The sequence below is a fragment of the Schistocerca gregaria genome, chromosome 4 (assembly GCF_023897955.1).
Source record: "Schistocerca gregaria isolate iqSchGreg1 chromosome 4, iqSchGreg1.2, whole genome shotgun sequence".
Lineage (NCBI taxonomy): Eukaryota > Metazoa > Arthropoda > Insecta > Orthoptera > Acrididae > Schistocerca > Schistocerca gregaria.
The window spans coordinates 480,923,460-481,067,638 of record NC_064923.1 but is presented as its reverse complement, the minus strand read 5'-3'; the positions used below and the strand labels follow the sequence as shown (position 1 = coordinate 481,067,638).

The window sequence follows — 144,179 nt, the reverse complement described above, 5'->3', positions numbered from 1 at the left end:
ATTTTTTTCAGCCATTTCCTTAGTGTCATCTCGTTCTTGCACAAGAGAATGTTTAGTTACAAATACACACAACCACTAGTGGCCTCTGTGGAGTGAAAATAGAAACAGATAGGAGCTCCATTATTTAGAAAATGATAACAGGTGGTATTAGCAGTCACTCACTTGTATTATCTCTTTTTTTAAATGGAGATTATCAGGTTCATGGCCCCTGCACAGACTTGTGCTCGGATCACTTACGTACTTAGGCAAACGGTAACTGAATACATGGGAACTAATAATGGAAAAGGTGCATGTGGTAGGACATGTTCTGAGGCATCAAGGGATCACTAATTTAGTATTGGAGGGCAGCGTGGAGGGTAAAAATCGTAGAGGGATACCAAGAGATGAATACACTAAGCAGATTTAGAAGGATGTAGGCTGCAGTAGGTACTGGGAGATGAAGAGGCTTGCGCAGGATAGAGTAGCATGGAGAGCTGCATCAAACTAGTCTCAGGACTGAGGACCACAACAACAACAACAATTATGGAAAACGTGATAAACTACAAATGGCTTCAGGATGAAAAATAATTACAGAAAATCTCGAATAACTTTCGGTTATTATTCAGTAAAAACTATAAACACTCAATAATTAGGTTAGGTATGTTCTGCAAGTATCAGGCGAAATAAATACCACAAATCAGTAAAACCAGAACAAAAGTAATTCCACATGAGAAAAAAACTCTTTAGTAATATTAAATAAGTGGACAATTAATGTAAACTATGAATACATTGGCGGATGATTTATTGAAAGACCGATAATGATCCTCGTACATGTCACTTTCACAGCTTCGATTGGAATAATGTATTTAAGCTTGGTCGCAAAGAAAGCACATTTGGAGAGCAGAAAAGCATGTAAACAGGATGTTACACAAAAGTACGCTAAAAAGCAACTCCCTCACTACGGATTCCTGTATGTTGCAGCTTAGAATCTGCCATCACAGTAAAACAGAAGAGAAAAGCGTCTTACCTTTAAGGCAGAAAACGATGAAGAGACGAAATACTTTTAGTGGTGATTATGATGGTTTGAAGTTTGCTTTGTGAAGATATAAGAGTATAAGCATTTTTGACCAAACCCTTACTTAAAGGAAGTAAAGCCAATTTATATGGCAGTTTTCAGAGTGAGAGACGCCCGCTCGTGCTCTGTGACTTTTCTTCTTTCAATTCGTAAGTTTACCGACATCTGTTTCCGTTGCTTTGAGATTTTAGTTATTGCCTGCATTTTACGTTGTACTGCATTCATTTGTTTCCTATGGTAATAAAGTAACGAGTCGGTTTATTTTTCTTTTTCTTTTTTAACGAAAGAAATACCGAGATCGATCTTCAAAACTTTCAAGAAAAGGCCTGGATGACCTTCAAGAAATAAAATATTGAATATGGTGAAAGTAATATTAGGTTTTTGTGTGGTATACGTACTAATGGAAAGGGGTTAACAGCAGGGTACCATTATGAACTTACCTAGTCTTACTACAAAGCACTAGAAATATAACTGTTTACTGCAATCTGCTTGCAAATCAATGGCAGAGGAATCGATGACAGATGGGATGAAATAGGCAGTTAATTTTAATAATGGACGCATAAAAAGAATGTGAATACAATAAAACTTTAAACTCAGTTTTCCGTAACTAATTTTTTTTTCCTAACCTGGTGTACCTTTTTTTCTGGAACCATTTATCCCAGAGCAAATAAATTCTGACAGTCAGTCGTCTTAGAACGTGTGGATGAAGTGAAAGTTTTTGGCTTTCTAACTATATTACGAAGGACCCTATGACCTGTCTTAGAAATATGCAGGAAAAATTGGTCTTTTGAAAACATTTTTCACTTTTTCAAAACTATAATTTTAATAGATTATTCTCAAAACAAAGTGCCACCTTGTCAGTTAATAGTGTAAAAGTATCAGGAAAGAAATTTCAGTGTTATGCTGTTCAAACTTTCCCAGGAAAGGTGAGCTGAAAACGGTCAACTTGACATGGCAGAGATGAAGGCTCGTAATCCCCTCAACAAACTGAACCTTGATAGCTGCAGGATGCATCCATTCGACGAGACGTATGCAACTAGGTTCAGCGCCCCCAGGAAGAATGATAATGCTTTGTCTGGCATCTGCAGGGCGAAGCTAACTCGAGTAGAATGCACAGATATGCTCTCCCTAAGCAGCCAAAGGTGTGACCTCTAGCAGAAGACAACAGAGCATAGAGAGACTTTGTTTCTCGCTAGCAACTTAACCACTCGCACAGTGATAAATAAGAAAGACTTTTTCTAGGAAACAGCTTTCAGTCTGTACGTCGAAGAATAATTAAAGGAACGGAAAGAAACTTCAGGTAGATCAAAATAGGAAAAGTCGTAAAGATAAACAGTGCAAAGACGAAAGTGACGAAGAATGGTAGACGAGAATGGTAGACGAGAATAACCGTTTGGGTAAAGTTAAAGCAAAGACTGACGAATTAGTGAAGGAATCAAAGAATACTCCTGTTCATGAAACAAGATTGCATGAGATAGAACAATTAACAAAGATATCCCAACAACACTGGAACTGGTGAATGAAGCTTTCTTCAACAAACGAGCTCTATTGACGTTACATATTTATCTGGAAACGGGAGGAAAGTTTCTGTAAGTGTACGTCTGGAGGAAAGCAATGTGTAAAACTGAATTGTTGTGAGTTGAATTCCATTTCCGCCAACGAAAATATTTCAAAATTTTACTACAATACAATTTGTAAGTGTTCCAGATTGGTGTTTGGAACGACGCAGCAGAGCATATGGACCGTTGCAATCTTAAAAATATATAAACTGCTTATCGCAATTTCATAATCTCTCTATGCTGTATGATTCCTTAAAAAGTCTCAGTTTTTTCTCTGAATGACTCCAGGCTCTGGTCGTAAAATAAGCAAAAGTTAACAATAAATTTACGCCTCGCGGGAAAAGTTGAAAAATATAAGTTGTAACTCAATAAATAATGAGATGAATATGTGATCTGGAGAATTAATAAAAATACAAAACATCGTTAACTCGAAGTCAGTTCTTACACTAGAAATCGTTACTAGCTAAAGTCCACGATGGTTACATTCTGATGACAGAAAGAGGAGAGACAAATGCGAACAACCAGGCTTCTCCTAGCTTCTCTTTGAAAAAACTGAAGGTCCACCGTCCTGTACTTGTACTCCTCCATAAACCATGGACCTTGCCGTCGGTGGGGTGCCTTGCGTGCTTCAGCGAGACCTATACCAACCAGTACCGTAGGTGCAAACCCAGCGGAGGGGCATCTGCTGAAAGGCCTAAAGAGGGGCAGCAGCTTTTTCAGTTGTTGCAGGGGCAACAGCCTGAATGATTGACTCATCTGGCCTTGTAACATAAACCATAACAGCATTATTGTGCTGGTACTGCGTAAGCTTGAAAGCAAGGGAAAATAACAGCTGTAATTTTTCCCGATAGCACGCAACCTTTCTGTAAAGTTAAATGATGATAGTGGCCTCCTCGATAAAATATTCCGGAGCTAAAACAGATCCCCATTCAGATCTGTAGGCGGGGACTGCTCAGGAGGACGTTGTCAACGGAAGAAACAAAACTGGCGTTCTACGAAACGTTACGTAGAATGTTAGATCCTTTAATTGATCAGGTAGGTTAGAAAATTTAAAACGAAAAATGGATTTGTCGAAGTAGATACAATGAGAATTATTGAAGTTTGATGGCAGGAGGAACAGGACGCCTAGGCACGTAAATACAGGGTTATAAATACACTCCTGGAAATGGAAAAAAGAACACATTGACAGCGGTGTGTTAGACCCACCATACTTGCTCCGGACACTGCGAGAGGGCTGTACAAGCAATGTTCACACGCACGGCACAGCGGACACACCAGGAACCGCGGTGTTGGCCGTCGAATGGCACTAGCTGCGCAGCATTTGTGCACCGCCGCCATCAGTGTCAGACAGTTTGCCGTGGCATACGGAGCTCCATCGCAGTCTTTGATACTGGTAGCATGCCGCGACAGCGTGGACGTGAACCGTATGTGCAGTTGACGGACTTTGAGCGAGGGCATATAGTGGGCATGCGGGAGGCCGGGTGGACGTACCGCAGAATTGCTCAACACGTGGGGCGTGAGGTCTCCACAGTACATCGATGTTGTCGCCAGTGGTCGGCGGAAGGTGCACGTGCCCGTCGACCTGGGACCGGACCACAGCGATGCACGGATGCACGCCAAGACTGTAGGATCCTATGCACTGCTGTAGGGGACCGCACCGCCACTTCCCAGCAAATTAGGGACACTGTTGCTCCTGGGGTATCGGCGAGGACCATTCGCAACCGTCTCCATGAATCTGGGCTACGGTCCCGCACACCGTTAGGCCGTTTTCCGCTCACGCCCCAACATCGTGCAGCCCGCCTCCAGTGGTGTCGCGACAGGCGTGAATGGAGGGACGAATGGAGACGTGTCGTCTTCAGCGATGAGAGTCGCTTCTGCCTTGGTGCCAATGATGGTCGTATGCGTGTTTGGCGCCGTGCAGGTGAGCGCTACAATCAGGACTGCATACGACCGAGACACACAGGGCCAACGCCCGGCATCATGGTGTGGGGAGCGATCTCCTACACTGGCCGTACACCTCTGGTGATCGTCGAGGGGACACTAAATAGTGCACGGTACATCCAAACCGTCATCGAACCCATCGTTCTACCATTCCTAGACCGGCAAGGGAACTTGCTGTTGCAACAGGACAATGCACATCCGCATGTATCCCGTGCCACCCAACGTACTCTAGAAGGTGTAAGTCAACTACCCTGGCCAGCAAGATCTCCGGATCTGTCCCCCATTGAGCATGTTTGGGACTGGATGAAGCGTCGTCTCACGCGGTCTGCACGTCCAGCACGAACGCTGGTCCAACTGAGGCGTCAGGTGGAAATGGCATGGCAAGCCGTTCCACAGGACTACATCCAGCATCTCTACGATCGTCTCCATGGGAGAATAGCAACCTGCATTGCTGCGAAAGGTGGATATACACTGTACTAGTGCCGACATTGTGCATGCTCTGTTGCCTGTGTCTATGTGCCTGTGGTTCTGTCAGTGTGATCATGTGATGTATCTGACCCCAGGAATGTGTCAATAAAATTTCCCCTTCCTGGGACAATGAATTCACGGTGTTCTTATTTCAATTTCCAGGAGTGTACATAGTCAAATAGGAGTAATGCGGGAATGGTTTAATAATGAATAAGAAAACAGGAAAGCGGGTAAGTTACTATGAACAGCATAGCAAACGCGTTGCCGTATCCAAGATAGACACGAAGGTCAAGCTTAACAGAGAAGTACAAGTTTGTATGCCAACTAGCTCCACAGATGATGAACAGATTGAAGAAAAGTATGATGAGATAAAAGAAATTATTCAGATAGATCAAGGAGACGAAAATTTAATTGTGGTGGGGGACTGGATTTCGATAGTAGGAAAAGGAAGTGAAGGAAATATAGTTAGTGAATATGGAGTAGGGGAAAGAAACGAAAAAGGCAGCAGCCTGGTGGAACTTCGCATGGAGCATAAGTTAATCATCGCTAACACTTGCTTTAAGAATCATAAAATAAGGTTGTATACGTCGAAGAGACCTGGAGATACTAAAAGGTTTCAGATCGATTATGAGTTGTGTATTGAATCTGAAGAAATTGGAAAAATGTAGGAAATTAAGGACATGAGACCTGGATAAGTTACTGAGAGTTTCAAAAGGAGTATTAGGCCAAGCCTGGCTAGAACAGGGGAAATGGATAACCAGAAGACGAGATGACATGCTGAGGGCAGAAGAGGATCAAATAGGTAAAAAGACAAGGCCTAGCAGAAATCCTTGGATAACACAAAACGTACTGAATTTAAATAATGAGAGGAGAAAAAATGCAGCAAATGAAGCAGGCGAAAGGGAATATAAACGTTTAAAAATGAGATTGGCAGAAACTTCAAAATGGCTAAACAGGAATGGCTAGAGTACAAAGGTAGGGGTTTGGAAGCACATTTCACAAGGGGAATGATAGATATTGCCTACAGAAGAATTAAAGAGGCGTTTCTGGGAAAGACAAGCAGCTGTATGAAAATCAAGAGCACAGATGAAAAACCAGTCCTAAGCAAAGAAAGGAAAGCAGGAAAGTGGAAGATGTACGCAGATGAAGGCAATATTATAGAAAGAAAAGTGGTCATAGATGTAGATGAGTTGAAAGATGTGATTCTGCGAGAAGAACTTTACAGAGCTTTGAATGGTCTAAGTCGAAACAAGGATATACCGTCAGAACAACTGACTGCCTTGTGAGAGCCTGCCATGACAAAACTCTTCCATCTGGAGAGCAAGATGTACGAGACAAGCGGAATACCTTCGGACTTTAGAAGAACGTAGTAATTCCGATTCCCAAGAAAGCAGTTGCTGACAGGAGTGAAAATCACGGACCTATCAGTTTAATAAGTCAAGGTTGCAAAATACTAATACAAATGCTTTACAGACGAATGGAAAAACTAGTGGAAGGGGATCTCAGGGAAGATCAGTTAGGATTCCGAAGAAACGTATTAACATGCGAGTCAACAATTACCCTACGACTTATCTTCGAAGACAGATCAAGAAAAGACGAACCTAGTTTAGAGCATTTGAAGACTTAGAAAAAGCTTTTGACAATGTTGACTGGAATACTCTCTTTCAAATTCTGAAGGTAGCAGGGGTAAAACACACGAATCGAAACGCTATTTACAACTTGTATAGAAACCAGTCTGCAGTTACAAGAGTTGATGGGTATGAAAGGGAAACAGTGGTTGAGAAGGGAGTGAGATAGGGTTATAGCTTATCCCTGTTCTTATTCAGTCTGTGCGATGAACAAGCAGTAAAATAAACCAAACTGAAATTTGGAGTAGGAATTAAATTTCAGGGAGAAGAAATAAAAACTTTAACGGTGCCCGATGACATTGTAATTCTGTAGGGACCAGCAAAAGACTTGGAACACAAGTTGAATGGAATGGACAGTGTCCTGAACATCAAGAAAAGAAAGACAAGAATAATGCTATCTAGTCGAATTAAATCAAGTGTTATGAAGGGAATTGGATAAGGAAACATAACGCTTAAAGTAGTAGGTGAGTTTCGCTTTTTCGGCAGCAAAATAAGTGACGATGGACGAAGTAGAATGGATCTGGACTGGCAATGGTACGAAAAGCATTTCTAAAGGAGAGAAATTTGTTAATATTGGATATAGATTTGAGTGTTACGAAGTCTTTTCTGAAGGTATTTGTATAGAGTGTTTCCATGTGTGGATGTGAAAGATGGACACTACACAGTTTAGAAGAAAGAGAATAGAAGCTCTCGAAATGTGGTGCTACAGAATATTGTTGAAGATTATCTGGGTCGATCACGTAGCTAATGAGGAGGTCCTGAATAGAATTTTGTGACACTAAATGAGCAGAAGAAGGGATCGATTGATAATGCAAATTCTGAGACATCGAGGGATTACCGATTCAGTACTAGAGGGAAGTGTGAGGGGTAAAAATCGTAGAGAGAGACGAAGAGATGAATACAGTAAGCAGACTGAGAATTATATAGGTTGCAAAAGTCATACGGAGAAAAATAGGCTCGCACAGGATAGAGTAGCGTGGAGGGATGGTTCAAACCTGTCTTCGGACTGAAGACCGCAACAGGAACAACAACAACAACGCAAATATGAACATCGCCTCTTTGGTCAGAAATGTTTACACGAAATTTTACATTTTTTTTTTCAAAAGAAAGGGGTACTGCGTGTTCCTTTATTTGTACAGATAACGCAAATGTGACCATAGACCCTTTGGTCATACATCTTTACACAAAATTCTGCACAATTTTTTTTTTTTTTTTAGAAAGGGCTATTAGAAAGTGGACCGTCGGAAATCCAGGAAAGGAGAAACTGTAAGCATTCGAAATAAGGTGCTATCGAAGGTTATTAAACGGCGAGTGAAAGGGTAAAGTACAAGGCAAAAAGTACTAAATAGAACAGCTGAGAAAAGAAGCTCATGGCAGAGCCTTATAAATTGGAAGGACAAGTAGTAGATGCAGATCAAGATTATAAGACAGAAAGAAGGTTATAGAAGGTTGTAGCAGTAATATTCGCTTCAGAAATGAATAAATTACCAATAAATACGAAAATGTGGAGGGCAGTATAAAATCAGTCTAAAGGCTGATTACTTAAAACAGAAGATAAAAGTGTCTACACTCTTCTAGGAAGAACGGTGTTGCTAGGTCCCGTCTAAAGTTGAAGCTGCCAGCATGTAGTAAGCGCTCCCGTAGTTTACGGTTGAGCATGGTGACGTCAGCGACGTGCGCTTTACGAGTGCGTCGTGTTTTTGTGACGGCGGCAGCGTAATGAATGCGACGCGCCGCCTTTGGTCGGGCCGGCCTCTCGTCCGTGTGACAGCCACTCCGGTGCCGCTACCGGTACCCCAAGAGGCGCTGTCCTTGTTCTTGCGCGACGCGTATTATCGGAGAGCGGTGTTCCGATCGCGCCGCATCGGGGAACCGGTTGTCATCTGACGTACGACGAGAGCGGCGGCGTCTTTCGACGTCGTCACAACATCGATATGACACCAAGACTCACCTGACAGGTTGTCCGAGTCGCGTGGAAATAGACTGAGGTGTTTGTAATGGCGTGCAGTGCTTCTCCGTTGAGGCTGTTGACATAGTTTATTTAATACTTTGGGAATTGTACCATGTCAAAAATGTAGCCCAGAAGAAATTTCTGTATCACTTTGCGAGCGGCAGCTGATGTCAACTTGTGACGTACGACTCCTTTATTTAAAGACCTAAATGAAGATATTGACATTCGATTACCTTCAACACTCCTCCCTCCCCAATCCCCTAAAAAAATAAACCCCTAACTGAAATTTGCTAGATCGTCTTCTCTCTATGAAACGCTCAATTTTCTAATTGGGTACCGGCCCCTCTGATTGTCTCGGGGACACAGCACCCCGATGATAGAATCGGCGAGAAGCAGGAATATGAACGACAGAATCTTGACAATATAAGTAAAATTAGACGGACACTTAGTCCGTTCGCCGGCTGAAGTGGCCGCGCGGTTATAGGCGCTACAGTCTCGAACCACGCAACCGCTACGGTAGCAGGTTCGGATCCTGCCTCGGGCGTGGATGTGTGTGATGTCCTTAGGTTATCTAGGTTTAGGTAGTTCTAAGTTCTAGGGGACTGATGACCTCAGAAGTTAAGTCCCATAGTGCTCAGAGCCACTTTTTTGAACTTCGTCCGTTCATTTACATTCACCACATATAAATATTATGGTATGCCTGGAAATACTGCTATGATACAAAATATCTGCAGAGTTACTAAGAAGGACACTTATTTATTTATTATATAATAGTGCTCATACCCCCATGAATAACGACACGACCCTTGCCATTGATGGGGAGGTTTACGTGCCCCAGCGATACAGATAGCCGTACCGTAGGTGCAACCACAGCTGAGAGGTATCTGTTCAGGGGCCAGACAAACCAGTGGTTCCTGAAGAGGAGCAGCAGCCTTTTCAGTGGTTACAGGAGCAACAGTCTGGATGACTGGCCTTGTAACATTAACCAAAAGGGCCTTGCTGTGATGACGCTGTGAACGGCTGAAACCAAGGGGAAACTACAGCCGTAATTTTTCCCGAGGGCATGCAGCTTTACTGTATGGTTAAATGGTGATGGCGTCCTCTTGGGTAAAATATCGCGGATCTCCGAAGGGGGACTACTCAGGTGGACGTCGCTATCAGGAGAAGAAAAACTGGTGTTCTGCGGATCGGCGCGTGGAATGTCAGATCCCTTAATCGGGCATGTAGGCTAGAAAATTTAAAAAGGAAAATGAATAGGTTGAACCTAGATATAGTGGGAATTAGTGAAGATCAGTGGCAGGACTTCTGGTCAGGTGAATATAGGGTTATAAATACAAATTCAAATAGAGGTAATACAGGAGTAGGCTTAATAATGAATAAAAAAATACAAGCGCGGTTCAGCTACTACAAACAGCATAGCATTATTGTAACCAAGATAGACACGAAGCCCGTGCCTACCACAATAGTACAAGTTTATATGCCAACTAGCTATTCAGATGACGAAGAGATTGAGGAAATGTATGATGGGATAAAAGAAATTATTCAGATGGGGTGGGGAGACGAAAATTTAATGTTCATGGATGACTGGAACTCGATAGTAGGACACGGAAGAGAAGGAAAAGTGGTAGGTGATAATGGAATGGGAATAAGGAATGAAAGGGGTACAACTCGAGTGGGTTCGTTATGATGAGACTGATAGCAACTTCACAACCTGCTGTCACCTTTGGTGGAAGAACCACTCTATCATAAGTGTGTGGGCCCTAAGGTGGCATCTACTTTTCATCACCCAGTGGACTGTAATGACACCATGATCAAAGGTGCGTTTGGATTTGTGCCTCGGTCAGATCATCGAGTAGCCTAGTGTAAATAAATAAAAATTCAGCTTTCAATGGGCCTCGTTATGAACAGGATAGCCATGGAGGAGTGAAGCAGCAAGCAGTTGTTCTGCTTGAGAATCAGAAGTAGTCTCCAAAAGCAAAGTGCTACTGCGTGAACGAGAGGAGGATTTAAGAAGTCCAGCGGTTGCATCAGCACCTTTCTCAGTAATAAACGGATTTACCATAGCGCAGATCTTCAGTACGTGAAACCACGAGGAAGCGTGGTGCAGCTGAGAGAATTTTTGAATCGTTAGTCTCATTCTGTTTACATTTCGTAGCCATTGCCTGTAAAGATGATAGGCTCATTGTGAGGCTGCCAGCGTCTCCGATTGCGCGCTCCTTCCAACTGGAGTCGTGACCCCGTTCAGGAGGAGGGGGGGGGGGAGGGCGCCCCCCTCAGGTGATTGTTCACACCATAGGTCACCCCTCCCGAACACCGAGACAAAACAGTATCTAGTTTAAAAACAACACAGTAAACAAGCCAGGCTGCAGATATGCTGAAAGAATTTTGGACTGAAAATCTTAAAAAGCGTCCAGATGAATTTTAAAATCATGAAGATAACAATGGCATGGAGTTAAAATTAGAAAGTAGGGATGCTCAATTATATCGTCAGCTATCAACATGCGGTATGTAGGGGCAAATCCTATCTAACTGGCAATAACACAAGAATAAAATCAAAGTAGATAATACCTAAATGTCGGCCGGCCGGTGTGGCAGTGCGCTTCTAGGCTCAGTCTGGAACCGCGTTACCGCTACGGTCGCAGGCTCCAATCCTCTGGCATGCATGTGTGTGATGACCTTAGGTTAGTTAGGTTTAAGTAGTTCTAAGTTCTAGGGGACTGATGATCACAGATGTTAAGTCCCAAAGTGCTCAGAGCCATTTGAACCATTTTTGAACCTAAATGTTGATAATTTTAAAACTATGCAAGTAACAGGAGACTGGTGTTAAAAATTACAAGACAGGGAAGCTGCCTTGCCATGTGTAAAAGACAAGTAATACGTTAGACTCAAATGATAAGAGCCGCGTGTAGTGACCATGCGGTTAGAGGTGCCACGTCACGAATCGGAAAGTCCCTCCCGCCAGAGGTTTGAGTCCTCCCTCGGGCATGTCTGTGTGTGTGTGTGTGTGTGTGTGTGTGTGTGTGTGTGTGCGTGCGTGTTGTCCTTAACCTTAATTAGTTTAAATAGTGTGTAAGTCTAGGGACCGATGACCTCAGCAGTTTGGTCCCTTAGGAACTCACACACCTTTGAATATTTGGTAAGAAAATTAAAGCAGGGCATAGCGGGAAAAATACGAATAGGAAACCGCAATCTCGTAGGATGACAGTAATAACGGATATTGACCAGTTGCATCAGTAACAGTTCATCAAAATTTCATTGTTCCCAATAGCATACTAGATACTATAGTACGCAACGGATCCAAAAATCGAAAACTCTCTCGTAGCTGTAAACATACAAATCTAACATTCCATGGTAATTTCATAAACAAAGTTACCTGATCAACAGTTTTAAAAATGAGACAGAAATACAATACCTCGCCTTACAAAAGAGTGGCCCTGCGTGGCGTATGAAATTACTTGGGCTTAGGCGTAATTTTCTTGGTTTTTTACTCTTGAATTATTGCCAGTTATGTAGGATTTGCCTGTCACATATGGCATGCTGCCGGTTAACGATGTAATAGAGCATCCTTGCCTCGCCATTTTAATGCCATTGTTATCTTTATTATTTAGAAATTCACTTGGATGTAGGGATAAACTTTTTAAGACTTCTGATCCAAACCTGACTTCCTCATGGTGATGTTTTTAGACTACAGATTGTCATCATCTTGGTATTTACGGATGCATGTCATTGCAAGATTACAGCTACTGAGTCTTCCCAAGTTATATTCACCATTATTTTACACTTTGAACGGTATGCTATCTAATGAGCATTAACTCATTATGTTCTGCCTGTTAAACAGATCTGCCACTTCACTCTTACCCTTAGAATTGGCTCTCCGCTATAATTTTATGTCACTTTTATACAGTGTTTTTATATCCTACTTGACTTTACAGAATTTCCTTACGCTACTGTTCTTCCCTTCATTTACGGATCTGAAGATAGTTGTGGATAGCAGTCAGAACTTAGTTATCACACTTTAATTGCAATAGTAAAATTGTAGTATAGGCATTAAAAGTTTATACTTTAAAATTTTTTGATTTAATAAACAACATTAGGACCGCCGTCATCTACCTAACAATTTCAGGTTTCATTAGTCATGGGAATGAATGTCCAGCAAATTAACTAATACATAACACCTTATTTCAACTGCATATCACATTTTTCATACTTTTATGTTTGCAAGGTTGAAGAAATTGATTCGATTCGCCATATCTGTGAAGATACTTGCACAAAGACAGACTTCCTTAGCAAACATATGCAAAGAAATCACAAAGAATTAATCCAGTCTAATTTCGATCGTTAACCGTCAGAATTACCCCAAAGGATGTTGCTAATTATTATTGATACCGTATTAAACGAGTTGCAAATTCGAAAGAATAGTAATTGAACAACTGCGTAAGAGAAACACTTAATGGAAATTGAAATTTGCTTTACAGACTCTTATCGAGTTGCGTTGTGGTTTGTGCTTAGCAATGTGTCGTCAATCAAGGATATGCGGCTACCATGTTATGTCCACGCTATCTGAGACAGCTAAGACAGTGGTGTAGATTTCTTCAGCAGCCTAGCGAGATAGAAATTTGGCAAATTTCAAAATTTAGAAGAAAATGTTTGCAATCTGTCTTAGTGCATAAAATGTAGAAATTGTGTTTCTTTGAGTATAGTCTTCCAGCATAGAAGAATTTCAGCGCCACTTTCAGCAGTTTTGTTTGGAGAGTACCCTTATAACCAATTTATAATTAAAGTTGCAGCAGTAAGGCTAATGTGATCATTGCTCTTGTGAGCTATTGACCGGCTTTCCTATATTCTCGCCATTAGGACTGCTGTCTTTAAGATATACGGACAATTTGGCCTTCCTGATTTTGAAATGCAATATGCTTAATGTCATCAGCACTACTTTGTATAACTGATGAAAAACAATTTGGCTATCATCCAACCGTGTACCCATTTGTATATGGCGGAAAGGTACTTGGTACAGATTTCAGCGTCTTTTTGCCCTTTCTTACTGCAAAGATGAGAAATCAGTGACAGTTTATCATACGCATTTCCAATTCCTAGACTCATATTTCTTGTTTGCTACAACAGTCAGTTGACAGTGGTAATTATGTATAAAACAAAGTTATTTGTTAACTCTACCCGCATTTCCCACTTTATATATAAGGAGATACAGCTATGGCAGGCCACTCTAAACGTATCCAGAATGAAGAAATATATAGAGATGCGATTTTCGCCATGTTATAGCGGATGAGACGGAAAATTTCCTGACGCTTGCAGACAAATTTTAGTATTTATAGTCGTCAAATTACGGTACTTGGGGAAAGATACTTCTAAGAAAACTTCAAACACATAACTTGTATGGAAATTGATCAGATAGTTTCATGATAGTAGTGACACAAATTATTGTCCCTCCGTCAGGAGAGGAGGTAACATAAACGTCTGTCCTATTATACCAAATGTAAGCAAACACATAATTCATGTGTGGTTCTTGAGTTTGCCTGAGAGCTTTAAATTCGCTAGTCTGTGTTCTACTTCTGTAACAATCAGATAACTTACTCATAAGGCTGTTGACACATAAGTAGTGGACCAAAGAGAGAGCTGGCCCCTGACTTTAGTGTGGGTTGCCTACATCAGGGACAGATATACACTCAGGAGCAAACCTATTGTTCTTCTTTGATTGACGGGTACTTAACCTATTGTGTTGCTAAAAGGATTCTTCCTTTTGATTGACAGGCACTCCCACTCCCTCCCCTCAGCAAACGTCATCTCTGGCTGCTACAAGTATACTTTCAGATCTGAGTTATAGGATAGCCCCTCTCACTCTTATCAATTAGATTTACTACTTAATTAAATTGATCAATTAATTAACAACTTCCATTCTGGTGAACATCCTCCCTTCCCCTCCCATCCCCCCTTCTAGTAATTTGCAAGAAAAAGACTCAGTTTGTCGGTCATTTGGAGGAAATTTGGTTGCAGTGTGTGTAATATTGTTTAAAAACTTAAGACAGTATATAGAATAGTATTTAATTATTGATGGCAGTGTATGGAATATATTTATTTAGTTAAAGAATTTGTCTGAAAATCGATTGCTGTGTATGAAATATTGTTTAAACAATTTAGACAACATGTGGAATATTCCCAGAATGAGATTTTCACTCTGCAGTGGAGTGTGCACTGATATGAAATTTCATGGCAGATTAAAACTGTGTGCCCGACCGCCACTCGAATTCGGAACCTTTGCCTTTCGCAGGCAAGTGCTCTACTGGTAGAAGTAAAGCTGTGAGTACCGGGCGTGAGTCGTGCTCCGGTAGCTCAGATGGTAGAGCACTTGCCCGCGAAAGGCAAAGGTCCCGAGTTCGAGTCGCGCTCGGGCACACAGTTTTAATCTGCCAGGAAGTTTCATGTGGAATATTGTTTGCTTAAACAATTTAGGAGATTCAAGGCAGTGTATGGAATATATTGAAATTGGTGGCTCTTTGATTGAGAGAAGGATCTCATAACATGAAATACGAGGGCATATTGTCTATTTATACAAAATTCAGTTTGTGGGGGTTGCATTTCTCTTTTTCATTATTCTATCCTATTTGGAAACATGTAGGTCTTGTAAGAAGTAATTACATGGGGGCAAAATCTTGTATAACCTAATTTTTGTCACTGTACACTGTGTCTCAACCTAATGTTCAACCCTTTGCTGGCACTTAACCTGTTGTTCTGTTGAATGGTTTTCCATGTAACACCTATTTCCTTAAACTACTGTACCGCATTTGATACCAAATTAAAGAAATCAGTTATGTCCTCCCACCATTTTCTGATTCACTTTTCGAATTTCACAGGCTTTTGAACGCCATTTCTGGGGTATTCTTCTTCGTCACCCACCCCTTAAACAACTTACTGCGTTTTTCATGAAAATTACTGTTCTGCTCCATGTCACCCACACATGCACACCCTCGCCTTAACTATTGTACCGCTGACACCACACTAACATAAAAAACTTTTGCAAATTAATTAATTTGGTATTCTTCACATGTAGGAATAGCTTTCTTTAATTTGCAGTATCGTATTTGTTGGTGAAATCGATGGAAGGTAGCTTAAACAAAAGATCACTAATAAAAAATATATCCCGCCAGTCTACTGATGCCTGACACCAACTCCGCACATGCCCTCAGGAGTTGTAATGACCTGTCAGTCCCTGCACAGCGACAACACGGCCGGCAGCTGCCAAAACACACATAGGTGTCAGTTCGGGTCCCATGAGGATGAAGCAGCGACATCTCTTACATACATAACATGAGAAATACCTGTCGAAATACGTATTCACCTAGGCACCATTTCTGGTGCAAAGATGTATACTGACAGTGCAGGTCCACCTCCAAGAAAGATGTTGCAATGCTTCCCAGAATGGGCAGGATGCATTTTTCCTGGCAATCCTAATGGAACAGCCATCCATCACTGAACTTACCCATCAGAGTACTGCTGCTGCTGGTTTGGGAGCACTTCCACCATTGTTTTCTGCAGATGAGACATTCAGCAACAAAACTATCTTGAACACATCGCCATATTGCACTGATGCTTAATCGTCACAAAAGTTGTCTACAGATCATCAAATACATAGAAGACTCACAAGTATATTCGGAACTAGGAGCATTTTTACCACTGTAATAAAAATTAAATATTACGATTGCTGCTGCGGTCTGACACCGATCGATGTACTGGTAATGTCTCCTCTTAACAGCTGTGGTTCTGGAACAAATCTCAGTATCTATAGTGCTGGTAATTTTCCATATAAAAATCTCTCTCATACTTTCATGGTTATCGATGCACTGAATCTATACATCCCTCATGATACGACACACACTCATTTTCTCTGGCCATGCCACAAGCCAGAGTAACATTACACTGCAATTTATACACATTTTACACAAACAGTGAATTTATCTTTTATATCTATACAGCGCCCAAAAAATTATGGTAAATCTACTCTCATACTGGCTGTGTGTCTCAATTCTCCTCAGTCGTAGGAAATTATATGACGAAGTCTTCGAATCAGAGCTTCAGGAATGTGCTGCATCCTACCAAGATTCTCTCAAACAAGTGTTATGAAGGACAGGCATTCAGAACTGTGTGATAATGAATACTGCACCAGCAGACGTTATGCTTGTACAGACCACCAAAATGCACCAACAATTAAACCCTGCAAAGTGTCCTACAGATCCTCAAATATGGTAAGACTCTTACTCAATTACACTGCTCTTCCATTGAGGTCTGGAGTTTATATATTAGAGTGTGAAACCAATCTCCAACTCGGCAATATATCACCATGTACCGTGTCGATTCTGCAGTAAACATAGAATTCGTATCTTGCACCATACAAAATCATCCCTTTTACATCATTAGTATAGCCATCAGCCACCAAACACCCATACATATACTGCAAACACAGGCAGCATAACCACAGGTGCCGTATGTATACTCTTCGCTGCACTAGTTATTTCCAACCAAATTGGGTGGTCATCCACTCCCGATGCATGACCAGAGCACCCTCAGTGGACCGAAGTTTCCCTCATAACTATTCTGCGAAGTGGGCACGTTTCCTCTCGGCACATACTCGTTATTGTTTCTTGTCTGGACCTACTTGCTTGCTTGTTTTCTATACACATCTTCCGATTCTGGGATTGCAAGAACATATGTAATTTCGCATCGTTTGCCAGAATATCATACCACTTTCGAGGTGCTTGTTCTTGAAAACAAGCACATAGCAATATCGCTTGCATAGCAATATCCCTCGTGCAACATAATTCCGAAGATATAGACTGGAAATTATTTCTCTACAAACCGAAACTTCAGCAGGGTGGAGTGTGCTGTAAACCACTGAGTAACTAAAAACTTACACCATCTAATAAGACCTTTACATGAAAACTCGAAAAAAATAGAGGAAACTGATATTTCCACTCTTGATTATCGATGGCAGTGATATAACAGACTTCATACCATCCCTATAATTTACAAAGTCAAATAAGGTGTTTATCATGTCTAGAGAACCAGTAAATGTGCCTTCCACCTGTCTTTCACCTGCAAGATGCATACATCTAAATCGATTTTCTCTCAACCAAATAAACGCGCAAAATGGGAAGAAGCAGTCTACCGGACAATTTACTTTGGACAGAATAACAGTCCAGCGCAAATACACAGAGATATTAAATCTTCTCAAATTTCCACACAACCAAGAAAGCTGCACAACATATTCTAAGTATTGGTTCGCTATTCGACCGACTAGAGAACGACACAGTTAAGTTAGCTACGTTCCACCATTGTAACAGGACTCTCTATCCAGACAACTCCTACCATTAGCCAGAAAAGTGATTCATTCCTACCACAGGCCACTGGCGCTGCGCGACATGCATTCCCAGTCAGAGAATCATTCTAGGAAACCAGTCACACATATATTTTATCACTGTACTTATAATTAAATATTACAGTCATGGTCTCAATTATATGACGCAAAATGGTATCCACAGTCACCAACTTAAGCCTTCTATACTTTTATCTGTGGCGAAAATTAGACCAAAAGATCTGTTAGGATATACAAAGATATACAGGAAGCAGAGCAACACTCTCCCATTGTGGAGGTGATTGGATACAGTTGAGTGCAGTGCCATATTACACATCCCAATCAATGCATTTGGGCTAGGTGGTAGCAGCTGTGCTACGAGATGTGTCATGATTGCATATATAGATCTGACCTCAACTCAATAGAATTGCGAAAAGTAACGATGGAATAGGTATATATTGACCGAATACAGAGCCTAAAGTGGTGAAATTGAGCAAGTACTTTGCTATCATCTGGTTCAAACTAAACAATTTTTATATCAGACCAAATATGCTGCAACAGGAGGAATCCTGGAAAATGTGGACATCGAAACGAAGGGAATAAGGGAGGCAGTCATTTTTTTCCCATTGAGGCTGCATTATACTGTATGTCTATCGAGGTACCAGTGATTCCAGATACATCAGTCAGGTAACATAGTCTGCGTTCTGCTCATATACAGCTACGTGTTCTCTATGTGTTTTAAAGCGCTGTTTACTTGCCATCGTTAAGGGTAAACTTGTCGGTAATTAGAGGACTTCCATCTCATGTGTAAAGAAACTTGACACACTCCTCTAAAAGAGCTTTGATTTATGCGATCGCCCCTGTCGCATCTTGGGTGTAAAATTGAGACTTCATGGTCATAACTAACATATCGGTAAGAGCTTGTGATCCCTGCAATCCCTGTGTACACATTTGCACGACTGATGCACTGTTTACAGAGATAATCATGGAATGACTTGTAATTTTCACATGTCGGACGCTACTGCTATGTGTTTATCTGTTTCCTTGTAGGATGTATCCCCCGCTACTATTTATCATTTTATGTAGGCCTTATGCAGGAGCAGTATAATTTCTGAACCGTGATCGGATGTGAACAGTGGACACTATACATATCCGCAAAGCTATATTGTGCTCGTACCATACAAAGCAAATGTTTCCCGATTCGATAAGATAGTTCAGCGTAGAGAAACTGTGAAGAAGGATGTATGACTAATAGGACAGAAAGGTTTTCAATCTAACATTATAGGCCCGTTTTTAAGTAAAGAACGTTGTAGTCTTAGGTGTGTGTGTGTGTGTGTGTGTGTGTGTGTGTGTGTGTGTGTGTGTGTGTGTGTGTGTGTGTGAGTGTGTGTGTTTATGGTCTCCATCTTACCAATACCTTCCAGGTACTCCAGAACAAAAATTTGGAGTTGGCAGTTTCGTTGATTTAGGTCAAAATGTGTCCAACTCAGTCCGTCTCAAAATCCATCACGTTTAAAAATAAGTCTTTTCTTGTTCTTCTTAAGTGTATGCTATTACATTATGGCACTTTGAAATCTGTTACTATACATCGACAAGGAATGCTAAGCTCTTCGACATGGTCACAAATTGAGAAATCTCATGCACTTCGACAGGTTTGGTCTTGGAAAGCTCTAGTCATTCACGAGACGTGGAGTGTAGAACTGTTCTTCTGATCGCTTGGAGATTAATTCTCTAACGGTGTTGCAGGGTGGGTTGGTCAATGACTGTGTGAGATTGATCTCTTACAGTAAGATGGGGAGAATGCTCCGTGACTCCCATACACTGAGAGATAGATCGTAAATTAAACACCATGCTCAAGGAGGTAGAAATATGTGGAGCGCTGTCTTGTATACTTTGATGATTTATGTGTTCAAGAATTAAGAGTTAATGGACATACTGCTCAGTCATCTATCGATGTGATACTCGCAATGTGGAGATGGTATGGTTTAGCTATGAGACTGAAATTGGGGAAACATGCTGCCACATCACTGGCCAGTGCTGAACTCGGTGTAAAATTCTTCACACTATCAAGTCTGTTGCTTAATATTACAGTACATCGACAGTGCCTTTTCCATCATATCTGTGCACTGGTCACCACATAATGATTGAGTGACATAGCTTGTTTGAATTGGGGAAGAAGTTTTGTGGATGGGTGACAACTTCTAGGGGTTGCTAGCAGCTAAACAGTGATCACGTACATGAGTGCAAAATTACAACTATCTCGAAATGGAATGCCAAGCCATCATCTATTCCGTCACGGTGGCACATGAATTTAAATGAAGAGGTCATGAATCATTTTCAGACAGTAGTTTGGAAACTCTCCACAACAATGCCAAACTCTTCTAGTTTCCTTATGTTGTAAATGTGTTTTATTTATAAGTCATTCAGTGTTATGCTATCTGCCATAAGAATATGATTTACATCGTGTGATGTCTAGTTTTCCGTGAGAGGTCGTGGAGCAGAGCATCTTAATGTCAGTTTAGAATCTTAACACAGACCTCAAAGTTGTGGCAGAAAACGAAATCTTTGGCAATGTACAAAAGAGTATTAGAAAACAGTGTTTGAAACAGGAGCAGAGCGACCACCTCATACCATAATTTGCTTAGAGTATAGGTGATAAGAGTTTAAAGTGGTCTATTTGGTCTTTGTATATTTAATGTGATCGTCTTCGCATAGGCAGCTGCAGTTTGATGTGTGGGACTTGGTGAACCATTAGGAATGCCAGGTGGGTGCACGCTGCACTATTCTGGGTAGGTATTGTAAAACGACTTTCTTCGTGCTGGAGGCCCACAATAGCTATACGTCATTGTGCCCGCATTGACATCTAGGTGACTTGTAAATGGGATGAGCTTTCGTAGTTCGTAATTTTTCTATGTTGGGATGGGTATACAATAACGAGGATAGCATGTTGGGGATCTGTAGTACTTGTATCTAGTTTGGGTATACACCACATTGCACGCATTTCCACCGAATGCTGAAAACACTGTCCTATTGCAGCAACTCAGCTCGAACAGTTTCTACAAGGGTTGCAGAATGTGTTGGATATGACTTTCTCCAATTTAAATTGGAACTAGCACTTGTGGAAAGCTGTAGAAATGGGTACGACTGGAGGATGTGTAGGTTGTGATTAAAAGAAGATTGTAATTTTACTGTAGGAGACAGATTCGAGGAAGGTGACTTGTTTAGAGATATGAGAGTGCGAGAAATGTTATTGACTTGTGGATGTGACCCAATGCAAGTATGTGTTTGAATGGATGTAATTTCTCATATATAGCATAAGGCTAGAGATCTGAGAAGTTACTATCCATTTTCCTTCTTAGGACCTCAATCAACACATCATCTACTAGTACTGTCTGTCATCGCCTATAACTCAGTGGACATATCGTGAAATGTCTGATATGGTCTCAAGACAGAATGCATCGCAAAAACTAATGAATTATGCGGTTGCGTGCGGTGTGATGGACTGCCAAATAGCGCTTGCATACCACGTTCCTTAGCCGAATGACTTTCAAAGTTCATTGAGTTTATCGCAAGGTTGCATTGTTGGCTCTTAATACACACATTTCTACATTCACTGTCATGATATTTGTCTGGAAAACAACATCTCATTCAGAGGTAATGTCGTACCTCGATTCGTAAAGCGGTTGTAGGTTTTAACAGGGGTACTTGGGTGCAACTGTAGAACGATGAGCGCTTGTGAGAGTAACATACAGTAGTTGTTGGGATCAGGACTTTTTCTTTAAGATGTGCTCGACTACAACTATGACACGGTGGTATGAGTTGCAGGAAGAACGTAAGAGACATGCACACGCATTGTTGATTTTTGGTCAGTATTATTTGGTGTCGTATGCATCAATTTATTAAGGAGGAAAAATTGTACTTAGTATTAGTGCTGGGTGTGTGATATGTTTGCATTTGAGCATCAGGTTTATAAAGTATATGTGTTCGTGTAAAGGAAATGTCTATGTGCTGTTGTAGGGTGGATATGGATTTGACTTGGGTACTGTGATAGCGAAGGGGAAGAGTATGTCTAGTGGTAAGGAAGGTACAGGTATTTTCAGAGCTACAGCGCTCGACAGAGTGTATTTCCGATACTTCGCTCATTGCCGAATACCATTCAGTTGAGACATAGGTGGTAAGATTTAATTGTAAGTATAATGATAGAAGAAATATGTGAGGGGTTTTCTAGAACGTGTTTGTGTATGCAAAGTGCACGGTGGTACTGGTTCGCGTTCCCATGTTAATGGTAGCGGTCTTCCAAATGCAGAGGCCTGTTCGAGTATAGGAATGTATGATAGTTAACTTTACCATTTTCTAGACGTCCGAATAGCGAACTAACTATGTGCTGGGCGGCTTCCGTGACCAAGTGTAACTTCGAGAAGATGGTGCGTTTGCAGTGGAGAATTATTCCCTCCTATGTAAATTGCTCCACTGAGTTCTTCTGCACATTTGGGGCCCTTATTTAGTTGAGGGAAGATCGGTTGTGCTTTGTTGGACACACGTTTGCCTGTTCTCTAGACATGGGAAAGACGGTAGTCGGTTTGTAAACAATATTGATCATCAGGAATCTATTACATCTCCAATTTCGGTATTCGAGAGTGCAAATATAAGTTTACTTTATTTGTTTCTAGTTAGTCAATGGTTTACAGCACACTGCACCTCGCTATAATTTGGTGTTTGTGGGGAAATAATTTACAGTCGATATCTTGTGCATTATGTCGTGTTAGCAGTCGGCAGGATACTGCTGTTTGCTTGGTATCGAGAAGTACGGCGAAATTGTATAATATTATGACGAAAATACGGTAGTTCTTTTAATGAAGGAGTATGGAGATGCCAGCAGGAACGCGGAAACAGTGATGCGTATGTACCAGGGTGAAATAAGCCTGTTTTTTACATCAGTTCTGAGAGAGTGGCTTCGGTTCGCTGACGTAAAGGGGCTGATTTGGTATGGTGGGGAATATGAATTGCATGTTTACTAGATCGAGACAGTACTCGGTGATATATTCCCTGGCTGGAGGTCGGTTGGACATTCCAATATTCTTGCTAGTATCAGATGTATTTGATGACTTGTAGACATATTTCCTATGTTTAGTTGTCGGTGCAAAATGGTGATCAGTGTAAAACAGTTTATTACCACTGAGCGCAGCGTCTGTAGAAAGAAAGAACAGGTTGGGGATGGGGGGCTGTATAGATTGAGGGGACTGTGTGTGCAGTTTAGCAATCTTTGTTAAATAACAGCAGAAAGCCCCAGAAAGAAAAGGTGGATCGTGCTTCGATACTGACGGTCTTAGTAATTCGACTGGTAAACTCGATAAGAGCCAATGAGAATGTTTGATTTATTGTGGTGGGATATAGAAGTGGTGAGAACATTTGTGTATGTTGAGAGCAGGAAGTCTATGACATTACATCTGTTAGAAAGATTGTATTCGGCGATATTTTGATGAACAGGATCTGTTAGGGTAAGAATTTCCGTGCACACAAGCTGAGACATCAAGAAAGCAAGCATTAACTATTTCTGGGACACTATACAATTCCTGAGAGGTCGACTTGGCTCTTAATCTTTAACAACGCGATATGACATAAGAGTAAGATTGGGAAGGTTGTTACATGGGTTTGTAATTATGCACATGCACTTGGCGGTGTTGCGTCGGTCACGCTCATTCGGGTATGTGCGGTTGAGTGCTTGTGTCAACATGCTCTGTGCTATTCTGCCTTCAGTGGTAAAGACAAGTGGCGCATGGAGATGCCTCGAATATGAGACTGGCGTGAACGTGCTTTGGAATGCTAAGACAGTATAACAGTGACTGTATAGAGGCATGCAACTTTCACCAGTGTTCGGTGGCGGTAGCTGGTGGGTGTGACGGAGCGTGTGGGACCCAAGCTGTGGCTGCCTCACTTTACAGGTGTTTTGGTGCGCGCGGCCCTAAATAGATGTCTGTGTATGCTTTGACAGCTGACAGCCGCGACGACCGTACGTGTGATCGCGTCATCATTGGTCTCTAGCGAATAGGAATTTCTCAGGTGTTACGTATGAATGGAGGTGCCGCCAACTCATGCTTGCAGAAGCCGAGCAGGTGCCTGTGCAGGGTTTGACATCTGGCTGATGCGTCGCTTATCGCTACCTCCCGTGTACTCTACTGGACAAGGGGCGTTGGACTGTGCTTGCGCGCGTCTGTTGCGTTATTTTGCGAGCGGTCCTGTAGGCCCTGCTATGTGCTATTTGGACAGTTTACGAAAACTGAGCGTGTTTGCAGATATGTGCACTGCATTATTTAGGAGCAGTTTGCTATTGTGTACTGAAATTAGGAGTTGGTTGTGCATCTGTGGGCTGTGAAACATGACACCAGGCACACCTGGGTGGGTGATTTGTGATAGTGTGATAGGTATACTCTATCGTTAAATAAGTTGTTTGAAAAATAAATACAGTGCACTCAATCGTTACTCTCCCCAGCTCCCCAGAGCAGGCTGAGTCGTTTTCCTTCACCATCTTGGTTTACGTCAGGAAACGGACGACAGCGTGCTCTGATGGTGGTACTGAGTACTAGACCTTGTGGAGAACATACTGTTTGCCGCCACCATGGATAAAAGTACTTGCATCATTAGCTGGTGTCATGGTGGCGTCCTCCGGCGGCGACGAAATGTACTAAGGCAATTGGGGGTCTGGAGCTCATGATGAATCCACTAGGTGGCGCCATCTTAGATTACGGTACTTGCGTCATCACCTGACGTCACTACAGCTTCCTCTAGTGACATCGATAAGAACTAAGTCAGTTGGGCTATGGACTCAGTGGTGAATACACTTGGTGGGGTGCTTCATCTAATTGTTTAAATAAAGGCTGCTGTATGATTTCGACAGTTGACAGTTACCAAGCAGAGTCTTTTAGATGGATTATTATTTTGCCAATTTAGGAGTTGTTTGGCTATCTGGAAGTAAATAATTTGGATTATTTATGAGTGGATCGCGTGGCTGTACGTTGTGCAATGTGTTATTTTTGACGGTTTACACTTAGAATGAGTGTGTGTAGAGCCTTACGAGTTATGTTGTAGTAGTTTGCAGGTCTGTATGATGTGGGGCATGTCAGAGCGTGTGTTCTGTGATACATAGACTCCATCCCTAAATAAATTGCTCCCAAATAAATAAAGTACACTCCTTCCTCTCTCCATCAGCCTTGAGGGGGTTAATGTCCTTTTACCACCTGCCCCTAAGAGGAGGTGGCGGTTGGTGACTTAGATTAGTGGTGGTGATGAGCTCCGTTTGCTGCAATTTTCTTATGTTTGTAGTGAAAACGCAAGTGAGCTTTGTTTACTGGCAGAATTCAAACTTGGCGCCGATTCCTAGGAGGAAGTAGCGGTCAGGTGGCTGAGTTTAGAACAAGCGTCCTTTCTTTCCTCCCAATTTTCTGAGATGGGCAGCGAAAGCGTAAGTGACGTTTCTTTACTGCCAGAATTCAAACTCAGCGCCGGTTCCTAGGAAGAGGTGGCGGTCTGGACCTTGAAAAGGAGTACGACGACACACACACACACACACACAGACACACACACACACACACACACACAGTGAAGTCAATCAAGATGGCGGATTTTGGCGGGAAGTTTGAATTTTGGCGGGAAGAAGCTCAGTTGGGCTACCTCCACTAACCTAACCCCCCCTCCCCCCAGGAAATGGCAACGGTCCAAAGTTCGAGTTATCTACTTACAACTCGTCGTCAAGGCCGCCATCTTGGATGACGGTACTTTGGAATAGAACCAGCCTAGCCCCAATGCCATTTACACTCACCACCCTGTTCGTTAAACAACATGAGAAAGCTAGCGGAATGAAATGGACCATTGTCGTCTTAGACGATGGCGAAGTTGTTAGCGAATAAGGTTTGATCCGAAGACACATTTTCTCGAGATATTCATACAATCCTATTTCTCTGAGGTGTGAAGAAATTGGAATGACCGTGTAATTGGATGATATTATTCTTTGGTCTTACCTTCACTCATTCCTGGCGGAGAAAGAACCATATTGGCCACAGGGTACAAATTTTAACTTTGTCCTCGACTGTGCCTGAACATCGTCAGTCCATTATAAATGGTTGGTAAAAACACACAATATCCAGCAGAACTCTGAAGGACACCATACAAGATGATAGCAGCTGCAGTGATGCTAGACTATTACCTGTTTAATGCTCGGTACAAGGTTTGTCAATATCGGCAACGTATTTTCAAGCAACCGCATGAACTGTAGTTGTTAGCCCCAAACAAATAAAATCTGAAAAAGTATCTGGCTTCCAGATTCGAAAATATCACAGGTTGAGTAATCCTAGTACGAAGCCGTCTAAAACGACGACAGCGAGGAAATAGTGAGGCGCAAGCTGGAGAACGTAGTGCACAGTTGTGCCAATATTCTTAACGCAATCATCAAAAAAAGAATAATTTCATTTACTAATTAACAACTGTTTTGACATAACTCCAGTAGGATTCGCAAAATTACCCAGAACAAGAATAGAAAGAGATACAAGCAAAAAACGCAAATGTAGTCATCTAATTAAAGGAAGACTGTTTGGAGGTTTAGATTGAGAGGAGAAAGCAAAACAGATCTAATTGTGGCAACATTCTACTGGGAGCAAAGTATGGTAATACTCAAAATGAAATTATCAGAAAAGCAAAAAGGAAACACCTCCGCGGTAGAATTGGAGAACCCTAATAAGACATGTGGGAGAAGAGAAAAGACTGAATAAATGTAGCAGAAGCTTTGAATTTCCCATTTGCCAACAAGTAAGTAAGACCCAGGAGAACATAACACTAAGATAATTACGATGAATTAACGGAATATCGTTGGAGAATTGAAAGTGTAATCCAATGGTAAGTCACTATCGATGCATACTGGTAAAGTGGAGGAAAAGGCAGGTATTAATGGAAGCCCGCCCGATGATTTTTAAGAGGGTGAACAGGGAGTCCGAGACTCCAACAACCAAGTGCCAACAGCCTAGGAGGAAGGAATTCAAAAAACAAGGAAAAGGCGATCGTTCATCATATTTACAAGAGAGATCACAAAAACGTAATGGACTATCGTGGAACTGATCTGCTCAGTAATTGTTTCAAGGTGTTATTCAACTACAACATATCCAATTCCTGTGACTGCCAATGTGGATTATGGAAGAGCCCATAAACATCTATATACTCCGTCGGCTCACGAGACGAAGATGTTTATGTGCTTTTTGTGAGCTACGTTCCTCTGTTTGCCGTCTAGGCCTCATGGAATATCTAAGGAAAGTTTTCAAGGATCTAACATGGCTGTGAACGTAGTTAAAGCCCATCTAAGAAACATAAATGACAAAGTAACAAGTGGGAACAAAAGTAAGTAGATAATCTATATAATAACGGGATTAGGACAGCTATGATTGTGTGTTCAACCACTCGCTAGGAAACGTTACTTCGGGGTAACTCATTAGCCGAGTCGTAGACACTAGCGCCACTCACCTGGTACATATTGGGCAGCTATATTGTCTGGAACCCGGGTAGAAATTGGTCGAACGAGCCATTTACATCACAATGGATTAGTTGATGGCACAATAATCAAACATTTTGACAAATCAAAGAACGTTTCCACCCACACAAACTCTTGGATAGCCGCATTTTTCTATCCTGCAATTTTCGCGTGGGGGGCTTTGGGAACCTCAAATACGAACTGCGTCACACCGCAACTGTAAAGCCAAGCAGCAAGGGTAATGTAAACGATGATTAATCGTTACCTGTTATTATTGATGCATCTTCTCTCTCTGCCCTCTCTCTCTCTCTCTCTCTCTCTCTCTCTCTCTCTCTCTCTCTCTCTCTCAGCTAAGCAATATCTGTCACATGTCAACACTATACCTATGTTTTTTATCTCTATTTCGGTTCTCTTTCAACCATCTCATGTGCCACAATTACCTGTTATTTCCTACTTTTCTTCTGACCGATAAACGTCTTCTTCTAATTTGATTCATTCTGTACTAACGTCAAACATCTCTTTTCTGCGTCGTTTCTCAATCCTACAAGGGCGTATTGAGGACCTTGCTAGATTAAATTTCGTTTCTGACATGCCATCTTCGTCGTCGTCATGATAATCGTGTCAGCTATCGCACAGGTACTACAACGGTGACTGGTTGGATGTCAGGCAACAGCGGAACATTCGACTGAATCAGATGCTTAGGAAGTATTTCAGGCATTACTGCAAAACTTATGATGAGCGTTTTTGGTATGTCATTTGTGGGCACTTTTACGTATATACCGTTCTAAGAGTGATAGAGCTGTGACTAAAATAGTATTGCATTATCCTTCAACACTTACGAACTTCATTAGCAGATACGTTTACCTCTTGTGTCGATACTTTATTTTATGTTTAAATAATAATATTTGGTATTACAGTTTGTTCCACTAATTTACTTTGCTTTTACTGCAGTAGTACAGTGGTAGATGGAAAGAATTAACTATTTTGCAGATTTAAATTATTTATTTTCATATCGCACACATCCAAAATAACATAGAGCGATAAAAAATTAGGTTCATTAGCTTTGGCTACATTATGAATCAAGTAGAGTAGACAATTATACACGAAAGTACATGAACAATTACATGCATCTCAGGTAATAGTCACGAGCTAGACATTAAGACTGCAGTATTTGAACAGCTCAGAAGCATTATCTGCATCCAATGATAATGTCCCTTTCATTCCTGTGGACTGTTGATGGAGTAAACAACGCTATGCACATTTGGTTTTTTCTGAGTATTTCTACCAAGAAATTTAACAAAACATTATCACCTACAGATTATCAACCAATATTCATTATTACATTTTTCAACACAGTTCCGTAGTGAACATTTGTCTCAGTATCATGTAATTCATAAAATGTGCAGCGTACTTGCTAAATTCAACAACATCGCTAAAATATTTCACTATAAACCTTTAATTATGACTACAATATAGTCCAACTAAGATATGGAAACTTAAGTGGACATCTCAGAAAGAAGACATCTTCAAACCAGGAAGTGAAGTAGCATAATATGTCAAATACCTAAAACAAGTGGTATGACAACTTCAAAAACACATGCTGAGTAATTCTGAATGTTCTTCATTGGAGGGCACATTGGTGAATTGTACAGTAAATTGTTTTATCACTTTTTATAACGATGGTAGACTAAGATTGCAGTGCGACGAAAGAAAATATCATTTTTTCGTATAATGAAGTGCATTACTTGAGAAAAGTTCCACTGTGATTCCAGACTCAATGAATACAACGTTCAACGTATCGTGACCAGTGGGGTAACTTTAGGTAACTGCCACTGCAGTCATTCTGAAAGGAACTCACAACTGAGCCAGATTCCCAGTAGCGTATTTTCTCCACTTCTATATATGCAATACGTCTTAACAGGTCTGTATATATGTATTTGAACAGAACGAGAAGCAAACACTTTCAGTCCAATATGCATTATATATACATTTATTCGCTTGCCTCAGTCTTTGAATAACGAATGGTTTTGAAAACCTACAGCCAATGACCACACACGTGCATGAGTTGCGGGGGACCATTTAGCATTTGTAGACATCACCCAGTAAGTAATATTATCCCGTGGAAGTTGCTATTCGCAAATTCGCCGATCAGTGTGTAGTTACAGATGTAATCATTACTGTAAGAAGGTTGTTGCTCAAGAACTAGAGTTTTCTACCCTCTAACGCAGATTCAACACAAAACAAACAGCAATACAGGGCATGTTCTCAACTGTTTTCGTATCCAGACATTGCATGTCAATGTGCAGCCGGGAAGAGCTTTTTCCCTGGTGTGAAACGTGAAAAAATTAATTTCGAAGTAGTTTCTGCATTAACTAGTTAAGTTTTATAATAAACTTAATCGAGAACCCAACTTCCTACGAGCTTGTACTGGTGTTGGTGTACCAATAATTAAGCACAGTAAGTACTTACACTATTACCTCAAAGGATGTTGTGCGGTATGTCAAAGATTTTACACAGGGAACATCTCCTGTGGAGTAAATTTGGAAAACATGACTTTACACTGTAAAACACGAGAGTAATCATCCCAAGAAACGCTTTTGCTAATTCCCGAGAAATGGAACGAAGCATAATTATTAAGTTTATGGCTACCTACCACCACTTTGACGAAACAGATTTCACCTATACGTAAAATATACGTTACACAGTGCCACAGAAGTATATATTTTCATGGTGGTTATTTAGTTTACGACCTTTAATATGTAGATTTTTTTCCCATGAAGTAAGCTACGGCGAAAATGAAAGGGGAATTATTTCAGTATGATACAATATGATCGAAAGAGGTTTACACAAGGACAGTAATTTTAGTTTGCAGTTGGATCCTCAACAAGAAAATCTTAAACAACAACAATGACCGACACAAAGAGCTACCAAAAAGAGCTACTCTCACCCGAAACGCCTGCCACAGCAATTTTTAAGTGGTTGTGGGTTGGGTGAAATACAAGTGAGAACTTATCACTAAAGTAGGTTGTTGTTCAGGTTCACTACGGTTGATGGTCTAGGGACTTTTGGACAAGAGGATCGTATGGATATACCAAAACTGCATCCGCAGGTATGAAAAACATTAACTGGTGAAGAAGTGGGGGTGGTGGTGGTGCAATGAACAGCTGAAGGTATAGAGGATGTAAACAGAGACTGAAGACCGAAAGTAGTTACTCGTACAGTACCTAAAAATTAATGATGGATAAAACAGCTCCTAATGATACAATTTGTGGTATTCATTAGATCGTGATCAGTCATATTGCATTTAAATACATTTCACAGTACGAATTACGCAGCGAAATTAACTGTACACTCATTGTACTAGCAGTTTTATATAACGAGTATCTTTGATCATATTGGCAAAGGTCTTGCTAGGATAAATATTTATTGACAAAGTCAGCTGTAAACATGAGATATGTCTCATCAATTATAGCGAACACTGTGTTGTAAAGTGAAAAATCATACCAGTGTACAAGGCATTCAGTACTTTAATGTACAATCGTTATTCTTGTCCACACTGATTTTATGTACCAGTGAAGTAACTGCCACTCGGACGAGCCTTGTCACTTGCTCAGACTCCTCAGTATACACTTTGGTTATATTTATATTCACAAGTGTCCCGTAGCTTCCACGGGGGACGATTTGAAGCGCGATCGGCGGACCGCCAATTCACGGGTGCCGCTGTCCGTAGAGCGAGTAGGGCGAGAAGTAAGGCGGCAGCCCAGGGTGAGGATGCAAGGGGAACCCCGGCGGCAGCAGGGCGCCCGGGGTCGGCTTGCCGTAGGGGTGATACCGCGCCGTCGCCAGCGGGCTGAGGGGCGGCGTGGGGTAGGCGCGGTGCGCGAACAGCGGAGACACCGCCGCCTCCGTGTGCGAGCGCAGGTGCTGCAGCAGCTCCTCCGACGTGGCGAACCTCTTGCCGCAGTAACCGGACGCGGCAGCCGCAGCGGCAGCGGCCGAGCCGTCGGCGGCGGAAGAGGCGGAGGGTGCGGCGCTGCCGATCCAATTGCAGACGTACGGCAGGTGCGACGCGAGAGCCGCGAGCTGCGCGTGCGCAGTGGCGTAGGCGGCGGCGGCCGCGGCGGCGGGCAGGAAGGCCGCCTTGCCGGCGTGGTCGCACTGCGCACAGCCCCCCGGGCACCCCTTGCCGGCGCCCGCCGTCGACGACGCCGCTGCCGCCGCCAGGAGCTGCGAACTGAGCTGGCAGCCGGTGCAGTACGGGTCCCTACACACGGGGACGAGCGTGTCGACGCCGGACGGCGTCTTCATGCGCGCGTAGCTCACGTACGGCGAGCCCTTGAGGTGCGCCGCGGCGCCGCCTCCGGCCGCGGCTGCTGCCGCCGCCATCAGGTCGACGGGGAAGTGGGGGAAGGCGCCGAGGTACGAGGCGGTCGGCTTGAAAGTGCCTAGCGGCATGTCCTTCAAAGACGCGGTGGGGTCGAGCAGGCTGGACGCCACCGGACTGAATCCCACTTTGGTCGTCGCAGCCAGCGGGCTCTCCGACGACGACTTTGCGTCAGACGCCGCGCTGCTGGCGGCGGCGACAGCTGCCGCCGCGGCAGCAGCAGCGGCGCTGGCCGGCGTCTTCCGGCCGACCACCGGCGAAGACCTGGGCGAGGAAGCGCTCTGGTTGCTGCCGCAGCGGCCGCCGCTCTTTGTCGACGCGGGCGTCCTCACCCGGCCAGAACCGTTCCCACCGCCGCTCGTGGCAGCCGCGCGGTCCTCCTGCGGCGATCCAGTCTTGTCTCGTTGTTGGTGGTGCTGCTGCGACACTGAAGACTCGTAAGGCTTGAAGCTCGATTTGACGCTCAAGTCGCTGCCCGCCGAAGACGCCGGCGAAGACTTGTCGCGCGCCCCGCCACTCCCACCGGTAGAGGAATCGTTCTTCAGCGTGGAGGCGGAGGACGAGGACGACTTCGAGGACGGCTGTTTCTCCAGCGGCGGGATCAGAGGCTTGCTGCTAGGCGAGTCTGCGCCGATCTGGCTGCACGTCTGCGCCAACAGGGCCAGCGGACTCTTCTTCGCATCGAGCTGTTGAGGAAAGAGAGGAACAGTATTAATGAAGTTCCACTGAAGGCTGAAAAGAGACCATAAGCAAGCAATCGCGTGTAACGAAGTTAACAATGATAAATTTGTGTGACCATCCTCCGTAGCAAGCATATAAATACTTGTTTTGCAAACCAAACTAACTTTTCCTGCTGCTAGTTTTTTATTAATCCCATACGCGTTTCGCATTCTCCTTTTCTAAGGCATCATCAGTGGGATCTATAATGATACAATTTTGTTAGTTATAGATTATCAAACAGTTCACGTCTCCATTTTTTGTAAAAATCGAATTACTTACGATTTGCTGATCTGCGTTTCCTCACATCTGGTCTCGCGTTCGCACTACCACTTTTATCACTGTTCTATATTCACGTCTTTGTGTTTTCGCCATCCACACGATGTTCATCATGTTTATCACTCTCTTTTCTATCCCCCCCCTCTGTCTGTCTGTCTGTCTGTCTCTCTCTCTCTCTCTCTCTCTCTCTCTCTCTCTCTCTCTCTCACACACACACACACACAGTAACGAGCATATACTTCGTTAGGGTGGCAACACATAGGTAAACATACCAAAGACGATGAAACACGTAATGTAGTCGCAATATTTACGCTGTGAAAAGAAGTATACGACGAAATAGTTGTATCAAGTGACAGAAGAACGATAGTCCGCAAAAAAAAAAAGAGTGAGAAACATGGTGAACAGAGTGTGGATGGCGAAAACACAAAGATGTGAATATAGAACAGTGATAAAAGTTGTAGAGCGACCACCAGACCAGATGGGAGGAAAAGCAGATAGCAAATTGTAGGTAATTACACTTTTACAAAAAACGAGAAGTGAACTGTTTGATAATCTGTAACTAACAAAACTGCATCATTATAGATCCCACTGATGATGCCTTAGAAAAGAAGGCGAAAAGCGTATGGGATTAATAAAGTAACTAGCAGCAGGAAAAGGCAGTTTGATTTCCAAACAAGTATTAACAATGATACATTGACAGTTAAGATCTGTGACACCAAACCAAATCAGATGTATACATTTCACTTGGTGACTGGTTTCAGTCTCTTACAAGACTGTCATCAGACCATTTACTTTACTCGGCAAACGAGACTTAAAAAGCATAAAATATGTGGCTCTTATACGTCCTGGGGTGAAGCAGGCCTCTTTGAAGACGGGTATGGAACACGCCTTAGCGGAGCTCAGTTGCTTATGGTTTTATGGTGAAAGCTTTGCTCACCGCCGTCTGTGTAACGTTACCACAAGCTATAGTAGAGAGCCCTTACTATAAGCTGTGAGAATTGTGTGTGAACGTTTATTTTTTTAAGTTTGGGATACAAGAAGTACACATAGTTGAATATCTTCAACATTTAGCGGCCGTGTCAGCAACTGTTTAAATTTTAATTATCAACAGCCTCAGTTGCACCGTGTACCTAGAATTTACCTAGGTTTCAGTAGGGATAACACAAACTTCTCCAGAATAACTGTGGACAAACGGTAACTACTGTTATTCTGAAGAAGGTTGGGTTTCACAACTAAAACCTAGTTAAATTTTAGGTAAACGGTGCAACTCAGGTTGTTAATAATTAAAATTAGTACACATCGTTTACGTGCATTACTAGATAAGACTGTCTCATTTCAGTTGTACACGTGCTTGTATCAACGTGCGTGTGTGAGAGAGAGAGAGAGAGCGAGCGAGCGAGCGAGAGAGAGAGAGAGAGATGGTAGATAGGACGCTAATTGGCCATCAAGAATACAAATGCGAGTCGGTATGATCCGATGTCAGCAAAAGACGTTGCGGCACCCAGTCGGGAGCAGTATGGTAGATGATGAGAATTTTCTGCAGTTGCCTTTTACATATACATATGCAAAACACACAGCTTACTGGCTAACAGTGTGACACTGCTGTTATCAACTTTATTGCTCGTTTTACGTTAATATTTAATTCTTCAGTGCAACCTCGACGTACAAATTGCTTATCTGCACGAAATGTGTGCTGCATTCTGTAACCCGTATTCAAGATCTCATGTCTTAGACAATCGATTTGGAAGAAATGGCATTGATTTTTTAAACGATAATTTTACAGTTATTTTAATTAAACAGTAAATCAGCCAGCTATAACATTTATGCGCACTTAAACGACAGTCGTAGATAACGACGTCTATAACTGGAGGCAGTGCTTATCGATTTCCAAACTGCTCCCGACTGGATGCCCCAACATCCTTGGCTGACGTAGGAGCATATAGTCTCGCATTCCTTCATTCGTCTCCTTAGTGCCAGCTGGTGTCCTATTAAGTGTCCTGCCACACTCACGCTGATACAAGCCCCTGTAGAGAGCAGTACGTACTGAAAAGAGCCGGTGTCATTGGTCGAGATGTTCTCTCTTTGAGAAGGGTTTATTTAAAACGCACGTGTTTTACACATTTTCGTAATCAACCCCAATGGTTCATATGCCTTTAACTTACAACAATGTACGAATACAAACAGTTCTCACATATTATGGTAACGCGCTCTACTATTGGCTACTGGTGGGGATAAACAGGAGCCGCAGACCGGAGGTTTCACCAGCGGTTTAGCTCCGCTCAGAAATGTTTCACACTCCGTGCGACCTGCTCCTGCTGTATCAAGGATCTGCAAATCATTTATTTTAGGTCACTTCAGTGATTGCATTCATTCATCAACCACTGACAGTATGTAATACACTTACTTTCAGAGTAAAAAAAAATGCGCTGCAGGCTGTTTTATTGAAATCATTTTAATATAATTTTAACGATACTTTTTTTTAAGTCACTGGTCCAGGAAACTTATTTTGTTCAAATTAATCGAGATTTTACCATATTCCTTGTTACACGCTCTGTGCGGAGTTGTCCAGAACTTACAAGAGTATTCAATAATTGAAAAGATAAAGTGGTGTAGCAATGAAACAGTTGGTAGTATGAGTTTTTCACTTTCATGACCTTAGGTTTGCATCACTAGTATGATATGATAGTGCCTGACGAATAAAAATTATTTTGTTTATAACCTCAATAATGCATTTAATGATGCTGTGTCTGCTTTAAGTTTCGACATTCCTTGACAAAACGTTCAGTGATGCGTTTTTTTTTTTTTTTTTTTTTTTTGTTTCTAAAAGAGAGAAACCGGTTTAAATCTTTTCTGAAATGATTTTACTTTTTGGTGAAAGCTGTATGAACCGCTGAAAAATTTCGTAAGTGGTTAGAGCAGTTCAAAAACTGTCGAATCTCAGGGACTGACGAGCAACGTTCTGTACGGCCTGACGAAGTGTCAAATCCTTCGCTTTAAATCCACATTGACGACATTATTCGTGATGACCGACGTGCTATAGTTCAACATATAGCAAAAAATGCTGCAGTTGGTGTTGGCACAGTTCATGACGTTATCAGTAACAAGTTCAACGAAACAGGTGAAAAGTGGGACCGAAAGTGTTAACGCAGCAACCAAGGAAACAAGTCTTAAAAGCATTTACAGACCATGTCTATGAAAGGGAAAGTGACCCTTTTTCTAAACAAGACTGTGAAGTGTGACGAAAATTTGGTTAACAATTTCGAACAAGTGTTCAAAAGATAAACCATGGAATGGAAGCACACTAGCTCGCCTGTCCGAAAGAAATTCAGAACGCAAGTATCAGCGGGAGAAGTCATATTGACCGTGTTTCGAAATGCTGAAAGTGTCGTCTTTCGAGATTATTTGGATCATCATCGTACAATAAACAGTGCCTACTACTCAGACATGCTGATGAACAAAGTAAAGCTAGCAATGAGAGGAAAACCTCGCGGATCTCTAAGAAAAAAGGTGTTATTGCTGCACTACAAAGTTCGCCCTCAAATCGCCCGGCTGACCCAAGAAACCATTGTAAAAATGTGTTGGCGCATACAACCACATCCTTCCTACAATCCACACATGTCCTCCTCGGACTTTCATTTATTTTGCCCACTCAGTGTGGCAACACGTGGAAAATAGCTCAGCAACAATGAGAAGGCTCTACAATTTCTGCGAAAGTGTCTCAATTTCTTTGCATCAGGCATAAAAAAAAGTACTTCAGCGTTGGAGTAAGTATATTAATATTAGTGGAGATTATGTCGAAATGTTTTAAGAGTTAGTTTGCAAAAACGCAGTTTTTGTGTATAAATTTGCCTTTAAGTATGGAATATGTCCCTCGTACATTAAAATGTATATTCCAGTATTCTGTCACTTAATTTGTCAGACGCATTTCGAATATTCTCCACGCTTGTTAAAATAACGGCAGAGAACCGGTTTTACAAGTGCTGATGCCGAGTGATAATATTCAAAGAGGTAGTAGCTAGTCTTAAGGCTGTCATTACCTGCATGTATCAACGGTGGCATTCCTATGGAGAAGCGGCTCTTATGGTCTCGAAGAGGACTCAACTAGCTAACTATATAGAAAACATACTATCACCACCATAACCTTTCCTCATTCCGCTGACTGCAAAGAAGAGGAAGGAGAATGGAGGAACCTTCATCCTCGAGACCTTGTTTCCGTATCTCACTGTTGCGCTTTGCTGCATCATTAGTCAATGTAGTGAAACTATTGAAGGTACTTCCTTGTTCCAGGCATTGAAAGTTCTCTCCAGAGTAGTGAAAAAATGTGAAGTTTGTAAATGTCCAGTTAGGGTGCGCTACATACGGCAAGTATCACCCCCTACCGAGGGTTTTACGAGCTACTAAACTGCAGCACAGCATGTGTATCGTTACTTGGCGTTGTTAACACATTCCCTGTGTGCAAACGGAAGTTAGTTGATAAAGTGAATTACTGACACCACATGAGGTGCATTTTGACGGTGCTCAGAACACTTACGTAAGAAACAAATGCCAAAAAGACTTTCAGACCACAACTGAAGGGGCAATAAAATCATAAGTACTCCCGGTGTCTCGAGATATTGAAGACATTGGTGATAGGTTCTCAGGTTTCCCCAGTGTGTAAACCTAAACTGATGTCATTGTTTAGTGGTAATGACCGGTACTTACCACTGGCCAATGACAGGAAATTACTCAGCCGATGGAAGCTTGGTGAAATTTTAACAAAGCATCTCGTCGCTAAATTACGTAATCGTACACAGACAGGTAACTGACGAACATATTCTTTCAAGTTTAATGATAGAAGGCGACAGCAGTCACAATAGATGATACTAGACAGTTGGGAGGTCTCCGCTCTACTCCATGGCTCCAGTACGTACAATATTAATGAAACTCGTGCTACTCTACAAAAATCCGTTGAGTGTTCGTAGCAGCTCGTCTTTGAACATCAGATGATGAGGCGACAAACACCCCGTTTACTTGAGGATTGAATTTTAGTTCGCTCTCCACGAGTCGTGTGAGTGGTTGTCATGGGGAAGGAGGAATAGTTTTTATATTTACACTTACGGGTCTCCCTCCCACTACGATGGCTCGTCACCCAGGTACCAATACTATACGAACTCCTATCAAATTTTCACACGCTTTACTGTGTTTCGTGTACTTCGTGTTAAGTAGCATTCTGTGACAGAGTGCACCCTCCCTCACATAATGCATGGTGATTTGAAAAGCATAAATGTTAATATTCCATCAACATTTACGTCAACTCTACTTACGTATTTCAATGCTTTTTATCCTGTAGACAAAAATAACGGGTGCTTCGTCTTTCAAATAAATTGATAATGTTTGTAACCAAACACGTTTCAGCTAGCTGTATTACACATCACCAGCAACAGGAAATATGGAAAGGTAAATCACAATTCCGTAGAGGTAAAAAGTGTAAATATCAACGTAACTTAAAAGAATCATCACTAAACAAAACAAATTCCAAAATATTTATAGTCAAAAAGAGTTATCTGTCTTGTCTGTGTAGATCCCTAATGAGACCTAAATCAAGTAACTGGAACATATTGAGTTAAAAATAATAAGAATGCAGTTGTAAAAAACGATTACGATTCATTCATATCTGCAAGATATCAATATGATTTAGTTATTATGCATTTAATATTCAGTATATATTTTCGATTTGTATTAGATCACTCTTTACGTGTTCTCAGGGGTTGACATTTACTGCCCTGAGAGAGAACAAAGCGAGGAGGCAACGGTTTACAATGTTGGTCGCCGCAGTGTGGGTGGGAAGAAAAAAATTCAAAATAACGTACCTGGAGAGAGATCATCGGACACAGAACAAGGCGAAGAGACATCCTTTTGTGTGAAGGAATGTGCAGGTTCACGAATGAAGGTCGTGAACTGACCAAGGAATGCCCTAACATAAAGCAATGAGCCGCACTTCCGGCCGAACAGCAGACACACTTTCGTGATCGGCAGAGTGCTGAGGAAGTACGACGGAAAACGGAACATCCAGAAAATCTTAGGAAAGGAATAAGAAATTCAGGATTTTGGGTAGCAGATTCATGACGCTTTTGTAACAGCTGTTGGGATTCATCACCTGAGATAAAGGTAGACACTGGGCAGGAGAGAGAGCTGGATATGGCGTTGAGAGACTTCTCTGTGGCAATGATGATGGGAACTTCCCTACGCGGATTTGTCGGGGACAGTTCCTCCGACAATGAACCTCGATACTTCGCTGGAGAAAGCCACAGTGGTGAATTTGGCAGTTAGATTTTGAGAAGTGTTGCTTTCGGCACGGATCACCTGAGTCCTTTCTATGTCAACAAATTTGTTACCCAGTTTACAGGAGTGACGATTCTTTAGCTCTTTGGCGAGTCTGAGGCACATTGAAGTGTGAGTACTTAAGTCTGATTTCTGTACCTGGCTAGTAAGCAAACGGAAGTCTTGTACTGAGGTAATTTGAGTCCCAAGAGTTTGAAAAAAAAAATGCATCTGAGCACAATGGGACTTAACATCTTAGGTCATCAGTCCCCTAGAACTTAGAACTACTTAAACCTAACCAACCTAAGGACATCACACACATCCGTGCCCGAGGCAGGATTCGAACCTGCGACCGTAGCAGTCCCGCGGTTCCGGACTGCGGCGCCTAGAACCGCACGACCATCAAGGCCGGCCCCAAGAGTTTGACCAGTGCTTATTGTGTCCACTGTGTAGGCAGAGAATAGCATTACTCCATGTACATCATCCGCACAATTGCCAATGCCCTAACGAGGGGATCACTGGTTCAGTACAACTGCTGTCCATATTTCCATAGGTGATACGCGCACTCCAGTTCAGTGAATAGCTAATGTCCTGGTACAATGACTTGTCTAATGTGCTGAACTGAAGAGAAATGAAAACAACACGACGCTTCGTTTTATGCAAACTCCTAAGAGTAGATTGTTAATCGCAGGGTTATTTTAATCAATTGTAGGCGTGAGAATTCCATTGCAGAGCCAACCACACACACATGCACAAGTTGTGTGTTACAAACACCAAGCGGGCTTACATGGTGCTTTTGTTCAAAACTGGTTCAAATGGCTCTGAGCACTGTCGGACGTAACATCTGAGGTCATCAGTCCCTACAACCTAGAACAAATTAAACCTTACTAACCTAAGGACAGCACACACAGCCATGCCAGAGGCAGGATTCGAACCTGCGACCGTAGCGGTCGCGCGGTTCCAGACTGAAGCGCCTAGAACCGCTCGGCCGCAAAGGCCGGCGGTGCTTTTGTACCTGTGAAGGTTGAAACGAAATTTTACGTGAACAATATTCCACAGCTTCAATGTATTAAAAAACATTTTATTTCACCAAGAACTGCCGCACCGCCTATTTGCTTTGACGAAACCAGTTTCAGTCACATTATGATCAGTCGAAAAAGGAAGCTTCGGTGCTGAAGTAACTACTCGTCTACTGAGTGTCATGTTATTGAAACCTGTTTAGTACACAGTACAGCAACTTTTGGCGGAATGCAATGATGTTTTCTAAACAGTGAAACTGCACAATGGGCTCCTGATTACCGCTTTCTTATACTGAAATAAAGACGTAGCTACATGCTCTTTCTGAACAGTCGACACCTCCAAATCTTTCCATTCCATGCAGCTTTTTTTTTTTGGTGGAGGAGAGTAAGAGGGGGGAGGGGGGGGATTACTGCATACAGAAAAAAAATACTTAAGGTTCACACAGCCTTGTTGATCGTCGGGTGAGAAAGAAAGGAGCGTCAGCTTCCATTTTTTTCCAGCGGACGTTTTTCATTAATTCAGCCGCCGTCTGCCGATGTCACGGCCGTGACAGGCTTATTTCGCCGCTGTTCCCCGCTAGGTGCGCTGGCCGCGGGGCAAGTCACGGCCCCGGCGCTCTGTGCCTTATTTCTTGTCCCCTTTTGTCCCCCCCGCCCCACTAAAGCTCTGCCGCACAGACAGGCTCGCCGGCCCGAAAAGCGAGTCTCTTGAGTGGGGGGGGGAAGGGGGTGGAAACCCTTGTGGCTGTGGCGGCAGCAAGAGTTAACGCAAACTCTTCCACCTCACTAATATTTTGTCCGGCTTTTTCTCCATCCCATTTTTTTTCCAAGATGAAAATCCGTTTACGTCGCAGTGACGGCCGCGAGTCCGACAGCTGTCTCTCAGGCTGCGCTCACGTCCGATCGGCCACTGCGGCGGCGTCAGCGGCAGCGGGCAGAGCGCGGCTGACAGCCGGCCGTCAGCGTGGCCAGCGACGGCGCGCCGTTGTACGCGATCTCCGTACGGCGCGCGCACAATGGCTCAAAGGACAATGGCGGCGGCGCTGACAGCGTCACGTTCGCGACGCACGGCCGATTGACAACGCCGATACGGCTCCCGCGGCGTTCGTTTTGAGCGCGGCGCGCTCACCTGCGCTCCTACTTATCGCGCTGCAGTCCTTCCCGTTTCTTTGTTCCATCTGCGCTATCCTGCAAGCCGATGCAAACGCGCAGTAAGGCACATCGGTGGTGCTTTGTACCCCTAGACGGTGCAGTCTATGCAGCTGAAGGGAAATAGCAGACAAAGATACTTATAACTCGACATACGATTATGGAAAAAGTTACGGAAGGGCACGTTATAAAAACAAGTAGACATCTGGGTACGAGGGACGTTGAGTAGGGGAGAGTCGGGCAATGCCGCACAGCGCAGTAATACCGTGCACCGCTTTATCCAGTTGCGCAAAGAGTGCTGAATGGTGCTGCCACATAGCGGAAGTAACTATAATCAGACACAAAGGGGTCTATATCGTTCAACAGCGCAGACGTCTTCGACAGTCTGTTTCAACTGATTTCGACTGTTTTGGACAGCAAGTTCCCTTGCCGGTCTAGGAATGGTAGAACGACGGGTTCGATGACGGTTTGGATGTACCGTGCACTATTCAGTGTCCCCTCGATGATCACCAGAGGTGTACGGCCAGTGTAGGAGATCGCTCCCCACACCATCATGCCGGGTGTTGGCTCTGTGTGCCTCGGTCGTATGCAGTCCTGATTGTGGCGCTCACCTGCACGGCGCCCAACACGCATACGACCATCATTGGCACCAAGGCAGAAGCGACTCTCATCGCTGAAGACGACACGTCTCCATTCGTCCCTCCATTCACGCCTGTCGCGACACCACTGGAGGCGGGCTGCACGATGTTGGGGCGTAAGCGGAAGACGGCCTAACGGTGTGCGGGACCGTAGCCCAGCTTCGTGGAGACGGTTGCGAATGGTCCTCGCCGATACCCCAGGAGCAACAGTGTCCCTAATTTGCTGGGAAGTGGCGGTGCGGTCCCCTACGGCACTGCGTAGGATCCTACGGTCTTGGCGTGCATCCGTGCGTCGCTGCGGTCCGGTCCCAGGTCGACGGGCACGTGCACCTTCCGCCGAGCACTGGCGACAACATCGATGTACTGTGGAGACCTCACGCCCCACGTGTTGAGCAATTCGGCGGTACGTCCACCCGCCTCCCGCATGCCCACTATACGCCCTCGCTCAAAGTCCGTCAACTGCACATACGGTTCACGTCCACGCTGTCGCGGCATGCTACCAGTGTTAAAGACTGCGATGGAGCTCCGTATGCCACGGCAAACTGGCTGACACTGACGGCGGCGGTGCACAAATGCTGCGCAGCTAGCGCCATTCGACGGTCAACACCGCGGTTCCTGGTGTGTCCGCTGTGCCGTGCGTGTGATTGCTTGTACAGCCCTCTCGCAGTGTCCGGAGCAAGTATGGTGGGTCTAACACACCGGTGTCAATGTGTTCTTTTTTCCATTTCCAGGAGTGTATATTTGCGACTACTGCCATTCAAACAGGGGATAAATGTGTTCAGAGACAAGTTGACACCAAAATCCAATAATTTTGTTTTACCAGTAAAAGGATTTTCTGTCTTTATAAACTTTAATAAGTTGTAAAATTTGTGTGTTTCAATTCTAAATAAATTCTGAGTTTCGAATTTCTTAATTTGATTTTTTTACAGAATTTGTCAGTTTATGTGCAATGCTGTATCATAAGATATAAGAATGTAACACTTTCGTAAAACAGCTGGAGGAACGTAAATCGATGTAACATATCAAAAATGAAGCCATAAACGTGTGGAGCATTGATTTCTTGCCCAAAAAAAGGTGTTCAGCATTTGAATTGAGTTCGAAAAATACGAAATATTTGAAAAATGTCTTACGTGCACGGTATTTCCCCTCTCTCTCCTAAGTGATGCAACACTTTCTTTCTGCAAAGCAGGTTGGTTTTATTCACGATCGCAATACGATATACACTGATGAGCCACTGAAACTGGTACACCAACCAAATATCGTGTAGGACCGCCGCGAGCAAGCAGAAGTGCCTCAACACAACGTGGCATGCGCTCTACTAATATCTGAAGTAGTGCTGGAGGGAACTGACACCATGAATCCAGCAGGGATGTCGATAAATCCGTGAGAGTAAAAGGAGGCGAAGATCTGTTCTGAACAGCACGTTGCAGGGCATATGCTCAATTACATTCATGCCTGGCAAGTTTTATGGCAAGCGGAAATGTATAAACTCAGAAGTGTTTATCTGGAGCCACTCTGTAGCAATTTTGCATGTGCGAGGTGTAGCTTTGTCCTGCTGGAATTGTCCAAGTCCGTCGGAATGCACAATGGACGTGAATGGATGCAGGTGATCAGACAGGATACTTACGTACGTATCACCTGTCAGACTCTTATCTAGACGTATCAGAGGTCCCGTATCACTCTAGTCGCACACGCCCCACACCATTACAGAGCCTCAGCCAGCTTCAACAGTCCCCTACGGACATGCCGGATCCATGAATTCACGAGGTTGTCTCCATACCCACACACGTCCATCCGCTCGATACAATTCAAAACTAAACTCGTTCCACCAGACAACAAGTTCGCAGTCACTAACAGTCAATTGTCAGGGTTGACGGGCCAAGGCGAGGCGTAAAGCTTTGTGTCGTGCAGTCATCAACGGCACATGGTGAGCCTTCGGCTCCGAAAGCCCACAACGATGCTGTTACGTTGAATGGTTCGCTCGCTGATACTTGATGGTCCAGCATTGGAATCTGCAGCAGTTTGTGGATGGGTTGCACTTCTGTCACGCTGAACGATTCTCTTCAGTCGTCGTTGGTCCCGTTCTTGTACGATATTTTTCGGGCTGCAGCGATGTCGGGATTTGATATTTTACCGGATTCCTGGTATTCACGGTTCAGTCGTGAAATGGTCGTGTGTGAAAATCCCCACTCCATCGTACCTCGGACATGCTGTGTCCCATCGCTCATCCGCCGACTACAACACCACATTCAATCTCACTTGAATTTTATTAACCTGCCATTGTAGCAGCAGTAACCGATCTCTCAACTGCGTCAGACCCTTGTTGTCTTATATAGGCGTTGGAGACCGCAGCGCCGTATTCTGCCTGTTTACGTATCTCTATATTTGAATATGCATGCCTATACCAGTTCCTCTGACGCTTCAGTGTCCTAGTCCTGCTGTTTCGATTACAAAAACCTAAATTTCAAATTAATTTCCGTTCAATGCGACGATCTTTCGCCACCTTACTGGGAGGGCCCGTCTGACATCATACCACAATACGGGTCCAATTTGTAGCCAACGTCTTCCTGCATCAACAATCTTCCCATCACTCGCGTACTACTTCCACGGAGTGCATGCTTCACTTGTCAAAAAAATAAATAAATAAATAAATAAATAAAATAAAATAAAATAAAAAAAATAAAAAAAAGAGATGTCGGAAGATGCGAAATCCGGGATGTGAGGTAAATGAGGAAGACTTGTTTGAGTTCTTTCGTTGTTATGGAGAAGGAGAATTTCGTTTGCATTCTTGTGGCTATGTACGGCTTCTTCAATTTCCCGGGGATAGCACAATACACTTCAGCGTTGACCGTTACACCATGAGGGAGGACACCAAACAGAATATCCCCTATGGAGTACCAGAAGAACGTCGGCATGACTACCTGCTGAGAGTGCGGTTGTGAACTCTTTCTTCTGAGGAGAGATAGTGAGCCTCCACTCCACGGATTGCCGTTTTGTTTCGGTTCGAAGTGATGAACGCATGATTCAACGTCAGTAACGGTATTCAACAAAGCCCTGTAACGCGCAACCATTTCCTCAGAGATCGTCCTTAGTCACTATAGTCTTCTGCTGGGCAACGAGGAATCCAGTACGCGCCCATCTTTGAATTCCCCAGCTGGTGGGCGAGTGTGTCAGTACTACCATCACAGACGTGAAACTGTACAGCGAGGCGTCTGTGATCCATCGATCACCCCCAATGAGTGTCCACCCGTTCCAGCATTACAGGAGTAACAGTTGCGTGCAGCCGGCAGGCATGCAGAAGATCGGACGGGTTTGCCCTATCTTGTTGCAACGATAGCCTTACCAGCCCTCTGGTCGCTGCCATGTCTCCATGGACATTCTGCGAGTGCTCCTCTGTGAGGCTCTGGTTTTCCGCCAAAAGAGACCCAACGAGACCTCTCCGTTTCGAACGCACCTTCGGAAACTCAGTGACAGCTCCCTGCTTGGACTCTCCTTTAAAAACACTATTTTGAAGACTAGATATAGATCCACCACATAGACGAACTTAATGGAACTATATGGGGCTGAAGCGGAAATACTCCTAGAGGTCATACAAAAATTCCTAATTTTTTAAATCAAACCTGGCCGTGGAAAAAATCTGTTGCATCACTTACCCATTGCTCCTCGTAAAATACTCTCTGCATTCAGACGGCCTTAGATATGATTTAAGGCTACAGCTTAGGATGATTAACACCATCTCTGTCAGGAGATGACAGTCGGTCGGCAGCTCAATGTGCTTCTTACATAGTAGCGTTGTTGTTGGTAGGGTAAGATTGCTTGGAATTCTAACTTCTAAAATGAAATTTCTAGAACGAAGGTCCTCTCCCACAGATAAATCTCCTGGAAGTCTGTAATAAATGTGGCATTAAGTTTTAACAGGGATGATGGTTATAAGCTTAGTGGTGCCTGGAGAAGAGCACTTTGAGCATCTTGAAACAAATTCAACCAAAAGTCGTAACTGAATGGGATAGGTGATGCTGGGGTTGGTCTCCGCTTTCAGTGGCAGCCCAGTTGGGGAGTGGTCATATCATCACATTACCGAATTCCTGCGTTGGTGAGTGCGAATCCTGACCTCCAGGTAACGTCACTGCCGTTCAGGACAGAATTCCAGGCGACATCACAGGACCAACGACAAACTTCAGTGGCACTGTATTGAAAGCAGACTCCACTCCAAGCCGATAGTCATCTCCTGATGTAAGAAATGGGAACCGGATGTACGTCATCTCCGCCTCCCCCCCCCCCCCCCCTTATCACTGTCCATCTCTTCCCACCTTCTGTCCACATCTTTTACCACTCTCTCTCAACTTGAATTTGTTTATTGTTATTGAAAATTCAGATTCTGTAGCAGTATTCTAATTATAAACCGGTAAGCCAGAAATACAACTTTCCCGCTTTCTGTGAAAATTGCCTGAGAGGATGAAAACAATCAGCTCCACTCTGTTGCATATAGAAGTTATGTTTAAAAATGTACGCAGCGAGAGACAATATGAACGGGAGAAACAATTCATCTAACGGTTTGAATGCCCTTTTGTTTTTGTTAAAACTGCCTGTGACAAAGGAGACAACACCGCATATCTCTACAGCAGAGCATCCTCTGTCTCGCAGTCGGTTTTACCAGAAAACTTATACAGAAGATTAATGTAGTCTGTTCAGAATTACTTGATAGCCGACGCCTCACGCGTAGGAGCTGGTTTTTCTCCAACTATAGCACTCAGCGATACGCCTGAACCGTTCACAAACCGCCACAACAATTTGCCAGTTCATTCCAAGTTTCTCTTCCAGCATTCTTTCTTGTGCTTGGATTCCTACTCATTGGTCTGTCACATTTATTTCGCCTTTCTCCAACTCTGGTAAACAAACCAAAAAACGAGATACTCTCTCTCACTCTCTCTCTCTCTCGTCGAATGCTATACCCCCTAGACCGTCACGGCAATGAACATCTGAAACACTGCTGGAAATATAATGAGAAAGTTTAGAACGATATGAGTTAGGAAATGCTAGGCTATCTATCCGTCACGTCGTATTCGTTATCATTAATGTTTGTGTCTGACCACTGATACGCCATTGTTGCTACACTGTGATTGGATGATTGAGAACGGACACCATTTGTCATTCATCGCTCTGAAAATAGTTTTTCGAGGGCAATTTGAATTGCTGTTTCCAGAAAATTGTTGCACCATATATTTTATGTAGATGAAACAATACTAACAACTTTTTTTGTTTCTTTGTAACTTTCGAGCACTAAAGAAATGCTGTTTGCAGACAAAGGCACATTACAGATTTATCAGAGAAGTGTCGTGATAGGCACGGTCAGTTAAAATAGAATGGCCTAACACTGCATCATGGTAAATAAAACATTCACTTCTGGCGCATTGCGAAATCTACCGTTGATCCAGTTGAGTACTGTTTTGTATTATCCACAAATGGCTCTGAGCACTATGGGACTTAACATTTATGGTTATCAGTCCCCTAGAACTTAGAACTACTTAAACGTAACTAAACTAAGGACATCACACAACACCCAGTCATCACGAGGCAGAGAAAATCCCTGACCCCGCCGAGAATCAAACCCGGGGGCGGGAAGCGAGAACGCTACCGCAGTATTATCCACCAGACTTAGTAATATTATTGTTGGTGTTATTGTGGAAGTAAGCAGGAGTCAGTCACAGTAATTTTTCAACTCTCTCCAGTTAGGAAACCTGGAAAGTTACCAATGTTTTATGTAAGATGTGTGGTTAGTGCTAGACCAGAGATCTTCGCAAAAGCGATCGGCAGCCCTTCTGGCAGGTCTGGCGCGTGCAGCATACATGGTCCCTGCACGTCTCAGCGTCACGACCTCGCCACGTCGTAGTTACGGGCGGGCAACAGGAGACGTGGCGTTACCAGCGCTAGCAGAAGCCGTCTCTTCCCAGGGACCTACTCGCATCCACCATACGCGTGACCAGAAAATAGTGCCGCTAATATTACGCCACCGGCCGCCATAAAGGTCGGCGCCAGAACTGCACAGGTCAGTTCTACCGACTTTGAGCGTCTCTCCTAGCCTCCGGGCGGGTGCTATTCACCCAATCACTTTAGGATGCTCTAGAAGGCCATCGTTATGACCGACGCCCCTATATTCACCATTCGTCGTTGTTTCCCTTGGTGCAGCCAGACTGTCCCCAAGATAGACTTTTCTCTCCCTGTGCTGGTGCTATTCAGAACAGCATCGTCCACTTAGAATATTTTCAACAGGCTGTCTTTGCTCATGAAGATCCTAATTGTGTTACTCTGGCAGGCTCTGGAATCACCATACTGTCGTCATATCTTTGAGACACTGTAATTGTGAATTATGTTATCTAGGTAGACGTTTCTTTCATTGATCACAGGAGTTTTCTGAACTTTGATCACTGTTTTCCCTGTGCCGCTGCGAGCGACACGACGATTTGGAACCATTTTCTCGAAAGCAGCAACAGAACAATAGCTAGGGAAATATATGGAGTACGGCCACTGATCTATTTAAAACAAAGTTTTAATGAAGTCCTTTTGCAAGTGTGAACTATTTCACAGAGCTGTTACTGTGGGTAGAGCTGAGAGTATAATTTCTGCTGCTGCTGCGACCATGATGCAGCTGCTAGTAATCAAATGGTAAACGTATACGTAAGTTTACGTTGTTAACGACACGGCCCGAGTATGTCACGAACTGTGTACGAGAGAAATATGAGTGACAGAATCTGAATCGACACAGTAAATCTCGTAGAATACTCAGCACTCGGTGAAAAATACGTTCGATATTCAAGCGTTCTAAAGTTGAGACATAAGCGCAAAGAAAGCAACTGAAATACACGATGCAGTTTCCGAATTACGAGACACATTTCATAAACAAATTACACAAGTTTTTTACATGGTTATTTTATTATTTTTTTAAATATCTCTTTACAGTCCTTCAGTGTGGTCTCCTGCTTCCCCATGACTAAATCCCAACATCTCCGGAGCTCCATTATTCCATCCAAGTCGTCACATCATCTGTCGAATCGCTCGGATATCAGTGGTGGAAAGCCTTTCCAGAGAAAGGTAACGATGTCCACGGTTAGGTTTTTTAAACTTCGGGAACAAGTCTGGTGGACTGGTGTGTAGGCTGTAAGGACGACGCGGTCACACTTCCCACCCGCATTAGCGCAGTTTTTTGAGCGACGACATTGTCAATAACCGGCCGATCATTTTCATTAATAACGAGTGGGCCATCCTCGAGCAACTAACGTCGCGTTTTGCTAATTTTTCTTCTCAGGTTCTGCATGAAGTTACGATAATACACTGCTTAGACACGTGCTCAACATGGGACTCTGTCATGATGAACCCCTCATTATCATAAACAAAAATCATAATTTTCTTGAGCTTTGAATGAGAGCGTCGATTTTTTCCTGATATGGAGAATCTGAAGCTCTCCCCTCATTGGACTTTGATTTCAACTCCGGTTCAAAGTCTCTAATCAACGTTTCATCAACAGCGACAATTCGACCCAATAGTCCTTGACCTTCATGGTCGAATAGTTGTTTCAGAAACGTTCTGCTTTTCTTCAGCAGTCAAACAGTGTGCGATTCAGCTCGCATAAATTTTTCACGCCTTCAAATTATTTGTCAGAATACGGAATACTGATTTTGGGGTAATTCCCAAGGCTTCGGAGACTTCATCAAGTAGCACAGCGGTGTTCTTCAAGAGCATCTGCCACAGTTTCCACACTTCGTTCAATTTTTTACGTGTTTGGCCTTCCGTATCTTTGTTTACCGTCTATATTCATACGACCACCACGAAAACGATTAACGCAACATGCAAGTGTATTACGTTCCACTGTATACTTCACCACAAAATTCCTTTAAAGCACTGCGTTTATCTGTCGGGTTTTTGGCGCGTAATATTTCCATCCTGATGCACGGCCGCTAGCCTTCAACAGCCATAATACCCGAGACCCCTGTAGGGTCCATTTCTACCTCTGCTCAATTTTATGTTAGAGCGCACACCGTAACAACAGAAACACGTGCTTCTTCCTCAACTTTCCAACTATATCTGACGTAATTTTCATTTTTGTTGTATCGAACAATCCACAGCAACAACAACCTGTGTATTATTTATGAAATGTACCTCATATTTAAATTTAAAAAATCGTTACCTACCAAAAGGTTACCATCAATACACAAATACGGAGCCGTAAGATGGCTGTATATTTACACTTCTTTGTGAACTGCAAAGTATAATACAGTAGTGTACTAAACATGAGACAGTCCAAATTAAAATGAAGAGAAAATTTCTCCGAGAATCAACTCAGAGTTTAGATCGATAATGACAGAGGCAATGAAAGAGGAGCGTACGAGTTGTAGGAAATAAACATAATTAAGTGAAGTAAAATGAATTGGACGTATCGAACTGAAGGAAAAAAATTTTCTAATAATAATGGAATACATTCATGAACAATAAGTCGATAAATGAGGTGGAAGTTTAAGAAATAAGAATACCCAGTAGGAAACGTACGTTATGAGGACATTGTGGTACATACATTCTACACCGTTTAGCAGTGCTATTTGTTTAATTACAGTATCAGAGAGACCGTGAAACTGGCAACAGGCAAATTCAGAAATAGACAGGATGCCTTCGGAAAATACCCTTATGCTTTTTCGGATGACACTGTTACGGTAGAAATCATATCGGTTTAGAAGACAAATAGAAAGAACATCTTCACTTAAAATGATTTCTTGTTTGCCGAAGTGTTGGTGGTTCAAATGGCTCTTGGCACTATGGAACAGTCACCTAGAACGTAGAACGTAGTTAAACTTAACTAACCTAAGGACATCATACACATCCCTGCCAAAGGCAGGATTCTAACCTGCGACCGTAGAGTACCGAAGTGTGACAAATATTAAATAGCATAACTAATAACTATGTGCAGCAACATTAAACTCTTTAAAACAACACATTCGGAAATGAACAAAAGATCTTGTCACCTGGAAAGAAATTACCTTTGCTTACCAAACACAGAATAATATAAAAGTAGTCTTTGCTAGATTACTTTTCTAATGCTCTGTGTCTGGTAAGCAAAGGTAATTTCTTTCTAGGTGCCGAGAACAGACGATAGTTGACAATTAAACAGACTAGTTTACCGATGACAGTAGTACTGTCGATAGTTAAGAAAAATATTTTCTCGACCTCTTAATAATAAAGAAGCTCGTATCATACAGATAGTGGGGATCTGAAGAGAGGAAATCACAGAATCCGTATAACAAATGGACACTGAAAATTTCGTTTCCGGATAATAATGAATTGCAGAATAAGATGGAATACACGGAAAATAGTCACATCTGTCAGACAGGAAAGTAACTATAAGATCGGAGCTACAGAAAGGCGTCCTCAGGTAGCTGATTTTTCATAAACGCTATGAGGAAACCAGGGGTGGGGGAATCGTACCGACGACGAGGATGTACACACTGCAGTTTATCAACTAGCCATTGTTTTAAGCTGCGTGCAAAGAGAGAGTAATTGACACCACACACGCACTACTCGTCTTGCTGTTCTGAACCGCAATGTGTGATCAATTTCCACGTCGATCACCAACTTTTCTTGTGTCAACAAAGTCTTAAATTTGTTTTCCGTGGAGTAATGAATTACATTTTTTTAGAGAGAATTTTCCATTTCATTTTACTTAATTCTACGTCTTCTTAGTAACATTTTGATGTGTAGGTCAAAATAACAGCCCCCACGCTTTCGTCTTTATTTTCATATAGCCTACTGCATTTATAGTGTACAGGGCCACTAAATATCTAGATAAACTATGCAGATTTATGAATATACTAGTCGTTAAGGAGGGTTACAAAAAGTTATTTAAAATATAACCTGTTTTAAATGAGTACTATTGCTCATCTTGCAAAGCAGAGGGCAATTCAAACACCAAAAAATTGCAAGTCATTTCAAAATAATGTGATGTTACGGACGTGGAAAGTAGTATTTGCTACGAAATCTCTATCATATTTTGTTCGTTATAACTCAGTATCACTAACACATTTATGGTACATCATGCTTGTGTAGCGTTTATTAGTGTATAATATCGTTATTACAGAAGTGTCGGCGCGCGCGCGCACACACGCACACATCCCTGTACCAACAAGGGTTCGACTGATTGGTTTCTGAGATTCGGTTTCGACCTGAACTATTAGGTCAAAGTTCAGTTAAAAAAGGGCGTGGAGAAAACTGAGTTTCTTTATACTGCCATCGAAACATCTACCTCCAGTTGCTGTAACACACCTAACGAGGTGAAACATATTTTTAAGTCACGAAACCAACAACAATTCGTTGTCAACATCTGGGCTCGAAGAGGAGACCACAGATTAAATGGTCACGTGTGTCACGGTAGATTGTTGGAAAGTCAATTAAATGTAAAAATTGTAGTAAATTAACTGCATGAAGCTATCTGCAGCTCTGAATTAAAATGATGTACGCTGTTTATAGAGCACATAACACAGCTACCGTCTTCTGTAACTCCCGGAAACCATTAACAGCAGTTCTTCAAAGAAATGAAAATATCTCACAGGGCCCGTATGTCTGGGCTATATGTTTTCCAAACTTAAGTCCTTCGCGTTATTTTCCGAACTATTTGAAAGTAAACTAGCCTTTACAAGCTATTACCACGACTGATACTACTTCACATGTGAAGTAGCATGTGAGTCCGAGAAACACTTTATTTAAAAAAGTAGTCAGTGAAAGACTTCGTTTATACCCAAGAAGCAGTTGTGATAACTATGCGCGTTCGTCAATAGTAAGGAATTCCACAACAGCAATAATTAAACACCTATAGAGAGGAGAAGTGGTATCTATATTGATAAAGATTTTCTGCGTTGTGTAGTTGTTACAAGCGCAATTCAACAGTGACACTGGATACAGGTATTTTTGTTTCCCCCGTTCACCCATCATTAGAAGTTTTTAAAACTGCTCCCACGATCCGAAATGCAGGCCAAGAAACTTTTTGCCATTTCCGTTATACCGCTCCTGGTTTTTATGTATGTCACGTTTACAAATTGGTTCATCGGTTCAATTATGGCATTAATTAGCCACGACTCCTTCCCTTCAGCATACCAATCACGAATCGTTTTTTACTTTAGTTAACATTCAGTTTAAATCTGTTATTTAAGTGTCAATAGAGAAAGCAGAATTTGAGAATTTTCATGAATCCTTAGGAAAGTTGTTTTACTTTACCAAATTAGTGTCTCATGTAAATGTGGTAATATTGATTTTAGTGTCTTAAATGATGTACTACTAAAAGGAACATTGTCCATTGCAAAAGAAACACTTAATGCCTTATTCTTCAACAATGTCTGTGTAAGCATTAGTATTATGCTTTAAGCATTTTGTACAGAGCAGGTGACTTGTCTTCAATATTATATAAAATAATTCATTCTAAATCATTACAAAGAAATTTAAAAGTGAATGATAGCTCTGTATAGAAGGGGTCAGAAGTAAGTTTTATCTGTTGTATTATACGTATTTTTTCCGAGGTAACTCTGAGGTGAACACTTTACCCACTTTTCCCAACGAGTTGTGGAGCCACTTTTCCCGATCGGGCGCCTTGATGGCATTAGTGATCCACAGAAGAAACTATATTTCTAGACCCCAAGAAGATACATTTTAAAAAATTAAGGCCCTCCATACAAGTGAAGTAACTACGCTCATATGAGTGGCTTAGTTTACCTAATAAGAATCAAAAACAAAAACGTTGTTACTAAGAAAATAAGTGAACATTCTGACGTCAATCTCACTGACAACATTGGCGATACATGTTGTGCCGGCCGGAGTGGTCGAGCAGTTCGAGGCGCTGCAGTCTGGAACCGAGCGACCCCAACGGTCGCAGGTTCGAGTCCTGCCTCGGGCATGGATGTGTGTGCTGTCCTTAGGTTAGTTAGGTTTAATAAGTTCTAAGTTCTAGGCGACTGGTGACCTCAGAAGTTAAGTCGCGTAGTGCTCAGAGCCACTTGAACCAAATGATACATATTGTGACTAGTCTAATCACTTACCTGCAGGCAGCAGCGGAGTTCAGGACAAGAAATATGCGATATCCATTTTTTACCGTCGTGGTCACGTTACCACACCACCTCCTAATGATATTACTATTCGTTGATACCCTACTAATTAATAAAAATAACTACAGTATGAGACAAATGTTTATTAATTGTTTTGGATGTCATTTTTCTTTCACTCATTGTTTGTGTTTCAACAGACTTAATTTGATTTCACGTTCTTGGTACGAAGATATGCCACGTTTGAAAATGACCTCTTCTATAGTGCTCATAACGAGTCCATGTTATTTCCGTTTGACAATTGTACCACAGCAGTTGATCGGTGCTGTTTGCAAACGTTCGTGACTCTCACTTCGACGTATGTAAAGTACACAAGCGGCAAGACGCAGTCAATACCTTCGCTGCGCAGTGCCGATGGTACTGTTATCGACGATTGTGCCGCTAAAGCGGAGTTATTGAACGCAGTTTTCCGAAATTCCTTCACCAGGGAAGACGAATGGAATATTCCAGAATTTGAAACACGAACATCTGCTAGCATGAGTTTCTTAGAAGTAGATACCTTAGGGGTTGCGAAGCAACTCAAATCGCTTAGTACGGGCAAGTCCTCAGGTCCAGATTGTATACCGATTAGGTTCCTTTCAGATTACGCTGATACTATAGCTCCCTACTTAGCACTCATATACAACCGCTCGCTCACCGATAGATCTGTACCTACAGATTGGAAAATTGAGCAGGTCGCACCAGTGTTCAAGAAGGGTAGTAGGAGTAATCCATTTAACTACAGACCTATATCATTGACGTCGGTTTGCAGTAGGGTTTTGGAGCATATACTGTATTCAAACATTATGAATCACCTCGAAGGGAACGATCTATTGACACGTAATCAGCATGGCTTCAGAAAACATCGCTCTTGTGCAACGCAGCTAGCTCTTTATTCGCACGAAGTAATGGCCGCTATCGACAGGGGATCTCAAGTTGATTCCGTATTTCTAGATTTCCGGAAAGCTTTTGACACCGTTCCTCACAAGCGACTTCTAATCAAGCTGCGGAGCTATGGGGTATCGTCTCAGTTGTGCGACTGGATTCGTGATTTCCTATCAGGAAGGTCGCAGTTCGTAGTAATAGAAGGCAAATCATCGAGTAAAACTGAAGTGATATCAGGTGTTCCCCACGGAAGCGTCCTGGGACCTCTACTGTTCCTGATCTATATAAATGACCTGGGTGACAATCTGAGCAGTTCTCTTAGACTGTTCGCAGATGATGCTGTAATTTACCGTCTAGTAAGGTCATCCGAAGACCAGTATCAGTTGCAAAGCGATTTAGAAAAGATTGCTGTATGGTGTGTCAGGTGGCAGTTGACGCTAAATAACGAAAAGTGTGAGATGATCCACATGAGTTCCAAAAGAAATCCGCTAGAATTCGATTACTCGATAAATAGTACAATTCTCAAGGCTGTCAATTCAACTAAGTACCTGGGTGTTAAAATTACGAACAAATTGAGTTGGAAGGACCACATAGATAATATTGTCGGGAAGGCGAGCCAAAGGTTGCGTCTCATTGGCAGGACACTTAGAAGATGCAACAAGTCCACTAAAGAGACAGCTTACACTACACTCGTTCGTCCTCTGTTAGAATATTGCTGCGCGGTGTGGGATCCTTACCAGGTGGGATTGACGGAGGACATCGAAAGGGTGCAAAAAAGGGCAGCTCGTTTTGTATTATCACGTTATAGGGGAGAGAGTGTGTCAGATATGATACACGAGTTGGGATGGAAGTCATTACAGCATAGACGTTTTTCGTCGCGGCGAGACCTTTTTACGAAATTTCAGTCACCAACTTTCTCTTCCGAATGCGAAAATATTTTGTTGAGCCCAACCTACATAGGTAGGAATGATCATCAAAATAAAATAAGAGAAATCAGAGCTCGAACAGAAAGGTTTAGGTGTACGTTTTTCCCGCTCGCTGTTCGGGAGTGGAATTGTAGAGAGATAGTATGATTGTGGTTCGATGAACCCTCTGCCAAGCACTTAAATGTGAATTGCAGAGTAGTCATGTAGATGTAGATGTAGAAACTGCAAATTTTACTTATCTCACGGCCGAATTCACCAAAGGCGTTTAAAATTAGGTACGTCTTTATATATACTACTGTCTCCGGAAGTATTTTAGTTTGTTACCAAATATACTGTTACGAAGACCTTGAAGTTATTTGACTTTTTGGATTGCGCTGTTAGTTTCTAGATGCATATAACATACGGCTGCTATACGTTTGTGGTAATGTCTCCTTTGACTGATTCGATATCTTACGGGGTCGTCCATTTCGGGGATCTACGGCAACACTGTGTGAATGGGATTTTTTGTGTGTTTTGGTTCAGTGATTGTAACACATAATATGGAGATCGAAGTCTTCAGGCGACTTCCACTTACTATTACTAAACCATTTTTGTCCATTTTATTGAAATCTTCTCAAAGTTAGAGTACTTCAGTTGTGATTAAATGGGATCTTTTTCCTAAAGGCATTTTCAATTCATTCAGAAAAGTCGGTGGAATCTTTTGAACATGTCATTTCGAACTTAAGCACTGAAAGTAGGACAAGTGAATTGACTTGCCTTAGATTACTTTTATGCCTATGAATATTGGTCTTCTGACGGTTTTCTATCTCTCGAAGACAGACATTATTTCTCAAAATGCACTTTCTCATAGTACAGTATAGTACAGAGAACGCTTCCAATCAATATCACTCTTGAGTCGAACGAGGCATATCGAGTCGACCATGAAGGAGTTTGATGCAAGTTCTGAGTAGTTTCCACCAATGGCAGCAGGATAGAAGGATTTAAGAGTTTATTTTTGGAACAGCATCAACTACATGTCCCAGAGAAGTGAACTATCCACATTTAGAGAGCATGGTTCTTCATAATTATTTCTTCTTGGCAACTGCGCTGCCGTCGAATACCCCCTACCTGTTTTAGTCCTAGGGAGAAGTACAACCATTTGCTTAGCAAACTACTCCGCTATTTATAGCCGAAAATAGACTTTGTGCGTTGTGGTGATTTGTATACCACCATGTTTTACACAAGTAAATGGCTGTAATTGCAACAATTTTTGTCTTTAAGCTGAGACAAAAATCTTGTGCATTAATTCTGTAGAAAAGTGGACCCGAAGCCAATAGAAATAAAAAATATGTAGGGTTGGAATTTCTATTTCAAGGAACATGCTTTATCAGTTACGAAGACACACACACACACACACACACACACACACACACACACACACACACACACACACACACACACACACACGTAGAATTTTACCTCTAAAATAATCAAGAAAATCTCCAAAGTTAGAAATTTAGTGCAAGCAGAGGCAAAAAAATGCACTGTTTTGTTTTAGGACTGCATAGTAATGTACTTGCTGCTGCTACTACTGTATGGAACACAGGGTAAAAACTTTCGGGGCTTACTGCACGGTGTGAGAAAAATCCTCGGAGGATATTGTTGCTCTTTTCGCGGGCGCTGGTGCGGATATATCAGCATTTACATTTTTTTCTCCCTACAACCTGCCAAAGAACTCGCGATGTCAATAAAACAGGAGCGCAATGTCGCGCAACATTCAATACTCTGAGCCGGCCGAGCCGCCACAAAACTACTCACGCAGCGGATATGGGCGACGCTCGCGTTGCCAACGCCACGTCCCCTTCGCCGGCTGACAACCTGTTTGGGGGCGCAAAATGCGAGCCATCTGACAGTTACGGTATTTTATATTTCCTGTGCGCCCAGAGATACTATCACGCCATTTCACATGATTTAAATTTCGCGTACATTTGGCGTTGTGCGCTTCGTGATACGCACGCTGCGGGGATGACGGGCCACGAAGCACAGACTGCCACGAACCAGCTAAGCGGTAATACATTCCGCAGTAGGTTTGAACAAAATTATCTCTCTGATTATCAAGAAGTTACAGTTTTGTACGGATAAAGTAAATCCCACAATAAAGGAAATTCTGAATGTTGCATGTCTAAATGTGACTAACATGACTTGATAAAATTTTGTGGGAAAACAGTACCTCTAAGATGAATTTGCTTCCTATCTTAAACCAAATTTGCAATGTGCTAAACGTATTTCATTTCAAGAAATTTTCCTAACTTTATTTACTGTTTTACTTATCCTAGCAAAACTAGGGCTATTAAACGTAAGTCTTCCGCCATATCGAACCAAGCATTCTCCAGGCAATATTTTCATTACGACGTCCATAGCTTCCTGCCTTCTAAGAGAGACCTGAAGGCAACTAGCCTACAACGTGGAATGTTCAGCAGCGATGAAACCCATCGATACGGCGATGTTGGCGGAAGACACGTCCTCTGAGTGGTGACAGATCACTAGAGATATTGCTCGAACCCTTGTTCTGTACGTAACACTCCAGCCCTAATAATTGAAAAAAATGGACTTCAGTCCAAAATTTTAGACAATTAAGTACTCTGAAGTGTGACAGGAAACAAATTTTCACAGCAGGTTGTGTCCAATACACTACTCTCCAAAACAGTACAACCAAACTTCTTGAGCGTCTGGACTGGCAGAGAGACCTCTGGTCAACTTAACCCAAATTCCAAAACCGTTATTCGGCAATAAATAAATAAATAAAATTAAATTAAAAATAGACTTACGAGCAGGGGAGTTGCATGAACTACAGCAAACCCTTAACGAACAAAAATGCAAATACTGGCACGCCAAGAAACAAGACGGACTGGGAAAAATGCAATGGATTTTGCAAACTACAGACTTTTCAGAAGTAAAACGGACAAACAAATATTGAAAAACAAACCACCTTTAGGGGTCGCCTTTGCAGTCAAGAGAGCCATCCTGACCTCCATAACAAATGTGATGTCTGTAAACAATAGACTAATAACAAGCACTGCAAGTTAAGAACACTAACAGTGCACAAATCCCACACTGTGTTAAAAATAAAACCAACAAAAGAAAGGTAGAGAAGACAAGGGAAACACTAGAAAAACAGTATTTAAAATTCCACATGACATGTCAGAAGCCTACCTGGCGATTTCTGTGCACTATCAGGCAAAGAAACCAAGTACATGAAAATAACTAGAAAATCTCAGACCATACATGGACCCATCACAACAGACGAAGGATGGCTGAATTCTGCAGGATGTTCGACCTTAATATCACGTCCACACATTTGAAAAATAAACAATCAAAACGGGTGAGATGAAGTACACCGAACTCATTCATCAGTGAATTCCAAATTGGGCATGGATCTCTCTCTTATTCAAACCAGAGAAAAACTACGAGCGTCCAAGTGAGATAAGGTGCAAACAAACCGTTGCTTGACAAGAATAAAACTACATTTACAACCTCAAAGGTTCACAAAAAATGACAAATCTCTGAATTTGTCACTACAAGAATCAACCATCTCTCTCCGAAAACTAAAGCAGAAGCACTCAAACAATCTGCGCGGATCAAAAACTAACAGTGGAAACTAATTCCTCTCTAGGAAAGGAAAAAGCAACCTTTCATGAAATGAGGAATGTGAGTATGCAATTCAGTCTGGATAGTTTGCACACAACATTTGGGACATCTTAGGCGGAAGACAACGACGAAAAATTCCTGACAGTGAAGAAACAAAAAGTCACTTTAATCAGAGGATCCCACAAGAAAATACGAAAAGGATCGACTTCTTGAAACCTGAAAGGACTTCGAAAGAAACAACACACGAAATTTCTAGAACAACTTCAAACCTAAGCTCACACGTGTCAACTTTTCCTTGTTTGTTTTATTTTTAGGATGTGTGCACTCGGTAGTTAGTGTTCCGAACAATTGTTTCAAAACAATCAAGTAAACTACACGGAGTTTGTCAGATATTTCGAAGAACTATTTAACTGCCCAGAAAAAAAAACACAAAAATTCCCATTACGAAAACTGACGACACAAATCCAAATGCACTAGCGCCAGATAATTAAATAGCCAAGCAAAACTAATGACTCTGAGACAGTAAAGCATCGAGGAGTATTGAACCATAGAAAAAATGTCTAATCAGGAAACTACAACACCACAAAACGAATCACCAAAATCATCCAAGAAATTTGGCAAACAGTACTAATTCCTCAAGTATAGAAAAATGGATTAATTCACCTGTTACATAAGAAGCAACACAAGAAAAATGTGAAAGTCTACAGGGAGAGCTCACTAATATCAGCTGCATAAAAATTTCTTTTCTCGATAGAACAAAGAAACAATTGACCAAAAATTGGAGAGTATCAGGCAGGATTCAGACCACACCATGTGTGTTAAGAGCAAATCTTGAACCTAGAGCTAATCTTGAGTCATCAGATAACTCGTAGCAAAAATTTCATCTGCACATTTGTTCATTTCAAAAAAGCCAACGTCTAGTTGACCACGAACCATTCTCCAAATATTAAACAAACAAGTTCAAGATCTTTTAACACTTGCGACCACAAAACAGACACTGACAGATTAAATTTATAGGGGAACCCTCAGATTCTTTCGAAATGAAAATGGGAATTAAAGAGGGGGATGGGCTGTCTCTGTTAGTTGTGAACAGTGTCCTTGAGAACGGGATACAAAAACACTACGAACAGAAATCAATCCTCAAAACTGACCAACCAATCACTTCAGAGAGAGGCAATTCATCCACAGTGTGCCTAGCGTTTGCAGATGATTTTGCGGTATTAACTCACGACATTTCATATGGCCAAAATGAGTCTGAACTTTTTAAACAAACTGTAGAAAAAATCTGCTCCAAAATATCTATTGAAAAGATGGAGTATATGATCTGGAACGAAGAAGCAGCAAAATTCGTGGAAACAAAATATTGCATTATTAAACAAGTCCGACAATTTAAATATCCCGGTGAAACCACGCAGGAAAATGGAATCTAAACAAAAGCAAACAAAATTAGATGCCAAAAGATGGTTGCAGACTTACTAAAAATATCTACAACAAAACATCTATCTCGAAGCACACAAAACTACGAAATTACAATAGAAAAATTAAACTAGACTGCCTTAGTGGATCAGAAATGCTAATTTCGAACAGAAAAACTAACAATAAGAGAAAGGAACGCAAAATACCATAGCTTGCGGACGAACAATATGAACTCAGAAGCAATCAGGAAACCGAACATCTAAAGTGACATTAGAAAACGCAACTAAGATTCTTTGGACACATTACAAGAATGAACCCAGACAAACTTAAAAACCAGTAGTCGATGTTTTAACAATAGGAGCAAAGCCAAAACAGGCACGATGAAATGTACTGGCGAGATGAAAACTGATCTGAAATGGGCAAAAGTTACTTCAGTGAAATCTCCAGGTCGAGAATTCAAAAATGGCAAGTTGACAAAGATGAAGAACCAAAGAAGCCTGGAACAAGAACGGAAGCTCACAGAGAGAGACGAAATATATGGACAAAAATGAATGCAAATTTCCCCTCTGCGTAGTCCTAATGGGCTTATTCGCACATAACAACAACTATAATAATAATAACCCTAAATAGCAACCACGTTCACTGAAGTGCACTCTGGTTGCCATGGATGTGCTAGAAGTGACGGGTGAGAGAGGTAAGGTGGATAAGCAAGACAATGGTGTGAAGTAGAATCGAAAAAAATCATTTATATAAAAGCGTGGTATCTGTTCTTTAGGATATGTCCGAAAGAACGGACACCACGTGGCATCTGCAGTTATTACACATACTATGTAAATTGAAAAGGGAGAGGGGAGAAAAGGAAGGGAATGAACTATTGGTGTCAGCTGCATCGGGACTTTATACGGAATCAGCGGCGACGAGTGAAAATGTGTGGTGGTCCTGGATTCGAACCGAGGATATCTCGCCTACTACGCAGCTGCGTTAACCACTGCACCATCCGGACACAGCGTTCATCGCAACTGCTCGGACTTTGTCAGCACGCCTCCCGGCTGGACCGCATTTGGGGGACTGGGAAGAAGAATCGAAAGTCTCTTCATCCTCAACGGGTGACTGTGTGGTGTGTACAATGTGAACTCGTGGGATGATCGGTGCCATATTCCTTGATGGCACGGTGACTACCAAAGGGTACGTGAAAGTTTTGCAAGATGATTTCACTCCCGCTATTCAAAGTGAATGGAATGAATAGTCTAATGAGCGAAGGATATGGATTGAAAGTAAATAGAAGAAAGACGAAAATGATGAGAAGTAGCAGAAATAAGAACAGGGAGGAACTTAACATCAGGACTGATGGCCAAGAACTAGATTAAGTTAAGGAATTTGCTACCTAGGGAGCAAAATAACAAATAGCGGACGGAGCAAAGAGGACATCAAAAGCGACTTGCATTGGCAAAAGGGCATTGCTGGCCAAGAGAAGCCTACTAGTAGCAAACATAGGCCTTAATTTTCGGAAGAAATTTCTGTGAATGTGCGTTTAGAGCACTGCATTGTATCGTAGTGAAACATAGGCTGTTGGAAAACTGGAACAGAAGAGAATCGAATCATTTGAGATAGGGAGCTACAGACGTAAATTGAAAATTAGCTGGACTGGTAAGTTAAGGAATAAGGAGGTTCCGCGCAGAATCGTAGGATAATATGTGGAGAACACTGACAAGGAGAAGGGACAGGACGATAGGACATCTGTTAAGACATGAGGGAATGATTTCCTTGGTTCTAGAGTGAACTGTAGAGGGCAAAAACTGTAGAGGAAGTCGGAGATAGGAATACATCCAGCAAATAACTGTGGACATAGGTTGCAAGTGCTACTCTGAGATGAAGAGGTTCGTGGGGAATCAACCAGTCGCAAGGCTGATGACTAAAAAAAAAAAAGAAATCCAAAGTGACCCTAACTTCGACAAGATGGGGTTCATACAAGACGGAGCTCGACCCCATCGAAGCACGAGTGTGATGGTGGAGCACTTTGGGTACCGCGTTCTGGCTCTAGGGTACTCTCAGGCAACTGGCAGGGGCCACGATTGGCCGCCACATTCTCCGGATCTGAATACATGCGACTCAGTTTTATGGGGCTATATTAAAGACAAGGTGTACATCAATAACCCCGAAAACCATTGCTGAGATGGAAACAGCTATTCAGGAGTTCGTCGACAGCATCGATGTTCCCTCTGTTCAGCGAGTCATGCAAAATTTCAACATTCCTCCGCTCCACGTCACCACCAATGATGGCAGGCATATTCAACATGTCATAACCAAAGTCCGCTTATCTCTAGTGTCGTTTACCTGTTGAATAAGGTTTTTGCACACCATGGACGGTAACAAATTTAGGTTTCTTTTTCACATAGTTCAATAATTGTCACCCTGTAAATTCGTTAAGGCTCACGGAAGACGGAGCAAGCATGAGTAGTTGCATTTAAATTTCACTTAATTTTTGTACGATCTTACAACAATTGTGTATTTGTTATGGCTATCTTTCATACGAATAATCACCTAATATGTCCATAACTGTTTATACCCGTTTCTCCTTCTCAAAACTTTGCGAAGCTAATTAATGCTGATGTACATCTATAATTTTAGCTTATTAGCTGTTTCTTCACCTTTGCTAAATTAAACCTTACGTTAATTTCTTTGATTGACCTATGCACACTGAATGTGACTGTAACAAATGTTTGATTCACCTGGGCCAAGATTTTAATTTAGTAATTAGTGAATCCCTTTTCCAAGTAGTATACGCTCTCACCGTGCCATTCCTTTGATATTATTTAATATATTGTGCGATACTTGTTAATACAGTATCTGTGTTCATTGGGGAGATATCGGCTTCTCAGTAGCCCTGCCGACCTAGATCCGGTAGCTTGCCGGAAGGAATGCAGTCAGTCTCAGTTGATATTTGGCGGAGACCGATATACACGACACGTCCTTGGGCTCAAGGAGCTGTGAGGCTTACAACTAGCAAAGTGAGACAAAAGCCTGAATATAACAACCATGTTCAAATGGATGAAAGTTGTAGTAGTTACGAAAGATATGAAGAGGCTTCGCCAGAATAGACTACTGTAGAGTTGTGGAGTGGTCAAACTAGTCTTCGGACTGAGGACCACAACTACCTTCAGTACAACCGTGAACTGTTTTGAGTTTTCAAGTAACTTTTTTAACAAAAAGTTTGTATCCAAACGAAAGTTATCTGTCATCACCATTCAGTTATTGCGTTCATCTTACTCCGTAAGGCTCGTCATAAAAGGGAGCCATCAGGTATGTGGACCAAGTCGCGTTTCTGATCAACAGCCTGGAGTCAACACCGCAGGCTGTAGACTACTCAGCTATGACTAGATCTCATCTACCGATAATTATGGCAATTACTTTTAGATTACTTTATACCTATATACTAGCAGTTACTCTGGAAAAACACACTGCCTCTCCTCTGAGTTACTGTTTTTTACAAAATACTTCTAATATGATATTTACGCAGTTTTTCACTGAACTATAGGATATGAACACACTGGAAATCTCAAGGTCTGTTTGAAACAGAGTATTACATCCCTGAGCCCAAATAATGTAACAAATTGTGGAAGCGGCTTATACGGATTTTTTTTTCTTTGTTTCTGACATCTGTTCTTGTACCGCATGTTTCACGGCAGTATGTTCCAGATTTTTGAGCCAGGATATGAAACTCCATTCTGAACCCTACATACGGACACGTAGTCTGTACTGACATTTTTACTTCTAGTGTTGTGGTTTCGAGTTTCAAATTCACCCTTCACTCACAATCTGTATTACTCACAACGCGATAAGAGCGCAAATGTTCTGGTACTGAAATGTAAGAATTTCCAGGAGCCCAAGGAGAGGTCTATAAAATTGTTGGATACCAATTTAAAGTAACAGTCAATTATTTCTGGACGTTTCTGTGGAATACTTTTTTGCTCTTAGCTTCATTGTCCTAGAAGATTATACCATATGACAGAACTTAGCGATGGTGTACCAAGTATGCTTGCAATGCTACTCAACAAGCAACGCTTGGTAGACAGAACAGTGCTTGATTCAGATTGACGAAGGTACAACAGTGAACTTTTACCTGAAAATCTTCCGAAGTTGGTTAAATAAAACGTAACCGGCAAGAAATTGTAGTAGTTAAGATTTTTTTCATTAAAAGTGTTTAATAAGAAGAGCTATTTTATTTTTTACGGTTTCTAGTACAGAATTAGAGGTACTCAAAATTTAAGTTGAAAAGGTAAGCTATAATATCAGGAAACAAATACGTTTATTATTATTTTGTCAATTCCGTAATTAACAAGAGCCTCAAGTATCTTCACACAAGGAGCACCATACGAGGTTAATGATTTCCATGAGAATTAATCAGTAGTGACTTTGACGAAGGAGCCACGAATAACGCAAATACCGGAGTTGACAGTGTGACGTGGAACCAACTGTTCCGAAACAAGTTGCAGTGATATTTGACAGAATTTACTGAAAATAATATACACATTTATAACTTGATGGCAAGTTTTAATTCTTAAAAGACAGATCCAAATAATGTTCTAAGTGCTGTACCAGGAAATTCATTGGTTGTGTTAATAAGAGGATTTTTACAAGCTGATTCTTGCGAGGAAGAACCACAACTAATGATATATTTTTATTTACTTATTTTTTACAGCGACATTAGCAGTTTCGAATTACAAGTTCATGTTCAGACTGCTGTTCAAGTTTATATTACATGTGTTGTTTACATTTGTTTAAAAATAGTAATTTGAACAAAAAATGTAATATAAACCTGAATAGCTGTCTGAACATAAACCTGTCTAATTCAAAAACGGTGCGATTTGTGAAAATAAATAACGTTATTGACGCTGATTGGTTGTTTTTCCTTCTTTCCAGGAATCAACTTGAATTTTGCACACAGCCACTGTCTGATAATAAGTTTTCTATATATTGTTGGAAGTAAGTTTTGGTTCCAGGTTTTATTGATACTGAGGCACTACGTTCTGTTTTTGCCATAACAAATACAGAAATACATCACTAGGTTTTTAACTTGTAGAATTGCAATCAACAAAAACCACTCCTCACATTTGTTCGTATTTTGGGACTCCAGAGAGAAGCAAAGCTTGGCACAAATTAAATACGCCATCTAGTAACTCATGTTTGGAAGACTTCGGCCGTAATTTAGCACCTGGATCGAGTCTATGGACATGCAACAGGGCACCGGGAACTAAGCAACAATGAAATGGAGTTTTTCTTAAAAAATTGTGGCACAACCTTTTCCATTTCTACTCAAACTATTGAATGCAGTGGAGCGGCGTCTTTGCAACTGCCATCTAATCGATTACTATCTTTAATAGCCTCACTTACACTACTCTGTCGTTTGTAGTGTTATCTGTGAATGTGACAGAACCGAAAGATTACTGTCAGTGGAATTAACGTTACTGGTGTCCACTGTTTAGACTATTCTGTTGGCAGCAAAGACATGTAAACGACATTATCGTATGCTTAATTTATGTTCACTGAGTCACACGGAGCCGTTCAATATGTGTGTGAATCACACATTCGAGGACTTCAGTGGGTGAGCTGAATGATTCATTGCAGAATGAGGTTGGCCGTTTCGACACCAAGTCTGAATCAGAGAGACAGCTTACACTACACTCGTTCGTCCTCTGTTAGAATATTGCTGCGCGGTGTGGGATCCTTACCAGGTGGGATTGACGGAGGACATCGAGAGGGTGCAAAGAAGGGCAGCTCGTTTTGTATTATCGCGTTATAGGGGAGAGAGTGTGGCAGATATGATACACGAGTTGGGATGGAAGTCATTACAGCATAGACGTTTTTCGTCGCGGCGAGAGCTTTTTACGAAATTTCAGTCACCAACTTTCTCTTCCGAATGCGAAAATATTTTGTTGAGCCCAACCTACATAGGTAGGAATGATCATCAAAATAAAATAAGAGAAATCAGAGCTCGAACAGAAAGGTTTAGGTGTTCGTTTTTCCCGCTCGCTGTTCGGGAGTGGAATAGTAGAGAGATAGTATGATTGTGGTTCGATGAACCCTCTGCCAAGCACTTAAATGTGAATTGCAGAGTAGTCATGTAGATGTAGAGGTTAAATATGCTGTGCCGCAGTCGGCAAGCTCACGTTACCTCCTCACAACTACTACTTTCTTAACACCTCAAAACACAATCACGAGGCATGTATTTAAACATAATATTGAAGATATATTTCTGAGAAGCGATAAATTTAAGCTGTGCGTTACGAGATGAGTCAGCATGGGCGATACTAATATTTTCAATAAACAGTATGACTATACAGGTTTGTTATTTAACTGTATCTCGTTAGAACTAAAATATTTTAGGATCACTGAGTACTTCTTAGTGGAGTAATTCGTTGGACAACATTAAGAAAATGGACAACGAATACATGGTTCTGGGTAATGAACATGTTGGCAATTGATTGCCTAGTAATGAAGTGTGCTGAAGCAGTTATTAGTAAGCGTATTAACCCTGTTGAGGAGCACGACGACTTCTTGGTCTCACAGTTCACTGAAAAAGACTGAAGAAAAGCAAACCTACGTTTACAGCATCTGTAGAGTTAGAGAAATGTTTGAACTTCTGACGATAGCAAACATAAAGTAAAGGGAACGGGTGATTACTGCCAACTTGTACGGACAGCAGTTATAAGAGAGTAAGGGAATTACTTGAGAAGGGAGTGAGACGGGGTGGTGCACTCTCTCAGGTGTTATTGGATCTCTATACTGTGCAATCAGTATGGGAAGAAATTTTCGGGTTCGCCTATGACACCGTATTTCTGTCAGTGACAGCAAAAGACTTGGAAGAGCAGTTTAATGGACGGATAGTGCCTTGAAAGGAGGTTGAAAGATGAACATCAACAAAGCAAGGGTAACTTAATGTAGTTGAATTATATCTGATGATGCTGATGCATGTAGATTAAGAAGTGAGACACTTAAAGTAGTTTGTGAAATTTCGTACTTGGGCAGCAAAATACACGATGGCCGAAATCGAGAAGTTATAAAATTTAGATGGCAAACAGCAAGAAAATCTTTTCTGAAAAAAGCGAATTTATTAATATCTAATATAAAGTAAGTATTCGGAAGTCTTTTCTGAAGGTATGAGTGCGGAGCGTACACTTTAACGGAAGGGAAACGTGGACGATAAGCGGTTCAGACGAGAAGAATAGAAACACTTAAAATGTGATGCTACAGAAAAATGCTGAAAAATATATGTTTATATCTAATAACTAACGAGGTGGTGTGGAATCAATTTTCGAAAAAAAAAATAAAAGAAATTTGTGTCACAATTTAACTTCAATAACGGATCAGTTCATAGAATACACCCTGAAGCATCGAACAGTAGCCGAAGTTGTCGTCACCACAAAACAGTAAGAGCTGAAAACAAAGAACAATCATTTTACTCCACTTGCGCGCCTCATTTGGAATTTCAACGTAAGGAGCTCATCATACATTTTATGATGGGAACATCTGCACATCAAAAGCATAGTGAGATTATATAGCTGTACTGAGTGCTCAAAACTGAATGTTATTAAATCAGAAGCCGCCCATGAAAAAAATAACTTCCCAACACAAATTATTTATGCGACATTGACAGATATTGTTCTTCTAAGTATTTCCAGTTCTGTCCCCGTGTTGTCTCTGATAACTCTAGGAAATCTTCCCATATTTTCCATACGAAGCGACGTCTTCTGTCAACGTGTTTGGGAGTGACAAGTGCTGGCTGACAGAAAATTCATAGTAATGTCGTGCGTTGGACTGTATTCACGAACATGTTCAAGGTGAGAACTATGCACTACGGAAATTACTAATCCTCCCTTATTTATTATATATTGCTTTCTATCAACTTCCCACAAGTAAAAGTACTGTACATTAATGATTTACCCACTGTCTTCGAAGTGATATTTTGCCCTTTCTCCTCTCAGGTTCCTCGATGTAATTATATTTCACAGGAGGCCATGTAACATGGATATAGGACTTGTATGAAATAATGAGTGAACAGTGGATGAACTTTTTTTCCGATGCCTATCGACTGTCGATTGGCCCTGTATTTAGCGGGAGAAAAACAGACTGGGGGAGGCCGAATCGTTGTATCCCTTGCAGTTGTACCGCGTTACGTGCGTAAAAAGCGCGCAAGCGGGAGGTTTAAATAAACGAGAGCTCGTGTAGGCGTCAGGCGCAACACGCTCGTGTAACAAGTCGTAGCAAACAGGGTGCAGAAAAGCGCAGAGCGGCGCGGGGCGCGGGGCCGCACAGCGGAACGCCAACGTGAGCGCGGCGCCAGAGGCGTGTCCACGTGTCGGACAGGTGTCAACAGGCCGACAGCGGCGCGGACGCCTGACTGACACCCTGCCGCGCCGCCAGACAGCAGCACTGTCGCGCCGGCCCGCCGCTGTGTCCAATTTGGGCGCTGACAGCTGCCGTGCGGCTGCATGCATTCTTTGCGACTGCGTCGCCTCTCTGAAAAGTCCCCGAAAATAGCCCCATCATTCGGCCTGTCGCTGAACATCCTAGCGGCGTCCGTGCCGTAGTTTGTAATGGTATAGAGGGACGAGAGTCATTTCGGAATACTAAAAACTGTCTTGTCCTATTGGTATAAGTAGTTTCTTCATTTGGACTAATCACATTTCCCAATAGGGGATTTTAGAAGGTGCATTTGTTCGTATTACTACAGTACTGCTAATAACATTGAACTTAGCAGCTACTATTGGGCTCAGTTTGATTGTGTTATGGTGACAAATTTTTCCTGTGACGTAGAGCGAGAAGTAAATTAGCAATTTTCGACTACAACTAATACCAGTTATCCAACCCATTACACGAAGGTAGATGGGAAAATAACTATACAGTCTTAGGGCCATGTATGTAAGCCGACTCTGATAGTCAACACGATGAGAAAAAGTCGATAAAGACTAGTTTATCTTGCAGGTTATTTCGAATACTGCTGAACGTTTGTTGAGCAGAACACAATATAGCAGGTGGAAGAAAATTTCGGAACGGTACTGACATTATCAGATTCGTACAGATTCGTAGACAACATCGCTCTAGCAACAATCGTATTGCGAACTTAAATATGCTTTAGAGAACATAAAAAGGAGCGGAAAAATAGCTAAGACACTGAAAGGAAACTCATCGATTTTTGAAAGATCACGGACATCTTTCGTTAAAAAAGAGATTATTTTTGCACCATATAGTAATACACAAAAGCCGAGACAATGTCTTCGAGAGATACAACAACTGTCACTGTGTTACGACTAAACAGCAAACAAAACAGACTCATTGATTACTTCACGGTGGTTAACGACAGTGACCACGACAACTTCTAGTTGCTGCATATTATCTGCAGTACCATCAACAAAGCCGTCATGCGTATCAGATCAGCATCTACTGGACATGATGGCATCTCAGTCCTAATGACGAAGCCTATTATTGACTCCCTACTGCTCACTATAACATTTCTTCAACCAATTCTTGACCACAAGTTTTTTGCCTGAGGCCTGGAAACAGGGACCAGTTAAGTAAGACCTAGAAGGGACCTAATTACAGCACCCTCTGAGTACCAACCAATTTCCATTACTCCTGCACTGTCCAAGGCCTTAGAAAATATAGTTCAGGACCAATTAACAAACCAATAACTACAAACAATTTTTAGACTAATACCTGTCGCCTTTCCGTCGCAGCGGAAGATTTGCCTTAATAAAGGTAACAGACAACCTGAATTTTGCCGAGGATTCACAAGAGGTGTTTTACACTTCAGCCAGAGGCTCTGACTCGGTCGACTCCAACATTTTACTTGCCGAACTTCGCCGTTCGGATTTCTCACCTAGTGCGAAGCAATGGTTTCATCATACCTGCTGTCCGGTACCAGAAAGACACAGTGGAGGTATGTAGTATCGTCCGTCTCCCAGCTATTGATATAACCTCCTTTACTCTTTTCACATTATGTCATCAGTTCTGTTCTTCTGCGAATACCACTTGTACTCTGATGAAATCCAATTTCATGTAGGTGCAAAACCAATAAAACGGAAGATAGCTATCGAGAGTCTCAATACCGACCTGTGTGCACTATTAAAACGGGCACAAAATACATGGTTAAAGCTCAACCCGTCCAAAACTCTAGCAGTACTGGTTGGTCGTCCTAGACCCATTAGCCCGAAATATCGCGAACCCCTACCATCTTTAGCTCTAAATGGAACCAATATCAGCTTATCTCCATCAGCGAAGAGTTAGGGAGTAATCATAGATGAAAGTCGAAACTGGACTGAGCACGTAACAATGCGCAAGAAGGCGGCAGCATCTGCCCGTGCCCTAAAAATTTTAAAACTTTTCCTTTTGACTTGAAAAACTTGTACGGATACTTCCACTTCCTGATTACAGCGATGTTATCCTCCTAGGTCTTTCTCAGGAACGCTCGCGGAACCAAGGACTCATGAATATTCAAATTGCTCCGAGCAGTATGGGACTTAACATCTGAGGTCATCAGTCCCCTAGACTTAGAACTACCTGAACCTAACTAATCTAAGGACATCACACACATCCATGCCCAAGGCAGGATTCGAACCTGCGACCGTAGCAGCCTCTTCGTTCCGGACTTAAACGCCTAGAACCGCTCTGTCATAGCGGCCGGCGGTCATGAATGCCTGTGTTTCTTGTATCTGTGATGTTCGACGCTTTGATAATCATATGTTCAAATTCCAGGCAATGCGCAGGCAAGTACAAAGATTTCCATGCCCTCAGTCTTCTCTACCATCTTACCAACGTACACTGCCCTCCACATCTCCTACACTTCACGCTCTTGTCTGAACAACTTAGCAGAAACAACCGGTCCCATTAAAGCAAAATCCTTTCTGTCCCACTACATCGCTTAACCACTTTCTCGAGGTCCTTCGCAACAACAAGTGCCCGACTATACAATAACCTACACTGTATTAGAGAACTGAGTAACATCTCCAGCTTCAGAAGTCAGTTAATAATGTCTATTCAAGCAATAATAATTACTACATTTATTAGTGTTCGGACTCGTTACGCCTGTACATCCATTTTTCCAACCAGATCCTCCTCATTTCCTAGTATCCTTAGCTGGCACCTGCTCCTTAAATTTCCATTCCCCATAACTCGCTCTATCAGAAAACATCTATCTTTTGCACCTATAAATTCTTTTGTATGTGCCATTATAGTTATTATTATTATAGTTATTATTATTATTATTATTATTATTGGCACCACCACCACCACCAACCGCAGCATGAGTGTAGTACTGCCAGTGTTAACTTTATTAGTTCAGTCAGCATTATGTAGTTACATTGTCTATAGGCACTCAGATCATTTTAATAATCTTAGTCATATTAAAATGATATTTTTTACGTGACTGATGTAGAAAAAGGTGTGTAAGAAATACTGGTACGACGTGACAGACTATTGGCCCTAATCAGATTTGGCTCAATAAGTAAATAAATTCAATCGCAGAGCATAGACGTTATCATAACGCGCTTATTGTTTTATAAGCCATCATCAAATCCACACAGTTCTGGAGTACTGCACAATAAGGAAGCGGAAAGTGGCTCGTGAGCATATTGGTGGAAGAAAGACTAAGTATTAAAATTGCTGTGATACACAAAGATTTCAAAAATTAACTGGGCGTATGGAGTACAAAATAGAGGCATGCTAGAGGCAATTAGGAAGTAAGTGTATGGAAAATTCTCAAATAAAAAGCAGTTGTTATAGGAACTTATTTCAATTCTAGTAAACCACGTATTAAAAAAATGCCACAACAAACCAGAATGCAGCTTTTTATCTTCGTGATACTAAGTCTGTTAGAGGAATCCTGCATGTCGTGTTAGCTGATGAGGACTAATGACTACTAAATGCTAAATGAGATCGTTACATTGAGCAAAGAGTTCGCCTACTACTGGAGGAGTTAGTAGGTTTTGATTATCCCTGAGTAAAATATTACCGTCGGTAAAACCGACCTGTATCTTTTACAAGTAAGGTGACCACGGAAGAATATGACACTTTCGAAAAAATTCCACGAAGCAGATGAAACTTGATTGCCCTAACTTCCTGTGTCTGCCTTTCGGTGAACGCTCCCTGCAAAACGTATTTTACCCAGAAGCTTATATGTTTTTGTAATTTATGTACTGCTTGAGACCCAATGCACGAACTATCGACTCTAGATTCGACGTCTGAATCCCCAAAATATGACACCAGTAGATGTACCCCATCACATATTTCGAAGAGATAGGAAGTAGTTTCTAGATGCAAATGTTCGGTTCGGATGGTACGAATATGTTCGTGATAGCTGCGAACGAGTGACAGTCAAAAGTAACTGAGAAATTTATGGAAATTACTGACTTAGTGGCAAAGAAAAAAAAAAAGCACTTCCACAACGTGTTGTAATGTCGCCACAAGCTTGCCATTGCGCGAGGAAAAATTCAGTGTGGAAGGAGAACGAAATTTTTGCTTCTGAAATAGAGGATTAACGGTCGAGACAATTATACAGGAAGATAGATGGCAATCAACAGATTAATGTGCAATCAAGTCTCTTTTCCACTTAACTGGTGCAGTCCGTGTTTCCAGTTCCCTTTAAGATACAGAACTGAAATAAATCGACAAGCGCTAATGGTGAACTAGGTGACTATAAAGAATTTAACTGCGCCTGACGATTATGGTACAACATTGTACGATATGGCAGGAACAGGGAAGTTATAACAAGACCATACTGACAGAGGAAAAAAGTTGTCTCGAATAAACTGCATTAATGCACAAGTAGTACTAGAGAGATTCTAAATTTGACTGAAGAATGTAGCGTCTTATTCATATGACACATAATCCCTAGAAAACAGGTTTCAAAAGACATGAAGGGCAAACAAGGATGGCTCTGAGCACTATGAGACTTAACATCTATGGTCATCAGTCCCCTAGAACTTAGAACTACTTAAACCTAACTAACCTAAGGACAACACACAACACCCAGCCATCACGAGGCAGAGAAAATCCCTGACCCCGCCGGGAATCGAACCCGGGAACACGAGCGCGGGAAGCGAGAACGCTACTGCACGACCACGAGATGCGGGCTGGCAAACAAGGAGACAGCGTGTGTCAACGTTGTTTATAAGAAGATTAGATAACTGCTTTTTCGATTTCCGTTAAACTCTGCATTGTGCAGGTTAAGTCCAGCTTTCTGATCTGGCTAACATCTCCAGACAACAAAGTAACGATTCCCAGTCTCTTTAGAAAATGCATCTTGTATGAAGTGACAGTTGTGGTCAGTCTCTGCATAGTTAATTACGTAAAATCCAATTAGTATTCTGACACTTAATCGTAAGACTTATCTTCTAAACGGATTTTTATCTAGCTACAGATACATCTTGTTATGACGTTTATTTTTCTGAGCAAGACTGTCATTAACGGCACACATTAAAATAAACTAATTTGTGTAATGACTTACAACAGTGAACATTGAGTCACGCTTGAAAAGTATACTTGCTTATTAAATCGTCTCTAACTGCTCATCACGCAACTGCCAAGTACGAATATGCTTATTTCCGATAAGTGATCTATGTATACGGGAAGTAAATTACACATTGCATATGAAGATTACTGGCTGTGGATGAGGTAGTATACGCTATGCGCTAGCTGCAAAGAATTACGATAATTCAGATGAAGTATGATGACCGTCCACATAGACGTAAACAGAGACCGATCGCTGGCTAATTAAAAATATCGGGTCCACAACATTCCGTTATTCGCCTGAACCTGTACATAGGTACGGTGAAAAATTGAAACCTCTATGGTCATCTTAATTGCCTCATTCTCAACCTTGTTCCAGTTTTTTAGCCAATGTGCGACGAACTAATGACGTGTGCATGCCTGTATCAGTTTTTTCAACGTGCAAGAGCACGTTCCGGTATTCGACCGAACCGTTTACGTTTGTAGTTGTTTCCCGATGTAGTTTATAAGAAATCACAAATTCTAACCACAAAAATGCAATCTACAAACAAAATTAAAATTTTTTTTCAATATTTTCTTTTCAGCTATTTTACCTCATCGGTAACTGAGCTTTAATTGGACGAACTTTGTGAAAATAGTAAGTATTTAAGACCTTTATCCTTCACACGGAACGTATCTTCCGTAGATAGTTCAAACAAGTGAAACCTTTATTCCTGCTAACACATCAATACTCCTATTTTGATTTACGAATATTTCAACCAGATTTTCGGTATTCATTGCCATATAAATCGAAAGGATAATGGAATATCATTAGCGATACCACAAGAAAGGTACATTCATACTTGCAGAAAAGCTGACAATTATGTCTGTTGTGATTTTTTTCCTGGGGTTTTCGAGTGTTTACGACAAAGGCAGAAACAAATGGAACTATTTGAGAAAGCACAATAGCCGTATCTGCTTTGATACAGCTGTTAATGATTTACAAGCAGATAGCTTGGAAATTCCTTGTGTTAAACGATAGTAATACAGTTAATTGATAGGAAAGCGGCAGTTGCGTGCAGTTGTCCGTTCTATTTATTCTGTTTACGACATCCGTAATAAAGGGCTCCGCGTTGTAGACTATAGCTAGCCATTTTCTTTGTAATCTTGCAGTTACGTCATATATATGCTCCTAGATTCCTGATGGTAATTCCAAGTTATCTGCTAAGTCTGCTTACGAACAGTCAGTGTACGTGGCAAGCTGTGTTCGCCACTTATAAAACAAGATACTTAAAATGTGTGTCCTTGCTAGCAGAAACAGACGAACGTAAGAGGCAGCACAGTTCCCAAGACGATAATTAACGAAGAGTTCCTGTTATTTTCCTTTCATATTTGTGAACTTAACACGTACCAGAGGTGCAGTTGTTTTGAATACCTCTTAACTGTATAGTGACAGCGTTCAAATAATTTAGTAAATGGCCCAGAAGTAAATTGGCACACATGCTTAAATATTTGTAGGTCGTCTTTAGATTTTCGGTTTCGCAGCACGGTTAATGACATTTTAGACGTTATCAGCTAGCTTCTTTCTGTGTGTAAAGCGCATATTTTGGTTTCTAGTTGTGTGGACTACAACCAGACGTAACTCTACTAGCTCACGATCTCTGGAACAGTGCGAAACTCCCAACGTTTTTATTATTAACACATTTTTTCAGCTATTCGTTGTTCACATGTCATTCTCAGATATGTAACATTTGAGTAATATTTTTGCATTACTTCTGAAATGGGAAGTAATAGTAGGATTTGATCAGCTTTAAAGGATGCTGTCAAATTTGAATTAATCAATAAGTTACTCGTAATTACAGGTTCTGTTTGACACCAGCAACAGTTGACGAAAAATGTCTGACAATGCTACAGTCCTGGACATGTTTTTGTGTTGTTCAAGATTGATGTAAAATACATCTACAGATATTGCAGATATTGGGTGCGTGCGTGCGTGGGGAAGACGGGGGGGGGGGGGGGGGGAGGGCCGTCCAAGGTAACGTGACAATGCCACACAGAGGCACTGCTTCAACATGCTGTTACTGCTCTCACACTTCTCTACAATGCGCAAACGCTGGCTTTCATTTCTCGCTATGATCTAAAAACGCATATTGGACGGAATAGCTTAACAGCAGATAAACCATAGGCTCAAGAACACAGCTTTCATGCTACAGTGTCTCCATCCGCGGAACTATTACAAAATTATATGTACAAATAAGAACTATTATTAGGTAACAGACAAAGAAATCCAAACACACACACACACAGAGAGAGAGAGAGAGAGAGAGAGAGAGAGAGAGAGAGAGAGAGAGAGAGAGAGCGTGTGTGTGTGTGTGTGTGTGTGTGTTCGCTGGAATTGGCAACATCGGACGTTTATACACTGCTAAAATTCAGTTTTTCTTTTTCTTATTCATTTCAGATGGACTTCATATATTAGCCGATGTCAACCTTAGCAATGAAGTGTTATTCTGCCGGCCTCTGAATCTGGTGGGGTCGAACGCCCTTAGGTTCAAGCCCCGGGACATGCTACGTCTTTTCCTTTTTTGTCGAACAGAGGGTTTGAATGAGGGGATTGAGCATATGATGATGTGTGATGTTAGTGCGAACCATTAGAAGTTAAACTGGCGAGTGGTGAGCATGCCGGTAAATATGCTGCTGGGGTAAGGGGGGTGGGGGCAGTACCCAAAGAATAAATTAGGGCACAATAACACGTTCCGGATCTTTCATAGAAGATGAAGTCTTTCCATTGGATGATATGAGTAATTTCTTGGGTTTGAGTGTATTGCACCCACGCGTATTTGGAAGGAAGCGGGGAGCATCCGTCGCTGTGCAGACAAATCGGTTTTAGAGAAATTTAACATTTCTGATGAGAAACTTCCTGGCAGATTAAAACTGTGTGCCCGACCGCGACTCGAACTCGGGACCTTTGTCTTTCGCGGGCAAGTGCTCTACTGGTAGAAGTAAAGCTGTGAATACCGGACGTGAGTCGTGCTTCGGTAGCTCAGTTGGTAGAGCACTTGCCCGCGAAAGGCAAAGGTCCCGAGTTCGAGTCTCGGTCGGGCACACAGTTTTAATCTGCCAGGAAGTTTCATATCAGCGCACACTCCGCTGCAGAGTGAAAATCTCATTCTGGGGACATTTCTGATGTTTGTGTCCGCAGCTAATGTCCGTATTTCTGATCTGTACGTGATGACAGGAAGCAGGAGAGCGTTGAACAATCCAATCTTCATCCTAAGAAACAGCCCATCGCCTCCTTAGGAGCGGATATAGTTGACACAGAAGTTCTGAAAGTTCGTTGCAGATGTCCTCGATATGCTTTGTTTGCTGAACTGTTAAGGTTGCAGCTATGTCATCAGCTAATACATGAAGTACATCTAAAATGGATCAGCAAAAACTGCAGTAAATGATGACGGGTAGATATTTGATTTTGTTCTCCTATGGTATGTTGGTTCAGTTCGCCATGAGTCTGCCATCATAGGGTATACGTTCGAAAATGAAGAGAATAGTTTGTGTTTCGGCTGCACTGATAGTAATGTTCCAAAGAACAAGTCAGTGATGAGAATGTCGTCAAAGTGTTCCTTTACTTTCGGTGCAACCTATGTTAGGTTGGAACTGCCCCAGTATATTGCAGTCAGATACGCAAAGAGAGGGAAGTGACCCGGCGCGGTGTATCACTCGTGTAGACGGAATAGAGCGTGGGATCCAGAACAGAACCTTGAGGGATCTGGCAGCTACGGTACGTAGATGGTTATTGCAGTGTTGACCAGTGCTTATTACTGAGGAAGAACAAGTTTTATTCTATACCTGCACATCCGAATATATTCAGAAAGCTATTGTTCAGTGCAGGTCGGAAAGACTTCCAGTTTTAGTCATTTCTTTCATGTTCTACTAACATATTTAGCGAGCTGAAGATGTCTTTTTATCATGATCCTCACTCAACATACACAATAGCGGAACTGCGTCTGTCATCTTCGCACGCCAGTTAACAAAATTTTACCTATTAGCATTCGCGGGGACCGCGGCGACTTCCTTCAAGAATCACTGCTAGATTTCCGAAGGGCTTACATCGACCTGTAACGATCTTGCAGACAAATCTTTGAATTAGTTCTATTTCTGTCGTTATACCTACTTGGTAAAGATTATTCTTTGGATCAGTACTCTCGAATTGGCCACACTCACGTCACGAGAGCGATTCCCTTGGAAACACCGTCTCTGCTTTCTCCAGCAAGTTCCTAACGAAACGAAATTGTTGGTCCCACTTATTATCACTTCTTAGCGTTACCCCTTATCAGTGCTACGACATCCTCGCAGGCGACTTGATAAAAAACAACCTTGAGGCAGAACAATAATAAATATACAAAATAACCTACCACCTAAACTGCTTACGAAGTTAATTATTTGCACACGCAAGTGATGCACGAGGAAGGAGATAGGAGTCAGCGGATTGGACACGAGTGTACTCGTGACTCGCGGTGGGCGTTGACGAGTGCGCGCATGACTGACGCGTCACACGTGACGTGACGTCAGCCGGCGACGCCCAGCGGCCGCGGCGCGGCGACTCAATTAAAGCGGCTCCATATGTATGGAATCCGGGCCATTGTGTGGCGGGCGCCACACAACAGCGGGCAGGGCTGGGGCCACCTCACGTGTGGTGCGCCCTCAATGCAGGGTGGAGGAGGCGGCACCCACCGGCCTACAAAGCCCGCTGGCCTGCGACTCGTCCCTACTGCTCTCCGTGACGGTTCTGACATGGGACACGAAGAGCGAGGTACCAAAGATGTGTGGTGCAAACTCTCCCCCATTTAACGCTATTACATTCTGCTAGAAGAGTCACACTGTAAGTATCTGTTACGCAATAACCAAGTGTCGTTTTCAAGTCCACATTAGAGCGCAATAGTGTTAAAAGGAGAAGCGAAAGGAGGGAGAGAGAGAGAGAGAGAGAGAGAGAGAGAGAGAGAGAGACGCTGAGTGTTAGAATACTTATTACTCCTTTACGCGGAAATGGCTGGACGCATTTCGTCGAATTTTGAAAGCAGACAGCATATACCCTGAAATTAACATACTGCTTATCTTATATATACCTACCTTCTAAAGGGGTAGGTGTGAAAAAGAAGTGTAGCTCTTAATAAGCTAACAGCAATGCTTTATTCATCCTGTACTTGAAAGTAAGCGCGTTTTGTGACTTTGTTCAAACTTTACAGGTAATATCAAACTCTTAAGAAACATTTTCCCAGTTCCAACTCTCACAAAATGATAAAAGGAAAAACGTATCGCTTACTACATTGTCGCTTTTCATGCAGTAAACCCGCCGCATGAATCCTATTGTTTTACTTTATTACTATTAACTATAGACTTATCCATCAAAATTTCGCAGACGGTAGAAACATATACCACTGGATTCACCTGCAAAATTAAAGTGTTGTACAGGACACAGTCCAGGAGTTGCAACTTCATAAAAAAAATTAGCTGCATGTAAATGAAGCTGCCGTGCGAAATTTGCCAGAGGTACAGGTAAAACGTGTGTACCAACGCGTGTCAAATACGTTGGATGAATGTAAAAAAAAAAAAAAAAAAAAAAAAAAAAAAAAAAAAAAAAAAAAAAAAAAACTTGTGCATGTGCGCAGATGGGCAAAGGCACGGGTAAACGCTTGTTCCTGTACTCCTGAAGCGATTTAAACCAAATTTGATACGCGTATTAGTTACGACCTGGAAAGGAAACCTGTGGGGGCAAGAACCACCAGCTATCTATTGGAGTGGGGGTAATAACGTTGAGAGACAAGGAGGACAACATGGTGAGAGGGAGGAAATGTGGAAATAGACTAATAGAAGACCCAGGTGACACCGCGGGGCGCAGCTAGCAACTAATAAAACAGATATCACAATGATTTTTTAAAAAATTAAGAAAATGTCGCAAAAAGCTACTTTATTAGCAGTTTTCGCGGAGCACTTTTTCCACTTGCCGCATTACACCAGTGTTCCGCTGCACACTGAATGTGCAATCCTCCTCTCGAGTCATGCTGTGAAAAAGCGGTGAATTGGACAGTTATCAATGACAGTCATTTTGCTCGAAACGACTATCTGTTATTGGCAGAAGTTTTGGTTTCCTCAGATTTCAAATGAAACTCTGAAGATCGTACAGTTTATGTGTGTGAAATATGTGACATGCGTAGGACGGACGATGCAGCAAGCGAAACGCTAGGTGTTAGTAAATAATAGCTATTAGGCTGTGAATGTCAAGGTAAGTCCATGGCCTTCATTAATGGTTTATTAAGAGAATAATGTTAATAATGAAGTAAAATACTAAAAAAAGGGTATTAACTAAAAATGTGATACAAATTATTCGCCAATAAATAGGGTTGACCGAACACGAATCATAACAGGTTAAGAGCTAGCCACTGTGAAAATAGCGAAAGAAGCTTTATTATTTAATAATTTTTAACATAACGTATAATCTTTGTCTCGGCTTAAAAACATAAAAATATTTGTTACCCAGATAATCGTGGATGGTTTGATCACTAAATAAACGAAAAAAGAACCAATCATTACGAAAGGAAATGTTTCGAGAAAGAATCGTATAATATTAAGACAAACGTAAACGACTGAAACTGAGCTTAACAAGCACTATAACAAGCATATTGCTGGCTGTGTACATTTCTGTTGGCTTTATATACTTTTACTGAATGAATTTCTGGATTACTCACGATATTTAATATATTAAACGAATGACCAGAGAGGCTGAGATTTTATGGGTTCTGTTTCGATTCTTATTTTGAGTTATGTTTACATGACGGAATTTTACCCCGTTCCGTTATCTCCAGAGCTCTTGGAGACGTCAGTATGTAACATTTACATAAGTCAGTTTATCCTTGTGAAATACAGTCACCTTAATATATAAGGCTATTTACTGGCACGAATCACCCAGTGGAGGCTTTAGAGTCTGCTTCCGACTGAAACTTGATCATTTAACAGTGTCTCAAGCGTTACGTATTTTATGTTGTATCTTTTATTAAGCAGTGGAGACTACGAAATAAAGATTGGAATCAAGCAAACCAGTTGTCAACCTTCTGTCTGCGGTGTTCGCTACTCCCTCTGCTTCTAGCAATACATTGCGTCATTAATGTAATGTGGGTAAGTGGCGTAAAAACCCAACACTTTCATGTTCTCTGCAGGGTCTGCGAGCGGAAAATAAACAGTGCTACACACTTGAGTGTGTTAGCATTAACTCATTATTGACTCTGGCCACCGATAATGGCACTCAACGACTTTTGCGTCCATTACTGATCGCTATCCAGGCAAAACACTTATTTCCCTAACGACAGTATTTTGCATATTTCAGAATGACTGTACTGAATACATTGCTAAATTTCCAGGTAAATTTGTTTTTAACTTAACTTGTCGATAGCTTAAACTTTCAACATGTTGTGTCCTAATATGTAACATTTCTTTTTTTCATTTGAGTTTTATTTCTCTCTCACTTAGAGATGCTTACGACAAACCAAAAACTGGGAATCACGAATTAGAGAATGGATTTGAAACAAAGAGAAAGAATGTTGGATAAAAGATTCAAAGTTGGCAATGCAAAGTTACAACAGCTGTAGCAACACATACGACGGTATGAAGTAATGACGTATTCTTGCATCACTGTTGCTGAAGTGTAAATTATATGGACAACATTCAACAGTAAGTGAAACTTCAGTGCAGTTAAGAACAGAGACAAATTTTGTATTGTTGTGGTAAGAACTGCCACCATTCACACAGTATCATTTTACGACTAAAATTCCCCGCCGGCCGTAGTAGCCAAGACGTTCTAGGCGCTTCAGCGTGGAACCGCGCGACCGCTACGGTCGCAGGTTCGAATCCTGCCTCGGGCATGGATGTGTGTGATGTCCTTAGGTTAGTTAGGCTTAAGTAGTTCTAGGTTCTAGCGGACTGATAACCTCAGATGTTAAGCCCTATAGTGCTCAGAGCCGTTTTTGAAAATTCCCCTTAGTGACTAACAATAACTTTGATAAAAGAAATTACGAAAACTAACTTTATTGCTGCTGATTCTTGCGACTTTTTCGACCACGAACTGTGCACCCTATCTAAGTGGAACAATCTTATAGCATTTATGATACACCAAGGCTGCTGTCCATCGAGAAACCAATTACAGCGCATAAACAAGGCGTGATGAAAAATATTTGGAAGAGTGGACAAGCGAAATGGCGCCTGACATGTTTAACGCATGCGCCTGTCACTTCGAAAGAAGGAAAGAGCAAACGGGTACACTGTGAAGAGTTTGGCGGAACAGAAAAAATACAATTTAGTATGCATCCACTTTGTAGAGATCATTGTGTAATGTTATCGTAACAACTGAGTGTCAAGAAAAACATGCCCACCGTTAGTTAATTAAACACATGCAACGGCATGACATAGCAGCTGGGTTTAATTTTCTTTGAAACTGGCGTGTCATTTGCTTCAGCAATCTTAGCAAAGTTTGGAATACACTACGTAAGTTTCGTGGTACCATGATGTTTAAAATTGGTGCCTTTCTTATACATCTCAATGCAAAATCTTTGCACTGGTCGTTACTCTAACTGCAGCCGTGTATAGTCTAAATTACGGGAATCCAGTGACGTCTATTATCCTGTAACTATTACTTTTATTGTCAAAGTATGTTTTGGTCATCAGGGAATACTTTTATTACTGCTTTGTTTATAGAATATTAGGTTCCTTAAGAGCTCCATCTGATGTAGCTTGCCACAGTTATTTTCGTGCTACCTGTACTCATCTATATGTTCGTCTATTCTAGAAATACATTAAGAAACAGATATATGATTTCAATGAATGCCATCCTCGAGTTGCAATTGCAAATTTCACAAAACACAACGTTTAACATAGTTTGCGAGTGCAGTTCATTAGAAACGTGTACCGTGATTCATTGTATTACAATGACAGTAAGGCTAAGTAGGTAAGGACAGGTACTACGAGAACACTGTAGCAAACTATTTAATTGTAAGGTACTATGGGATTAAACAGCTGAGGTCATCGGTCCAAACTATTTAATGATGTGAAAGAAAACTCTTATGGCATTGTTCGCTGAAGACCGCGAAGGGCAGTTCATCCGCCTAATTAGGAAGGTTTTTACTTCCCTTCACGCGAATTGGCACCTTTTCTTAGCGTAGTGTGACAACTGTGTGTTTAAATGTGTAATGGGTGTTTGTGTAGTGGTTCATATTTCTTTTGGATAATAATGATGAGGGGAGCCGGAAGAGGAGGAAGGTGGTGAAAGCCTGTGACGACATAGTCTACTGCTCCCCAATAGCACCAAACGGGCCGTCAAGCTTAATAACCGACTTAAGTACACCTTAACGGTCTCACATACCCTCACATGACGAGACACTGCAGAGGGCGCGGAGGCTGGTGATCCGGGACATTGAGTCACCATGGCTGCTTTTCTTTGCCGTAAGGGCATGAAGAAAGGCTATACAAAACCTAACATTCTGGAGAGTGAAACGTAAGTAATATCCATCCATGATGCCCCAAATATGTCGACACAAGTGTGACTTTCAAAACGAATAGCTGTCTGCATAACAGGCAGTTCTGAAATCTCACCATGAAATTCTTAGATTTCCGGATTATTATTAATAGCTGTCAGATTTCACTGTGACCTTTGCGGACGTACCGTGTTACTGATATGAAATTGTGGGCAAGTTGAGCGAAATTCGAATCATCTGAGTTCCAGAACCTCACCGAAGTACATTGGTGGCTAAAGAAATTAGCGTATTGAGTATTCTCCTGAGGTAAAGCGTTCACAATATTGAGGATACATTTTGAATTTTCAGTAACGGTCGTAAGAGGGAGGTTAAAGTGCAAACTGATGTACAGACAGTGCTGAAACAGGGGACGCAAAGCATGAATGAATCCAACTGCTGTGGAAGTTGAGAATTGGAAGTTGAGAACTAAATCCATTTGTTGCGAACTATAGACGAGGGGAGAGAGAGAGAGAGAGAGAGAGAGAGAGAGAGAGAGAGAGAGAGAGAACAACCTATGGTAACGAATGTGGTTCGAGCTGCAAATGAAAAACAAGGATTTTATTAGACTAATGCCGACTGAATGGAGACAATCTTCTGACGTTCACAACAACAGGTCGAGTAACCGTGTACTGTCAACGTTGTGGCAGGTATAGCCAGAAACTTGGATATTTGTAACATAGTGGTGCAGTGCACTGAGGATTAGCAAAGCTATTATCAGACACTAGAATTTTTTTGTACGCTGTGCACCTTTTACACAAACAGCAATTGAACTTTAGACGGCACTGACATTACGAGAAACAAAATATTTCGGTGAGATGCACGAAGTGGGTAGGCCCACTTCGCGGTCTTCCAGTGGTCAAGCAACTGTTTTTATACTAACAGTACTACAGAATTTTGCAATGGAAATTTTAAGTCGTCTATTGTACAACGTCTAAGTGAAGGAACAATGTTCGGCATTGTAAATAAATGCAAACATCTAAACGTAGGAAGGATACGTACCCTCAAAAGCGCCAGTTTCGAGACATAACTTGCTGCTGGCATAGCGTGTCACGAAAGAGGTGCCATTTATATCGGTGGATTACCCCATTAACATTAACGGCCTGGGCACTGTAGTTTTGACTGTATGGGCTGGGAGCGATGCTGTCAGTCAAGTCGCTAACCGTCCCGCGAGCTCATGTGTGTATGTGTATGTGTTTTACGTCAGCGGGTCACTAAAGATTGCCCGTGCCTGCAATAAGGATTCCGTTTTTCACCTACTAAGTTACGGACCCATAAAAATGACCGCAATCGATGTTTCACCGAATCAATCCATCATCACTTTTTTCTCTAACAAATCACGAATGCACATCCTGCACGTACATTTTAAAAAGGAAGAGCGTTTAACACGTTATGATTTCGAATCTAGAAGGCATTACGCCGGAGTGGACACTATAACACTGCTCTAATTATTCACAAACCGACCAGCAATGGGACACGTATGTAATATGTTACGAACGTGAGATCTCTCGTCCCTTCACCAGAACCTTTCATAGTTCTATTAAGTTCTTATGGATCTAAGAGACTGGATTTATTTCACAGCATTCCATTTCAAGCTTAGGAAGCTCAGTGTGTGAAACGTGCTTTAACTGTGTGTTCTAACAAAACGAATTTCCCTGGAACCGGGGGAACCAGGTAAAGAGTGTGAACTTTGCGGTATGAATACCACATTTCAGGAGACCACATGCTGGTTTATTTATAACCTAAGTTTTTTCCATGGCTGGTAGAAGTCTGCATTACCAGCATGTGTTCAGGTGTGGTGGTTACGAATTGGGATGCCATCAAGTCTGAACGACTTGCGAAGCATCAGCAAATTATCGTCTATAAAAGCAAATGGTTGCTGCTATTTCATTATAAATTGTCTTCTATTACAATAGGTGCAGTCTTTTAATATTTCCACAATGAACAAAATAATTTACCAATGCTAATAAAACAAATAACCGAAAAAACAAAACCTGGCTATACCAGTCAAAAGCAATTAGAAATAAATTCACCATTTTCGGCAACACGTCTCTGATTGCGCCACGCAGGCCACACCTTCTCCCAAGGCCGATGACAGGACATGTGTCTAGACTCAATAATATTCTTTTTTTATAGGAATTCCTATTCATGTTCCACGAGAAAGAATTTGTATATCTGTAATCTTTTGGCAATAGATAGGTAATGGGAGTTTCTGAAATTTAGTGTTATATTCACGAACACCATTAGCAAGCATTTTCTAAGTATTTCTCCTAACATACTTTTGACGACAGATAGCGTAGGAATGGGTTGGTTCTGTACCATTAAATAAATTAAACCATCAATTCATTGTTCGTCTTGGAGAATTTAGAAGTCTAAATCGTTTGAACTTCTGATACATTAACTGTATTACGCAGAAGCCGAACTGGAAAAATATGAGCAACAGAATTGCGAATATCGGAAAATGAGTCGCGTACGGAGTACAGTTCGACTTCGTTTTATTGAGAATCCGAGCTGAGCCTATAAGCAAGAAGGTATATTCAGAAAACCGGCTTTATGCAGTTCGAGACATTATGACACAACTTTGTATCTATATCTATCGCAACATACTTTTATGACTTCGAAAGATGGACCTACAGAAAATTAGATACGGTTTTTTATTAACATGGTGAAGTCTTGTAACAGGAAGATTTAGCGAACACATTTGAGTTAGAAATGAACTATTACTTCTTTATTACCAAATGGCTTCTAGGGACAACAAAAATTTCATTTCCAACATTTCATCCGACTTTGACCAACTGCAAAACTTAAAGTGCTGTCGTAGCCTAATCGTTAAAAGTTATGATCATTTATTAAAGGTTAAACAAAAGAAGCTGAGCCCTGTGCTGCTCGCGTTCATGCCCTCTGTTCTGTGGCATTGTAAGTACGCTGTTTAGATGTTTTTATTGGTAACGCCACGTAGCGCTCTGTATGAAAATCACTGTCTGTGCTGTGTACAGTCTGTGGCTGGTTCAAATGGCTCTGAGCACTATGGGACTTAACATCTGTGGTCATCAGTCCCCTAGGATTAGAACTACTTAAACCTAACTAACCTAAGGACATCACACACATCCATGCCCGAGGCAGGATTCGAACCTGCGACCGTAGCAGTCGCGCGGTTCCGGACTGAGCGCCTAGAACCGCTAGACCACCACGGCCGGCACAGTCTGTGGCTGGTTTTGATTGTTGATAGCTATTGTAGTATTGAGCAGTTGGATGTTAACAGTGCGTAGCGTTGCACAGTTTGAGGTGAGCCGCCAGCAGTGGTGGATGTGGGGAGATACATGGCAGAGTTTTGAAAGCGGATGATCTGGACGTGTGTCCATTAGAGACAGTAAATTTGTAAGACTGGATGTCATGAAGTGCTATATATATTATGACCTTTGAACACTATTAAGGTAAATACATTGTTTGTTGTCTATCAAAATCTTTCATTTGCTAACTATGCCTACCAGCAGTTAGTGCCTTCAGTAGTTAGAATCTTTTATTTAGCTGGCAGTAGTGGCGCTAGCTGTATTGCTGTAGCTTGAGTAACGAAGATTTTTGTGAGGTAAGTGATGATGAAAGGTATAGCTTATTGTTAGTCAGGGCAATTCTTTTGTAGGGATTATTGAAAGTCAGATTCCGTTGCGCTAAAAATATTGTGTGTCAGTTTAAGCACAGTCTTGTATAATTTTTCTAAGGGGACGTTTCAGCAATTTGTCGCGTCGAGTGGCGTCTCGTTTCTTCCTTACTTACAGGCGTTACGACGTCGCTGGCTTGCTTCCATGAGTGGCAGCAGCAGCAGCGTTTATCGGTACTAGTACTGTCTTACTATCTTTGGTGTGACCGCTAGTATTTCGCGGTGGTGGTGGTGGTGGTGGTGGTGGTGGTGGTGGTCAGTTGGCTGGGACGGAGCAGCGAGGAAGTCTCAGTTGGCTGGGACGGAGCAGCGAGGAAGTCTCCGCGGCGCGAGGCCAGGCCGGGATCATTGGTCGCGTGCTCGCGCTGTCTGATCGTGAGGTGCTAGCTGCGAGAGCAACAAAGTTCGTTGCCCACCGAACCTGGACGCTGAAGTTGAGTCATCAGTTAACCTGTTATGAAACCTCAACTATTGGGACATCTCTTCGTTCATTTGCAGGTTGTTGCTTCCTGGGCCATTCGTGCTAGCAGCAACGTATGACATGTTGGAGTCGGCGAAACCTTGCAGCCGTCTTCCTATATTGTGATTAATTATTAAACTTACTCTTACTTGCTAGTGAAGTGCACCAGCGGTATTTTCTGCAGTGTGGCCGTTAATGTCCCAGTTACCTGCTCTGGTCGTTAGCGTAGTTTTCCGGCAGTGTGCCTTTCCTCGTTGTGTTGATGCTGTCCGGCACGGCGTGTAGTTCGACAGCACTTTAACTTGTTTGGTTCATATTTTGCTTAAAGCGCTTATTGTTCCCTTGGATGTTTTCTGAAGACCTAGGGCTGTTCGTATCCTCGTCCTCGGCCGATATTTTCCATCGTTGGTCGGACGGAAGGGAATTGGTTAAGTTGGTCGGTCCTTGGACCGTCCGTAGTTTAGGCTGTCATCCGATTATTTAACTTCAACTCTTGGCTGCCTTTCTTATCTCACCTTACGTTTGAGCTACCTTCTCAGGCCGACCCTTGCAACACGCCTGAGCACTTGTGTTTTGTTTTAGATTGTGATTTTCATTTTAGCTTGAAGTATTGTGCGATGTCTCTGGCCGTGTATTAATTCAGTTCTTTTTAACTTTTACATATAGGCCTTCAGAAGTGTTAAACTAAAATTTTGAAGATTGATATTATTTTTAAAAAAATTCCTAAAATTTTGCTCTATTTGAAATTGTTTGTAATCCAGGCCCTAAGCCGTTAGATGTTTGATGTGTTTCGTGTGGCCTTCGGCCGAAGATTTACATGAACGCCTTTCAATAAGGCCTTCAGCCGTGCGTATTCTTTAGAGGAAAAATTTATTTTAAATTGTTTGACTTGTTGTTCGTGCCTTCAGCCGTTGTTTCAAATTTGTGGCCTTCAGCCATGCAATAAGTTAATATTTTTTAATTAGGCTTTATGCCATTCTGTTGTAAGTTTAAAAAGAAATTTCTTGGTTAGAAAACTTGTTTATTAATTCGTTTTAATTATAGTTGTCCTTCAGACGTGTAGTTGAGGTCTTCAGCCGCTAATTGTTTTCAACTGCATTTTTTTTAAATTTACCTTCTGTTTTTAATTGCTTTTGATATCTAAGCCAGCCCTTCAGCCGTCCTTGTTTTTGGTGTGGTTTTAGGCCCTCAGCCCAGAAACCATTTCAAGTTTTCTTTAACTGGGCCTTCAGTCACATTGTCTAATTGTGATATTTTAAAGCAAAGTGTAAATAAGTGGTTCTTAGAAAAATAAAGTTGTTTGTTTGATTGTGCAACTCAGAGTAACTGTTTACGTCTCCATCCACAATCGTAACCTTATCCTATGTGCTCTCTGAGTACCTACCAACCAGGTTTCAGAAGGTGCGAGAAAATACAAACTGCCCGCCAGAGATGGTGTCGCCAAACGTGTTGTGCGTTTGGTTTCCTAAATCCTTACAAGAGAGCGATGCAACAACTGGACTTGGGACTGTAGCAGGGACTGAACGAGGACCAAGGGCTGAGCAGTCTCGTGTGCTATCATCTACGCCTTGAGAACTGTCATTTAATCCATGTGGCTGGCATGATATGCTAACCTCAATGGTAATTAACTCGGAAACGGCAAAAGGTATCTTTTCTCAGCACGGCCTACTATGCAACATCCTTGCAAGCTTTCCAGACTGTTTCTGACCACCCTGTATATGTCTTGCGGCTGTGTTACTCGCAAAACCCAAACTGTCCATGCTGCAATAATCCATTATGTAAGAATCAGAGCGCTGAGATACTTTCAACAAACTTCAAACGTAATTTCAAACCTTTTCTGGGCTATTTCTCGCTTACATGCTTAACGTCTAATATTAACACATTAACTCATTTGTAATAAGAAATTTAAAGCTGTTTCATACATGCGCATTCCAGTCTTTAAAGAATCGTGGTTGGTTGGTTGGTTGGTTTTGGGGGAAGAGACCAAACAGCGAGGTCATCGGTCTCATCGGATTAGGAAAGGACAGCGAAGGAAGTCGGCCGTCCCCTTTCTTGAGGAAGCATCCCGGCATTTGCCTGGAAAGAATCGTGGTTTTCTAGCACATTATTAAAGCAGTCACCGCGCCAAGTGATTTATTAAATAGATGAGCATTCAGTTCCCAGCCTTTCTGCTTTCTTGCCCAGTTTGGCAGCCCACATGTCAAACCTCAAATACTTTAACAGCTCCTCGTTTAGCCCGTCCTCAGACCAAACAACTGACGGATATCGGTGAGGCGGAAGGTGTGGAGGGTGGGGAGGGGGGGGGGGAGGGGGCTCACGGAAAATCATCTAAGTTTTCCGAGGCACCGGCACTTTCCTCTAGACAACAGGTTCCCATGAAGGTTAATGAAGTTTTTAAAAAATGAGGAAGATTTGTTCAAAAATGGTTCAAATGGCTCTGAGCACTATGGGACTCAACTGCTGTGGTCATCAGTCCCCTAGAACTTATAACTACTTAAACCTAACTAACCTAAGGACATCACAGACATCCATGCTCGAGGCAGGATTCGAACCTGCGACCGTAGCGGTCGCGCGGGTCCAGGCTGAAGCGCCTAGAACCGCTTGGCCACCACGGCCGGCCAAGAGTTGTTTATTCAGTGATTAATTTTAAATCTTAACTAGTAACACATAAATGAAAATATTTAAAAAATAATTTGAATTGTCAGCATGTTGAAAATACTGCCATGTTATTAGTTTGTCGCGGAGCACTTACTCGCTTCCTGCGGAACACCAGCGTTTGGGAAACATAGCTCTAGGCTACAGAGGCAGCCTAGAATTTAGTGAATTACGATCAAGATTTTAAGAAAAAAAAAGAAAAAATGGTCTGCAAGTTAAGTCATTACGTGCAGTCGGCACTCCTAGTTCGGGCGAGTAGTTCGGGAACAGATTAGTAACTCCGCAATAGAAGGTGGTGGGTGTCTCAAGTTCTCAAGTGTCACGTCTGGAGGCGGCAATAATGAACACGTTGCTTGACGGGGGGGGGGGGGTGGGGGGGGGGGGGGGGGGGAAATTGGGAAGGAAGTGGAGGAAGGCAGGTCTCGCGCCCATCTGGCCGCGGCGGGTTTCCGCAAGGCGTGGCCGCCGTCGAAATTAGCGTCGTGGGGGTCGTTGTTTCCACCTGGTGGAGACCAAGGCGCGCGAGCGCATGCGCAGACACTCGCGATAAATCTCTCCTCGCCAATTGTTGGCCGTCTTTCACCGTAAACTTCAAAGCGCTCGATAAAGCCGCCTGAAATACGGCGCCGTAAAACATATTGCCTACCGCCCGCCTGTTTCCCCGAGAATAAAGATATTTATTACCGCCGTCAGATATATTACCACCCCCGTATTAAACGTAGCGTTCCTGCTTTTTTATGAATTTACAACTACATTATTTTGCATCTGAATATTGGAGGGTTACGGTTGCGTTACTGTGGCAAGTGACATGTTTACACTCCCTCGTAACTTTCGTGGCAACGGCGAAAAACTTTGTGTTTTATGCCATTCCACATCTTGTCGGGCGCTGTAACATTTTAGGGTTGATAATTCAGTAAGCCAGTTTACGAGACAGCTGAAGTTATTGTTCCGAAATTTGTGGCGGTCTTCAAAAATTGGGGCACGCCGCTCTCTTCCGGCGGATGGTGGGGGAGGAGGGGAGTTTGCTGGGAGCAGCAGCGAGTGGGGGGGAAGGGGGTGACCTATAGAGGCAGGACGGGTGGAGAGGGACAGACAGGGGAGGCAGGAGAAACAAAAACCGCCGGCATATCTTGCGAGATTTAAAGTCGGCCTGTGACGCAGAATAGGACGTCACGTCGCTAAACAGCATTCTCTGTCCAATACACGTACTTCCAACTCCACTGAAGCGAAACTAACGCGTTGCGAAAGCAATTCGACCACAAATCTGCATTTTCCTCTTCAATCGTCCTGTTTTATTTTTCTTGGCGAGATCAATTATTCTTTTCAGTAGGTCATGTCTCGCTCTCTCCTTGGCTTTTAGAGCACAGTTGGACCCCAATACTCAGTGAATCTTAACACTAAATTACTAGAGTGATGTTTACAAACCTTTGGATATATAGAGCACCATCGTTTATTACATGATATTGGGTGCTAATTTTTCGCTGAGACAGAAACAAATTTGTTGTCCGTCAAGATCGTGAATATCCCATTTCAAAATTACTGCGACACAGTATCCTCTTCTAAATAATGTCTGACCAATGTTCCTACCTATTTTCAAGATTCGTTGCCTGAAAGACTAAGATCTGTACAAACATCTAAGGTTAAATTCATTTTGGCATCGGCGGCAAGAGCAGCAACAAAACACAAGATATCATTCCAGGCACTACGTAATACCCTAACATGGAAGCATATTGAGTTACAGCACAGAGTCATCGTAAGGTAAATTTTATTCGTTTGTATTATTAATGGTGTTTATATTTTAGGATGAGAGTAAATAACAGATGAGTAAAGAATTTCAGAGTGTTCCGTTTTCTTTCTTCAGCTACGTACGCTGTTGAGTATTTACCAGGCAATAATACAGTAGCTTAACTAACCCGGCAGAAAAGCCGAGGGCGCTAATGCCCCTTTCCCGGATTCGGGAGGCGAATCGGCCCCGGATCGAACCCTTCAAATGTTCATGTGTGTGTGAATTTCCAAGGGACCAAACTACTGAGGTCATCGGTCCCTAGACTTGTACACTACCTTAAAATAACTTACGGTAAGGACAACAGACACATGCATGCCCGAGGGAGGACTCGAACCCTTCCGGCGGGAGGGGCCGCGTAATTCGTAATATGGCGCCTCTAACCACGCGGCATCGAACCCTTCCGGCGGATTAACGACAAGGGTCGGTGTAAGGACGAGCCTGGACATCGCTTTGGAGTCCCCCCCCCCCCCCCCCCCCCCACACACACACACATCCGACTAGGTAAATACCGTCCTGGTTTCCACGTCCCGTCTCTGTTACACACTACGCAAACATTTCGAAAATTCTCACACTTTAACATACGCTTACTCTAGACGCGGACAGACGGCGTACACTAATTCCATTCCGGCGAGAGGGGTGACGTAGCAAAGGCTTCCGGTGACCCACTGTCACTATCACTGTCGACTCGTATTACAATCCCAGCCCTGTAGGGTAACGAGGCAAGATGATGATGGATGATGATAATGACGATTATTTGAACTTACCACCTACCACAAAGCACAAATGTCTACCTACATAGGTAGGAATGATCATCAAAATAAAATAAGAGAAATCAGAGCTCGAACAGAAAGGTTTAGGTGTTCGTTTTTCCCGCTCGCTGTTCGGGAGTGGAATAGTAGAGAGATAGTATGATTGTGGTTCGATGAACCCTCTGCCAAGCACTTAAATGTGAATTGCAGAGTAGTCATGTAGATGTAGATGTAGAAATTATATAGGCTATCTGAAAGGTACTGCTATGCGAATCTTGGATTTGAACCTCATCTTATCCTATTTTTGACGGAGTTTAGTCCATGTCGTTCACGACGCTTTTTTCCGCTATTTCCCCACTCACCGAATACGTTTGACATCAGTAGACGCTGCAGTAGATGAATTAACAGCTGAGCGATGATTGTCACATTTTTGTGCTAGGATTAAAAATGGGTATGTGGTAGTGCTGTTTGCAAAAATACGGTTAGCACATTCCAACGTACTATGGTGGTTCATGGAGTAAAATTCGAGCTATGACCTTACGGTTCCATACAGGAATATAGTGGAACAGCGTTGAAACAGTTCAGAGATAATCTGATATCGATCTCGGGCACTGGGAATTTTAGTCCGTCATCTATCCACGCGAATGCCAAATCATTACAATGATGTATTAAAGAATTGATTTTAGGTACTTCTAGAGTAGTCTGAAATCATACATGTCTTGTAGAGAAAGCTAGTTTCCTCACAGTGAGGTAAAATTTTAACGTATACGTAACAACCCCGAAAGAAAGGTCACTGGAAAACATTCAGCAAACCTATGCTTACAAGTTTGAAACCATCCACCCAATATCATGACCCGTAGATTGTTCCTTTATAATGCAAAGTTTAAAATCGTACGTAATTTTACTGGAGTACTTGAAACAGAAGTTACGACCAGCTGCTTGGTACCCAGTAAATAGTCTTATTCTTGTCAAATAATAGAATAGATTGTTCTCACAAGAGTTGTTTAATTTTAGACTTCGACGCACGATTTCAGGTTATAACAGAGCTATCAGATGAATAAAAGCTAAGTATGAATGCATTATATCGCCAGAATGAGCCAAAAATCTGCCGAAACTTTTTCCGTACCGAGACGGTGTTAGTCATTGAACAGTATCCCAGAACTTTCTTAAGCCATTACTGCAATATAAAGATATTCATGTGTCGTTATATAGTAAGGCAAAAGCCACGAATTCGCAAGGCAGTAAGACAGTGTTTTATGGGACACATCCCCACAGTAGATGTAGTGTCGACGTCATCAACTGCTGTTTGAGCCTATTGCGTCTTTGTACTTTGGTGTATTTTTTTAGAAGTAGAAGCTCGCTAAAGGCAGTATCTGCTCCTTTTTCTCAATTACGGCGTTTTACAAGAAAAGATCTTTACACCTAATGCTGGGGTAAGCTTCCTTTACAACAATGTAAAAGACAAAGTCCAAACCCTTTTGCATTACTTGTCTGCTGCGGAACTGTTCGCCACATTCGATAATAACAATGAACTCCGTATGTTAGAGAGGTGTATGTGATCGGACGATTGCAAGTGATTAAATAAGAAGTTTGCTCTCTTTGGGTTGCTCTTTTTTAGAAAATAGGTGTAAACAGTGAATTGCCTCTTGAGAATCAGTCAGGGAAATGTGAAAGAAGGGTTACGTGGGATGTTGCCTTCTGTCTTAAGAGAGATGGCTGCCTTTATCCCTGACGATTTTGAGAATCTGTAGTTCTAAGTAACTACTTGAAATTGGTAGACAACGGAGTTCATAGATGGCAAGTGCAAATCTAAATCTTAGAACACACTTGGGTCTGCATCTGGAGAACAAATTTAGAAACAATGTGTAATGATTAGAAAAAATGCATTGACGACTTTTTATATGAAATGAAAGACAATGCAATGCTCAAGTTAGTAACTATAGTATTTGTTTCAAGTAACTGGTTTCATCATTTATGATCATTCTAATGCTGAGGCCCCATTTGAAGACAGCGCCATCATCAATTTTGTCAGCTAATGACGATACCTGTCGCCGAACTTACACAATTTATTACGTGGCTGTCTTGTCCCCAGCATAAGCACTTAAAAATAATTGAATATAAAACAGTCGTGTAAATAAAACTACATCGTCTGTGGCAGTCGGTGCTACTGATGTTAATAAACATGCAATCAATAATTACGGAAGCATTCCTGTGCTTGAAGGCCTGAAACATGCTCTCATTAGCCAAGAATTTTTTGTTTTGTTTTTCTTCCAGGTCGTTTCTTTTATTAATGAAGACATATGATGTAACGTATTTACTTTACATCAGACGTATTCTTTGAGCGTCCTAGAGTTAATTTTCTGTTCAACTATTTTAAGTAATTTGTCACTGGTAATGACACTTCATTTTTAAAAATGTGTGCGCTTGGATGGTTTATTTTTATAATTAACAATTCTGAAGTTTATTTTTCAAACAATGGCTAACTTCTGAATGTAATGAGCATTTTTCAAATCATGGCTAGTATTTGAGTATGATGACCCTATAGTTTGCCACAAGTTTTCAGTTGGAACTGTTTTACAAGGGCCTCCAGTAGTTGCACACTACCATTACATTATACACACATCCTGTAGAGAAGTGATCGTTCAACTGTCGTTGACTACCCTGGCCTTCGATTTTCTTCAAGCGACTTACTTTTATTACTATTATACAAAGTGTCCCAGGAGGAATCGTCAATGTTCGAGGATATGACACGAACGATCATTCGAAGCAAAGTAGTCAAGTAAAGACGCCCTGTAAAATGCATACCTTAACAGCCATGAGTATTTGTGCAGTAGACGAGATGTCTTTCATATTAGAGAACATGAAGTAATCATTGTATTTAAGGTATGCATTTTAGACCCAGCGTTTACTGTACCACGAATGATCGATCCCGTCAAATCCGTGAATACTGACCATTGCCCATGGAACCCTTGTATGCGTGGCTTTTCAGTTGAGGTTATGGGATCTTCTACAGATGACGTGGGGGGTTATGTAATAACATGATATAGGAAAGTCCAATGTGCCGTAAGTTGTCAAATGGTGTACTCAGTCTGAAGCAACACAGCATCAGGACTGTGCTTAACACATGTTGGACAAGCTTCCAAGTTTGGAAACTGTAATTACACGGTCTTTCTGGAAATCAAAACTGCTGCAGATTTATCGTCTGTATTGTTTGCAAGGATATCAAAATGACTGTACCGATTATTTTTCCTATGAAACACAGACGATCGATTTCTATATAGTTTTGCAGAAGTGATGATTAAGTGATCACTTCAGACAAGGCATCTGGTAGGTATGTTGATGAGGAACGCAACAGTAACTGGTAGTAACTGCTTGATATGTGTACCAAGAATGTACCTGCAACGGTATTCTTAAAAATGGGCGCAAGTTTTGGACCACCTTTTACAGTAGTGATATTTTCCTACCTCTACCAACAACGTTTCGTCTCGCGTCAGCTCAGCTGCCAATACGCGTGTACTGTGTAAACTGAAGAGCAAGCAGCGGTATTCGGGGAAGCAACATTTCCTTTGAGAACCCCACAATATGACTAGCAAAGCTTCCCGTCTACCAGCGCATAGAAATGATAGGTGACCTACGTGGACTGCGTATGTTTACGTACATTAGTCTCATTAATAACTAATATTTTTATTTAGAGAGTTTAGTGATGTTTGTGGAAAATAAGCACTTTCCCGTGCATAACTGGGCACTGCGTCGCCACTGATTTAGTGAGCGCGCTGCGGAATCGAGGGGATGACTTTCAGAAACGTTTAGTTGTTTCTTGTGACGTCATAGGGTAGAGATAACTCGCGTCACACTTATCCTCTCTGAGGCAGACATTGTCGGATCCACTAGATTTCCTATAAGATCGAAGGTAAATCCAGCATTCATTAGGCCCACATCTCTGCAGAAAATCTGATCAATCCAATAGAGAACGTCTTTGCAACTGTATTTTTGACAGCGTATTGTTGTCAACGCAAGGAAAAAACACAGTTTTAAATTTGGAACACTCAACCAGTCCACATTTTACTTGAGTCCAACTACTTCGATACGTCCGAAGGGAACAACTACAGGAGCTTCCAAACATAAAGAAAAAATAACACCCTCTTGTTTGCGAAGTCTAGTAACGAGAGCCTATTTTCTCGCTATAGCCTCTAGACACACGTGATATTCTAAAATATCAGTGAGTCAAAGTTGGAATCGGCCAACCCAGACAAATACCTGGGTGTAACACTTTTAGGGATATGAAATGGAATGATGACATTGGCTCAGTCGTGAGTAACTAAGGTGATGGACTTCGGTTTATTGGTAGCATACTGGAGAAATGTAAGAGTACAAAGCAGATTGCCTACAAATCCCTCGCACGGCCCACTCTAGAATATTACTCAAATATGTGGGACCCGTACCAGGTAGGTACAATGGGGAATATTGAACGTATACAGGGAAGAGCAGCGCGAGTGGTCAGAGATTTGTTTAATCATGAGAGTGTGTCACAGAAATACTGAAGGAACTGAGGTGGCACACTTTTAAAGACATTTTACATCCACCCGAGAAAGTCTACTAAGAAAGTTTCGAGAACCAACTTTAACTAATGACCTACAAATATAGTACAATCTTCTACTTATAGATCAAATAAGGATCACGACGACAAGATTAGAATAATTACAGCACGCAAAGAGACATTCAAACAATAATTTATCCCCGCGTTCCAAACGTGTGTGGAACGAGAAGGAAACCTAATAACTGGTATAATGGGACGTACCCTCTGCGGTGCACTACACGGTGGGTTGCAGAATATAGATGTAGATGACCCCACTAAATCACATTCACAGTTTCTTAGAAGTGACTGTGGGTCTTTGATGACGCTTTAGATGTTTCATATAAATCTAACAGTATGAGGAAAAGCTGTCATTCGACACACTCGGCATTTCTTGTCAGTGGTTGGAACATATTCTGCCTTCTTCGTGCTGCTGAGGTCCGTGCGAAAGAAACGTGCAAGGAGCAGTGCAGCTGTGGAAGGAACGGGAGGAGGGGCGAGGTGGCAGGTGGAACATATCACCGGCTGAAAGCGCCGCGCGCCGGACAAATGGCGGCGACATTTCCGCAAGAAGTTGAGGAGCACTCGCCTGGCAGTGACGGACGGCGGGCTATACACGCAGACCCCAGCCGCGCCCCGGCGCGCACATAAATAAAACTATAGAAACGCGCTTCGTCGCCGACTGCGAGGAGATGAGGTGGTGGTGGTGGTGGTGTGTGTGTGTGTGTGTGTGTGTGTGTGTGTGTGTGTGTGTTTTGGGGGGAGGGGGAGGTAGTGAAGGTGAGAATAAACGGAGGCCTGTTCACCTGCTCAGCACCTGACAGTCGTGGCTGTGGAAAGGAAATTACGAGCTGGGTGGGCCAGCCTGAAAAAGTATCTAGGTTCGAAGCTGTAGTCGATGATGGTAAAATCTTCCAAGTCGTTAGGCCTCCCCACATACCTCTTCAAATTTCTTCCACCTACGACGTTTCGATCCGTCAGCTGGGAACATCTTCAGCAATCTACTTGTGTTCCAGGATGCCTGTCGAAAAAAGGGTGCATTAACTTATAAACGCTGGTTTTCCCGCCTGGTTTCCAGGGAAAAAAAGCATTTTATAAGTAAATTTGACGGTCTTTCGACAGCGTTCAGCCTTCCGTAGACGCCAGTGGACTCCCGAAGAAATGTCTACAGTCCTGATAGACAAAATCGTCACGTCACAGTACTGTAGCACACTGTTACAGGAGTCCAAAGACACTCATGGATGAAATTAACGGCTCCTCGAGTGGTGTGCTACGCTGCTATGGCACGGGATTTCATTGTGTACCAGGATTGCAGATATGTTAATGCAAACAAAAATTATTCAGACATTTTTTCCCGGTGCTATTTAAAAAATTTGCGACTACCCCTCGTACATTAAAACTAGGTAGTGTCATTCGCCACGTTTAAGGTACGAGTGGTGTTCAATAATGCAACCTTTTTTTTCTGAAAGCAGGTTGGTTTTATTCAGGATTCCAATGCACCATATAGTTCTCCACCCACTTTGCTACAAAACCTATTTTCAACATAATCTCTGTTCCAGGCGACGGCCTTACTCCACTTTACTGCAAGGACCTGTATGCCCGCATGGTGTCAATCTAGTGGTTGACGTCTGTAACACCGTTTTCATCCCGACCTGATCTGATCGAATAGCAGCCCGATATTTATTATTAACATGACCGTGAACCTAATGGGGCTGTAAATTGAAATTGACTGCTCTGGAAGTTGTTACTTTCCAGTTCGTCCGTTCAGTAATATAATACTGAATGTATGGCAATAAGGAACACCAACACAGTTTTACTAATTACGAACTTAGCCACTGCCTTCGTCATAAATATCTAATTACGGCTAATCTCAGCACAGGCTTTCTTCATATGCCATTATCGTCACACGCTAATCCATCACTGCATCCAACACTGCAATCCAAGGTTAGGCCGGCGCGGTAGACGCGGAACCGAACATCGGCACTAGTAACGTCACTGATCACTTTTATAGAGATACTGCATCACTTTCCCGGTATTTAAGTATTATTTAGGGGTCTAACCACGGTGATGGTGACACCCTTCTCGGCTAAAAATCGTGTATTCTATTATGGCCTACACACCCACACACCCACACCCACACACACACAGCCACACACACACACACACACACACACACACACACACACACACACACACACACACACACACACACGCCAACCACTCTGGCGTATCTCCACACTCGTTCTCGCAACACGTCACAATCGATTGTTTGCCCTATCGACCTGCGCCGAGTGCAAAATTATAGTAAGGGCCTACGGACCCCTTGCACGTCGGAGCCTGTGACCATGTTCGACTTGTTACGATCAGCCTCGTACGCGGAAGCAATTCCGCACGGGTGGTCCTTCACTTCCCTTTATGGCAGGTGGTGAGAAACCCAGCGGACATACACCTTTGAGTACCACAACTGGTGGATGTGTGTGTCAGCACTTCCGACTGACACGTCCAGTTGTGCAGCGAGGTGTTTGTGATCTGTCGAGCACTTCGACTGAGAGAGTGTGCGCCAGTTCCAACGTTGCACGAGTCACAGCTGTGTGCAGCCGACCGGCAAGCAGGAGATCGGACAGATGTGCCGGACCTTGTTGCCATTACGATACGCCTCGTTCAACGGTTCACCGTGCTTCTGTGCACTGCTAAATCTCTGTAGAACTTCTGCAAGTGCCTATGAATATCTGCGATGATTTGGTTTTCCGCGACAAGAAACTCGGTGCCAGCTCTCTGCTTGGGACGCACCTCCGTTACATGCGCTATTTTGAAAGGTTCGTATAGTGCCGCCACCGGTCGCAACTTAATGAAACTATAGTGGCTGGAGCGGGAATATTCCACCATGTCCCACAGCTAACTCTGCATTTTTTAAACGAAATGGCCGAGAAGAATTTGTTGCATTACTTTTTCATCACCCCACGAATCACTTGGAGATTCAAGTCGAAACTAAAGATGACTTAAGGACTGTTGACTGAAATGAGCACAGAACTACAGAATATCACGTTGAAGGACAGTGATTTTTAAATGGATGATAATGACTTAGTCAAAATCAAAACTGAATGAAAGTTTCAGTGAATCTGACACAGTTGATAGAATGCAAGATGGCCGAAGCAAGGAGGAGAGTCAGCTGCTTAGAGCAGATACAGCTGGGAGTTAATTAACAAAATTGTTTTTTTTTTTAACTATGCATTACGAGAAAGGGCACTGTGAACTGCAAAATAAGCCAAGAGGAGGAGGGGGAAATGATTCACTGTGAATGGGTGTTAAAAATATAATGTACGAAATTTAGATACATTACTAACATCCGTGGGGAAACGAAGCTATTAATGATATTGGATAAGGAAGTGTTTGAAGAAACAGCTTGTTGTGTCCAGAAATATTGAACAGAGCTGTAAACTTAGTTGTGAAGGGAACATAAGGGTGGAGAGATGTCCTAAGACGAGCAACGTCTTGTGCTCTCGAGAACTGTTTAGAAGATAGGCGGGCGGGTAGGTGGGTAGTTAGGTAAGTAAGGAATGAAGTAAGTAGGTAGGCATGTAGTGCAGCGCAGGTAAGTGGTCAGCGTGGCTGACTGCTAAGCGGGGATCCGAGTTCGATACCTGGCACTGCCACGTGTTTCTCATTGATGAAAGTACTGGAAAGTCTTAGTAATGCCAGATGAACTACCTGGCCCCGTAGTACCACCGTGTGTGTGGTGCGATGATGCTCACCCCTGTATATTGAATCCACATGACGCCACTGGCGTTCCTTTGGCCCCCATTGGTCCGTCTGTGCCCAGAGCACAATATCTTTCTTTACCATGCCAAGACCTTCTTATGGCGGCGCATGTCCTTTGCTCATGCTAATCTGCTTCCTATGTCATCCTTGCGTCATGATTTAGCTTCCGAGACAACAGAATTACATCATTTCATTTACTACTTGGTCCACAACAACATCGATCTTTAACTTATAACACATTTCAGTTTTCTCGCTTTCATCGTTGTGGTTCTCTTTGAATTCGTGTTTTGTGCTTCAACGAGAGCTTCTGTGAAGTTTGGAAGGTAGGAGATGAGGTACTGGCAGAACTGAAGCTGTCAGGACGAGTCTTGAGTCGTGCTTGAGTAGGTCAGTCGGTAGGGCACTTGCCTCCGAAAGACAAAGGTACCGACTTCAAGTCTTGGTAAGGCACACAGATTTAATCTGCCACGAAGTTTCATATCAGAGTACACTCCGCTGCAGAGCGAAAATCTCATTTTGGGAAGATGATTACTATTATTTTTAGGTGAAGGGTGATGAACGTCATGGTCATCACCGCCCTGAAGAAAAGTCAGCATTGTAATCTCATGAGGCTGACGGGGGGGGGGGGGGGGGGGGGGGGGTGTTCGACGACGAAGGCTTTCCACACACGCGGAGCAGTACATAAAACAATAGTCTGTCTCCTTTCCCCACCAATTTGGGGATGAGGCTTGACAGTTCACAAAATTTCACCACTCTTAATACTGGAATCAGTATCAGTGAGAATAGTGGGAAGATCTCCAAAGAGACTGAGGTCTGCCTTGATGTCAGTACACAACACACACGTTGCGAAAATATGATGAACTGAAAGTGGTACACAACAAACCTCACATAGGCGTGAATCTTCTCGCCGGAGGAAAAGCCACGTGCTTAAGGGCTATTGTCCGATGCGCAGCCTGGTGAGCAGTACCTCATTCCAGCGGTGAGGCCGACATGAAATCCGCCACGCCCGTTTGCTCGGTTTGAGCGACCACAGTTTGTTTTCTGTCACCTTTAACAGCTCTGTCTCCCACTGACACATGATGCGTCAGTCATAGAATGAGATGATTGCGGGCAACGGGATGAGAGATTGACGGACAACACCATCCCGACATGCTTCCTTGGTGGCTTTGTCGGCCATGTCGATGCCCTGTATCTCAATGTGGCTACGTACACAGCAAAAGATTATCTCCTTTCCACGATGCTGGAGCCGCTGTAAGGAGTCATTGATGAGCTGAATCAACTAGTCTGGATACATTCGGTGAAGTGTTTGTAGCGCACTAATCGAGTAGTAACACACAACAAACCTTGTACTGTGATGTCTGTGAATCCTCTCCAGGGCTATCATAATGCCATATAACTCTGCATCATAAATTGTAAATTGTTCTGGAAGACACACTTTGAATATCCTATCAGGGAAAACAGTTTAACAACTGTGGACATTTTCTTGTTGGGATCCACCTGCATAAACAACGATACAATTTTATTTCGCACTTATTATTGAAGAAGTCGTTAAAGCGTTATCTGTGGTACAAGCTTTCTTGTACTGCGGCAAGCTTAAAATCACTTTGGGCCTCCGAAGGCACCAAGGCGGCAACGCGATCCATCCCTGGCTGTGTATTAGTTGGTCTCATAGATCCAGATCCTTGAAACAGTCAGTAGCACCTATCGCGAATGGCTTGGTCACATGGAGTCAAAGCCTGAACAGCCGTTCAAAGTTGGGTTAGACCACTGCCCTGATGCCAATTGACTTAGGTGACGCTGAGATTTTCAGTGCCTCTCGAACCAAAAGGATGCGACGCCGAATCCAGTGCGGTGATTCACCAGACTCAGAACTGGGCTGATCCGCAAGACTCCAGCTGGTATCTGTATGCCCTCATGGTGGGCAGCGTCTAACGTCTCGAGGTACGAAATACAGGCTAATCCATATACAACGCTGTCATTATCTGAACGTGGTCGAACAAATGCACTATAAATCTGTAGGGAGAAGGGGGCGGGGGGCACCTGCCAGCTACCCATGCTTTTCCGCTAAGGCATTTCAAAATATTCAGCGACTGCAAGCCCTTTGTTCGTAGTCTTTCAGGTGTGGGAGCCAAGTTAATTTCGAATCAAATAATAAACCTAAGAAGCGCAAAGTTTCCTGAAATCGTATAATGTCGTCTCCCCTTGTGAGCAGTGGCTGGTTAAAACTTCGTTGAGCACGGTTAAAATCGACACATATAGTTTTCTTTGATGAGAACCGAAAATCAGTTGGCTTGGCCGAGGTTCCCAGCCTCCTGATGGTAGCTCTAGCTGCCTCGTCAGATCGGAGGAAGAGTAGAAGATTGCGACGTCAGCCACAAACAAAGAGCATGTGACCACGCCAGACACTGCTTGCACCAAGTAAGAGTAGTGTTCTGCAATTTATTCATTTATTTATTTTCAGTCTGACGGTGTACCAGGAGCGGAAATTCACAGACGGCTTTGACCACAATACAGGGCAAGCTTTTGGCACAGGTAACTAATTATCAGTGGAATGAACAGTTCAGTAATGATAGACCGAGCGTGAAGGACAAGGAAAGACAGAGGCTTCCTGCTACAGTCACAGCCACAACTGATGCCAATGTAGACGAAGTCTGTGCTTTTATTCTCATCAACAGCGAGTATTGATGGTGTGGCAAACCATATGCAGATTGATCATGGTTCCTCATATGGCATTTGCGTACCAGAATCAAGCGGTGCACATACAACCTGCTGTTCAACCACAAACCTTTTTTTTTTTTCCCCAGAGGTTATCGGAAAATTTGAGCAACGGTTGACGAAGTGCATTGCAAAGCAGGGAGACAATGTTGAAAAATGATATCAATAAAAGTTGGGAAATCTTGTTGCAATGAATCTTAATATTTGCTTGCGCGTACTTACTGACGTACCCACGTACTCTTTTTTCCATAGACGCCGCATTATTGATTTACAGTTTCGCTTTTATGCGGTCACAGGTGGAAGTGGGAAATTAATGCAGCGAATTCGTACGAGCTTTAAGTGGAGGAGGTGTAGTAACTATAGGCTACTAGGTCACACGATGTGACAGTTAGCGGAGTCCTAAATTTTTAAAGGTCCGTCGGAAATAGCGAAGTGCTGAGGTGACTGTACTTAAATATCTCGGCGATGCAAGGCTTTTAGCGGCTCTGTGAGGGCAGAGTGAAATATGAGAGTGGAGAGTGGCAGGGTGGATATGGTGGCAACTGACAAGCGCTAACTGTCACCTGTTGTACGGTACAGGTACACTGCCGTGCTGACATTATCAGGTTACAAAAATACGCCTGAAGAGATTGTGTCGGCAGCAAAGCTGTAACCGTGAACCCATCTGTCAAGTCTCAATCAAACCCAAACTGGTAGAGGTAGAGGTTGCTTTCCTTCTGAAATGACTAGAGAAAGCGTGCATCAAATCGGTCCTAAGCCAAAAACAGGAAGCGCAAAAACACTGCTTGTCGCTCTGCAGGTAAGACACGTTTTCATAAAGGCAATACACGTTCCTGCAAAAGTTACTCATTGTTGGTTAGTGTGTGGCACTATTTCCGAGACGTTCTTTTGGTAAGCAACGTCACCAAATGTGTAATAGCGTCAACAAATAGAACGGTGTTGACATGTGAAATCCAATCCAGATTTGTTGCCTTAGTTATGATTTACTTACTGTCAAAAGATCCCCAATTTCTACAAGAATTGAAATAAATAAGGAGAAACCAAGAGCCTTTACCTGAAAGACTGTAAAGGATTTTAAAGCCTTCTTTTGAACAGTTTGACCCTGTGGTTGACAATCTATTAATATCTAAAAAGTTATGCTTGAGACCTCAAAGAAGTAGGTCTGCTCAAGTATCCGACCCAATGCAATAAATACAGGATGGATGTGAAATAGGTGATGTAATTGGAGTTATATGTATGTGGTGTCTATTCTCTCGGACATGTACGAAAAAAACAGTGACCACATATGTAATTAAGTTGGTGATGGCCTACGATCCCTTCAATGCATATGGACACCAAGCTCTAATTCTTAGGGAAATCGGCGAGGTTCCTCGAGTTATGAGGCTAACGAGCAGGGGCACTAAGTCAGTAGTATATGGTGGAAGTTGACAATTTGGTTCGGACAGGAGGCTTTCTAGGGTAGCCCGCGCAGCCGTGATTATTACTGGGTCCGGATGGCGTAGTGGTCAACGTATCTGCCTCTTAAGCAGGAGAGCTCGTATCAAATTGTGGCCATGCACAAATTTTCAGCTTGTCACATTGATATAAATCAATGACCACTGGCAGCTGATATCTAATTCCTTTCTGTCTTCATCGCTGATCTGTCTTCAGCCGACAATACTGTTCAACATGGTGTGGTGTTCCTGAGGGCTTACAGCGTGACACACGATTATGATTTCATGACAGTAGTTGCCACTTCATTGCAGAATGGATGGCTCTTTGCAGTGTTTCAAGGAAGAAGAAGCGGTGGAGAAAGCAAAACAATGGTTACACATAGGAAGAGTTTTGTTCCCTGCACTTTGTGATATAAAGGGTGCCCAGAAATGTTGCAACGAACTCAGTGGGGTTTTAGACAGTGTCTTCGGGAACAAAACCAGGATAGCAACCAGTTGCCGGAAACGTCATCCAACGACGCTACAGGGCGTCGAAGTTATAGGCGCCGCTGCCGGCCATTAGGCCACCCCTTCGGCGGCAAACGTGAGTTTATATGCTGACGGACCGTAGATAGAACTTCTTGCATTGTTGTTTATTACTTTGTGATCACGACTGCTTGCAACGTCGGCAGTGGAGAAGACGGAGCTAGTTGCTGCGTAAACAAGCCACGTCTCCTATGAAGGAGAAGCATTGTTGGCTTGGTGGATGGACATGCGTTTTGATCCTATTACTCTCCCGGACCACGCTAAAATTTCCAACTTTTTCGGTCCACAGGAAAAAAGTAAACCGCGTGTTGTAACCGTCATCCACCAAGGCATCAGAGCATCGCATTCACAGTAAGGGTTGGGTTGTTTGGTGGAAGAGACTAAACAGCGATGTCATCGGTCTCATCGGATTGGGGAAGGCTGAGGAACGAAGTCGGCCGTGCCCTTTCAAAGGAACCATCCGGGCATTTGCCTGGAGCGATTTAGGGAAATCATGGAAAACCTGAATCAGGATGGCCGGACGCGGGATTGAACCGTCGTCCTCCCGAATGCGAGTCTAGTGTACTAACCACTGCCCCACCTCGCTCGTTCACAGGAGACAAGGCCTGTCTACACAGCAGGTAGCTCCATCTCCTTCACTGAGGATCATGATAATCAGTCGCGATCAGTGAGTAACAAACAACTTTGTGAGAGGTCCACAGCCTATTGTCCGTGATCGTGTGAAGTCGCATTTGCTACTGAACGGGTGGCCTAGAAGCAGGCGGAACGCCTGTAACTTCAACGCTCTGTGCCGTCGTTGGATAACTTTTCCGGGGACGGGTTCCTATTCTCGATTTGTCCCTCAAGGCACCCTCTACAACTCCTCGACGTCTGTCGCCCATTTCCGCTACGCTGTGTATACACACCAATGACTAAGGCCTAACACGTGTTAAAGTTTCACACAGCAATCCCAGCAAACATGTTTCAGGAGACTGAACAAGTTTTTACAACAGCACTGAGTCTTATGGTAAGAAGCACCTGAAACCCAATCATCAGAAAGTCTGTGTCTTCCACTTCCAAAACAGGCAAATACAGAACAAAGTTAACTGGGATGACACCATGTTCAAACACAGCTTTACGCCTACATACCTTAGCGTCAGTTTAGACAGATCCTTAACACTACGCAAACACCGTCTCAACTCCAAGCTAAAAATGAAATCCACTGGCAGGAACTGGTGGGACAACCTCATCTCATCAGAACCTCCGGCAAGGCACCTGCGTCTCTGCAGGGATCCTCACGAGCCCTGTATTGTACAGCTATAATACAGCTAAACAACTGAGCGTCACATTGAATGAAACTATACGACTGACAGCTAGGTGGTTGAACTGACACCTAACGACAAGGTTTACCGCTTGGCAGCTATCGCAGCACCTCATAGGTCTAAACGTCTTATAGTAATTGCCGGACTAAGGATGAACTAAATCACATCCCTCCACGGCCATCTATTACCAATAGTTAGGTTGAAATCCAGTAGTAGTTTTTATACTTCAGTGTTAGTGCTAACTAGTTCTCCATGTGCTCGCAGAGAACAACTGTCGGCAGTTTGTTGCGACCCAGCTTGAAACATGGATGAAACCTGCTGTGTACCACCTGGAGGTGCTTTAGACTGGTCCACTTTGAGATCTTTGAACAGGTTAAGATCAGGTGTTGGCAAATTCAGGGACAATCTTGTCATATGGAAACTTTCCGAAGGATCGAAATAATGTGAATGCCGAGAACAGATAATGCATCACCCTTGCCACTGACCAGATTGCCCAGTCATACAGTAATGAAGAGCTGGTGAGGGGTGACAGCTGAAGGCGGTACAGTTACTGTTGCTCAGTTCTAGGTTGAGATCATTTAGTTCTTAGTGTAACCCAAGTAATTTGTAAATCAGGTAGATTATTGTTTCAGTAGTATCCCTTAATACCTTAAAATCATGTGATGTAGGGTTCTGCATTACTTCTGACTCGAGTGAATAAATAGATATTGAAAAATTTAGCACAGCAGTAATTTAATTTGCACTATCATATTAGGTTTGGTATACACGGCCAGTGAAGTAAAGAGTAAAACACTTACTCGATATTTGAACTGTCGTATGAGCGATAAGATGGAGTGGCGGGGAGCACTGACGGAAATTTTCAGTCTAAAATGGAATCCCATATGCGGTTCTACTTTTCAGGAAGTAGATGTTTTGTTATAGCTATGAGAATAGTTATCTTTAAGTCTGAGACTACACGAGAAGCAAACCTTTGAAAAGCAAAACTGATATTTCGTTCACACACTGATTCATAGGCGCCTATCAAAGAGTCGAAGAACAACACTGTACGTAAAACATTCCATATTTCTTGTGTGCTAACTTACTACAAATTGCCAATGAATTGAATATTAAGGTGTAGAATTGCTGAACTATCACAAAAATGCGTAAATGATATTGCTCATCAATATAATGGCGATGTGGGAGTAACTGCGCCAAGCTACAATGGACTATCGAAAGGGGAGGAGTTCCGGTAACAGAAAACTGCCACTGTATTAGGAAACTGACAGAAGTATGAAACCAAAGTTGAATAACAACAGTTCTTAAGAACACTAACATAGAGCATGACCAATAACGCCGATAAAGTAAAAGTGCTGCATATATGTATACAAAGGCGACAGCGCTCCCTCTGTCAGTAAAGACGTAAGAAGTAATAGAGGTCATATTCCGCCTTTTCCAACCTCGACGAAAGTTGCATTTAGAACAAACGCGCCTCACTTTACTACAAAGTATTTGAAGTGGTCAGTGCAACAATTTGGTTTTTCTTACCAATCTTGATAGGTTTGTCTATCTTGGCATTTTTGTTTGAAATCTCAGCCATTATGTGCGTCTTTGCATGCCTGAATACGTGACCCTTTGGGCCAGCAGCGCCTGAGGTGGTATTAGCAGTAGAAAGCAGAGAGCTTGAGTCAACTTCTTTGGATGCCTGAACCATGGAAATAAAAAAAGGGGCGGAAGTGGTATTTTTTTCTTCCCTCTGAATTCCAAATTTTCTCCTACACACACACACACACACACACACACACACACACACACAAATAGCACCTATGTGTGGAAGAACATTAGGAATGCAGTAGGAAGAAGAAATCGCCAGTAATTATTATAATTTACTACTTTTCAGTAGAAGTAATGTAAAACACCAGACATGTTTACGATCCTGACACACAGACTCGAGAAAATTCAAGTCGTTGCAGTGACCACTTACCATACTTTGAAATAAAGCAAAACGCTTTTGGTCTAAATGGGACATACATTACAGTCGCAAAAGTTAGAATATGGCGTAACACTTATCTTACGTTGACTGCGAAAGGAAGGATGCCAAAAAACATAGAAAGGACCTAAGAACTCAGTTCTTCACATCGCAGTAACTGCAGAATTTTCAGAGTAATGTAACTTCAACGCTAACCAGATATTATCAATGTGATTATCCTTTCCCCGTCTTGTATTTCACTAAGAATCAAGTAATGAGAAGCAAGCAGTCCGTGTTTCACAGGCCTCAAACAAGGGTTTTCAAAATTTGTTCTGCTGTCCATAGGACGACGGAATGTACTTCACAACCGAACATCAAGTAATTTTTTTCCAAATGTTTTCAGGCAATTAACACATTTATAGTACTACCATCATATTAATTTGAAGTTTTCATCTGTTGAAACAAGGGAAAGTGGCCTAAGGGCGAGAATCGCGTAAGGGCGAGAACAGAGATGTAAACAAGATGTCCGAGAATTCCGAGGCTTAAATAGCTCTTTATGTAGCTTTCAAAAATTGATGACCATGGTGAAATTTATCGACATAAGTTCGCTGTCTGGCGTTGGTTTGGAAGGGACTTTAGGCGGATATTTTTCCGAGCACCCTTTCCGGAGGACGATATGATGACAAAATGAAAGGGAAAAAGCCAGAATTTCCTTCTTAAATGACGATATTCGGATTGCTCTGGTTCAGCCTTCTGGTCAAGATACACAATCCTTGAGTTCAGACTTGAAGGGAGCATTTTAGTAACAGAGCCTCGTTTCATCGCTGTTAACTTTCCTTTTTGCATGCGAAGAAATACTGTTGCGTTTTCACCCGCCATGAGACAACGTATGCAATCTTCTTCTCCTCAATGATCGTGGAACTTACACAGGTAACAGGTTGAGTTGTTCTTACAGAACGCTGTAGACAGGAAGTACGAGTGGCAATAGATTCATGTATTAAACTTGGAGATTAATGACGAAATATGCACCGGGAGCGGTGTCGCGGAGGAGGAGACTAAAGTCAATCCTCCGCGACTATGAATCAATGATTCGGTGTCAGCTCACAAAAAAGGCTCTACACTCGACTTACTCGCACGCCTTTGAACCGTAAAGTCTCAACGACTATGAGAACGAGTTTAATTTACTGGCGACAGCGATGCTATAAAAATGTGCAGAAGTGCACACAAACTGCCAGATGGCCACCTCGACTCAAACTACGAAATATCCCTCATAGCTGTCTCATTATACATCAGCTAATGTATCACAATTGAGACATTTATCAATTTCCAAGATCTAGTGTTCCTCAGCAGCAGCGAGCAGAACTTACTGTGTTGCCCTTGGCTAATTAATTCGATTTTTACTAAGTGGTCTCTTCTTCATAAATAATGTTGGAAGTATTGTTTTTAATTATCTTGGCTGCAACTACTTCAGCAGACTGCTTATCTGCTATTTGCCTATCATACAGATATGTTGGGGAGAAGATTGTGCAGAGAATCACCCTTAGTGATTTTATTTCCTTTTTATTTGATGTTAGCGTCCTTTGTTACCCTTTAACCATTACCTAATCACGATTAGCTCTACGCTGTAGGAACGTGTAGGTGACAAAGTGTTTGTGCGATCGCAGAATAATAGTAGCTTTCTTGTTCTCATTGTAGAAGCCTGGGAACGTAAGTTGCATTTTAATTTTCAAAATTGGCCTGTGTCGTGACAGGAGTGGACACAGCACTTTGTCCCACTCTAAACAAAGTTTGTCTTGCTATTGGACAGTTGGATCAAATGGCGAACTGAGGAATTTTCTACCGAATTCTTGTTCGAATTTTGTCTCGTATACAGAAGAGAGGCGTAAGTAACAGGTAATTAATGAAATTCGGATAGTGGGTAAATTTTATGGATATAAATTTTTTGCATATAAATTTTATCTGTTGTTATTTGGAAGGGCGACTTGGTTTTGCTATCCACCAATGTTGTGATTAGTCCATTGTGTTCTACACATTTTATTGACCATAATGAACTGTCGCAAGGCAGATTTGACTGCAACCATTTGGAAATCGGAGGAATTATAAAAATTTTCTTTTACTGCTGAATTTAACTTTTAGTTAACTTCCTTTCCCAGCTGTAGCGAGTGTGAGCTTTGATGCTTTCACAAGAGCAACTGTCTCCCATCATTCCGGTGACATGATCCTTTGCTGACAGACTCAGTTCAGAGTGTCTGTTAAGAAACAACCGCCGAAAGAACCATAGTATTAGGATGACTTTTAAAATGGTTGCTAGAACTGTAGGAGAGTTTACCTGCTCGTAATAAATGTCCTTTTTCATGGAGTACATTTCACTAGTCTTTTCTCCTACGTGCATTCCACCAAACCTTTCCACCTCCTGCGACTGGTGCTGATTGAGAAATCTTTTCTTAAGTTGTTAATGAAATTCATTCCCTCGGTAGTCGCGCTGAAGTCGCCTAGAGAGTTTCCATTGCATGTTTTGTGTCATTAGGTCAACTGTCATATTCTCTTATCGACTGCTCACGACATTACACTCAGTGAAACTGACCAACAGAGAGGCAATGCTTGGCTTGATAAGCAGCACAGTAGCTCCATAAAGTCCATTACATATGGCGGAAGACGTATCCCGTATTTTCTGTAGTACGGAAGCAAACAGAACCACGTGATCACATCAATGGTTACGGTTGAATATTGCTGAAAGAGCACCTAGCACCTAAATGTATTCAAAATGTCAATCTCACTACACTGGCATATGGCGGTTTGCGAAAACCGAGCAATCGTTTTAGAAGTACTCGTACGTTATTAAGAGAACGCCAGGGCTCAGTGACTGCGCTCTTGTCCCGCTACACGTGCAGGAACTTCAAAGATCTAAGCAATTTTTCCCTGAAATAAACTTCCTGACTGCCAAAAAACCAACTGAACCACGGCTTATGTTCATAGTTATACCTCCTACGTCTAGCTGGGTAATCTTCGGGTGTGAAGAAAGCGAAAAGAGCATGCAAGCTGCAATCAGGCCAAACCAACCGAAGAGTATTAAATTATTCCGCAAACATCCCAACTGGAGTGTTCTGTTTAATGTCAGTATGAATAAATGAAAATATTATACGAAACAGTGATCTGAGAGACAGAAGACTTTTAGAAGGAACTGGAAGTCCGTTTTGTCCCTATACTTAGTTTTACTGTCTCGTGATGGTTAGGTGAACTACAGCATTCAGGGGAGAAAAATTGGGGAGCCTGGTTGCTCTTTATAGTATCTCTGTATACCTTGTACAAATCAAATGGTATCTTGACTTTACTGTACATGTTTTATGTACTAAATTACTCTTAGAAGGCACTCTTAGCTGCAAAATACTATTACATTAATAGTAATCTTATTTCGGTTAATGGCAAAATTTGAAGCCTTCCAACACACATGTATTGAGAGTATAATCCATTCTCATTAATTTAAATACAGAGATTTGTTGTGCCGTATCTGATCTGGACATCGATTTTTTTTTTCCACAGACATGACAGACATCGCAGACAAAAATACAGAATTATTTTGACTACTGCGCGGTCTTACTGGTTATCTTGAATGAGATTTTCACTCTGCAGCGGAGTGTGCGCTGATATGAAACTTCCTGGCAAATTAAAACTGTGTGCCGGACCGAGACTCGAACTCGGGACCTTTGCCTTTCGCGGGCAAGTGCTCTACCAACTGAGCTATCCAAGCACGACCTACGCCCGCGAAAGGCAAAGGTCCCGAGTACGAGTCTCGGTCCGACATACTGGTTATCTTGAAGTCTCCCACCATCAACAGTTTATTGTACAGCATAGCCCGTAACAGCTTGATTAAAACATTTGTTTGGAAAAATCTCTGACGTATGTAGAATACTAAAAAGACTTAAAACATTGAGTCTGTATTGTCATAACCTTTATTTATTACGAGAAACATCGTTGTTGCTTCAGCTACTGAAACAAGCAGATTAACAAAAGCAGTCGTCTAAAACATGTGACCCCTAAGTTGTGTACCTAACTGATAAGTGATAAAGCGGCACACGAAGATTTTGAATATCATATTCCTCGAATGAAATAGATAACATATATACCCACTATTTCTAACTGCAGAGACACTGTTCATGAGCAGAAAAGCAAAAGGAGGTCATCAACGCCTTCTCTTAGACTGTAATTTGTCATCTGCTGTCCTTGGAAGCCCGGACAGGATTTTTTTTTCCCCAGCACTGCTGGCTGAAGTCACAATGATTCTTGAATAATACATCAGTGACCATTAACCTGCATCAACACCGTCACTTTAAATTAATTTCAGCCTACATACATTCAAATTTTACCACAAGATACTATGCTTCATATACTGCTGTCTTCTTGATTTCACAACCTCGCAACATCGACTGGTTGTCTCACAGTTGGAGCATAAATCTTTGTTGCCTGAAGGATCTTAATCTTGGAGATGCGAAACCCGACGGTGAGAAGAAATACTCAGCGGATTTCTGCCTGGCCCTTAACGCGTGGAGAACTGAAAGGCAGTGGAGCAGGGATATTAATATGATAGATATTTAAAAGGATTGAGTGATAAATTCGCAACGGCTTCGCTGAAATTACTTATTAAGTGAATGGCGTATGTTTTCTCACATTTCCATTCCGCACTGTGTAATGGTTCCTGTTCGCCGTCCGTTAAGGCGAGTGCAGCTGAATGCAGTGGGCCGAGACAACTAACCGTTAATCTCGATCCTCCGTTATGGCCGCTGACGATGATAAACCACTGTGCAATAGAACTCAAACTCTGTGGCCAGGCGGCAATTAAGCAGAGTGATTTTGCAGTACCGACGCAGAGTTGCGTCGTTACTATGCGATACACCTTTGTCATCGGCAAGCGACAGACCGTAGCATTACCACCACTACTATCCTGATGTGATACGATCGTTATGCCGCCTCAGAATGATACGAAGACGCAGTAAAGAGCACAGGAACAACGTCCAATATTGTTACACCCAGATAATTGCCAGAGTGATACATAATGCAAAATGAGCGAAAGGACAGTTTGGTAACTAACGCCGACAACAGACTAATTTTAACAAGAAATACACATAAGGAAACCAGGACAGAAGCATCTCTTAAAACAAAAAGGCTGTGCGTTGCTCCAAAGAGCCTAGCAAACATCTTTTAAATCAAAATCCCAGGTAGGAACTCACTCCTGCTAAGCACACTGCCCTGAAGTCTCAGCTGTGTGATATGACCATTCATTAACCCACTTATTTAACGGAGACGTGGGACAGGTGGGGGGGGGGGGGGGGAGAGAGAGGTCTGCTGAACATGTGCACATATCCGTTTCTACGCAATAGAAGGGGAACATTTGCTTATGAAGAGACTTTGTTGAGTGCTTCCCTTTTAACAGATAACATCCTTACAAATCACGGAAGATACCTTACTTTCTCGTTCTATAACTGTTGTCTCACGTTAATCGACACAGGACACTAGGCTATGCCTGATTTGAAGTCTTTAGAACTTTAGAACACCACTTTCCGTTTGACAATTTACTGCAATATCGCCGACTATTATAATCTCAAACTTTTCCACTGAAAATTCCTGTCATTTCATTCTTCACTAACATCAATAGAAAACTAATATACCAGTTTATAACCAACCATGAACACTAGAACGCACAAAATATGCAGTACACCAATGAACATTCTAGATACATGTCAATAAACCACCAGTTCTTGCAATGGTCTAAATCCCATGAATAAATCAGCTTCAAATTTCTGCTTACTTTACAGGAGTTAATGTACAAACTATTTGACGGTTCACATATAAGCGGGAAAAATACAGAAAAACATTGAAATTAAGATCAAAGTTTATGGAAGGCGCTAAGCGCTTTCATTATGAGACACTGAACGAATATAGCCTGGATAATTTGCTCTCCATTTCAAGCAGTAGGTTTTCCATGCATCTCCGAGTCTATTATGTCGTATCCCCTGAAATAAATGTCCAACAACCATAGATCTGCAGGTACACTGAATGGATACATGTGGATATTCTTTGCAAACTGTGTTGAGAATCGAGTCGGTAATAATCAAATAATAACTTATTAAGTCATATCTGATGCTGAAGTTTCACTGCATGAACAGCGAAAAAGTACTCTCACTCTCCAATGCTTCACATAAGGAGTCCAGTTATCTGTGCGCCGTCAGTTACACTGCCTCAAGACAATCACACAATTTCTAACTGTAGCACTTGTCTGCCTGCGTTAAATTTTTAACGCACGTTTATAGCGCTTTATGATTATATCATGACAACATTTTAAATTGCTGAATTCGCCCTGGAAGGCCTTAGCTAGGCAACTTGCAACTGGTACCTCGTTCCGGAATAACCGCTTAGTAATATATATATATATCAACTAAATATACAAACTATTTAGAAACACGTTGTCACTAAAACGTTTCGCTAACGATTGAGCTGCTCAAGGAAAACTCAGTCCTCACAGCTTCACTTCTATCAGTACCTTGTCAGTCCGAAAAGGCATGACATGAGGATACATCATTTCTACGTACTCGTTCTGGATTATCTTTGTTAGTCTCTTATCTGCAGATAAATATGGTTAATTTGTTTAGGTATAACACGCATGTCTCCTGTAACATCGGGTCCCATATGAAATCTATTGCGATGACCTCTCAGCAAAGTAAAGATGATAGTTTGGGTTTTAGCTTTCTGATTAAAGGAACAACGTGAGCGCTAGCAGCGATATCTAGCGGGCCCGCCAAGTGCTGTTACTGTGGCAACGGAGTTGATTACAGTCTAATAGTACTACGGGACTGATCTGTTTTTATTCCATAACAGTTTCAATGCTACTTTTCTCGAATACACGTCTTTTGAATTATTGTTAGTCTTATGTGATTGGTGTTTCTCTGTCAGCATGGACAAATTTTTAAATGTAAATAACAAACATTGTTTTTCATTTGAAATTTATAGATGGATATGCAGAACGTATGACGACATCTGAATTTCGGTTTTAGGTGTGATAGTATCAGAAACTAAGAACGAATAAAGCACATTTGTTTCAAATGCATGCTTACTAACAAAATGAAACGACGTTTGCAGTCGAATCACGGTATTGTGGTACGCGAATACTTTTTCCACAAGTTAAAACAATAAATGAACAAAAAAAGTATTTCCTGAAACAAGCTACGATATCTACTAATGAACGTCTTTTCACCTTACAAAAAGTTGTGTAACCATTAACACAACTAGATCAAAAATACTTTCAATACAAAATTTCCATGACACACTGAAAAATGGCAGTAACCACAAGTAGGTGTTCTCAAGGTCCCTCGAGTTCCTTATCTTCTGAAAAATTCTAATTATGTGAGCTAAGTTTCACAGTATTGGCAGTCAACATAGAAAGCGATGAATATGGAGAAAGAGATACGAGTCGCAATTTCGAATCTTGTGCCGGGATTTGAAATGCTACTGATGGAGAAACAAGCTTATCTTTCCATTAATTTCGTTGCAAGAATAAGGTGTGATTTTGTGTTTGTGTGTGTGTGTGTGTGTGTGTGTGTGTGTGTTTTTAAGTCAATGTCCCGACTGACTCATTCACCGACTCATCGTCGCTCAGCACAAACCACTAAGGATAGAAACTTAAAATTTAGAGAGGGTGTGAAATTTATACCGTAGGTATATCGCTTAAGAAGGAATTGCTCGAAATTCCACACCTAAGGGAACGAAATAGCGGATGAAATCTATTTTTAATATTTCATTGTGCAAGGAAATTTGAAGCCAAGACTTTGAACATTTGTATTTCGCTTCACTCGTAGAAATTAGAAAAAGTGTTTCACTGCTTTTGGAAATGCAACCCGTAAAAGGGTGTAATAGGTGATGAAAAGTGTTATGAAAGTATTTCGTTAACATTAAAAAGTTTTTAAAACTAAAGCTATGAAAGTTCGTACTTCTCTTCGCGGTTGTATATAGAGAATTACGTGTTAGAGGATGAAAGTTTCTACGGAAATCACCACAAGAAAGCAAATGCACGATTAACAAAAACCTTACCCTTTTGGTCAGACGAACATTCGGAAACCGTGTTTCTATTAACTTAGCTAGCGTGAAACGTAAGAATGTTTTGTAATTTGTGAACAACGAAAAAATTATGTCTAAGGAAAACAAAAACAAAAAAATCTGTGCAGACTATACGGAGTACTGAAGCGAAGCAGTGGGCGGTATATTGGTGAAGAAGTAATTATTCTTGCTCTTTTTTTTTTCGAAAATTAAGCGTTCCTTACCACACACTTCGAGTCAGCTGTCACATGTGAAAGGAGCCGCGTGTGCTTTATGCTCAGACCAACGGACCCATAGACCCACTGACCTAAAGTATAATTCGTTTCGAGAAAACTGTTATACTAATTTAAGTACATTACTGGAATGGATAGTAATCCATAGAAGCGTTGCAGAGTGCAGTCTAGGGACGTTTAAGACGATAATCCACGAGGATTCTCGTTAATCAACTGTAGGTCAACTCCGGGATGCCGGCGCATGTGGCTTTGCGTGGGATGTCAGAATCCAGGACGATGGGGCTGTCCGTTAAGATTCGCGGGCTAGCCCCCCGCTGGGACGCGTCATAGCGGGACAAACTGTGAATGATGAGCGCCCGTGCCGAGAACAATGCCTCCTTAGAATAAAGCGTGCCCAATATCTCTTGAGCGCCTGAGGTAATGGTTTTATTCGCGACGGAGAGCCTTGACCACCGGATAACCGATGCGGCGCAGCCTGAATACATTACGCCGCATTATGTTGCCACACGGGCGCCGGTACACGAGACCTCCCTTTCATTACCGTCACATGGCTGAGAAACGCTCTGAAGAAATGCTCGCATAAACGGAAGAGTGGAGGTTAATCTGACATGTTCAATGCCTACGTGCTGCAGGTACAAGAAGCTCCAAATTGTGGAGTGGAATATTTTACCTGACATTTCGTAGTGGTGCTGAATAGTCATAATGAGGCCAGACAAAACTCTAATTTTGTATACCTCCGTAACTTGATGATACTGTAGGCTTCAGAGTGCGTCATGAATACAGCTGATCGCTGAACCATCAGACAGGAAAGTGAATCTCCAAATTTATGTGAGTTAGGAGCAGAAAAATCTCCCACATTTCAGTACTCAAAATTTGTACCGCAACCACTTTATGTCTCCTTATGTACCAGAAAATAAAACGGTCGATATAAATATGACAGCCGGATCCAGTTACTTCGTATTAGCTCTTAGAGAAATAGGGTTTTTGGTTTAGCTTCCCGTAACTGCTAGGTCTTCAGAGCACAAAGAAGTTGACAGCTGTCGGAAAGAAACTCGACCGTACTTTCTTTCTAGAGGAACCTCCTCAGTATTCGCTTTTATTTAGATCAGCAGCGGTGCTACTGTCAACCTTAAGTTAACCTTAGATAATTCCATATATCACATTCCAACTTTTGCATTACCAACCTGTTCTTTACTCATTCGAGGCACCAAGAAATAAATCCAAGTAGTCTCAGAAATGAATTTAAAAATCAAATAACAAGTTTCGATACAATGTTAGGAAAATTAATCTTGTTTAAGATATTTTGATGTCCAATACCTGTAGAGACATCAGACTGAGGAGATAAAATGAAAAAAAAGGAAATTTGGAATTTTTTAGTCTTACACCGAAAACAACAGGGGGCCCTATGAAAGTTACAAACGCGAGGAAATTTCACATTTACGAATGGTCGACTGACATAAAGTTAATTATTACCTTATTCAAATAATATGCTATTTCAAGGAGTTCTGATAGAAAGTTCGATATTGGCTCTGGTAACCTGTGTGAAACAATTTTAATAAACATTTTTGGAACAGTGATAAAAAATTTCTAAAAATTTTACTTTCAGAAATAGTCTTGATCACACCACATATGCTTCAAGAGCATAGGTGACCGGTTTCGGTCATATCACATGACCATCATCAGACCCATGGCAACCTTCGAAGATGGTACGTGGAGCATTCTTCTCAGCTGCTGTGATAACTGGCCAACTGTGGAAGACTTTCTTTACTGATAAGGAAAGCAGAAAAGGAAAATTTGGCTCTCTTGAGTATGACGCAAATGAAAGATGCCAAACTGCAATGATCAGAAAGTACAATATGATACACTGTTGAGAAAATTTATGTCTGTGGTGTTCTCCCCTTTCAAGAAGAAACGGTTACACTAGAGGCGAAGAGTTGAAACGACTTCTAACACCAGTGGGAAACGGATGGGGATATGAAAATTGCACAAATAGGAATAAACTTGAGTTATATTAGATAAAAAAACAAGCGTCAAAATAGAAGCAGATAAATTTGAGAGAGTAGCAATGAGGGAAAGGAATGTACTAAGTAAGCAAGTATATAAAAAAAACAGCGTGAAAATTTACTCGTTATCACATTAGCAGTGAAGCTAGCGTTGTAAAATCTAAGTATTATAAAATAACAAATAATCAATAGGAAAAAATAACAGTTGTGGAAGTTACTGGTACCTTCCACAGGATTGTGCGTGTTCGGTTTTGTCCTGACAGTCTCTCATCTCGCTTTTACCCTATCTGCAACGATTATGCATCCTCTGCACTATGTATTTATCTTGGTCATGCTTCCACTTTTCGCCAATACATGGTATCAAACACAACTGAGTTTTGTCAAGATGAAAGCATCGGACTATCGTCAGCACAATAACTCGTAATTACGTTCCACTGATTTCGTCTGGCGATTTGCTGGGTGTGGTTGGAGACTAACATATACGGTACTGATGACAATTATTAGAGACCTCATGTCTACGCGTAATAACTTTGAGTTAAATTTGTGCTTAAACGACTGTGGGTGTTAGGTGCTCACTGCCCAAATTTAGCCTTGAATACACACGGGTTGTACGTTTCGTATCACTGCTCTTGGTACAGTTTTAATGGGGAAACCTTTGAGGCAGACTAAAAAGCTTTGAGGCAGACTAGCTTTGTTGTATGCAGACCTGACCAAATATCATTCGATCTCTGTTACGGGATTCAGGTTTGAGTGGCGTTTTGCCACTGTTTACTGCTGCTTTTAGAAATTTCAATTGTCAGCTGCTTGTTTCTGTACAGGGAACACTGCCGCGAAAAGCAGACTGCATTATCAACAATCATTGATATAGGACGTCTCTGGTAAAGGCTCTTCCGGGTTGTCTAGACAGAAGGAGGGCAGAAATGAATGAGGCGCTGTATTGAGGTAAGTTACGCTCCTCAAAAGAGCAAAAATATATAAACTTCATCCAAAACCAGATCTCATGAAGCGATACAACGTATATGATTACTACGCAACAGTGGATGGCATTTCGTCACCATGAACTTTTCACTATTAGACCGCGACAGCAGCCGGCCGTTGCGGCCGAGCGGTTTTAGGCGCTACAGTCTGGAACCGGGCTACCGCTACGGTGGCAGGTTCGAATCCTGCCTCGGGCATGGATGTGTGTGATGTCCTTAGGTTAGTTAGGTTTAAGTACTTCTAAGTTCTAGGGGACTGATGACCTCAGAAGTTAAGCCCCATAGTGCTCAGAGCCATTTTTTTGAACCGCGACAGCAGTGTATACAATGCTACCTGTACCTCTGCCTTACTAAGGGAAATGATTGTTTCAAACTTTTTCATAACGAGTGAAGCGGTCTGCACCACGTCTTTGTACTGCAAAGTTATAAATGCGTTAATATTATTACATTTTCATTCTGTAAAATCTGAGTTGTAAACGTCGTAACATTTTTCTAGCATTTCTTTCAAATAAAAGTAAAATAAGGACAAACTTTTATTCATTATTCTCGTAACATTATTCATGTTGTTGGAAGTCAGATGGCAATTAAACTGAAATAAAACCTGACACCCACGATCGAGTAACAATTTCCATAGTGTAATTTGCCAAAATATTAAGACAAATTAATTCACGACGCTGTTGAAGAGGCGTTCTCGGTGTAAAGGGTTAAAATGACAATATACCGCTATAAAATACTATTTCCGAGATTTTATAAACGAATGCTTATGCTAGTGTAGGAACATACTTCCGTTTCAATTTTGTTTCCTTCTGATTTTCTGTATTTTAAACATTTTCTGTGAAACAGCAGGTCGCAAGAACCGTTAACCGTAAGCTCGCAACTTAATCTCTGACAAGATGGCCGAGCGACTATCTTACGTCAGCCTTCCTCGAGCCGACATCGCATCATTTGTAACCGACAGCCGGCCGCGCGGTCTTTCGCAGGAAAAGCCTCGTGCGTGCGCCGTCGCATTAAATTGCAGGCAGCGTGCGTAGCGATAAATTCGCCAAGACCGATGATCCTGTCACGGCCCTGCGGGCGGACACACAGCGCGAGAACTGCCGTTGGCGGCTTGCAACATTTCTGAACGTTCAGTGTGCGAACAGTGGGTCAGACAAGCGTCAAAGATTTTACACCACGGAGAGCACAGATATACAAAATGAGAAGCACCCAGATTTCTGTAAGGTCTGTCAGTTTTAGTCATCTGCACCTGTTGTACGTAAACTATTTGCTGTTCTATCGGGGTTCACGTCAGGAGAATGTTTTAATGTACAGTTGGAAACTGAAGCAACTCGGGATTTTATTTTGTTTGATCAAGTGAACATGAAAAACAAAATATTCGCACGAAGAGAAAAAATTGTAGAGCACCACCACAAACAGATGATCATTAGAATAGTACCACGCCACTCCTTTTCCTTCATTCACCGCTGATTTCCTCCATATAACCTCTAATGCAGGAATGGAATTATTTTCGGAGGCCACCCAAATAACATTAAGTAACATTTATGTGATCGAATCTATAAGGTAGCGGCCAAAAAGTTTCCAATTGAGGGCGTTGCTGAGGCGTATATGCAACATAGCGCGACTCCAATGCGAGGGCACAACTACCGAAATGTAGTCACGATATTAGTGCGCTATTCGAGTCTTTCAAATGTGCATGCGGAGAATACGGAAACGTGAACTAGCCTATGGCGATGTTAATACCAAATGTCTTCAAACAGGACCAACGCGCTATTATTCTTTTCTCGGCTGCCGAAAGACAAAAGCCGGTAGACAGCGGTCGGAAAGGGGAGAATTGCATGATGCTGAGTGTGTCAAACACGACCGTTGTGGAATGGTGCGCCAAGTTGCGTATTGAATTATGGTAACGCGCGTCCACATATCGGGAACCAGTAGCAAAAAATCTTATCTTTTAAACCGTACTAGCAAAAAGTGTGACATCGGATATCTAATGCAACATTGAACCAGTATATGTTATCCATGTTCCCTAAGGTGTTTTGGGTGATATCTCGACTTTTTCTGTTTCTGCGAAATCTGTATCAGTACACTAGATACAGGGTATCCCGGTAGTTTCCTCAAGCAGTAAAAACTGATAAGATCTAAAAACCAACGTGGGTGTACGACAAAAATGCGGTAAAAACAGTGTCCCAGGAGGTGGTGCCAGCTTTAAAAGAGTCATCAAGGTCTGGGTCTGAGCATCAGCCAACAGATTGGAAACAACTTGCTGAAATCTGTGATCATATGCTGCGCTTTGTCATTCAAAAAGAGGTTTTTTTAGTATATTCTTACAACACTATATTGTTGTCCGCAGAGACTTCTTGAAAGGAATAGACCGGAATTGTACCTATATACAGCACCAAATCGCTATCAGCTTTTGACGGAGGAATCAGTCTAACAAAATCGGCTTAGGCTGTTGGCGAAACTGTCAACAGCTTCATTCTCTCTCTTCAAAAATACTTTTTGTAAGAGGCTATTTCTGGACAAACGGCAGTGTTATATCTCGCAGTGTCAGCGGAGCAGCACATCACAATCTACAGCTGGTGGTTGGTCTGTGTATCGACCATACAACAGAAACTTAGTCCCATTACGATGAATAAACACGAACGTTGACTAACATTTCTATCTAGGCAAGTCACAGAAAGTGAAGTACATGTTCTTTCTTGCCATGGGCAAACTAACAAAGATAATGTTTCATACAGGAATTTTTATGCTCTTATATTCACTCACTCAACTGCATTTTAAAAGTTTCATTGACTCCCCTTACGTCGACTGTTTGTGGTAATCTGCAAAAGGAACACAAAATTTACCTTTTATATAGCTAGGTCGGAAAGTATCTACTCTATCACATTTTTAATGTAGCGGGAAGCTAACAACGGTGATGAAAGTGCTTAGCTTTGTTCTTGCTGCTTATATTAGAGGTGACTGTTTCTGAAGAAAGTGACGCAGATGTTCATGAAGAACTGCTGACAATTTTGTTTTCTCTGTTTTTTTCCCTTCCTCCTTCAGTGATCTGAATACTTAATATGTCTGGAAAATGTTACCATTCCCACGGAAGCAGGAAGCCAAAGCTTTACTTGCAACGTAACAACACTTCGCTTGTTGCATTAACAGCAACGCTTTCCATGGACGATAAACTTTGCTAAAAACCGTATCTAAATGACGGTAGTACTACAGTCCCATAGGTATCTAAAATTACGGCATGAACTTAATAAAAGGAAAATACAGAACTTATTTTCAGACTCCAAAATGAACACAGCAGTGAAGGCCATAGTATTCAACGAATCGTAAGAGTGGACAAGAAAACTGAAAAGAAACGGCCGTGGCCTACAGCTACAAGCTTGGTACTCTTCTGAAATGATTTGCGAAAACCCAATAAGGTTGACACCGCCACGTAATCAATTTCTCAATAGCGCGTAGAATGACGACTTTCTGTGATTGATTTTCTAGCAACACCAAGGATCAATTTCGTTGTTACGTTTAGTTCAGGACTGTTAGTTTAGCTTGTGATTTGGAAGTGGACGTCTGAAAAAAATGGGTACTTCATTGTCGTTTCACTCTGTATTTTTATGTAATAGGTATTTTACCGATGTGTGCTCGACTTACGTATTTGCACGTGGGTTTGATACATTGGTTGGGTTTATTATTGAATTTACTTGGATACGATATTGGATAGTTGTCATGACTTGCAGCATGGAAGCCTTCCTTGGTGTTAACGCAGCCGAACTAGCAGAAACTTCTGATAATTCTGAAATCAGAGTGGAATTTATTTTGATACTACATGAAGTAAACGGCTGCAATAAATTGTAGGATAAGCGTTTTGATAGTGTCGACAACTGTGACCCAGGATGAAGCCACACATAACAAACAGCCTAAATACGGAATAGACGAGTTTATAAAATACAACATGCAACACCTCACGTGCAACAACTCACAAGCATCTCGCATTAACGTTAAAGAATGAGCAAAAATCATTTAAATATTGAAGTCTTCAAACAAATAAAGTGAAACCTATACTGGTGACCACAGCCTGTACGTAATAAACTTGCTAACTTATTTCGCTTTGTATCTTTGTATTTCATAGCCTTGAACGTCGCTGTTATCGTCATTTCACGCCCTGTAGATTTCCTAGGAAACATCATTGCCAATATAAAAAATAAATTACTTACTTTAACTTCTGAATGTTCTGAATAGGACATTATACCACCTTACGTTACAAAAAGCAGAACTACTGTATTACCCGGGAGGGCAAATGCATAGAACTGTGCAAATTACAGAACACAAGCCCTTGTCACATACGTCAAAATTATTAATGCTAGTAGTTAACGAGAAGGTTAAAAATAAAATGTATTGGAACTTAGCCAGTGATCAAGTAGGTCCCAAAACAGAGAAAGTAACGAGAGAAGCAATGTTGGCACGTCCTTATATATTGGAAAGAAAATTAAAAGTAAAGAAAGAAACAGGTATAGGATTTCTTTACCTAGAAAAAGCATTTGATATGGTTGAATGGGAACTATTATTTAAAACATTGCGCACAGTAGGAGTCGACTAAAAGGACAGGCCATTAATTTGGAGTATGTTCAAAAACAAGTAATGAATTGCATATTAATGGCAGCAAGAAAGACGCAACAACAAGAACGGCAGTGAGGAGGGGGTGTCATATCACTCTACAAATTTAATAAATTTATCAGTGAAGCGATGACATTGAAAGAAAGACCACTGGAATCAAAATTAATGAAATTCAAATTCACTGCATCAGATTTGCCGATGGTATCGCGAAAGTGCCAGTTTCAGACAAAGAACTAAGTAAAATTCTTAAGGTTTTAATCAAGAGATAACAGAACTGAAACTAGAAATAAATACGAAGGAAATAAAAGTCACGGTTATAGACAAGAAAGGTGGTGGAAGAAACGCTGACATAAAAAGAGGAAGTGAGCAACTCTATGAAATAACCGAATTTTATTGTCAGCGTAGCATTGTGGAGAGAAACAAGTCTCAAAAAAATGAAGAAAAGATTAACACTGGCCAAGAGTGCTTTCCAAAATAAGAACCTATTAAACAAGCATATCACCTTCTATACTAGGAAAATATTTGCAGAGATATTTGTGTGGAGTGTCCTGATATCATACGGCATACCAGCAGAAAGCTCGCTTCGATGCTGCGCGAATGTGCTTCTAGAAGAGAATTACAAGAACTATCTGCACTGACAGAAAAACGAATGATACGGTTGTATAGGAATTAGAGATAAGAATGAACGGCTGAAAGCTATAGCCCAATACAAAGCAAAACTCACTGGATACTTAGATATGACAGTCTTTTACAATACATTACCGAAGATAGGGAAGTAAACGAGGGAATGACTGAGCACATTCCGTTTGAAAAACATGATCAGTGAGATGGGGTGTTCTCCATAGATGGAGATGAATAGGACTAGTGAAACGTGGAAACTGTGGCTGCAGGCACAAGGGTTAACGTTTTGCAAAAACAAGGTAGAAGTAGTTTGAGAACTTCAATTTTCTATCTGGTGACTCTTGATCCTCCTGCCAAACCTTAAGTCATCAGCTACCTGATAAATCTGGCAACAACACGTTCATAATATCTGACTGTATCGGCTGATAAACACATTCCGGTGAAGAGAGCCTGGATGCTATAGTGCAGAACACGGTAACCCAGAGCGGTCACGGCATGTTGGCGCCACGACTCTGAACTGGAAACTCGATGGAAATACTATTTTGCGACTCACCGCAGTCTTTTACTTAAAGTAACAACAAAACAATATTCACCACAGTCTCGGGGTTATCACAAGAGTCTGAGAGTTCGGATACATTAATCGCAATGAACCTTCCACGCTACAAGCTGAGACAACTAAACAATTTCGGATGCCATTAAATCAGAAGACCTAACCAATTTACCAATCACATGTGTAACTACGTAAGAGTCAATTACTCCCAGCCAAAAGGTTCATGGCATAAAAATTTAGAGTGAAGAAGCGATGAAAAACCCATATGTTTTACATGTCTATTTTGAAATCACACGCCAAACTGACGGCCCTTTCGTAATTGTATATAGTCCACAGACCTAGCTGTAACAATGAAACTGAACCTTGGTAATGTTGTAATAATACCGATCACGGGAAGTCTTCGTTGCTTTCGCTGTTTAGCAATTAAATACAGGGCGATATCAAGCAAATACGAGTTTTCCCCAATAATTTCAGAAAAATGGCAAGCTTGCAGCAAGAGATCGTCGACGATTCCTTACAGTTTCCTTGTTCATTATTAACGATTTGTTGAATTCATTAAATTTATTACACCATAATATCGGCTCCAGTGTTATTACCATTTTGGAATATGAAATCAAGTTCTGTACATAGTTTTCTTTTATTAAATTTCCTAAATTGCCATTCTTTATGTGGCGTCACTGATAACGTAAAGATTAAAAGATCAACATTTACTTATACATCAGGACTCTCGCTACCAGATTAATTTTTACAAAAGAATTATGTTTTAAGATATTTGGCGCCACTGGAAACATGAGGGTGGTTCATAAACACACAGTATACTGTCATACACGTGTGTTAATCTACTTCCATCAATCTAACGTACTGAAATGCAGAGAGGCACAAGACGAAGCGAAATAGGGTTCCACGTAAGCAAATAACAGATTATCGGTAAATTATGAAAGTAACGTAGTTATGATAAACATCTAAACACTGTGGCAATAATGCTTTACATACTGATAGCATATAGGGCAGGGGATGTAATAAATTACTCCATTTGTCATGATATTTGCTCGAGTATGTGTACGTGGAAGTTTCTGTTAACTGTTTCTCAATTACGAACTATCTGAAGTCTTAAATAAAAAAATGAATTACAAGTAACCTGAAATTAAAATATCATAATACTCCTCAGACTGAATTATAATGTCCAGAAGCTACAACTGTAGCCTCCACAGGGATCGGAAACTCAGTGGAAAGCAAAAATATGATTCGCGATGTGCATTGTAGCACTGAAATCATCTACAGACTACAAATAAATAAACCAGCAAAAAGAGAACAGTGTTAACGTTAATGCATATAATATACAATAACAGCTGTGGTCTTAGCATCCAGCGGAACTGGATGTACGGAGAGAATTACAGTTGGACAAGAAACTTGTGATAATCTAGTTAATAGCAGTCGTAACGTGAATAATATGTTTTCCGTATTACTTTAAGCATGAAGACAAAAACCGATGGCTCGAAACGCATCGTAAATAATTTTTTATCGAATTAATAATACATAGACATTGTCGCTTATTACAGCATAAGCATAGAGCTTCATTGTAATTGAAGCAAAACTAGTATGGTGAATCTTTATAGCGCGTCTTACTATTCCAGGAAAAAGAGTTTTGCACTGCGGTTAGCATACCGCTAAAACTGATGGTCCTCCAATATGCTGAATGTGTCAGGTGGAGGTGAGCGTGAAGGGAGGGGGGGGGGGGGGAGGGGGATGTTATACGTACGTCACACCACTATGAAGTGAACGCTGAAAACTTGTTATGAGGATCGTCCGTTTTGCAAAAGTATAGTATCAGAGATAAGATACTAGCTACTGGTAGTTGTTTAATATTGAAAAGGGTAACGCTTCTCAATGTTTTTTCAAAATTTTGTAGAAAATAAGGAAGTGTTATTCCTTATAATATTATCATCTTGTTAGACCAAACACCGACAAAAAATTCGGTTAATGGCAGTTGTTTGTTGATTACTATTTTCTTGTCAAACGTTGTTGGCAAATTTTACCAAAGCTGCTAGGAACCTTAACAATACACAACGTAGTCTGCAAAATTCAAAACTGCCATTATTTTGCTTCGGAATGTATATATATATATATATATATATTGGATGACTACTGCTTTTATCAGTAATGAATCGTAACGTGTGACGTCATATGCGCGCAAACCGCGATCGGACATTAACGTTCGAAAAATAAGTCCTCATGCAACCAACGTGGCAAGAATAGGTTAGTTTCGGTTGGTAGCAGTCAACATCAGCGTCCAAGTACCGATAAACCTCGACGTTAGTGCCCTGTTCCCTTGACGGTCTGTTTGAGAGCCACCATTTTAAATCCACCGTGGAGCGTTTCAACCAATATGAACCGGCCTATAATCAGACCAAATTCGAGGCTGATATGCTTTAAGGCTGATTCTCATTGAACCTCAAGGATCGAAACGTCAAAGCACCCCGCAATGCATTTCAAATGGCCACACCCAAACAGACTGTCAACGGAACGTGACGTCGACATTTACATTTCCGGGGACTCGAAGAGAGAGGCAGTGACTTCATCCGTCAAAATGAGAACTATGATTTTACAATACCTGGATAAAGAAAAAACCTCTCCATAAACAAGAACAGGGCAGAAAATTTTCATCAACAAGGAAAGTTAAGAATGAAAATCAGCTCCACTGAACGATACAAATGTAGTTGCTGTAAGTGTTTCTTGGTACTTATAAAAAAATAAAAAATAAACTAGATAAGGTTAAAAAGTCTATGATTTGCCATTAAACATTGAGGTATTTATATGCACAAATTTCTTTGAGAAAATAAGTGTCTACGTGCTGAAAAGGTTTTACGACTATCCTGCTACCGCTTCTGAGCAGCGTAGAAAATTTACCACAAAACCTTTGAAAAAATATGCATTCCAATTTTGCTCTGGCCCTTAATAAAGTATCATCAGCTGTACTTTTATTATTGTATTATACATAGGTCAGAATAACAAAGTGATTGACAGATAAGTGTTTACAGGTCAGCTACCATATCAGTAACCAATCAGAGAATGTGCTTGGTCACGGTTATGATATCGCTCTGCAACCTAAGATGCGAGTTGCAACCGTGAGTTATAGATGGGCTTGGGGCCGGTAATACAACTGATTCGTTTACGTTGTTTGCAGTGATTCTCTGTGTGGCGGGCTTATCTTGGGAAACAGAATGCCCAGAACTCGTTGAAGTGCAGATAAAAGCGATAAAACACTACTAGCATGTTAACTATACAGAATACTGCACGTCAACAGGTAAAGTATGAAAGTATCCACAACGGAAGCTCCCATATGTTGCTCATGCAGCCATATTGCGTGTGCTATCAAAAATGAACCAACATTGGCCCCTCTTGTGCACAACGGTCAGTCTACTAGTTTCATCGAAGTGTAGTGTCCCATTTTCCTTCACCACATCTAAAAACGTTTTGTCTGGAAACAAAATAAAAATATATCTCAAACAAATATTGTTTTTCCACCACGAGGGCACTGACCGACATGTTTGTCTTTCTTGTATTTTCGTTCTTTACGAAGTATGTAGCCACCTTTAAGGAGCACCCTATATCTTTTATTCGGTCACCCACTTTCCCTCGTCAAGACCTGTTCAAAAAGTGCCTCAGTTTATCATTCACATCAACATAACGATAATAAAAACTTAACACAAAAGTGACTGACTTATACTAGTATAGTCTACAGGGTGCAGGTTCCTAAGAGAACGTAATTCATCCAGAGTAAACAAAGGGATAGTCATTTGGTCAACCATCTACAGCTGAAGGTCTGTGTGAGCACACTGTGCAGCAAACAAAGGTAAGGTAGAAATAGTACCCGTATATACACGATCTAAGTTAAACCAACTGAAGACAGTTGACTGAATGGGTGGTGTGCATTTTCCTTGTGTTTTCAATGTACCGGCACTGTGTGACAGTACAGGAGTGTCGTAGTCACTTTCGTGTTACGTGACCCTTTTTGACATGTCTTAAAATGCATTGTGATGTGAAAAATATGAACTCCTATTTAAAAATACGTACAGCTGTTCATGTTTCCGTAAGTCACGAAGGTACAAGAGAATGAATGATGATTAGTTTTCCCCTGTTGCATAAATAACATCTGCTTGATACTGTTATTCTTCCTTCATTTTTCTTCTGGACAAAGCTACTCTGAACTGTCGACATAACCGGGGCACCGAGTATTCCGACTCAACAGCCAATTCACAATGCCCGTCACATCACGTCATAATATTCCGCAATGCTTTCACACAGGTCTCAACTTTCCTTGTTGATGAAAATTTTCTGCCCTGTTCTTGTTTATGGAGAGGTTTTTTTCTTTATCCAGGTATTGTAAAATCATAGTTCCCACTTTGACGCATGAAGTCACTGCCTCTCTCTTCGAGTCGCCGGAAATGTAAATGTCGACGTCACGTTCCGTTGACAGTCTGTTTCGATGTGGACATTTGAAATGCATTCCAGGGTGCTTTGACGTTTCGGTCCTTGAGGTTCAGGTGGAGCTTTATGTCACGGTTCCTGGGGAAGAAAGTTTCGATGGTGACGTCGGCTTAGATCGGAACATCACTTACGTATATCCTCTGCTCTCATTCTTCCGTATTAGTAGATTTTGTATTTTTGTGTCTTCTAGGTGTTAATTTTATTGCTGTGTTTCGTTTTGGTGGTAAATTGCAAATGTTCCTTGTAGACTTGGATTTTTTTTGCATTGAAGTGTCTTCCTCAAACGAGGTTAGACGCTTGAAAGCGATAAATTATAGGTTTTAGAACAACAAAGCAGGTATTGTAAAATCATAGTTCCCACTTTGACGGATGAAGTCACTGCCTCTCTCTTCGAGTCCCCGGAAATGTAAATGTCGACGTCACGTTCCGTTGACAGTCTGTTTCGATGTGGCCATTTGAAATGCATTCCAGGGTGCTTTGACGTTTCGGTCTTTGAGGTTCAGGTGGAGCTTTATGTCACGGTTCCTTTGCATATAAATAATAAGCAGTTTTCATTAAATAACATTTCAGTGAAAAATTCGGGGCTAGTGAAGGAAAAAAGTACTTTATGCCATTAGTTACGTAAGAAAAAACATGATGGTTAAGGTGAATAGACTATTTATTCCCTTATAAATGTTGTTTGATGTGATTGTAATCTTATTTTCTCTAGCAAACAAATATCGACGTTTTGAAATATTCCACTTCTCCGCACTTTACCACACTTAACTGATCAAAAATATGGGTTAGAAGTTAGGTTTGAGCATTAGTACACTTTATCGCCGTCATTCTTCAGTTCCGATGCTATCTCATAACCTGACTTTCACCGTACTTAACTATGCGAATTTATGTAACGTGACGGTCTGTGTGAATACACTGTGACATGACGGTGCCGGTCTGTGATGGCCAGTGTGAATTGACCTTTACTGGAACACAGATGGAACCTCACAGTCTCACTTTCGAAGGTCGGGAGTGGCCTAAGCTAAGTTAGGTGGTTCTGACGCTCCATCTACTGCAGATACGGCACAATTTGACGGTGACGCAGGCTTCCCTCGACAGCGCTCGTGAGCAGGCAGGGAGGCTTTGACGAGAGCGGGGCCAAGCCGAGCCGCGTGGTTGTCGGACTCGCGGCGGCAGCAGATCGCGTGGCTGCCCCACGCGGGCGCTGCGGCGGTACCGTACCTGTTGTTGCAGCGGCTCGTGTCCCAGGTCGGGATCCAGGATGTCCGGCTGCGAACCCCGGCCGCGCACCGACCACTGCGGCAGCCAGAACAAGCACGCCCTCATCAGCATCGTCTCACTCTTAATGTCAATGCGCCCGTTTTGTGATTCCTTCCCCGGAGAGCGCCGAAACTGGCACAATACGCGAAGGAAACGCAAGAACTGCCTTTGTAATTAATATAGTCACGTTGGGGAGTGAAATTATTTGTTTAGTGTCGCAGTTAAGGACATGCAATAACTGATAGCAGTAACACTGCTCACGGCTGTTAAAAAAAATTTATCGCGATTGCAATTTCGACGTTTTTCGAGCACAGTATAAAGTCAAACGCTACCGGTATTCTGCAACGTTCTGCAACGTATACTGCGACAGTTTCCAACAGTCTTAATGCAGATACCACGTGGTTATAATGAAAAAGCAGCTACTCATGTAGGCCCAGAGCGGGCTGTAATTATCGTATGGCAGAGAAACTTGGTAGATATGAGTTAATGCGGAACTGATTTATGCTGGGAAAAAATAGTTCCAGTTTTGGCCACCAGATACAAATCTGGCGCTATACAGCATCTCGCCGACGCCTCTCTTGTTCAACAAGTAGTGTAAGGGACAGTTAATATTAAAATCAACACTGTTCCTTTGACACTTGTTTGGGTTTTTCTGCCCACGTCCTATTTTAATTCATTACATATGGAAACATTTCTGTACATGTTTCTTACATTTAAAGCGCCAGAGTTGCACTAGTGGCCAAATCTGTGACTAACTTTTTTCCAATATAATCCGGTTCCAAATTAACGCATTAGAACATGTACAAAGTTTTGCCTTCATACGATTATTACAGTCCACACTGAACCTCTGTGATCAATTGCACTTGAATAATAAACAGTCAGTACATGCACTGGTATAATACCATTTGCGATTACACACACACACACACACACACACACACACACACACACACACAGAGAGAGAGAGAGAGAGAGAGAGAGAGAGAGAGAGAAAATGAGCATAAACAATGTGGTGTTTTTTTTCTATTTATCTTACGGATGTAGCTTTTACTCTTACCCATGCTAATTGCTATTTTTGTGCTTGCCATACAATATGTGATCACAGATGTAGAAGAGTGGGTATACACAATACCTATTTGCATTCAGACTGCTGGAAACTATGTTCCACCACGTCCCAACTTGATGCTCCAGAGCGTGCTTACAGTTTAACGTGCTGTTAAATATGACAAGATGCCGAAATTGCACTCCCAGTGAACATTTTTTTAACAGCTACAAGCGGACTTACTAAATCCAGTATATACTTTGAGGTTGTGGTCCCAGTCATCAAAATATGTACGAACAGTATACCATAACCTTCTCAAGTATCCCATGCTCATTACGAGCATTGTATATTGACACTATGTACAACGAATGGAAAGCTCACGCCAGAAAACCTTATGTTTTTCCCCTCCATGTGTTTACACCAACTACACATCTAATCTAACTCTGTAATAGGCAAGTTTCAATGATGGAAGGTTCCATCACTTCTTTTGATAATATTTACGGTAATGTACGCCGATTCCTCTAAGGCTCTGCACATATACACTGATTAAATTTAACTGAAGAATGCAGTTATAGAGCAAATAAATTTGGTACTTTATTCTGAGTTATAGATTATAACAACCTGTCAGGCCCAATATTATTGGGTTGTTATGTCTGAAGATGTAGTGTTAGTTTTAATGCAATTGTTGCACTCTCATGCAGACTTGAGTTCATGCTTCAGATCAACTCAAAACCATGGAATCAGCGTACAGATCATCCTGATATTGTGTTTATCATGTAGATAACAATACATGTTATCGGTTAGTTGCAACATATTTATTTCGTGAATAATAATATGTACTAAATGTTTAAAATTTGCAGTAGATTACAACAATGTTCAACTAACATATGCAAGGTTGCAGGTACATAAATATTACTTGCTAGTAATTTCGTTTACTAACGAAGAGAGTCACATCCCAACTCTTTAGCGTGGACTCTGTCCACAGACAAACCACTAACAGTATCAGTTTCTCCTCATTCGTTCCGATATGTGTCCGCTAGATAAAAATCTGTCTTACATCATGTACTTGCCATGAATAACGCCAATTTGACGCAAGATGTAGCTGTGAAAAATTAAGTTAAAATAAACATTGAGTGTAATATCTTGCACAAAGTAATTTGAGTACTCAAGACGTTCAATCAGGTCTGTGAAAATTTATAATCCAGTATTTCTGGCTACGGTGTACATCCTAGGGGCACGACAGTAAGGCCCACATTTTGTACTTTTATCCGAATTTTGCAATACTCTCTAATCTTAACACAAAAATGTATTATGAAGAATCTTAACCTGGGACCTTGCCAAACGAAGGTAATAATGGCTGCATCATCTATCAAAGTACTGGATTTTAGTTCGACAGCTCTTATGCTGTGAAAATGAATGACATGCAAGCACAGGCATCTCCGGCCTATGGTTTCAATAAAACTCTTCCAGTTACGCAACCTCGTTATTTACATCTATTCCAGTACTGAATGACTGAAAATTTCGTCGCTGTTACAGGATGGCACCGTAACAAGACCAGAGTGGTTTCACTGAAAATACTTACTAGGGTTATTTGTGCCCGAATATGAGATTGAATAGAGAGTTGGCGGAGATCGAATCAGCACTTCCTATAACCCATGACGTCCCAGCATGCACACCGCAATGCACCAAGATGTGACTACTTTAGGTGTTAAAAATTGTGTAACATTATTAGTATAAAATAATTAGAATGTACTCATTTCTAAGAAGAAACCAGATACTAAAGAACTGAAGTTCTTACTCTGTGTTGATGCAGGGAATATAGAGGAACATTACATACAAATGAAAGAGTACGTCACTGTACATTCTGATGTTCGAGGAATTGCTATGAGTAAGAAGGGAGATAAACTGAATAAAAATGATACAACACTCCAGAACACGTCGCTATAGTATCAAAATGTGCTGTGAACATAAGCAGTACATTATTTTTCCTTGTAGCCTTGGACACAAATGCAGAGTTGCTTGCGACGTGGAAGCAATATCAAAACATATCAATCTAAGCATCGCTAGGTCCTAAACAGTGTCCACCTCTACTCTTCGTCGATGCGTTTAATGACCAACCTAAGCACTTCCGCAAATTTGGTAGGGAACCTACTGATGTAAGATGAAGCTACAAACGCACATTGTTGATAAAAAACCTTGTTACAAACTACAGACTTTGATGTGAAATACCGCCGTAGGGAAACCACATTTGCATCATAAAGGTGAGAGGTAGCATAAAACGAAGGAGTTACAGCAATTCGCAGCGGAAAGGGCTCTCTGTGAAGGGGGTAAGGATCAGGGTATAAATAAAGAGGAAACGACGGTAGCAACATCAACATTGATTCAGAAGGATACACAGAGCTCCAGGAATTATTCTTGATCGCTGCCATGCAATATTTCAACATAGACATTGGCTGTTGACAAAGAGATATAGTTGCTCAGTTACTCTTGTTATAGGAGTATCATTAAGTTGCTCTGACTGAGGTCAGTCGGAATAGGTAGTCAGATTTATCCTCACGAGAATTGATAAATAATATGTCGTTGAAAAGTAAGGTCGATTTCAATTCTACGATGTTATGTACTGATCAATACTGCAAAGCGCTCTGCCAAACCAGAACGTCTCTTTACAATGTCCTCTATTTTCCCTGCAACAAGCGAATATAAGGAAAGTCTTGGAGTTGTCTCTACACAACATTTATAGATGTATTCAATTATATTTACCTTAGGGTGAACAGTTGTGTTACTCCCTGTCGAATATTCAATCTGAATGACTGTAGGAATGTGATATTTTTGGCAAATATACACTAGTAAACACTATATACACTAGTAAAGCTACCGCAGGTGAAAAGCGTTTAATCGATCAGCGGGAGCATTCCTTCTAGGTTTCTTAATAAAAGAACGGTATAACAAATTTGACGTGTGCTATGGATTTCATTAGACGGCGACGGTTCCACAATTACGTAAGCAGGCATGTCTCTGCGACTTGTTTGTGGTTTTAGTTAGCGTGCACTTGAATAAAATATTGGCAGCGCTATAACTGTTTTAACAAAATGTGCGCCAAAAACTGCTAGCTTCAGAGAAGGCCAATTCTTTCTCTTGTCGTAAATGCTGTTACACCTAAACCTAATAAATGAAAAATATGAAAGGAACCTTTACATTGCGCAAAACTCTAGTTCAGAAACTCCAGCCCGCCAATAAAATGTTTGCAGTAACATTTAATGCAGCACATTGCAATAAACAGAAAGATAGTAATACAAAGGTGGGATTTCCTGAAAGATGGAGCCACCATGAGTGGCCTGCTTACATGGCTGAGAATGTTGTTTTAAATGCGTTCATGTAAATACTGGTAACAACGAGGAACCAAATACAGTAAAAAAAAAAAAGAATCACAGAATTTCGTGTAGATATTTAGGAGACAGGTAATAGAAGCATAGACTCTGAGTAACCCAAGTTTGATTGGGGACCGCGGTGTAAACAGCGACTCTTTGGTAGTATGAGACATTCTGTCAACAAACGTAGGCGTTGCCTAATCGTAACGGTAATTGATAAATATTGTCTGGGCATTAAATATGTAGTTGTTTCGATTTACTGTCAATAGTGGGTAGATGTTTCATGCATGTTTATAACATTCACAAGTCACCCTCATTTAACTGGTCATTAAAGGAAATGAATACTTTCGGTCGTTTCAATCTTTTGGTACTAAAGAAAACTAATACAGTATTGACCTTCTTGTTGGGTTGGGTTGTTTTGGGGAAGGAGACCAGACAGCGAGGTCATCGGTCTCATCGGATTAGGGAAGGATGGGGAAGGAAGTCGCCCGTGCCCTTTCAAAGGAACCATCCCGGCATCTGCCTGGAGCGATTTAGGGAAATCACGGAAAACCTAAACCAGGATGGCCGGACGCGGGATTGAACCGTAGTCCTCCCGAATGCTTGTAAACGTTACAGTACTTATCTCCATGGTTGCTAAGAAAATTGGAGAGGACTTCCGCCCCATACAAGACACCTTTGCAGTTTTATTTTCACCCAGATGTGTTTAAGCACTATTTGTGATACCCTCAGTGGATTTATTTGTGTAATATCCTTCTCACATGAAGTTACTGGATGTTTACCGTAGTACCTTCATTTCTACTACAATGTCTACAACTTGTCATAGTTTTTGACGTTGTGGTACTTTTACTTTGTTTGTGTCAAGGTAATATGCTTACTTCTTTGGCTTTGTCGATGCATACGTATTTTGTAAGATTTGTTTGCCAAGCACAGTACAGCATTAAGAAATGTAATTACGTCTTTGCTGACGAATTTCTTATTTCGACACACTCTCCATAGTGACAGCATCTTGGCTGCATTTATTTAGCTAAGGAGAAAAGTGCGAGAGAATGACTGTGCATTCATATCTAGTGTTTCGTTCTTACGGAGGAGCACTCCCTTACCGTAGTTGGTAACGGTGACAGGTAGTCCGGGTGCAAGTACTGGTTGGCGCTGGTGGTCAGCATGGTGGCTCCCTCGCGCTCGTCCACGGCACAACAACACTCGAAGCACGCTACGAGACTCCGACGCACATGACTGTCTCACTGCGCTGCTCCACTGTACTGTCGCCGCACCAGCTGCTTCTCGTTCGGCGTCCGCGAGGCGACTGCGGAGCGCGCGCCGCCCGCCTCCCCACCACCGCCGCCCGCGCCAGTCGCCGCTCTCTGATTGGTCCGCGCGCCGCGGCCACCGACTCGGCGCTATCGCCGCGGCGCGAGCCGGCGACACCGCTCTGTCTACTTAGCGAATTGTTTAAACGCGGGGAAGGGTGGTCGCGGTAGCCGTGCGCTCGGCCGGAGGCGGACCGTACCGCCGCGGCGAGCAAAAGGAGAGGAATATCGGGGAAGCGGGAAGGGGAGAAGGCCCCAAAAAAATTAAAAGAAGGCTGCCGACGTGATGTGAGGGGCAGCCGCCGCCGCCACCGCCTTACGCCTGTCGAGAGGGCGCGACGGCTGAACGGTGCCGCCTCCCAGCGGGGAGGCGAGGCTCCACTCCTCACTGACGGACAGGCGCCAGCTGCGCGTCGCGGGCAGCCGTCTGCCGGCGTCTGTACACACGGCACCTGGGCGACGTGACGCCTCGGTTTTCTCTCAGATTTCTGTCAAATACAGAACGTCTATCGAGTCCCGTTATAATGTGAAAAAATCGTAACTTGGAAACTGTTACAGCATCGTGGACTGCTGTAACAAGTTTAGCACCTCTGAAATTCTTTTTTGAAATGTGATGACACAATTTCTATGTGCGCTCCACTCGCCGCTAACAGAACATCAAGGCGATATTCGAATTCTCCACGTGTGCGAATTAGCAATGCAGCATCAACACTTAGTCACCTGTTAAAATTTCCAGGCTGAGAGGTAGTTGTCTGTATATGAAATCGCTTCTTAACGTCTCGTCTCCAACTACGCAAGACATATTCAGAGATTAGAAGGCTGCTACCACTAAGTCGATTCTCGCAGTTACAGAGCGCATACGAAACACAACCATCTCTCATACGATGCCACCCGTATGACTGTGGATGGCATTCTCATTCTCGATTAAAAATAATTGATTGGAATTCTGTTGGTACAAAGTCGACATCTGCATTTCACCTAACTTTAAACCATTTTTCGATTAAAATAATTATGGTGTTTTATGAATGTCTATCGTTTCTCTATAAATGCTTGCATGCCCTCGTTGAAACGTTCGTCTTACTGAATTTTATTTCGTGGTTAGCGCCTCGAAAAATATGTTCTGTTACGTCTATTTCTCGGTATGTTCAAGACGACAGTCACTTTTGCGCTCGGATGTGCTGGTGTTGACACGTCTTTTCACAGTTCCGCTATACACTAGCCTGCAAATTCAAGGCATTTTATATAGCTCAGATATTTCTAATGGATGTGTATCTTTTGCTATTCTTAAATATTCATCAATCTTCTTGGTGGGTCGAAACATCGTTTCGACCTTATATTTGGCCAGAACTTTCCCTATGCGATCCGTAATTTTACCAATGAAGGCGAGAAAAACATATCCTTATGGCAGCCTTTGATGTAGTGCTCGAACTATCTCTTTACTAGAATATTCGTTTGACTTGGAGGCCGGTCGTAAGTGATTTAATTCATCCTGCAAATAAACCGGCTAGCAGATTTTATTGGCTCTGTCCATTAAGGTTTTCATGACACCTCTTTTTTTTGTCTAAGGCAATGGTTTGATTCCTTGTAGAGGTATCTGTAAGTGTGTGTGTGTCCTTTCTGTATGCCTTATTCCCGAAGTCCCATTCACCTGTTCAGTTACAGATACCTCCGGAAAATTCAGTTAACCATTGCTCTCTTTTTCCATTGTAAACTGTGTTTGAGTTAATAGCAGTAAGACACACCAAGACGGCATACATTGAAGAGGAGCTGGATATCTGATGGTCATCCAGAGATAGTCATACAGTTGGAATCATAAGACGTATGGTGTTACCCTTCATGGTCTCTATAAAAGCGAGGGACCCTCATGCCCTAGTGGCAGTACCCGTTTTACATCGTAAGGTATAGGAAGCAGTTTTATGTATCGACCACGGCCTCCCAGACCGGGAGTTTTAACAGAAGGAGACGTCGGCCGTGAAAGCCTTTATTGTAAAACTTATGCTTACTTCATTAATACACTCACGGAGGATAGCAATGTCATTGACTGATGTGTACATGCGATCCTTGACGTAATTCCCCCCCCCCCCCCCCCAAAAAAAAAAGTCTAGTGGCGTGACACCGGAAGAGCGCGAGGACCATGCGATGGGACCATCACCATCCGTCGACATCTCAGGAAGTGTGTTATTCGGCATGGCCAGCACGTTCAAACCCCAATGTGGGGTTGCTCCAACACGCTGGAAGATGATGGAAAGCTGCAACCCCTCGATCTGAGGTAGAAAGATCTGTTCTAGAACGTCCAGGTAAACATTTCGCGTTATAGTTTTCTCTGCGAAGAAAAATGTGCCTGACACCTTATCCTGAATTAGGCCACACCAGAAATAAAGTTTAGGAGTATATTGATGCACTGCTGGTCAAATCAGTAACTAAGGACAAAGGTAACAGCTGCTAGACGGTTTACAACCAACCACAATTCTCCGTCTTTAGTAATTTCAAAGTTATGATGTTTTGAAATGATAGCGGGACTTAATAGACACACCGTAAATGTACATCTATAGCCCTTCAGAGAGTACTTTGTGTTCCACTGTCGCTCCCACCATCCCTCCAAAAACGCCCCACGCCCTCTGCCCCTCTACGTTACTGTTCCGGTCATGAATACTCTCCAGGAAGGTAGGTAAAAGGATTACTGGTAAGCCTTTGTGTGAACTATAATCATTCTAATTTTATCTTCGCGCTCTTTTCACGAGATACACATAGGAGGAAGCAGTATTTTAGGAAACTATGCACACGAAATTTTAACAATAGACCACATCGTGCTCCACAGCGCCTTTCTTGTAACGTCTGCCCATGGAGTTGAATGAACGTATCCGTGTTGATTTCGTTGTTGCTTACCGAACCCATTACGAAACACGCTGCTTTTTTTCACATCTTCTCTATTTCCTATATTAGTTATATTATTGACGAGCAACATTCACGAACCAGCCGAACGTAATTTTTGTAAGCTTCCTCTTTCGTATGTGGACTATTCTTATCGAGAATTCTTCCAATCTATTTACGTAACCTCTCTACAGTTCACGCTTAGGTGTTTGGCACATAATTTGATTATTTATCTACTTTTGACACTTAAGTTTCTCTCGGCGTCTAAAATGTTTAAATAACTTACGGGGATGCAGCCGGGTTTATCGAATATGTCACCTGGCTGCAGTCCCATTAATTGTTTGAGTATTTATCAACTTTCCACTAATCAGTAACACTTGGGAATAAACGAACACGAAAACTTCCGTGATAGCTCTGATTTCTCTCATTTCATTACGACTGCCTCTTCTCTCTATGCAGGTGTGTGTGTGTGGGGGGGGGGGGGAGAAGGGGGGGGGGGAGGAGGCCAACAAAAGTAGTTGTGATTGAAATTTCATGGAAAGTTCTCACTACAGCTAAGAACGCCTTTGTTTTAATGATTGCCATCCTAGCTCGCGTGACATGTCCTTGACACTTCACTATTTCGAGATAATACAAAACGACCTGCCCTTCTTTAAACTTTTTCGACGTCCTTAATCTTCCCTACCTGCTGAGGTACCCATACTGCGCATCAATATTCTAGAAGAGGAAGGATAAGCAGTGTAGGCAGTCTCTTTACTAAAACTGTGGCAAATTCATACTGTTCTGCCACAAAAACGTATTCCCCATAACATGTTTGATGGTTCCAATACAAGCCATTCGTAATTGTAGTCCCCAGGTATTTAGTTGAATCGAAAATCTTAAAATCTGCAATTTTTCGTGTTACAAAAATTTTACGAAAATTTTTTAGTATCTATACCGAGGACCTTACATCTTTTATTGTTAGCGTCAAATGCCACTTCTAACATCACACAGATTTCTTATCTAAATCATTTGCAATTCGTTGTGATCGTCCGATGATCTTACTAGACAGGTAAGCGACAGCACAGTCTGCAAACAGTCTAAGAGGGCTGTTCAGATCTGTCTCTTAAATCGTAAATGTAGATTAAGAACAGCAGTCCTATAATACCTCCACGGGGAACCCCAGATATCACTTCTATTACACTTGATGACTGTAAACTGTGACCTATCCGACAGGAAATGACAAATCTAGTTGCACAGCTGAGGCTATACTCCGCAGCCATGCAATTTGATCGGGAATCATGTATCAGGAACGGTGTCAAAGGTCTTCTGGAATCATCCTGAGATTCTCTGTCGATAGAACTTACTACTTAGCGTGAATAAAAAGGCAGTTTTGTTTCACAAGGAAAAATATTTTCAGAATCCGAGCTACTTATGCGTCAGGAGATGGTTTTCTCCGATGTATTCCACAATTTTCGAACGCAGTAGGGTAAAGTGGGATAAGACACGGTAGTGGGGTAAATGTCAGTATAATGTCAGTCTAATATCACTATTTGGCATGTCCAGTGGCTTATCAAGACATTTCGCTGCTTAAACCATAATATTCTATTAGAATAATAAATTTTTGTGGAATACATTGCTCAGTACATGTCTTCTATAGTTCCTACTTAAAAACAGGATACAGGAAGTTATACTAGGATGTTTGTGTAATATAAAGAGGAACCCCATACCAGTTTCATGAAAGGAAACCACGAGTGCGTGCTACAGGGTTCCAGAATAAGACCATTACTGATCTTACGCTACTTTAAGGGGGGTAGGACGTCAAACGGGCCGACTTGGAGCAGGAGAGGCATCACAGGACATTCTAATTTCCAGTGTCTATACTTTTACAAATAAATTCATAAAACTTTGTCAGCATCACCAGGAGGGATTCAGGATTCACCCTCATTGCAGTGGAAGTTCGAAAACAAAACAAAATAAATTTTTTTAAATTGTGAAATTTCATCATTTTTACACTTACTAATGGCTGCAATTGTTGTTATAGGTACACTTTTCTTCATAAGTTAGAGAGATTCTTCGATGAATTTTACACATCATACATACCATACTCACAGATGTATGAAACTCTATAATTTATTTAATTTATGAAAATACGAATGAACTGTTATATTTTAATCTTCATGTTTAGGAAAAACACAAATTTTATAGTCAATTACCTCAATTTTACCACAGATTTTGATAGATTTCAAAAAGTCGTTTCATACACCTTCAAGTGTGCTTTGTATGCCGTGCACAACAGCCAACAACTTCGAAAGATTTTTCTATACCTACAAATACATCTTCTAAGATCGGGCATAGAGCCATTATTGGCTAGCCTGTTCCTATAATTCTCCAGAACGCAGACTAATATTCCTGCAAGAAAGGCTTTAGCTGTATTTCCAGTCTTGTTGAAATAACTTTTGTCGGTATTTGCCAATCTACTTTCTTTCTTCCTTTCTTTTGCTTGTGCCTTTATCCCACAGGTCACACGATTGGCATGGTTAGTTACGGATTTGGCAAGGTTAATGTTAAGGGGTGGCCAGATGCCCTCCCTGCCGCCACCCCGTACCCCCTGAGATGGAATGAGTGTACCCCAGCTGTCTGCGTCTTGTGCAATCCATGGAATAGTGCGAACGAGTTCAGATGTCTGTGAGTCATGTAACTGAGGTGGGATGTAGGGACCAGCTCAGTATTCACGTAGGGGGATGTGGAAAACTGCCTGAAAACCTCATCCAGGCTGGCTGGCACACCGGCCCTCCACGTTAATCCGCCAGGCGAATTCATCCGGGGCCGGCGCTCCTACCCGTGTCCAGCTAGCAGCGCATTAGCCGTCTCGGCTAACCTGGCGGGTCATTATTTGGCGGTCATAATTTATTAAACTGGTGGTTCGGTAGTACTGACATCTGTCAGCACATGCCTTCTTTGGAATTAGAACTGTGACATTCATCTTGAAGTCTGGGGGTATTTCGCCCATCTGATGCGTCTTACACACCAGGTTGGATAGTTTTGCCATGGCTGGGTCTCCCAATCATTTTAGTAGTTCTAAGGGAATGTCGTCTACTACATGGCCCTTTTTTCGGATTAAATCTTTCATAGTTCTGTCTAATTCTTCTCACAACATCAAATCTCTAACTTCACTTTCATTTATTTCGTCTTCCCTTCGTAAAATATAGTTTTCATGTACATTCTCCTTGCTCGCAGTATATATACATTTCTTCCACCTTTCGACTTTGCCTTCT

At 41.9% G+C, this 144,179-nt stretch overlaps 1 protein-coding gene and 2 non-coding genes across 4 annotated transcripts; 1 reads left to right on the top strand and 2 right to left on the bottom strand.

Moving 5' to 3' along the window:
* Positions 1–28,455: 28,455 nt before the first annotated feature.
* LOC126267172 (zinc finger protein Noc-like) lies at positions 28,456–138,375 on the bottom strand. 2 transcript variants are annotated; one of them, XM_049972131.1, is made up of 3 exons: positions 137,845–138,375; positions 132,293–132,367; positions 28,456–32,543 (listed from the first exon to the last, which is right to left on the bottom strand). In XM_049972131.1, exons 1-3 carry the CDS (start codon positions 137,905–137,907, stop codon positions 31,182–31,184), a joined length of 1,500 nt encoding a protein of 499 aa, XP_049828088.1. In that variant the 5' UTR covers positions 137,908–138,375; the 3' UTR covers positions 28,456–31,181. The 2 variants fall into 2 exon arrangements, with proteins under 2 accessions (XP_049828088.1, XP_049828089.1); XM_049972132.1 differs by lacking the exon at positions 132,293–132,367 and having other exon boundaries at positions 137,845–138,049.
* Trnas-cga (transfer RNA serine (anticodon CGA)) lies at positions 77,434–77,508 on the top strand. The gene has a single exon. It is a non-coding gene; the product is annotated as a tRNA-Ser (tRNA).
* On the bottom strand, positions 113,190–113,264 carry Trnas-cga (transfer RNA serine (anticodon CGA)). Its single transcript has one exon. It is a non-coding gene; the product is annotated as a tRNA-Ser (tRNA).
* Positions 138,376–144,179: the final 5,804 nt, after the last annotated feature.

Coding starts and splice junctions, on each gene's coding strand:
- LOC126267172 (XM_049972131.1), bottom strand. CDS start 137,907: ATGCTGACCACCAGCGCCAACCAGTACTTGCACCCGGACTACCTGTCA. Junction 132,368..137,844: donor TGTCACCGTTACCAACTACG/GTAAGGGAGTGC, acceptor TGGCTGCCGCAG/TGGTCGGTGCGCGGCCGGGG. Junction 32,544..132,292: donor ACGAGCCGCTGCAACAACAG/GTACGGTACCGC, acceptor TTTCCTCAACAG/CTCGATGCGAAGAAGAGTCC.